At 42.1% G+C, this 144,179-nt stretch overlaps 1 protein-coding gene and 1 non-coding gene across 2 annotated transcripts; both read left to right on the forward strand.

Moving 5' to 3' along the window:
• The first annotated feature begins 1,063 nt into the window (after positions 1-1,063).
• Positions 1,064-95,163, forward strand: mpped1 (metallophosphoesterase domain containing 1). Its single transcript, XM_085769423.1, has 7 exons — positions 1,064-1,282; positions 12,356-12,789; positions 15,017-15,198; positions 37,833-38,058; positions 82,274-82,389; positions 88,110-88,223; positions 93,898-95,163. Exons 2-7 carry the CDS (start codon positions 12,608-12,610, stop codon positions 94,014-94,016), a joined length of 939 nt encoding a protein of 312 aa, XP_085625549.1. The 5' UTR covers positions 1,064-1,282; positions 12,356-12,607; the 3' UTR covers positions 94,017-95,163.
• Positions 21,820-21,893, forward strand: trnat-agu (transfer RNA threonine (anticodon AGU)). The gene has a single exon. It is a non-coding gene; the product is annotated as a tRNA-Thr (tRNA).
• Positions 95,164-144,179: the final 49,016 nt, after the last annotated feature.

The raw sequence follows: 144,179 nt of genomic DNA on the forward strand, positions 1-144,179 counted from the left end.
ATGATAATCAGTGTACAACAATCACCAATCACTAATGGACCGACCCGCAAGCACAGCAGCAGACTGAACGTTCCCACAATCCTTCTCTCCACGGCGCCAAACAAAACACACACACATAAAGAGATTCAAGAGTTTTGTTGTTGACAAAGTCCATTCAGTCTCACACGAAATCTTTGCACACACAAGGTGAAGTTTTCCTGTGTCCATGAGTGTGGAGGATGAATCAATGCATGACAGTCAATAGTGTAGAAGTTATAGTTTCTCCTGTATTTTAATAAAACTTCATCTCTATCTATCTATCTATCTATCTATCTATCTATCTATCTATCTATCTATCTATCTATCTATCTATCTATCTATCTATCTATCTATCTATCTATCTATCTATCTATCTATCTATCTATCTATCTATCTAGTAAGAACAGAATAGATCAGTGTATTAATAATTCTATACCTCATGGTACCTGTACCACTTTACTGCTACAGAAAATTTGAATGGAAAACTTTAAAAGGAAAATGAATTCCCTCCCTTCAGGTTTGGTCTATTTTACTTCAGTGGAAGATCTGAATATTCCCTTGAAAAATACAGTAAATAAACAGCTAAAATTTACGGCTGATCAGTGTAATTCAGTTTGGAGACTGAGTGAGAGCACAGACCATAGTACATTACAGTAAGGTCAGTGTCTGATATAAAAAAGTAGAAGATCCATAGTGAATGATCTGGATCTGATCCAAAATGTTTAGTCATCTGTATCATGTCCCTGGTCTTCTGCTCCATTCTTCCACCAAATATCTGTTTATTTGTCAGCAGGATCACATCACGGCTGAGAACTGAAGCTAAAAAAAAAAGGAAAGAAAAAAAAAGAGTCTAATGTGTTTTGGAGGTGTCGGGGTTGAGTTGGGTGAACTGGTCCCCGTGGTCCAGTGGGCAGCTCAGCTCATCATCATCACCGTGATTTCTGTCGCTGTGTGACCGGGACTGATCCATCCCTCTCTTCCTCCTCCTCATCCCTCCCTCACCGGGAAACACTGTGGGCAGGACTCATGCAAGAAAGAGAGAGATAGAGAGAGAGTGATACAGAGAGAGAGAGAGAGAGAGAGAGAGAGAGAGAGAGAGAGAGAGAGAGAGAGAGAGAGAGCGGGGATCTCCACGTCTCTCCACCGGCACCACGGGGTGCTCATTCAAACTGACCAGCGCGTCTCAGTCTCAGTCTCAGCGCAGACACCTTCCTCCTCCACATCCATCACCGCGCAGCTACACCGCAGCTGACCACCGGAGCCGGTAGGTTCGATCCCCTCCATCCTCTTTTACAAGCTTTTTATGCATTTGTGCTTTTTTTCCCTTCTTCTTTCTTTCTTTCTTTCTTTTTTAAGCATGCCAGACCGGGGCAGAGGTTTTTGCCCTGCAGCCCGCCCCGCACAGCGACACACAGTCCCGGGGTTTTAATCTCATCTCTGAAGCCTCATTTGAACGCGTTCTGCTGGTGCCTCAGCAGTGTTTAATGGCATGCATTTACATTCATTGATATATAACGCTAAGAGCGTGATGTCTCCGGTACAGTGCAGGCTGCAGAGGTTTTTGCAGGAACTCAGAGTTAGTGGGGGGCGGGGGTGACCAGCTGCTGCAGCCTGTGGGTCCAAAAGGCTGAAAAGTTTGGATGTAGTTCAGTGAAGGAGAGCGCATGCAGAGTGCCTCAGAGTGCAGGAAGGGGGAACTTCTTCAAAAAAAAATGTGCACGGAGCTGATAATTCACATTAGCACTTTGATAACTCAACTGAAAGGAATCCATTTCTGATTTTAATTAAAGTTTGCAGGCTACAGTCCAGCCTCCTCATTGTGTGAGAGGGGATTTTAGGTGAATTAAAGCAGATTTTAAAAGTGCAGTTAGTAGTCAAAGTACAGTAAATGCAACACAAAGGGAAAAATGTTCTATGTATTCTTCCATGTTTTCCTTTTTTCTGTGTTCTCCCTCCACGCTGCTGCAGATAGCGCGCACACACACACACACACTCCTTCAGATCTCCAGGCTATATGCATAAAACAGATAGTGTAATTCAGCGCCACACTCAGATGCACTTTAATCTTCTGTGTGTGTCCATATGTGGAAGAGAGAGAGAGGAGATCTCCACGCAGCCTAATGTGAGGGCCGCTTGTTAAATATGAGAATGTTACCCGAGAGGAGAGAGCATCAATCAGACCAGCCTCTCCTCTGTTTCTACATTTATCAGCCGCTTTGCAGTATGCCAACACACACACATACCACATCACACCACACTGTGTACTGCTGCCTCTATACCGGGTGGGGGGGGCTTTGTTCCCCTTCTCTTCTCCTGAGGGGGACCATTGAATTCCGGGGCCCCATAGGTTGGATGTCAATGTCATTGTGGTTGCAGAGGATTCCCTGTGATTCACTGACACCATGCTGATCAGAACCTCCACAAAGTCTCAGTGTTATCCCCATTGACTGCAGATTTTGTGTTTGCACGTTGAAAAATAAACAATGCATGGAAGATAATCTTTCTTGATAATTATCAGCGTCAGTAATAGAATTCCTCTACAGCATTTCCTCCACAAACAAACCTTATATTTAGATTTATGATATAATGAATAATGGGCTCCTGCCGCAGTTTGTTGCAGTACTTAATACTATAAATCCTCATCCATGCTTTATTCATGAATGTGATTTGAAAACTATCTGGTTATGTAGATGGAGCTGAAGAAGTGTAATATATTTATTCTGATCACCTTCATGCTGGAAAATGGTTTTCTAAAAAGCAGCTTCTATGAGACTTACTGTAGGTGAGGCGTTGATGGTGTGTCAGAGGGAAGAAGCTCTCAGATGTAAAGGGATATTTCTTTTCGATATTTTAAAGCATACAGAGGATCAATGTAATTCTCATATCTATAGCACGTATTTTTTTTTAAAAAAAGTGAAAATCTTCATAAAGACTCACAAAAGACAGAATAAACCTAAAATGAAATGCACAGTCACAGCAGTAAAACATAAAAGGAAAATTAGATGAATTAAAATGTAAATTCCTCGTATGAGTCAGTGAACGTGGTTTATTTAGAGTTCTGGTCTCAAACACCTCGTCTCGTTAGCAGCGTCTGTCTGTGGCTCCACAGCCTGCGTTCAATGACTACTGACATCTCCAGTTCTCCATCAATATATCATTCAAATATTACCTATGAAATAAAACATTAAGACCACGGTAACTATAAGTACTGTGATAAAAGGCCGACTGATAAAGCTCTTCGTTCTCTTTAACAGTTAAAGACTTAACTTGATCGTTTCACTTCATTCTTTCGTTCTTCATTCGTTTTTCTCACTTAATTTTTCCTTCTCACTTTCATTTACTTCCAGTCTTTAGTAGTAAACAAGAACTCTTGTGAATAAATCCACATTACTTGTGTCATTTTTATATTTCATTCTGTGGTTTAGAATGACATCTTGGCAGATCTCCATAATCATTTCTCTACCTTTAGATTTTTCATATACCCCGTATAATTAAAAAAACTAATTACAGAGGCGTCTCACATTTACACTCATTGCACCTGCTAAACAACTAACATGTTAAATATGTTGAATTGAAATAATGAAGCAGCATATTTGTAGCTCATATGGCAGCCGCCTACATACATTCAGTGTGTATACTTGTGAATCAGCTACCTGTCTGTCACTGCATGGACTCCCATCACCCTGACTCTACTCTGGGTTGTTACCATCTGGCTTGAAAAGATGTTTGTTTAGACCAGTGGTTCCCAACCTTTTTTGACCCCATTTTGACATCACAAATTCCTGATTCCTGAATTCCTCAAGATGCGTCAGCTCAGATATTTTTATATGCTGCATTTACTGTAATTTGAACTCGATTTATATTTGAGAAAGTGAACGTATAGAATACAGTGTTTAAGATTGTGTGTGGTGTTTTTAATCATAATTTTAAAAAGAATAATAATCATTTTTTAATTATCAGTATTTTTAAATCAATTACTAGACATTTCAGGCGACCCCGTTTGAATTCCAGGCGACCCCACGTGGGGACCCGACCCCAAGGTTGGAAAACACTGGTTTAGACAAATAGTTTTCTGTAAAAGCTGCAGAGCGAGTGTTTAGTTTGTAGAAGAGGAGCATGAAGCTGCGGCAGCGAGCAGCCTTCCCTCTGTGTTGGCTAAAAACAAACACACGGCAAGACGTGTGGCCGTCTGCTCTGCTGCTCTGCTGCTCTGCCTCACTGTGTCTCCTCCTAACTCACAGTTAAAACCAGAGCTGTTTCCAGGACACAGAGGTCACCGAGCATGGGCACGTCCGGTCACTGTGATGTTCAGGTGCAGTATTCAGTGTCAGTCTGTGGCTTTTGGCAGCACGTAGAGATCATTATACATTTACATGTGGTGGAAAGTAAAAGAAGTGCATTCATTCATGTAGTGTAGACTTTGTACTTTTGCAGGTAGACATGAATATTTTTCATTTTGTCAGTGGCGTAGTGTGAAAAATTACTGATGAGGCTGAAACTCTGCTGTTCTCATTTTATACAAAAGTTTATTACACAGATGCAGCACTGTGGTTTATCTATACACTCTTTCTCTCCCTCTCTCTGTCTCTCTCTCTCTCTCTCACACACACACACACACACACACACACATACTCATTCACATTGCCCTAAACATCTTGAGTTATGCAACCCTCCACCTAAATGCATAACCAGCTGCTTAATGCACAGTACAGATCTGACAATGATTAACACTCACCCATTCACAAGCTCAACCATGAGACGTTTAAAGTTTAATGTTCACATCATGAAGTAACCGTAGCGACATGATCAAACATATAACCAACAAACTTCATTTACTGTGAATCACAAATACTTTGCATATTTACTGTATGTGTCATTTACATGTAAAGTAACTCCTGTAATTTCAGTGTCAGGGATAGTAGGTTTGGTTGGTGTGAGGCCAGAGGACCAATCACAGTTTGACAGTGATGGTGGCTCCATTTGACTGGTTAATCATTGTTTTGTTTTTTCTCGCCAACTTCAACTTACTCTCCTCAGAGATGTGACCATGACATCGGTCTACAGAAAGTGTTCATAACTTACAGCCTCCATAGATTCAACACATACACATTAGATAGAGGGGTGGTGTTTACTTCAATGACAATGGGAAACAGGAGCCGACAAATACATGATGTATAATTATAGACTAAGCTACGCAGTGTAAATAAAATTACCTAAACTACCTAAGTGATGATAATATAATCAGAATTGATTATAAATGTTTATAATTCAGTCATGCAGTACGTATTTTTCCAAAATTGTCCATTCTGCATAATGAGCACTTCTAGATTTTTGTATTATAAAACTTATTTACTTTCCCTGGTATAGGATTTTGAATGTGATGCTGTTACTTACACGCTCAATACCTTTTACCACTTTTACTTACATAAAGGATCTGAGTTCTGAGTTCTGACAACAGGTGTTCTTCACATGTAACTAAAAATACTTCCAGTTGTGATCATGTGAGTAAAGTGTGAGTTAAGTCAGTGTAGACAACTGCATAGGTGAAATACAAGATCCCTGTACTGTAGTCTTGATGTGATGAATCACACAATGAGGATAACTAAGCACACTATTCGACAAACTCTCATCCAAGTTGTTCACGTTAACTTTTATGTAACCGTTGTGGCCCATTGCCGCACAAAGCTGTGAATACTAGATTCTTTGTACGCATGGTTTTATTTTTTAGAGGTAAATAGGTTCTACATTCCAACAAGCTGCTGGTACATGTAAAGTTTCAGTTGTGTTTGCAGGCTCAGTTTTTGCCGCAGTGCAACGCAGTGAGACATCACCTGGCGAATGCTCCGATGCCTAAACACGTGCCGAGATGCTGAATCCTGTCTTGTAATATTTTTGCACCGTTGTGTGTTGATTCACGGTCTGACAAGCTTTTAAATTCATAGATCCTCTCACTCATCCTGGACATGCTGGATTGTATTTCATGTCTCACTGAGCCCCCCCCGCCCCACCACCACCACCACCACCACCACCACCGCAGCCCCTCGCAATTGTTTTTAACGCAGGCCTAATTTTCGGTGTGAACGCTTGTTAACTACGGTGACTGTGTGTGTATTGTGCCGCCGAAACGTCTGAACCCACAGTCGTGCTGTGCCTGAACACTTCCATTGTAGACACTAATAGCGAGCTGTAGCTGTTCTGCTGACACGCTGCTTCCACTCCACAGACAAGGTGTGAACAATCCTCCATATTTTGTTACACAAAAAACAAAAATGGGTTGAACACTTTCTTTTCCAAAACTAAGTATTGTTTTGGAGCTCTGAGCTTCACAGATTTCTGACAAAGACATGTGTCATCTGAGGGTGGGTTCAGATCGCTGGTTGCAAATGAGTCACTTGCCATAGCTTTTGTGTCTCCTCACTTGTGCTTTCTTATTTATTTCTTAGGAAACATTTGCAGGCTTCTTTTTGATTGTTACTTCCACAGAATGAAATGCCAGTAGTCGGCTTTGTCAGGTTTTATGAGTTATTGGTGATAAAAACAACAAAATGCACAGATTTCAAAGGCATGTTTTTTTTAACTATAAAAAACAATGACAGTTGAATTGAAATGGAATTGAAAAAAGAAAATCTATTAAATCACAACTGATTTCCAGGTGAAATTTTCTGACTGAATAGAATCTTTTATTCAAGACAAAGTCAGAGTGAAACCACTGAGGGTGCTGTTAGAGTTTGTCAACTACAAATCCAGTTGATCTACAAAACTGCATCTGAGCTCATTGTGTTCTCCTCTCAGGATTTGCTAATGCACTTCTCTGTCTCGCACGGCCAGGAAGAGAGACCGTCACTGTCACAACAACAGAGACGCATTTTAAAATATGCGTGCACACACAGGCCTGCATACGCATCAGCAGCACGTGCACACACACAGGACACACACACGTTATTGTATGCGCTCCTGAAACACATCCACCGAGCATGCTGCGATTTGCCCGTGACAAGCAACCGCAGTGTGAAGTGTGTATCTGTCACGTCGGTGTGTTGTCAGCCTGTGAAGGCTGCAGTGAATGAGGAGCGGAGATGGCGTGCTGACATCACACCGAGGTCCAGGCTATAGACTTTGCCAAAAGCTTGCCGGTTCCCCCAAATTATCGCCTGGCTCTCCAGGAGTCCCCCGCCATCCCAGCGCCTCTGAGAGGTTCTGCTCTGTCCCAGCAGTCGACAGAGCCTCTGAAAATGAGCTGAATCTGAGCCTTTAATGGGCGGCGTACACACTTGAAGGCCTCACGCACCAGGGAAGGGGCACTGAAAAGATTTTTTTAATCAATTCTTTTAAATGAAAAGCACATACAGGACATAGAAGCAGGGACACGAAACAAGACTTGGCAGCTTAAATTAAAGAACATTTGTAAACAATAAATCATTGGAGCTCTGTAAAGTACAGTTTGCAGCCTGACTAATAATGTGCTCAACACCTGATTTCCATTTAGGTTTCTAACAGATGCTTGTATTGCATTAGCTGGAGGGGATGCAGCACTCGCCTGTACAATTCCAAGTTTCACTGTCTATTAACAGGGGGCATTACAAACAAAGCATATGTTGTCACACTCTTATAAAATCCCACTCTATATATTTGCTTTGAGGTTTATTTATTATGACACCATTTTGTTTTAATGTTGATTCATTCTCAGGGTTTTGTATATAAAGCCTTTTTATTCTTTACTGCAGAATTTCATCACTTTGATAATTCTGATCTTCTTTTTCTTCTCTTCCTTATTATTATCATTATCATTATTTAAAAGTAAGAATTATTTAGAACCACAGGGGCATCAACTTTTGTGAAAGTAAAAGTTATTTCACCTGCTGGTTTTGCCGTTCTCAACCTTTATAGTTTCATTGATGTGTGATAAGTGCCACGTTGTTGCAGCTGTTATGATTGTTATACCTTTGTCTGTGAGGGTGGAGGCCTCAGTGTGTTTTACAGTTTGCTACAGAATAAAGCAACTTTTCATATCAGGGTATTATTGGTGACAGTTAAAGTGTCACCAGTGCCACATGAGTGCATCGTCTGAATTCACATGACAGAATGGGAGAATCTACAGTACCAATAAATAAATGAAAATGACACAAGTCACTAATAGTTTATTATCAACTAATAGACAATGCTTAATTAGACGCAATCAGTAGATGGCAGTATGGTTACAGAGTATGGTTACATTTAAACTTTCTTAATCCCTAGAGACATGAGAATTCCACCAAATTACATAGAAACATGTGAGAAATAATATTTATTTGGTTTCATCGAATCATTTTTATATCATTTCCAGTGTGTTGAAAAAGAGATCTGTCTGCCATTCGGGAATGCAAATGGAGTTAGAGAAGGGTGGACATGTCTGTATGTGTGATGTAGGTTAAATGCAAGAAGTTGAAGATAAATCTTACTGTCATTGCATGGAGGTTTTGCCTGTTAACTCCTGCTTGCTTTGTTCTTTTTTGTGCTACACACCTGTGAACAGGACTTAACAATGTGTGACAACCTTGTTGAAGTCTTTATGGTTGACTGTTGATGAGTTTGTCTCATTGTTGGCTCATATTTCACATGGAGTTCCACAGGGTTCAATCATTGGTACCATCATCTTTAGCTCGTATATGCTTCCCCCTTGGTTATATATTATTACTAGTTCAAGAATGTTGCAGATGCAAAAGACACCAGCTCTATGTATTATTCAAACCTGTAGATGTAAAAAAAAAAAAAAATTTGTTGAAGAAAAGAAAACCCATTTGGCCTATTTTTGGGTATAGAATTTCTCTGCATCACTTTAGACAGCTGCTGCTGATGTTGAATATCCAGGTCACCAAACCTATAGAGAAAGTTGGTTTTGGTCTCTTGTGAGTGACACAATGACTGTCATCTAAGTCTTTTATGATGCCAACCTAGAATTTTTTTTCCCACTATTTTTCAATCATTCACAAATCATCTTCTTGCATCATAGCAGGTTTTTCAACAATCAATTGATCACTGGCCTAAAGAGCCTGCCAGCTAACTCTTCTTCTGCTTCCCTGATGGACATATCCCTAATTGTTATTGGTCATTCTGTCTCTGTTTTGCCACAATCCATAACAACTGTCAATATTTTTTTTTCATATTTGTGAGCCGTCTTACATAATCACAACTTCATCATCTGAGAAGTTCATATTCCAGGCTCAGATTGATTGTCTTGGTTTGAATTTTGAAATTTTCATTTCTCTAACTGGAGCAGCAGCACTTAGCCCGATGTTCTCCATTCATTCAGACCTCGCTGGTATAGACACAGCATCTTATATGCTCTCTGCGCCTCACTGTATGGGAGCTGGTTTAGCTAAGTCTATTAAAGATGTATGATTATGCATGTCTCACTTCACCTCATTTTATGCCACACTTCTCTGTAGCTATTATGCCTGCCAATATATCCGTCATATGAACCCTGCTAAATGCAGCCATCCTCAATTAAATGACTTGTAGCAGGTGTACAATTTCATCTGCACTGTCTGGTTCCCACCACCAACAGCCTGTCTGGAAATCTATCAATTCATCTCCTGTTAAATGGCCTTAAGAGAGATATACCTCAGGGCAATGACATGGGTCTCCCTTTTGCTCCTTAAAATGATCACATATTTAAAGATGGGTGATTCATTCAGAGCTTTTTATGGGTTCCTCGCGGGTGGCTCAAGTTCATTACATGTTCAGACTCTTTTAATTCCAATGTAACACTTCATGATCATTACTTCATGGTGTTCACTTTTTCTATATTACACCCAAAGACTGATAAGGATTAAAAAAAAGAACATCAGGTTTAATTTCTGATGTTGAAACAGAATCTGAAAAGCTGATTCTAACCCTGAAGAACCTCTCTTGCCTCTCATAGTCATCTTCACTGCCAAAACCACTAGAACACAACACTGCTCATTCTCTCCGCAACAGCATGCATCATCGATACCCCCTGCCTCAATATTCAAGGCTATAGGCTGCTGGTTTTCACATGCCTATGAATGTTTTATCCAGCCCAGCTCAAACCATCCGAGATGCTGGGAGACGCACCTCTTTTTATTGCATTTTAACACTCTTCATACTTTTTTTTTTTTTTTAAATACATTTCTTAATGTAAATATGAGCGTTTTAGCTCAATAGCTTCCAAGTCATGTGACCTATTGACCTCAAACCAGTGCAGGGCCATAGTGCTACACATAGTCGCTAGATCCGGAGTGAATGTCAGTTGAATATCCAGTTAGGTGTTGATGTTGCTGACTGACGGATTTAGGGAGTGAGAGATCATATTTTCACCATTGGTCATCTGAATGCCATGTGACTGACTTGGGGTTTCCCTATTGGAAGGTGCTCTTTCAAAATTGAACTAAACTTAACTAACTGTTTCTCTTGTGGGGCGTTCACAGCCTGCAGTGTTGCCAATGCCAACACAGTGCATTTGAAACTAGACGGAACTTGTCAATTATTACACACTGAACCTTTCAAAGGCTTTAAGGCAGACCTTAAGCTGTTCTGTCCTGACAAACCAGACTAATTTACTGACTAGACTTGTTTTTTAATCGCAAGAAATTATCTTTATATGCTTTTATTTTGAAACGCCTGCGTATAGCGGGAGTGTGCTTCCTCCTGTCATATGTGATTGACGTGAGTGACGTGTGAGGTCGGAGTCACCTGCAGAGGTTCAGAGGGTTCATAGGCTACACGTTGAGAGCAGCTGTGTGAGTGGATGTTTTCATGCTTGAAAAAGTGCGTGGTTGATACTGGATGTAGAGTTTCTGTTTGCTCTTAGTTTGCAGCGGCCATGTGGCTTTGTTAAAAGACAACGACACAAAGCTGTCACTAGAACAAAAGTAGGAGAAATACAGATATTTTAAGATCAGAAGGTGAAGAGCACGCTGGTGCTGTTAGATGAGCTACAAAAGAAGCACTATTAGAAGAAGTACTATTAACAAAGCTTCATGCAGTGAAGCAAGGACGTGAAAAAACAGTAGCCTACGACTGTCAACAGGTGCATCAGTGTATCACTGAATGCACTGTGTCTGGACAATGGGAATATTTTGCTAAACTATTTGTTTCTGACACTGACACATCACCTTTGTGCTTCATAATAACCAGTGTGAGATTTGGCATTGAAAGAAACTAATGTTCTTATTTAAAAACAGAAGTACATTTATGTCTAGTACAGTTGTATACTGGTTTGGATTTTTTTTTTTTTAGTAATGTAATGTAATTACTTTTATATTTGACATAGTTCAAGTCAAAGTTCAGACAGGAGAGGAGGTAGCCTATCAATGACAGCATCCATAAGGTTGTGGGCTGCTCACAGTATTCTCCACCGTTCTTAATAACTATATGAAGTCATTTTGAATTAATTGCTGTGGAATGAAAAATAAGAATGAGTGCATTCACTGTGTGGTTTATATTTTAAATCTTAGTAGTAAAATTAAAGGGATAGTTCATCCAGTTATCCGTGGCTTCTCTGAGTTACAGGGGGTCTCGGCGTAGCAGTGCATGTCCATATTGCAAATGGATACCAGCTGTCTTCGTAACAAAAAGACACACCAGAAAACATCAAAATACCTCCATTGCTCGTATGTAATGTCCGTCTTGTATTGAAGCCCCGAAATGCAAAATTGTCCCGAAAAAAATTAAATAAGTCTATATTTCAAGCTTGTTTGTAGCGGAAGCTCCTCTTCCCGGTTCGTCAAATTTGGACGAACCAGGGTCTGTCCTCTTCCCATTTCGTCCAAATTTGATGAACCGGGAAGAGGAGCTTCGAGAAGCTTCCGCTACAAAACAAGCTTGAAATATAGACTTATTTAATTTTTTTTCGGGACAATTTCACATTTCGGGGCTTCAGTACAAGACAGACATTACATACGAGCAGCATGGAGGTATTTGGATGTTTTTTGGTGTGTCTTTTTGTTACAAAGACAGTTGGTATCCATTTGCAACCGTTATATGGACATGCACTGCTAAATTGAAATTTCAATTTTGGGTGAACTATCCCTTTAAGGTACAGGGTAACAAATTTGTGTGGCCCCCAGGCAACAATCTGGGTTTCATGTATGACCCCTCCCCAGGAAAAATAATTCCACACCTCTGTCCTAAGAAGCACTTTAAGAACACATCACATTTTGTCAACACAAGAACTCCTAGATTTGGTTCAGTTTTTGTCATTATATCCGGTCCTGCTGCAGACAGGCTGCCGGTAACTCATCTCTTGGCACTCATCTTTTCAAATGAATTTATTATGCATTATTCTGAATTTCTATCCCCATCACACCACCTCTGTCTGCTGTGTTCTGTCTCTCAGGTGCAGAGGAGCTGTAAAGAAGAAGACGAGGAAGGAGGAGGTGATGTTCTCACCTCAGCTCGCTGTGACTATGAGCTCTGTGAGGGTCTGAGCCCGTCACAACGCCTCGCAGCAGTAGCAGCGGCCGCAGCAGCCCGTCCTCAGGCTCCGAATACCCACCCGCAGTCCCAGAGTAAAAGACAACAACCGGCTTTTAAACTTCCCTACTTGACACCGCACCGCTCCGCCCGCTCTGCTCCGGTTCCCAGTGCCATGGCCTTCACCCTGTCAGAGATCATGGCAGCGAGGCGGCAGCAACAGTCACAGGCTCAGTCACACAGCCAGCGCGGCAGCAGGACCACGGTGGAGGTGGACGAGTACAGCACCAACCCCACTCAGGCCTTCACCTTCTACAACATCAACCAGGGACGCTTCCAGCCACCACACGTCCACATGTGAGTAGACAAAATTAGCAGCTGGAAAACTAATTAAAGGCATGTCATTTAGACTTATGTCACATTGTAGTTTACATGAATTGTACTGCCTGGATATAATCAGATATCAGAAGTCAGACCAGGGGTGATTAGTATCCCTAAAAGGAAATATGTAGAGCAAATTAAATTATGTTTTGAAAAAAAGAGAATCCCAAGAATATATTATTCTCATGTTGGTGCATTAAAGGGGACATATTATGGAAATATAACTTTTTGAAGGCTCTTTAACATATATTTGGGTGTTTGTTCTGCCTTCCGCCCCCCAAAATGTGAGATTTGACAAAAAACATCTGTAATGTGCAGCATAACCCCACCCCTACCTGGGACCGGTAGAAGGGGCAGGGCAGTGGTTCATTTGCATTTAAAGGGACAGACACTGAAACCAGCTGTTCTGAACAGGGCTGTTTTGAGAGGATGAAAAGAGCTGTGATGTTTGATCCTTGTGGTATTTTTACCAAAGCATGTCACAGACATGTCTTTAAGACACCTGGGAACTATTTTGATTTGTGGAAAAGGGGGATAGTATGTCTCCTTTAAATGTGATGGTAATGACAGGACATGGTTTGTATAAGTTAACATAAAGACAGGAAGCAAGAAGAGACAGACGAAACACTCTCTTTAGCTAACACTCAGACAAGCAGGAATTAAAATGTAACTTTTTTTTTTTTTTTACCCATGAACAACCACCAAAATGTGTTCTTTTTCTTCTTCTTTTATTTCAAGGTGATGCAGCACATTATCTCATTTGCACTTCTCTTGTTTCTGTCTTTTACATACTGTTCAGATATGCTAGTTTCTTTAGCAGTTACCAGTGACTTCTTCTCTCTTTTCTTTTCTCTGTTGTTCACTGTGTCTTATGTTTAATTATTCCCCTGCCTCCTTTAATGATACGAGTGACGAAACAGTCAGAGCCAGTAGTTTAACGGAGTCAAGCCTCAGTGTATAGGAAGCACTCCTCCTCTTCCCTGCAGCTTCAGAGCAGATAGAAAACTCAGTTGACTACCAAGGAGTATAGCTTTAAGCAGTTCAGCATCTGTACACACTCCAGGTATGCACCAGTTTATACCCAGTCTTATTAAAAAAAAAAAAAAATCTCAATCTACTGCCAATGTGTTGTTACACCCCCTCGATAGAACCTATTGCTGTCCCACCAAAACCAGCTGAGTAAAAGTGATTGAAATCCATTTGTTAACAAGTGAATAGTATTTCTGTTGAAAGAGGAAAAGCAGACTGGTGAGAACAATCACTGGTGCAATGATGGAATCACTGCTCTCTACATTAATGAGAACTTAAACCATTATCTAACTGTGGTGCCTTCCTGGGCTTTTATGCTTGTCCAGACTATTATTTTCTCAGCAAGAATTTATATACTGGTTCTAATTAAGATGTTCTATTTATAGGATTTATCTTCATGTCTGGCCCTCAAAGGTGAGATAAAACTAAAAGTTTAGCTTGAACTTGAAAGCTATCACAGTTATACTGATGCTATGAAAGAGAATCCCTCTGCGGGGCTCCATAAAGCTTTAGTTCCCCTCACACACACACAGACAACATTTTCCATGAGCGCTCTTCTTATTTGATTACTTTTGTGACTCACACTTTTTGCCGACTGTCCTACATGCATGTCTGTCTGCTCTCCCACTTCCCCTCATCTCTTCCTCTCTCTTGTGGTGGGATGCGGAGGAGGAAGAGGAGGAGGAGGAGGAGGAGGAGGTGGAGGCAGGGCTGGGTGTTATCGTACCTGGAGGAGAGCTTGCTAAACTGGGCCACGGTTATTCACCAGCTCCTCTCTTCCCCCTGGAGACCCTGTGGATCTGCACACTTGCTGGAAATCCCACAGGACTCTGCTCTTTTTCTATATCTGCACTTTATTCTTTTCTCTATATCTGCACATTCCTCTTTCTGTCTCTTTCAGCTCTGTGCTTTTATTGTGGCTTCTCACTCTGGCTTCTCTCTATGTCTCTTGTTTCCTCCTCTGTCTCAGTCTGTGGGGATGATTTTTTTTTTCCTCCGCTGGATACTAATTCAAACTTTTTTCATTGTCAGCCTCTTACCACAGAGACTTTGCACGCAGCACTCTGTGCCTTTCTCCAGCATTGTTTCAAGTGCACCAAAAGCCGCAGTGACCCCCTTTTCCCTTCCTCTGTCCCTCAACTTCCTTTCTCTCTTCTTTTACTCTTCTTCCCAGGGTGGACCCGATGCCTCACGACACGCCCAAGCCGCCGGGCTACACCCGCTTCGTGTGCATCTCAGACACCCACTCCCGCACCGACGCCATCCAGATGCCGTACGGGGACGTGTTCATCCACGCCGGGGACTTCACCGAGCTGGGGCTGCCCTCCGAGGTCAAGAAGTTTAACGACTGGCTAGGTCAGCATCTCTGAAAGTTGTGTCTGGATTTGGTTTGTGTAACTGGGTCCTTGTGTGATGGTCTATGAATAGAGCTGGGGTCAATGCCAGGCTAAATTTATTTGCTCTGGTTGCAAAGCTGAAAATTAAAAAGAAAAAAAAGGTTTAGTTGAAGTTTAAAGTGAACTCCAACTAAAAATCGATTTAAATTTACTGCGGCCCATTTTCCTAAAGTGTGACGTAGGCTATATAGTAGGGAGGTTAAGCGACTTTTGACTTCAAGTCATGATGCAAAGGTTCCCTTTGGCATGGAAGTACATTAGGGTCATACAAATAAATCTATCCTAAGACACAAGTGAGATCACACTTTGTATCCAAAATAAACACATTTTTAAAATGCCTTTTTTAAATTGAGAAAACACATGCTAAAAGCATTTAGAATGTCCATATAAACTACAATGTTTTCAGCTCCTGGATGTTATCTACATCTTATTTATGACATGATTGCAATATTTCAGAATTGTTTCTCAATTTGAATGATGAACAGGGATCTAATGTTTTTCAATCTGTAGGGCAGACTGACATAGAAAGCCTAAAGTCCAGTCAAGACATTCCATTATGGCTAATTTGAAATAAGAAATAAAGATACTGTAACATCATGAGATTGATAAAATGAGCATTAACAAGCATTCACAAAAGTAAAAATCTACCAAAATAATGAAGCTTACCAGTTTCTCAGCATTACTCTGAGAGAGGATCTTAGCCAGCTATACTGCGCTGGTGAAATAAGTCAGTCCTAATCATATGCTTTATGTGGGAGCTGCAAACCTAAAACCTTTAAAAACATGTTTATTTCGGATACAAAATGTGATCTCACTTGTGTCTTAGGATAGATTTATTTGTATGACCCTAAGGTACTTCCATGCCAAAGGGGAGCTTTGCATCATGACTTGAAGTCAACGGCCTATTTTTTGGGCTTAACCTCCCTACTAATATATTTTAATTGATGTCCTGGATGGATTATGATCTTTTCTTCCATTGTGGCGAGTTCAAGAATGCTCTGAGAAAGTCTGAAATTTGAGTTTACTTCTGAATAGCAACATTTTAAACGCACATAACAACGAGATATTCGGTCCTATTCAGTTTTCTGACAACAGGACCCATGAATGCAGCACTTAATGGCAGCCGATTCTCAAACCATTTGCCGAGTTCCTTGAACACATCATAAAGGGGTGTTTTTCAAATGTTCTCCACTGATAGCCGCATGTCTGCACAATGATAACCTTGACAAATAAATGGTGTTGACTGAATGTTCATTGTGATGGACTCTCTGCAAGTGGATTTCCATTGCAAACTGAATGAATTTAAATCAATGGCTGCCTGTTGAAAAGTCGAAAAAGAAATAGGAACTTGGCTGTGCTTTGAGACACAATGGCAGTCCAGTCAAACACAGACCATGATGACATATGCAACCTACAGTATGGCTCTGTAGACCTGATGTGGTGTGGTGTGTGTCTGGTTTGTGTTGAGCTCTTGGCAAACACAGCAGTGATCTGTATGCAAGCAAGAGAGAGAGTAGGAAGATTCACTGGTTTTTTTTTGTTTTTAGAGATGATGAAAGTTCATGATCCAGTTTTGAACATTCAATATTGATTTTTATAAGATCAAACCCCTGTTTAGACATATTTTAAAACTGAATTCAATAGAGAACAGTGGATACATGACAGAGATTATAGGAGTCACTTGCTGCCTTAACCTTTAATCTTCAGCGTGTCCAATTTATGTTGCTATACTCTGTATATGGTAAAACCAAAAGTGGTGTGTGATGCATTCAAGCTAAATGGGGAAAACCATGACCAGGGTGAACATGCTCTCACTGAACTTCACCAAACTCAATGAAATCATCATAATAGAAGTCGTCATTGGAAGAGATAGTAAACTTTGTCCATAAAGACATGGTCAGCAACAAAACACCGGCTGTGGCATTTAAAAAACTGATTGACTGAAAATTCTTTACCATCTGCAGCTGTAGAAATCCAGAATTACTAAGGCTGCAGCTCTCCAGTCTTCAGCTGTCCAGTGTTCTCCTCTGTCCTCTCCCATCAGCAAAGTGTGTCTCTGACCACAGAGCTGCTGCCCACTAGATGTTTTTGTTTGTTTGTTTTTTTTGACTTGTGTGTGGAAATTCAGAAAAAATCATATTTTTCAGCAAAACTTCATTGGATACCAAAGGTTGAGATTGATTGATTGATTGATTGATTGATTGATTGATTGATTGATTGATTGATTGATTGATTGATTGATTGATTGATTTTTTTTTTTTTGGGTGGGGGGGGGGCTTTTGTCTTTAATTGATAGGATAGTAGAGAGAGAAAGGAAATGGGGAGTCAGAGAGAGTGGGGGAATGACATATGCAGCAAAGGACCACCAGGGGATTTGAACCAGGGCCACTACAGCAAGGACTGTGGTCTCTGCATATGGAGCTGTATGGCGGCCCAGGTTTAGGTTGATTTTTGATGTGAACATTAAAGTTACCATCCCAGGCGGCTGGACTTACGATTTTTTTCCCCGAATTGCACAACTTTATGTGTCCCGTAAACGTAGATGGCGGTTGCATGATTTGGCAGTTTGACTGTGGCCATCCAAACAAAGTTGTCTGTGACTGTGTGTCTGTTGATTGGTAGGACACATTTTGGCCCCTGCTCCTTACACAGATGACCACATTTCGTCATTGGTATGTCAAATCACTTACAATATGTTACTGATTACTGTCTAATACTTACCAGATGTACTCAGATTGTTTGCATTTTGCAAAAAATGTGCCGTCTGGGATGGTAATTTGAGTGATCTGCATCTGCTGGATTTTAAGGCCATGCACTGCTGTCACATGATTGGCTGATTGGATAATTGCATGACTAAGCAGGTGAATGAAAAAATAAAAGATGAATAAAAAACAGGGAAGGAAGAGACAGATGGGAAACCAGGGGAAGGAGAAACACTCAGTCATGGTCCGAGCTGTGACACAACCTTTGTAGCTTCCTTTGAGCAGGAGGAAGAGCGGAGGAGCGGTTGAGAGAGGAGACTGTTAGCCTTTACCTTGTGACAAGGGAAGGTGTCAAAGCTTGACTGAGCTCTGACTTCTCTTCTTTGACATTTGGCTCCAGCAGCCCCCCAGTGGAGGCATCTTATCTCCACACTGTGTTAGGTCTTATCATCTCTACCTGATATCTGTTAGAAAAAAACCTAATGAAGTGACCTTGCACAAAGCCGTGCAGCTCCATTATCGCGGCCGTTATCGCCATTGTCGCCATCGTTGTCGTCGTCAACACCAGCACACGAATACACTCCCCAGGAATGGCAGGCGCCTTGCTATAGCGGGGGCGGACGACGGGCCTTTTTTTTGGTGTGTGTTCATCTCTTTCTCCGAGGGAGGGGGAGTGAAGAGTGGGAAGATAAGGAGGATAACTTGTTGTCCCTTCCCTCCTCACTCTCTCTGTCTCTCTGACACACACACACACATGTGAGCTGCAGGGAGCGCAGGCTGGAAATCCGCTAGCCTGCACTCCAGCGGCGAGAGAGGCAACGGGAGAGACGGGAAAGAAAAGATAAACCGAGCCAAACGCCTGATGCTGCCTCTGAAGTCTCTCCTCTCCTCTCCTCTCTGCCGTTATTCTCTCCTTCCCTGCAACTCTGCCATCTCTTTCTCTTCCTCTCGTCTGCTCGTATAAATATTTATAATCTGGCTATTCCTATTCTTTCTCTCTCTCTCTCAGTCCCTCCTGCTCCCTGTCTCCAGCTCTCTCTCACACACACACACACCGTCTCATTCTGTAGATGAATGTAACTCCTGCTGTTTGTGTGCAGAGCAAATTTACAGAGATCAGGTTTAGCGCATTCATTTCTTCTGAGTCTCTGTACAAACTGAGCGTCGGTCAGGTAACACCATCTGCTCCCAAACTTTCTGCTCTTTCATATTTCCTCCTCACTCCTCTGTTTTCATATTTTGTTCATCTTCTTTTGTTTATTCCTTTTTCTATCTATTCCCCCTCTCTCTCTCTTTCATCTGTTGTTCTTCAAACTCATTTTTATTGACCATCCTTTCTTTTTTCAGTTCAGTATTTCCCCCCTTTTTCTCTTTCTCCTCCATCTCAGTCCTCTCTCTGGTTGCGGTGGCAGCTCTGTAGCCATTCTCCTCTCAGCTCTTATTTTTAGCAGGAAGTCAGGCAGCTCTCGGGGGCCGCTGGCTGCCGCTCAAGGCTTTGTCAGGGATGGCGAACGCTGCAGGAGAAAAGGGGGGAGAGGGGAGGAAAAGAGGAGAGGACTGAAGAGGCGGGAGATGAAATTCGTGCAGGGAGAGGAGGGAAGTGAGGAGATGACAGAGAGAGGAGGAGGAGGAGGAGGGAGAGGGTCCAGAGGAAAGCTGCCTTACCTGGGTAAACTCACAGCTCACCGACGCCAAACCTCTGCACTCCGTTGTCTTGGTGATCGGTGCAGGTCCAGCTGTCAGTCACCGATTTAGGATTGTGTGTTTATGTGTGAATTTGGATCATTTTTTGCCAGATTTTAGTCCCTTGAACTCAAAGTTTGAGGCTTTTCTGTTTTAAAACAGCTGTAGCTGAACTGTTCAAGTTTTTACTTCCTGTATGGATGCTGATGCATTCTGGCAAGGCAAGGCAAGGGGCAAGGCAATTTTATTTGTATAGCCTGTTTTTACAAACAGTTTGTCTCAAAGGGCTGCACATAGCATCATAACAACATCCTCTGCCCTTAGACCCTCACATCGACTAAGGAAAAACTCCATGGAAAACCCTTTTAACAGGGAAAAATCGGGGAAAACAATCAATCAATAAATAATTAAGCAAAAACAGCAACAACTCGAAGTGGAGGATTTGCTGCTTCTCTTTTTAATAACATAATTAACTGTAAATAGACTGTTTTTCGATGGCCGATGTAAACAAGTTTTAAAAAAATCATTTTTAAGTTTTACTCTGGGCAGAAAGTTTCAAGTTCATGATCTGATCTGTGGCTGCAGCAGCTAAAGTGAGTGATAACAAGACCAACTCAATTATACAGGAGGTAGGGGATCGATACAGAGTTACCAGCCTGTGCTGCACTGTTGTAGTTTACAGTTCCATTATAGGATCAGTAAGAGATGTTGGGGATTAAACTGCCCTGTTCACTCCACATGTGATCTCACCTCCCTGCTCTGTCAGCTAATAAACACATGAGTACAGTCGGTCTGACAGACTGGACTGTGGAGAGAGAGCGTGATGGAAAGAATGGGGCACGTAGCAGCTGTGTGTGAATCACACCTCTACAGTGAAATGAGGTTTCATCCATTTGAAATAATAGGAAACTGTGGCGTTGAGTCGCTGGTCCAATCACTTCATTTATTACATAACAGAATGTGGACACGTGGTCCAGGGCAGAGGCCACCTCTACACGGGGTCTAATGCAGCTTCAGTCTGTCTCGGGTGTGTTCACACTTGAAATTAGATCTCATCACTTCTGAGCCGACCACCTGAGACAGATGTTAATGTCAGGTCTGAACGGGGCCTTAGTGAATAATAACTATTGGCTCAGTGTTGAACACAACCACATATTATTCCAGGCATCCACAAGTTTTCATTCATTACCTTACAGCATGGCCAAACTGGTCATTTATCTATTTATTTTTAAAGCAGAAGTAAGTGATCCGGTGGTTTTGGCCAACTTCCTGTCAGCCGATGGAGTTAGCAGTCCCCGCCCTCGTCCCTACGTCACCACATTCACACGCATCCATTGGCTGCACACACAGAGAGGACCGCCCCTTTATGCCGTTCTCTCTCCTCATTGGATAAAGGTTGTAGGATACAAGGAAAGTTTTCTCTTCGGTTTACAGCAGAGCAGAGTGACTGACAGACCCGTGTTTCAGACCAAACACTCTATATAAGTGATTGCTGTCGGAAGATATAACTATTTAAGACTTATATTAACACAAACATTCCGCTTACTTCTGTTTTGCGAGAGCCTCTTCGTATTTGAACTTTTTTTTAGCTTTTTGCCTTTAACCAATAGTGTAGAGAGACAGGAAATGGGAGGCGAGGGAGAGAGAGTATGACATGCAGCAAAGGGCCGCCTGAGTCGGGATTCGATACTGCAGCGAGGACTATAGCCACTGCACATGGGGCGCCTACTCTACCAACTGAGCTAAATAATGTCTCATTTGAACTTTTCTTCACTCTTTATTGCTTCTGATTGGTGATGTCTCTTTTCACCCACAGCCTCTGACCAGTGATCGATCACATGTTGGTTGTTGTCAATCATTACAGCGACGGGTGCGGTGTCTGATTACAGCTGCCCTCTTGCCTCGTACCGACTCGGTGCCCTTCACACTCCTCATATTGCACAGCGCATGTATTGCGCAATGTGCACATTGCTCAGAATGCAGCCCTGTGCCCTGCCTTACAGGAAGAAAGTCAATGAGGAGAGCTGTTGATGATCGCATGAGGAAAGATTTTGTCCTAACTAAATAGTTTTATGCACATTCTATGAAAACAAATAGCTTCTTATTAAATTTACAGAGAAATAAGACCTACAAAGTCAGCGCCAAGCACATTGACACATTGAGTCACATACCAACTGAGCTCTGAGCACAGATGTGGCGCTGTGGCTTAGTTGGTTAAAGCGCCTGTCTAGTAAACAGGAGATCCTGGGTTCGAATCCCAGCAGTGCCTTTTCAGCAGTGTCCACTGTGTCTGAGCCACAGATATGGAGAAGTGTACATACACTCTCAGTATGTACATTAGCTGTGGTGTGCCATGATTTACATACAGACAAAAGCACATCTAATCTTCTATCTATAGATTGTGCTGTTTAATCATAAAAGTCCTGCTTTAAAGTTTTATTTACTGTGAGCACCTGAATGAGTGTTGACCTGAGTTTTTGGAGCTCATTGTTCAGTAGAAATGGGAATCTTTTACTATCTCACGATTCGATTCGATTCTGATTTTTGGGGCTACAATTTGATTCAAAATCGATTTTCGATTCAAAACGATTTGATTCCTAATGATTTCTGCTTCAGTCTATCGGTGTGCAAAGGATCCTCATGAAAGACACTTTAGTCATTCTGTCTTGCAAAGCAGACTGGAGTACAGTCTGCTTTGCAAGACAGAATGACTAAAGTGTCTTTTTCACATTTATTGAGTTTTAAACATTTATCCATGCTTAGATGGAATTGTTGAAACTGTTGCATAAAAGCAATACCACACATTGCTTAATAACAAAATTAAAAGTGCCTCTTTATTAATAAAAATAGTGCAGTTAAACATGCTGCCTTTTAAATTCTAAGGAAATGGAGGCCGACAGCCAGCAGATTTGTTTCATTTTTTTCATCGATTTTGGGACATTTTATATCGATTCTGAATCGTATTAAATGAGAATTGCGATTCTTATGCGAATCGATTTTTTGGCACACCTCTATTGTTCAGTGTGAAGCTGCAGAGCCCTGGACTGTCGGGGGGGCGGGGGGCTGATTGTGTGGGACAGGTGAGAGCAGAAGAGAGAGAAAGAGAGAGACTCAGAAAGAGGAGAGGAGGGGTGGAGAGAAAGGTTAGTGAGGGCAAGAGGCAGACCTGGAGCTCATGAGCACCAGCACTTCAGTCCAATTGTCTCCAATAATGGCCTCTTTGATCAGGCCTTCAACACACACTCGCGCCCGCCGAACACGCGCACGCAACAAGCATCCACATGGATTTCATAAGCTGAGGCAATGCTTTCCCAAGCGTCTGCATGTTTGTTTGTGTGCGCTGCCCTCACTGTTGACTTGAGTGGCGTCTTTATTCATGCCGTGTGATGGCGTGAGCCGGCAGAGCAGAAAAGGGAATACGCTGCAGCGAGCGTTGTGTTTAAATATGGATCTCATTGAGCGTCAGCGTCGGCTCAGGGTCAAGAAAGGAGCAGTTTTAATTCTTAAAGCTTTGTTCTCCTGCTCTTTCCTTCTGTCTGACTTCTGCTAACTGAGTACTTCACTGCCTTCACACAAACACACACAGACTCACCATAGGAAAATACACAACAACTTACAACCCCCTGGCCATATGCAGCCTTTGTGTTCCTTCCTTAATTTGAAAAGTTTCATCCACAGAATGTGGTGATGCTAAAGGGATTTTTTTTTGACATTTTCTATTCTTTATGAGCTCCACTTGTCAAGTAAATCCAAAAAGTCAAGAAATTTTATCAAATAAGTAGCAAGTAGAACACTGCTACTCATACATTTTTTAAATAATTGGTAGCCGACTTGTGACTTCAACAAATTGGCCCATTGCCATAATCGCTATAGTCATAGCAGTAGGTTTGTTACCTTTAATTGTCGGTTTAAGCTATTTTTAGAATGGCGGAGCGGAGCAGCAGGCTGCTCAGAGCTACGCTACGGAGGCTCATGGAATTTCTTTGGTTTCCCTCATCAAACTCAATACAAAATCCAAAACAACTCTGTTTCGTAACGTTCCGTTATTATCTCATAGCGTGGTGAACGTGCAGATCACAACTTTTCCACGACAGCGTTTTGGAGTTGTTGGATTTGTGTATTTGATGACCAAACCAAGAAATTCCTTTAACCTCCGAAATAGCTTGCACCGACAATTAAAGGTAACAAACCTACTGCTATGACTATAGCGATTATGGCAATGGGCCAATTTGCCAAAATGTTGAACTATCCCTTTAAGGACCAAAAACCAGTGTAGTTTCATGTGTGCTCTCTCAGATCAGACGGCCAATCACAGAGCCAAAGAGCCTCTCCTCTGATTGGCTGACTTTTTTCCTGTGTGATCAAATAGATATAGCACCTTTCAGGTAATAATCCAAAGTATGGATGGTGGGTCCAGGTGGTCGGTGACTGTGTTGTTGTGACATCACAAAGTTACAGAAGTCCTGATGCCTGGTTTTCTGTCTACAGAGTGTGAGTGGACTGATGCTTTAATGCCCTTACAGTATCATCTCTGCAGTCGTATATTACGGTAAAATGAATGAATTAAAGAATTTCTTTCTTTATTTGTTTCTTTCATTTAGACATTTAGACATGTTTAAAATAAATATCCCATCTCTTTTAGCTCTGTTTTTAGTTTAAACCGACTACAAATCAACACGGAGCTGAAACAGGCTAAAATACAGATGTGCGGACACGTGTTCATGTTGAAAGGACGACTTAATGCAGCTGTGACGATGTGCCGGATCACATGACGGTGAACCTCCCTGAGGACAGGATTGCTGGAACACAAGTTTCCCCAACTTTCATCTCTGTATCGAATCTTCGTCTCCGGCTCCCTATAATAAAAACACAACCACAGGCCTCATCTGTCTGTCTAACTCCGTCCTGCCAGATCCACAGCCTTTAGCATCTCTGCCACAACTCTTTATTTAGTGCCTGCTCTACTCTGTTCCCCTTTACTGCTGAATAATAGATAAGGGACGACCATGATGCGATTGCCGTGTAGGCACTTTAAATGCGAGTGTGTGTTTTTCCTTGGCCCTGGGGAGAGAGTGAGTCTAACTCTCCACCTGTCTCTTCATGTGAGTGAGTGAGTGTATAGGGGTATGTAGGGAGATGGCGTGATTTTTCTACCCCTCTTCCATCCGCTCTCAGGTGTTGTACCCCACCCCTCCCCCTTTCCCATGTCCTCTTCACCTCCTCCGCTTCCCTCCCTCTCCTCTCAGCTTGCTCCCTTTAGCTCTGTAACTGTGAGGGCATTAAACTTTCATGACTGCTGTCTTTTTCTTTTTCTGGCCTCCTCCTCTTCTGCTCTCCCTTCCTCCTTCCTTGTTCCCTCATCCGTTCCCTTGCCACCTTCCTCCCTCTCTGTCCTTCTCACATACGTCCTTCCTTCCCCAAACCTCATACTTTCTTCAGTCTTAGTCTCCCTCTCTTTATCCTTCACCCCCTTCTCTCATGTTTACCCAGCAGTGACTGGTGCTGGAGGAGAGCATAATGAGGAGGTTTGACACTTCTTTATGGTTTTTAACATTGGGGAAACTCGACAGAATTTCAAGTGACTGTAAATTTAAGCAAACCGTTCCCCATCTGTCCCTCGCTGCTTTTGTGTCTACTATTTGCATACTTGAAAGACTGCAAGACTCTGCCTTCCTTGCGTATGTGTATGTATGAGGGAGGGAGGGAAAAAAAAAAGAAAGATGCAACGGGATGCGAGAAACAATCCAAGTTCTGAAGACGTTTGGAAGTGAGCGGAAGCCTCTGTGGATACGGCTTATGAGATGACGGAAATATTTCTGATAAGTTTTTACCTTCGTCTCTTTCTCCCTTTGTCTGTGCCAGATTTGTTTTCTGGGTCAGTATCGGTGCGTGTAATCCACTGTATGCAAACTGTTGCTGAATCTGCATTAGTTCCCACTGACAAACAGATAAAAGGCCAAACTGTTAAAGGGATACTTCACCCAAAATCGATAATTCACCAATTTTCTACGTCATGCAAAGGAAGGGTTTGGAGAACTTTAGAGTCATCAAAACACTTTTGGAGTTCCAGGGGGGGTCCGGCTGGCAACGGATTTTCATATAATGGCGGCGGATAGTGCTCACTTTTGAATCGTCCAAAACACACACTATGAAACATCCAATTACCTCCATACCTCTCGTCCGTAGGCTACTCTAGAAAAGTAGAAAATTGGTGAATTATCGATTTTGGGTGAAGTATCCCTTTAAGGAGTTAAAGGAGCCACTTGTTAGTTTTGCTATTGCTACACAGCCAACATAAGTATTAGTATTAGTATTAGTATTAGTTCACTCACCAAGAGCTGTCTCCAGTTTTATTTCTATTAAAGCAGAAGTAAGCGATCCGGTCGTTTTGGCTAATGCTGCGTTCCAGGTAGGCTTTTGAAACCGTAAATTACAGCTTCAAGTCACAAATTACGATTTTGTAGCGTTTCAGGCAACCCACTCGTGTTTTTCCGACCTGTTTTACCTGTGAAAGTGCACTATAACGGCCACTCGTAACTTCCGACCCATGAACTCGTACCAGATTGAACTGGTATGACTTCACAGGTCGGAAAAACACGAGTTACGAGTTTCCTTGAACGCACCATAACAGTCCTCGTCCCTACGTCACCACATTCACGGCGTCCCTTGGCTGCACACACAGCCCTGCATGCCGTTCTCTCTCCTCATTGGATAAAAACTGTAGGATACGATAAATGTTTTCTCCTCGGCTCAGAGCAGAGCAGAGTGACTGACAGACCCGTGTTTCGGTCCAAACACTCTATGTAAGTGATTGCTGTCGGAAGATATAACTATTTAAGACTTATATTAACACACATATATCACTTACTTCTGCTTTAATTTGTTCTTGTAGTGAAGCTAGCATGCTAACCAGCTAGCCCCGGCGCACTCAGCCCATCGAGTCACTCTAGATTCTGTATTATAATCTCTATCACTGTAAACATTACAACAAGCAGCTCTTATTTTTTCATTTTTCATGTAGAAAGCACAAAACTTACAAATAGCTCCTTTAAACAAAGAGCAGAGGGAAGTCAGATGTGAATCAGTCTGTGTACAGCTTACACCATATGTACGTGCTGTTTATCTCCCATCCTCCCTTTTCACAAACTGATCTTGTTCAGCAAAATACAACAAGCAAAGCAGATCTTCTTCTCGCTGTCAGCAGGTCGCCGTCTTCTTCTCTCGTACTGTTTTCTCAGTGAAACCCGTACATACACCTCCAAATGATAAATAGATGAAAGTCTGTATCCACAGTCTGTCATCTGTGTCCACATCCACAGATTGGCAACCCCTTTAAAGGGATACCTCAGAGAGGAAACCCATATACTTCCACATCTTCACAGCTGTATTAGATGAAATAGGCCTTGTTCACACTGCCACTCCAAATCAGATTTTTGTCATATCCAGTAGGGCTGTCAGATCGAACTTCGCTATTCGAGCAGAATTTTTAAAATGAGAACATTAGAAGGTGAAAACTGACGTTCGAACGTGTGCCTTCCACAACGATGCAAATTAATGTAGTGTGTTGCGACAATCAGGGTAGTAAACATGTTGATAAAACAAATTATTTAGTTGTTGCTGTGCGCAACATAGAAATTTTTTAATTGCCCGTTCCGCTCGGGCGATGCACCTACGTGTTCCCACACGCACACTTTCTTTCTTTTTTTCTTTTTATAGATCGATACTTATAATATTTCAATTTCCCTTCTTGAAATATTATATTGAGTTGGTCTTGGTTGGAATGGTTGGAATGCCCTTTATTGGACACGGGATGTAATAATAAGCTGGTATAGGTGTATTATAATGAGCTAAAAAAAAAAAACACATTAAAACTTTGAATATAATTTGAATATTTAACATAAGAAGCATTAGAAATTTGAATCTGATTTGGGGGGAAGATTGACAACCCTAATATCCAGAGACGGCCTGAACAGCCAAAAACCACATGAGATCCGATTTTTCCTTAACGGATTCAAACCGCATACAGAGGTGGTTCCAAATGTGTTTCTGATCAGATTTGTAGAGATCTGATTCAATGTGAACGGTGTTGTTGCTCAAATAGGATTTGGATACGTTTTTTGTGGACAACGTAATTCCGGAGAGACGGAAGGCATCGCTGGTCGGCCTGCTCCCGTTTCACCGTCATTCCAGCGGTGACTGCAGCATGGAAGGCAGCACGGCTCAGCAGTCGCCTCAGTTTCTGTCGCTTTTCGTGCAGTTAGCAGTTTATTTACGCCACGGCTCCACATAACGACTTGGGACATGAGCACACACACGGTTCCCTGTCATCCATTTTGTTTGATTGTTTGTTTGTGGCCGCAGCTTTTTAGAAACCAATGTGGATGAGACACACAATATTGATACATGCAGATCTGAGCAAGGCCTTAGTCTAGTGGGGTTAGTAATGTAACAGTCTTTCCGTGTATGGCCCAGATGGACCGAGGGTTTTACTGAGTCAGAAGAAAACAAGCATGTGGCTCAAGTACGGTCCAGATTGATTTAGTTATAAGAATATAGTACTGTATGTCATTTCACTAAAGTTTGGGGACTTGCAGGAGACAGGTCAGAAAAAAACAGAGCAGCACTGATGCCAAGCTTTCATGATTTAGTGCTGGTTGGTTAACCAGTATGTCTTAAACTCTCATCCACTTTGTAATACAGGCTTTCTTTTATAAATGTGTACTCTCTAAAATAACCCTTGTAGATCACATGGCTGCGTTCATTTCTCAGGTTTTATTTTTACTATTTTCACACTGAGATCTAAACCTGAACCTGATCTTCATGTGTAAACTTTGGTGGAGTGAACCTCAGTGTTTCCCCAAAGGATTTATTTCAGCAACATGTTAGCACTGTCACCGTAGAATGCTGACTTTAGCGTTTAGCTCAAAGCACCGCTGTGCCTGAGTACAGCCTCAAAGAGCCACAAGCACAGCTGTAGATTCTTCTTCTCCCCCTTCTAGTCTTCTTTCTTAAAATTGCACCATGACAGAAAATCTACAAAGCCAATTTGCGGGTGAGGCTCCTAAACTGTCAGAGTGACCTCATCCTTCACGGGCCAACGGCGATGCCCCTGAACGCATCGTATCATGTGATGATAAAGCAGCCCTGACAGGGAACATGAAGGCAACGCAGTCAGTTTAGCTCTGGTTAAATGTGGGCTCCCATTTTTTTTTTTTAAAAACAGACATGGGACAGATGGCGGCCGGCCAGTCGTTTAATTCATCAGCATTCATCAGAAGCCCACGTCGCCGGTTCTGAAAGTTGCAGCTTAATCTTGAGCCACATTATCCTGGAGGCGACGTCGTCACACTGAATGTGGAAGTGGAGCAGACAGGATGAAAGAGACAGAGATGGAGTGTAGGAGAGAGAAAGAGAAGAGAGAGACCACCTACGATGCTTCTTGATGATGCGCTGATCTGTCTTTGTCAGTGTCTCCCGTGCTGTGCGTGTGCGTCTCTCCTCTCGTGTGTGTGTGTGTAATGCATTATGCTCAGAGCGGACATTGTGGAGTGTTAGGAGGTGCTGCTGTACGCAGATAACATGTGTGTTTTGGATGCGTGGCTCAGGAGGTGGTGTTTGTGTATGCTGTCTCATAATTGCCGGTTGTCTTTGTTTTGTGTCTGCACGTATGATTGTGTGTGTGTGTGTGTGTGTGTGTGTGTGATGAGATGCAGCAGTGTGTGTGGGTGGTGAGTTAAATGAAATGAGTGAGTATTAAGTTTAAGCCGAGGTGGGAAGGCTTCTCTCCCTCCGTCATCCATCTCCACCTTGTTGCTCAGCTTTTCCCTCACTCCACCTCTCCTCTTCCTCTTCCTCTTCCTCTTCTCTCCATCATGTGACATCTTACTTTTCTTCCCGCACATCTAGTCCTCCCTCTTTGTCTCACACACGCACACACACACACATACACACACACGCTGTAAAGGAATTAGGACTGATCCGAGCTGAGTCTTTAGCTTGTCTGTCTTTGAACATCAGTGCCTTTGCTTTTGAAGCTTCCCTTTGAATTATTGCATTTCTGTTTATGCACACACAGATAAAGGCTGCTTGAAGCTGCGCTGTGTTCTAAAGACATAAGCTGTTGGGTGTATACACACAAACATGCACAGGCATATGTGCTTAGAAGCACCTATACACACACACACACACACAGAGTTAAGTATTAGAATACTTTGGGCATTTTTTTTTTGTAGTTTCACCCATCAAACCTCTCTCTTATGATAACGGTGCACTCATCAGAGTGGCGTCTGAGGTCTGGGGTGGAGCTGGTGTTGCTGTTGAAGCAGTCAGACGACCAGACAGGTGGTAAACAAGCCTGCAGTTTATCCAGATTATCTAAAACACTCGATTTGGAGTGAGCGTGTCTGGAATTCTAGTTATAATCCTTCATTGCTTCTCTAAAGGAGAGGAGGTTGAAACCGAACCAGGAAGTTGTGTGTGTATATGTGTGTGTGTAAACAGTGTGATAATAAATTTATCACTCTCCTTCACTCTCTCCTCCAAATACGACGTGTCTAACGTGAGGCTTTGTTTGCAGCCCTCCCTCCCCGATTGTGTGACTGTTAGTGTTTCTGGTCCCTCAGACTTCTCTTCAGGTCCGTCACAGCGTCGCCAGATAAACCACATGATGGCTATATTGGCTTATAATAAAAGAATTAAACAGACTGTGGCCGAGCCTTGCAGAGCCACATGTAGTGCAGTTTATGGTGTCACAGATCAGTTCTCACATGTGCTAATAAAGCACACAGACCACAAACACCCTGATAGCCAGATGACAAAATGCTTGTAATACACACAATATCTGTAATTTGATGGAGCGAAGCATGCTAAGCTAATTTGTCAGTGAGGAAAAATGAATAATATTTATCCTCTTGAACTTTTAAGATACTTCACAGTGGTGAGTGTGAGTATCAAAACTCTTATGCAGGTTCCCGCTGCATGACTTTGGGTGCACTAATTTGCTACCTACTAGGGATGCACTTGACCAATAACCGATGCTCGTTAACTGATTATTAACTGTTAACCGATAAGATTAAAACGCTCGCCAGGGCGATTGTTTGTTTTTTTTGCCGTCATACAACACACCATGCGCTGCAACAGCTGAGCAGCACCACATCCACTGTGCTCTGGCTCAGCTGGCCGCAAATTGTCCAATGTTGAACTGTTTTTAGCTACAAAGTGCAGCCAAACACCAGGCTGAAGAGAGGAACAACAGAGACTCCTATGGCAGCTCGTCTGTGGAGCTGCAGGTGAACCGGCTGGAGGCAGCGCTGTCCTTTTTTCTTTTTTTTAACTTTTTTTGCAGCGCCGTTGTTACAGGTGATGCACATCTATGCCCGTGTAGCGACCTTCCTTTACGGGGACTGAGCTGCATAAATGGCACATACTGTCAGTCCACCAGTGTAACTTTTTGCTGTGAAATGTGACTGAAGGCACATGGAAGTCGACACGCCCCCATGAGTTGACGACATAAGGAGTTGATTAATTGATTGAAAAATTGAAAAAATTAACTGTTTTTTTACCTTTATTGCTTGGACAGCTTGAGAGATGGACAGGAAATGGGGAGACAGAGAGGGGAAATGACATGCAGCAAAGGGCCACCACTAGTGGAATTGAACCGGGGGCCAGCAGCAGCAACACACTGAGCTACATGGCACCGCATGTCCAACCACTATCTAGTGATGTCAGCTAGCGCACCTGACGTTTTCCCCCTGTCTGATAGATCTGGCCTGATTGATCCCGCCCATGTTAAACTAGACTGTGATTGGCTTATTCACCTGCCACTTTCTGAACAAACACAAGCAGCTGTGGGGGCTCCTTTTATCCGCCAAAAAAACCTGATTGGATAACTCTAGTTGAAGAACTTGTTTAACCATGTGTTAATGAGTGAGGTTAAGGTGTTGGTGGGTGTGTTTTAAGTCAGGCTAACAGTCTCCTGTGCTTTCACTCTCAACTCTCTGTCACCCTGAAGAATGTGACCTCACACACACAGCTCTGAGCTGTGATACTGGTCTTTAACCAGAGCGCGACACTGTCATCGATCCTGTTCTGCTCCATGGAAACATCTGACCTGAGCTTCTCCTCTCATTTCATTTTAGCATCAAGTTCTGGCTGCTGCTTCCTGCACACATTCATTCACTCATACTGAAACACACTGGTATTAATTTAATCATTTTGAGTTGGCAGGAAATATTTGGCCCCCATTTTCCACAATTACACACAGAAACACACACGCACACACACACTTTGGTAGTAAGTTGTTTGGCAGGACATTTTGGCGACTAGTTTTTGGTATCTATGCACACACACTTAGGAATTAACTTTGTCTTGGCAGGCAGGAAATTTTGAGCTTCTTTTTTTTGGTGTGTGTGTGTGTGTGTTCTGTACGCACACAAACACACATATAAGAGTGCATACATACACATGCAGACACAATGGGCAGTAATCCCCCTGTACATGCCAGAGCTTTGGACAGAGCAGGGATTTTCCTCTTCAAAGAGCAGACCACCCAGCGCCGGAACAATGGTGGTCGAACTCTGGGAGATTTCCTGTGGTGGTGGGAATCTACACACACACACACACACACACACACACACACACACACACACACACACACACACACACATAGATAGCCTGCATTATGTACAGCCACACACAGTCATATGCATTTATACATAAACATGTGTATGCACAGACACCCGGGAACAAGAACGTACCTGTGTGATACATGTGGCACTTTAACAGACGGTAACACACACACACATACACACACACATGCTGCCTTGTGGAGGGTGGATGTTTTTGTGGTGACAGTCAGACAGAAAGACAGACGGGGATCTGGGACGTGTATGACTCGGATGTGTGTGTGTGTGTGTGTGTGTGTGTGTGTGTGTACTTGTATAGCTATAATTGTGAGGACCGGTTTGAGTTTTAAACCATCAGAGTGAGGACCTTTTGGAACTGTGAGGACATTTTGGGATTGCGAGGATCTCACTTTCTCAGAGCCCTTCCAAGGGCTGTTTGAGTCTTTATAATGACTAGGTTATTATAATTAGGTTTAAGTTAGGTTAAGAGTAATGGTTAAGGTTAGGCATTTGTTTTGGATGGTTAAGGTTGGGTAAGGGGCTAGGATATACATTATGTCAATGAGTGTCCTCACAAAGATAGCCATACAAACGTGTGTGTGTATGTATTTGTGTGTGTGTGTGTGTGTGTGTGTGTGTGTGTAGGTGCTTGACAAAAGAGCAAGAAGGGATTGGAGACCCAGAGAGGAATAAAGGGATGAAGGGACAGACGGACAGACTGAAGTCCAGCTGTTTCCACTCCTGGAGGCAGTCTCACTTTCAACCGCCGCTGTCCCATGTTTTTTCCTCGAGCCTTTCACCCCCCCTCCACCCCCCACCCCTACCTCTCTTGCTTGCCTGCTAACTTTCCTTTTTTTCCCCCTCTTCTTCTTCTTTTTTTTTTTTATTATTATTATTGGATGCGACTGCCTGCCTTTTGCTGCCGCTGATTCACTCGCAGACAAATTGAAAGTATTTGTTGCTTTAAAGCAGCCTTTTGAATTCAAAGACAAAAGATGGCGGGCGACAAAGAGCACCCCATGTGCTGTGGGGGGAATATCGCTCCAAATGTTTAGATGCCCCCTCCCCATGCACACACACACACACACACACACACTTCCACCCACATCCTCTCCTCTTGTCTTCTTTTTTCTCCTCTGTCTTTTGTCACAAAACCAACAAAGCCATTTGATGGAGAAATTGTCTTTTTGTGATTGATTTGTTCTTTGTGGACACGCACAATAACACACTGTATTGTTGTATTTCTTTCATTCTTAAATTGTTATTATTTCTATATTGACAGACAGCACTTGGTTTGGACAGAGAATTACAATAAACAGGTGCACACACACACACACACACACACACACTGGCTGCTTTTAGTCAGATGCAACTAGGTGATGTTCAGCTAGTTGGTATTCACACTTTGTCATTTTGCAGTATTTTTTTTTTTTTCCGGGGGGAAACTTTCAGAAAATTCATCCATGAAATTGAAATTTAATTCTGCTAAGTAAGAGCATGTGTGTGTGTTTGTGTGTGGGAGGATGTGGGGGTATTTGTGTCCAGCTGGTGGAGTTTTATACTTCTCCCTGTGATTTATTTTTTCTCTCAGTTTACAGTTGGCCGTCAAACTTCATGGGTGAAAAACTGCTCACGTTTGCAGAATTTCCGAGGAGAAACAGATAGTGTTTATTTGTTGGAAAATATACGAGCGCCTTATTCCCGCGCTGCCTCGCCGTCTTCCTCGGCCTAGCACGTACACTGACACACACACATCCCTTGCTTTCCCTTGCTTGTTGTTGAATGCTGCGTTTCAAGCGTTTAGCTGATGATCTCATCCAAAGCTGCTTGGTATCGTTTCCATTTTCTGGTCTGTCTCTGGAAGATTCCCTTTGAATTACTACATTTCTTTATGTACATCTGCAGATGAAAGTGGACAAGCGTGTTTGATACAAAGTGTCTCCCCTCAGAGGAAATAGTCCCACCATATTGCATTGCTTCACACCACAAAGACTATGAAAGGTAGTTTCTTCTTTCTTGACCCTGCTTCATTCATTTTTACATTTACACTTTGTGTTTCTGCCACACACCCACTCTCAGGTCAGTCCAGTTTTCATCTATCACTTCACACTCAGGCGACTACAGCCGTCAAAGACTGACACAACAAGCAAAACAAGTCTCCAGGTAGATGCTGTGCTCCCATGCAGCTACTTGGCTCCTTTCCTGGTGAGCTTTTCTTCCCAGAACTGTCACAGCCATCATTAGGGCTGCAGAGAAAATTTGTGTATTGTACATTCTGTCTATAAAAAACACAGCAAATGAACACACTGCGTCGACTGTGTGATATATTGATTTTAATTCCAAGTCATTCTTAAAAGTGCACAGTTAATATTCTTTTGTCTCTGGATCAACTGACAAAGTCCCATTTTAAAGGGATGCTCAATGTGACATAATTACAGAGAATTATCACCCAACCCTGTAGGTTTTACAAAGCCTTTTAGCCTCTTTTAAGTTGTTTTACTTGTTTTTTTCCTGCAAATTTGCATTTGGTTCCTCCCCAGTAATCTCATCAATGTTGTTTCCAGCAGAAGCAGGCAGGTGCATCTGTAAAAGATCTCTGAAAAATCCGCTGTAAAGCTGCCAGGCACCAAACAGCAGAAGGAAAAGGAAAATCAGCAGCTAGCTGATGAATATAGAGGAGCAATGAAGAGCCAGACATCTGTCTCCGGAGTAGGTGGAGACCAAAAACAGAGTGAAAAGCGAATCGAATATTCATCAGTTGGACAGAGAAACAGAATTTCAAATTATAGAGGAACTCTACAAGATTTCTACCATAACTATGCTACATTGTATCCTTATTATCAGCTTTGGAGTAATTGTGAAGGTTTAATAAATGACTTGTAACTTGTTACAGGGAGAATGGAGGCTCTCTGCCTTGCACGTAGCATCTCTTGGCTGAAATCAACCTTGCAAGATCAGCGCTGCCGACCCGGTGTCCTAGCTCTCGTCTCTGCGGCACCGCGACACAAACGCGCCCCATAATGCACCCCGTAACGCGTAATCTCTTGTTTATGAGAGATGAGACTACACAAATATACACATTGTAACATTGTATAATGTTAAAACGTTAAAAACAAATGCACATGGCCAGGTGGAGGGTTAGCAAAACAGCGGAAAAGTGACCAAACTTGAATAGTTCCCCTTTATCCTCCTGATATTCTGCTGATATAAACACACGACTGTACCATACAGACTGTTGCCATGGTTAACAGAAAAAAAACTTTAATGGCTTTGTTGTCATGGTTTGTGTCTTTAGTTCCTGTTTTATTTTGAACTCCAGGGTCCTGTCTTCCTGTGCTCTCCCTCCTGTGATTACCTCACTATATTTATTTTACCTCAGTGTTGTCTTTTGTCGGCTCGTCTGTGCTCCATGCCCTGCGCTGTTGCTCTGCATTTGCTCCCTGCGTTGTTACCCCGTGTCCCTGACTGTTTTCTGCGTGTTCTTGCCTTTGTAAACATCGTAAACTCTTTGGCACTCTTTACGATACAGTTGCTCCTGTTATAATCACTACGGCCACTAGATGTCGCCTGACAACAAAATGTAACTATTGGTCATAATCAGCTGCTGGGAAAAGACCTATAGCCTTGTTTTTTAGGACAGTTGTCTATATTTTTATGGTGATTACAAGTTGGGGTACAAATCTGGGTATTGGAAAAAGAAAAAAAAAAAGAAAAAGGAAAAGAAGTTTGAAGTTCAACTGACTATTTCTGTATTTTCTGTCTCATTACATATTTGGTGAAAAATTCATTGAGCAGAGGTAAATATTGAACTTGAGGACTCACACTGTCGTCTTAGGGCTGTGAAACGCATTGATTGACGCTCCATCAGACTCAGAACATGGCAGAGATTTAATGCATGTTCAGAGCTAGAAGAAGACAGTGCCATTACCTTCAGTGCTTTGTTTGAGATAGGAGTACACTCAGTCAGTCGTTCCGCAAGACTCAATGGGGACTCAGTCAAAGATAAAGATCGAATTTTTTTTATTTTGGAGTGAAGTATTCGTTCAACCTTGGTTTATCCAGGGACGACTGATTGAACAAACACTTCTTCACATGCCCAAGTCTGATGAGGGGCGATCGAAAGCATCTTTTGATTGTGTGGTGGCGTGTGGGTCCATGTGCCTTCACGGAGGTGCAGCCCCACATTTATGAGGCTTTCTTGGTGTCTGCTTGACAACTAAACACAAGCCCTTCTGCCAAACAAATGGGAACAGTGCTGGGGAGAGGGGGCGGCCCGGGCCCAAACTGCAGAGATGGGCACTCTCTGACAGCTGCTTTCATCTCCTTATTATTCCTCCTTCACACTCAAGGATTTTTGGGCTTCCTAAAGTATTTCTGTCGCTCTCTCCTTCCTCTCCCCCCCCACCCCTCCACTCTTTCTCTCCCTCTCTCTGTCACCAGGCTGTGATTGGCTGTTATGACAGAGCCGTCGCCAGGCTGTCAGCCTCTCATAAAGCTCAGTTTAATTACTCCTTTTCACTCGCATGACACATTCATGCACAGATGCATGCAAACATGCACACACACATACACACACACAGGAAAGTCACTCACAGACACGCCACGCTGACACACACAAACCAAGTGTGCTCAGCTGTGTGTCTTCTCGTCCTGGCAGTAAAAAAAAATTTAAAAAAGCCGTGGAGTCACCCACTCCACCTGACAAAGCAGACCCCCACATGTTTGTCAGTTTTGTCTCTCAGCAGAGCTTTGAAAACACAATGTAGATTGGTGAAGGTCTGGTCCGACGCTGGGTTTGATGGGCACCGATCAATCACGCGCCACGCTGCGCCTGTGCTCTGAATAGCCAATTAAAGCCACCGAGACAGAGTGGAGAATGGAAGAGAGGGGGGGGGGGGTTGATGTGAAGGAGTGGGAGTTTGATTAGAGAGGGATGATGAAAGAGAGAGGAGAAAGGATGCAGCAGCGGTTGCCATAGTTGGTAAATGTTTAATATTCTGTGTCGTAAACTTCACAGTGATCACTCTTGCTGCCTTCCCTCCTCATCATTCCTCCAGATAAAGATTCCCTGACGGATGTGTTCAGCCATGCTTCCGTAAACAGAAGACAGCAGTGCAGTGGGTTGCAACCTTGACTGATGGAGGGAAGCTAAGACAGATGTACAGATTTGCTAGAAATGAAGGGGAACAATGAGAAAACCTTGTCGCATGTGAATGCCAAGCCATCTGGGATGGGTTTCATGCCGTCCTCAATTTTCCTTCTCCTCCTTGTCTCTCCCCATGCCGCCTGTCACCCTCCTCTTCTTCATTTCCTCCCTCTCGCGCCCTCCCCTACATCTTATGTCTCTCTGTCTCCCCCTGTCCATGTCCTGATGTCTCTTTATATTTTCCATCTCCTCCTCTCACCGTCACCTCTCTCCTTTTTTCTGTGACAACTCTCTTCCATCCCTCTCCTTCCTTCCTCGCTGCATTTCCTCCTGTCAATCCAAACCTGTCTTTATTTCACTGTTATTTACCTTTATCTTCTTCTTCCCCTTCCCCCTTTCACACCTATCCCCTTCCCCTTGTTTACTTTCCCCCTGCCAGGCACCCTGCCCTATGACATCAAGATAGTAATTGCCGGAAACCACGAGTTGACCTTTGACCAAGAGTTTATGGCCGACCTGATCAAGCAGGACTTCTACTACTTCCCCTCTGCCTCCAAGCTGAAGCCGGAGAATTACGAGAACGTCCAGTCGCTGCTCACCAACTGCATCTACCTGCAGGACTCTGAGGTCACCGTGCGGGGCTTCAGGATCTACGGCTCCCCCTGGTGAGTGACCGCTACGTCTGCACCGGACACAGAACTGAACGCCTTGCGCTGCCTGGTTGAGTTTCATAAGGTTTATTGTCACCAGCTTCTCTAAAGCTCACACATTCTTTGACTTATATTTTGAGAGGCAACTACAGTGGTTCTTTATTCTTTCATGGCCATAGCTGGTGTAACCTGATTGGTTGCAATTTCAGCTGCCATATTGTTGCATCTAGGTTTTCAAATTAAAATTAAATTGTGTTTAAGTGAAGTTATGTTTAGGAATTATTTGGTCTCCCACAGGTTACCACGACCAAGTCCTGAAAGGTCAAAACATACTGAGTCATTTGACATACTGGTACATTGTTTGAGGCCCATATACTGTAGCACACCAGTCATGCAATACAGACAAATGCATTCAGTTTTACTAGACTTTACGAGACTTTGCCTAGAAAACAACTCTGTCTCATAAAGTTCCGTTATTATCTCATAGCGTGGTGAATGTGCAGGTCACAACTTGTCCACCAGAGCGTTTTGGAGTTGTTGGATTGTGTATTTGATGAGTTTGATGAGGGAAACCAAGAAATCCCATTAGCCTCCGTAGCATAGCTCTGAGCAGCTCACGGCTCTGCTCCGCCGTTCTAGAAATAGCTTGCACCTACAATTAAAGGTAACAAACCTACTGCTATGACTATAGGGATTATGGCAATGGGCCAATTTGCCAAAATGTTGAACTATCCCTTTAAAGAGCCAGTTGTGATGAGCTTTTATAGTGGAAGTCCTCTGAGCGGGCCCCAGTGATGGGGGCCATCAGGCAGCCAGACAGGTGTTCAACTAACACCCTGTTGAAGACTGGTCTGAAAATGAAGCTGCGATTGGACAAACTATGTAACTGTTCATGTGGAACACACTGTTTTTGGTTTGTGCAACTGCGGTGAGTTAAATGTTTGGCACACATCTCTGCGACTTGACTGTGGAGGTCTCACAGTTGACATCAGAAAGGACAAGTGGGATGGCTGCCAAGTGGCTGAGTGAGGAATTGTTGGGTTTTCATTCATCATCTCCTCCTGGGGAGATCATTAAAGAGATGTCAGTTTGCATTATTTAGAAATTTTAGATTAAACAAGATGAGTCTGCAGGTTGAATTGAATCTCTTTGAGACTGAGTATTAGGGTTTACTTGGACCCCTCTTTTCAGGTAAGTTCAGGTAAGTGAATTAACAACAGTGTAGAGAAATGCATTAGGTGCAATGTAGTGACCAGCTTCAGGTTGATCTGCGAATGTGTGGTGTATCTAAACAAAACAGAGACATGTTCTACTGGAGTCAGTGTTGGACATTCTGTTCACCACTCCCTCAGGGAGGCATGCTGGCCACAGTTTAACACCTATAAACACTGTACGTATAATAACAGGAAGAAAGAGGTCAATAAGTTCTCCAACAGCTCATCTTTGCCCTGAGTGCTGCAGCAGGTTTGTGTGACAGTGCGTTGCTGCAGAGTTAAACTGTTGATACGATGCAGTGCTCCATTATTGGTCCATCGTCTGCATCATCCGTGCATTTACAGTCATTTAAATGAGTCATTTATTTGCTTTTTATTCAGTTTGAGCAAATATTTATTGTACCAGTTTAATGTTGACAGGCTGCTCCCTCTCCAGCGTGTGTGTGTGTGTGTGTGTGTGTGTGTGTGTGTGTGTTTGTGTGAGTGCCCTCAGTGCGCCGTAATTGGTTTGCTGTGATAGCAGGGTCTCCAGAGTTCATTGCTCAGGCCACTGCAGAGAGAGAGCTGCCGGAGGTGGACGGAGGGGAAGGTGAAGGGGGGAGAGAAGGAGCGAGGGAGGGACGAGGGATAAAGGAGAGATGTAGGAATGAAGGAAGGGGTGAAATGGAGGAGTGACAGAGAGGCAGCGGGTGGACGGAGGGAGGGAGGGAGAGGGTGATGATAGGGAGAGATGATTTTATTCACATTCACTGGTTGGCACTGGGTGGTGTAATGTGGGGGGGGGGGGGGTTACTATCTGGGACAAAATGCAAACTAAAGATCTGTTAATTGGGGACGGCCTGTCCAACTGAGGACAAAAGCCATGTCCCCCATTGTGTGTGGGTCTGTGCACCCGTGTGTGCTGTCGCTTGCCTTGGATTGTGTGTGTGTGTGTGTGTGTGTGTGTGTGTGTGTGTGAGCCTCGGGGTGTGTTCCTGCAGCACAGAGGGGCTCCAGCTGGAAGCTCTGTGTGTCTCCCCCCTCTTCACTGTCTGCTCTCATCTTCGCTCATTCATTCCCTCCTTCCTCTGTCTGTCCTTCCTTTCATCCTTCTTACCTTCGCCCTCTCTCCTCACTTCCTTCAGTTATTTCATCTTTTCCCCTTTGCTCTCATCTCATCTCAGTCTCCATTCTCTGTCTCTTTCTCTCCATCTTTTTCCCTCCTTCCGTCCTTCCTTCCTTCCTTCCTTCCTTCCCTCATCCCTTTCTACCCCTGGCCCACTCCTCCCTCTGCATGTCGCTGGATGACACACACACCAGTCACCTCTCCACATGGGACAGTGCCTGTTCCGGTCCCTCTGTCGCCGTGGCGATGCCTAACTGGCTCCGTTTTATACCCCGTGGATCAGACCTCCTCCCTCCACCACCACCACCACCACCCTAAGGTGCTGCCTGACTCTGACCTCTTGATTATCTCACTGCCTCAGCGGTGGACCTCTGCTAACTCCACTAATTATAAAATATATTTTACTATTATTGTATAGGCTACTGATTATCAAAATTATGAAATGTAGCCTATATATCAGCAAACACATAAAAACATAAAGAAACAAGAGTTGTTATTTTATGTTTATTGATGAAAAATGTATGATTTATTATGAAAATCTAGGTTAATTTGCCACTTTTAATAGATATTATATTGTTCAAGAGATTTTTTAAATCAAATTCACGGTCAGTATCAGACTTGTTAATACATTTCATAGCCATCGTTAAATCTCTGTAGGTTCAGGCTGGAGTGATGGGCGTTAATAAAAATTACAGATTAAGTTTTTTCTTACCGCAGAAGTAAAGAAGTAGTGACAGTAAAAGTTCAAGTGTAGCCCCCTCCTCTGGTGTGTTAGATAAAAAACATAATGGGAAACGCACACTGACTTCTTGTGTGAAAGTTCTGTGTTTAGTCGACCGATCCATCCGCCACAAAAACCTCCTCCTCCTGACTTTAACACCATTGTTTTTATTTTATCTTTTATATAATCTGTTTCTGTTTATGAGGGCCGGGACACTGGGACAACCCTGGGTTCTGTCAATCACAATACTGAAGTTCAACTAACACTGATTTACATAAAACAAACAAACAAAAATGATATGCAAAAGTGCAAATTATATTTCTAAAAACAATATATAAAAAAGTGTTTGGGCATACAGTAGCATAAAAAAAAATTAGGTTCAAGAAAAATCATCCGTAGTTCAACAAGAAATATAAAATAATCAAACTCTACTTTTAGCTGCCGATGCTGCACATACAAACTGATCCAGTGCAGCGACAGTGAAGCAACTGGACACTTGGGCTATCAATAATCATGTACACACACACACACACACACACACAGTTACATTCATAGAGAGCTGGAGAGCAAAGAGAGTCACCAAATGAAAACAGATGGTTTAATATGTGTGGTTACAAACTGAGAAAATGTGACTCAGCAGTTTCTTGTCGAGTCAGCTCACTGTGACTTCCTCCTCTACCTCTCTTGATGAAGACCGTCCAGGCTGGCTGCTACTCTTCCTCACTTACTGACTGTGCGACACATCACTTCACACCACTCTGTGTCAGAAGTGTCTTTTCCAGACGGAGGCTGGAGTTATGGTCAGTGTCAGGTGTTGATGGAGTCCTGCTGTCGTCCTGCAGCACAGGTTCATATTTCAGTTGTGGATTGTCCCCCTTTAGCTCCACCACAGCAGCAGGTGGAGGAATTTGGGTTTTGTTTTGTTTTTTGCTTTGAACATGCAAAAATCACAGTTAGTTAAAAACAACAGGAAACAAATATCTCTTTATCTCCACAACTTATTTAAAAGAGAAAAATAGTTCTTAATGGTAGGAAGGAGATCTTTTTCTGGAGCATTTTAACTGTATTGCTTGAAATCCTCTTTACACTCGATTGCAACCAATTAATTAAATGCTTTTTTATCAAAATGCCATCTGCCCCTCCCTCCCCCCTCTGCGCATACACTTCGTCGTGCACTAATCGCGTGCATGCTCAGAGTCTTCAGCAGTTTACAACACAGAAAAGACAAGGGCAGTGCTCTGGAAGTGTGGCTTAAAGGGATAGTTCAACATTTTGGCGAATTGGCCTATTGCCTCTGCATAGCATTGTAAATGTGCAGGTCACAACTTGTCCACGAGAGCATTTTGGAGTTGTTGGATTGTGTATTTGATGAGTTTGATGAGGGAAACCAAGAAATTCATTGGCCTCTCTAGCGTAGCTCTGAGCAGCTCGCGGCTCTGCTCAGCCGTTCTAAAAATAGCTTGCACCGACAATTAAAGGTAACGAACCTACTCCTAAAACTATAGGGCAATTTGCCAAAATGTTGAACTATCCCTTTAGGAGATAAGTCTGAAGAAAGGGGCTTGGACTTTGTAATTGTGTATTTTCAGAAGACCTGCACAAACCGTTTATCCATGATCTCTTACTCTACCTTTAATTGACTCCTGAAAGTCAGACTCATTTCCAAAATTAACAATAAACAAAAGGAAATAGTTCTGTCTTTATATTTAGGTTCACATTTTTATGGGATGTAAACCTCCTCTGGAAAAGAAGAAGTCTAAAATCTACTCAGCAGATGTCCAGTGTTTTCCTGTTTATTACTGACTTACAAATATAAAATCTACTAGATCAGTCAATTCCCACAATTCTGAATAATTTCTGAAGCTTGGGAATTACAAGAAATTGAATGTCATCAGTTTATTAATTAAAATTGAGCCACAATTCCTATGGACTGAATGCTGAATACTGAAGCACTGGCACATAAAGTACATAATGGTTTCACCGGCTGGTGTCACAGATCTGGGATGCTCAGTATCTCAGGCCTCCTCTCTACTCATAATTTAGCAAGTAAGATTCTCAGCAGCAGAAACCAATCTGGCAACCTCGGGAGATGACATCTGAGTCATTATTAATAATGAGCTGCATGGCCGGGACACGCAGCTCTGCACATTCATGGAACTACTCCTCCACGGGCACAAACACAGCCATGAGTATGCTCCTCTCGCTCCCTGCAATTCTTTTTTCATCAGCAGCCAATTAACAAGCTCATGTCTGATAGAAAAAGATGAGTGAAATCATCTTCTTCAAAAGTCTTCATCACAGGGATTCGGCCTTCTTCCTTCTCTTGTATGGTTTTTCTAAACAAGGTCCTGTCTTGCTGAGCAGAAAAAACCTCATATGATAATCCTCCTTTGTCCTTAACACACTCTGACACACACACACACACACACACACACACACACACACACACACACACACACACACACACACACACACACACACACACACACACCAGCATTCACATCAAGATAAAACACAACAGGGCTAGAATGTGTCATCGGGCCCCCGGTGACCCCCACCATCCTCGTATAGCTTTATTATTTCTGTGGACACACAAACCCCAACAGTGGTCTAATCTGCTGTTTGCACGGTAAATGTTACAACTGCTTTCTGCTTCTTTGATGTTAAGCTTAGTGACTTTTGGTTTTAGACTGCTGCTGCTTGGAAAAAGAAACAAACAAGGAAATGTAAATATTCTAACCTGTAGTTGATTAGCATGGAAAATAATAATCCCACCCATAATTGTTTCCTGCAGCTTTACAGGACGCCTGTGCTGAAAAGACATTTCCCCAGTTGGTTTCTCTTCCTCTGACCTGTCTTGTTAATCATATTGAAACCTCTCAGTTTTGTCTTGAGACCCTTGTGGGGGTCCAACCCCCAAGTTGGGAACCAGAATCTCTACAAAAAGCAGGGCCGTCGCATTAGAATAGATGATGAGAAACTCCTGGAAGGTTCTGGGACTTTTGGGGTCTCTGGGGTGTGAGACGTGGTGGTGGGGTGCATTTCGTGGCTTCTGGGGCTGCCAGTGTTCTTTTGTAATGCACTTATTATTATTGTGAACAAATCCCACGATAAACCAAAACCAACAATGTGTTTGGCTGTCTCTGGATACTCTCTGACTTCCCTTAGTCTGTGGCTCTAAGCTCCAACCTCAACACCTCATGAATTTAAAATGTGTATTAATATTTTTTTCTGTTTATGAAATGAAAATATTAAGCAATAACAAAAAAAACAAACAAACAAACAGAGGAAATACATATAAAACACAGCTGTTCTCTAGGGGCACAGGGAAATTATGCGTCGTCCATTTGCTGGGGACTATTTTCAGCGGCGGATTAATCCATATTTGATGCTCTGGTGCAGTTTTACGTCAGGGACCCCATATGATAAGATTTTTTTCCTTTAGACCTTTTACTACAGAAAGTATTGAAACCCACAACCAAAATAGTCGCACACTGTGTCATTGTGCGGCCCCTGAAGGCCCCTGAGCCACTGCTTTAGGACTATTTGGGGCCATTAGGAAACAGTTTGTTGGACTGCAGGTCTAAATAAACCACAATGTTTGGTGCGTTCATGGTGCTTTTATTTTTATAAAACAGTTTTTGGAAACAGTGGAGCTCTGTGGTTCATTTAAGGCGCTGATGCACTCGATACTTGTCAGTAGGAGACATTCCGTGCCGGTTCAGGTCTTTTCATCAGAATAAAATGGAACATCACCAGATTTATCCTTTAAACATTTAGCCTATTTTTCAGACGAGAGGAGACGTGTAAAACTGAGATGCGAGACTATTTGGCTCGAGGGTCTTTGACAGATGCTTCCAATAATTGAATTTTAAGGGGCAGTCCTAATAACTTTGAAACTAATGGGGTTAGAGACTTGATTCCACATCCTAAGGGGGTGTTTTTTTTTGAAGGGTCAAGATATGAGTCTAATTCAGGAGAGACATGTTCGTGGGTTGAGATCTGTTGTCTCCACGCATCGGCTCGTCTTTGACTACTTTTTGCCGGTGAGGTAGAGTCAGCGAGGACACACACGGGGGGCAGATGAGGAGAGGGGAGGAAATGAGGAGCGAGCGTGTGCGTCGGTATTAATGGGTTAAATTTCTTTAAATGTTGATAATGATGGTCTCCGAGGAGTGCGAGACGGGCAGGGGGAGACGGACGGCTCGCTCGCAGACACACAAACAGACAGGGATGAGAGAGACAAAGTCGTCTGTTTGTTGACGGGGGATTTGCGCGGAGCGGCGGGGGAGAGAAAGTGAGAGACCCTTTTTTCTTCTTTAAATGAAACCGGCAGAAATGTATCGCTCCCCACTGCTCCGCGTGGAATAATTAAGGACGGAGATGCAAAAGACTCCTTAATTAGATTTTTTAATTATTGAGGATTCACTTCTCCTTCTATAGTGGCCCAATTAAGAAAGCTCATCAAAAACTAAAGAGATGAAGAGAAGCCGTTTTCTTCTTTCCCCCCTTCCCTCCCTCCCTCCCTCCCCCTCATCTTCCTCCTCCCTCTCCGTCTCTTCTTCCTCCGCTCTCTCATTTGACAGAAATGGACTACCTGCGCTCTGTTTGATGGCTTGTCATCGCTGATGAGCGGGAAATGGAAGGAACCCTTTCCCCGAATTTAATTAACTTACTTGTTTTCACGGCCTCGGTGGAAGTAAAGGAGAAAGGCGGGAGAGTAGAGGGTTGGAGGAGAAGAGGTAAAACGCAGCGATGGCGCGCGAAAGCCTTTTCCTTTAATGATAATGAGTCTAATGATGGTAGAGATGGCGTGAAGGTAATTTGACCTTCTTTCTCTTCTCCGAGCTTGAAGAGTCGGCTTTGTTCTCCCTCTGATGAACAGAGGCTTCACCCAAACAGAATGACTGATGGAGTGAATGAGTGAACGAGTCAAAAAAACAAAAATCCATCAATCCTTCTTTAAGGCCTGTGCTGGTCGCATGTTTTAGCCCATTAACTACAAACTGTTCAGTTTGCATTACAGACGATTGTTTCCTCCGAGCGCTCCATCAGTGTTGCTGCTGATCTTGTTCCTCCCAGGCAGCCGGTGGTTTCACTTCAGGATGCTATAAAGTTTATGTTGGTAACTATAATCCATCAGTGTGAATGTTTAGCGGCCTTTGTTTTACACCAGCGTCTCGCAGTAATATGGTCGCAAAACAGAAGGATGGGCACATTCAAGGACAATGTGAGAAGTGGCTGCTAACAAGCCAGAAAATCTAACAGCCAAATAGATACAGTGGAGGAGATACAGTGATTTTGTCTAGTTCTTACACTGAAAAAGCCAAAAGTCAATTAACTTGAACGTTCACTTGCAGAACAACAGGAAATCAGCCATTTATTTAAATAATTAACATTAAGTATCTTTGTATTTTCGTCTATATGGGCTGTGTTTCAGCCACATCCGTCTCATGCACCGCTGACGGAACAGATCTGCTTCTATTTTAAAATCCAGCTGTTTTCCTCTGGCTCATGCACGTAGCTTGAGGGAAGAGCTGGTCTCTGAGCTCTGTGCACACTGACATAGACACCGCGCTGAAGCTGCTGTTGTCGCACTGTCGCACAGCTCCTGCTACACCTCCCGTGTAGACACGGTGTTAGAGACAAAGGCAGATACAGTGTCATGTTATAATGCTGTGAAGGCATTATAATACCATAATACACTTCTCTGAAACTGGTGGCATGAAGGAAGGATTTATCACAGGACTGCTGGATTAGACCGCATCAGTTGACGCAAAGGGGACCGCATTGGCGGTGGCACTGGCAATAGAGTCTAAGTGGTTCCAAAGGTATTAAATGAAACAGACCAGCCACTGAGGTTTGAGTCAGCACACACAGTGAACATCTGGCCAAAGGTGCAAACAAACCTAGGATTTTATAACTGATCCAAAGTGATTGAATCAACCACAAAAACATTTTTTTTAAAATATGGTCACAGTGGTTCCCAACCTTTTTTCCTTGAAGCCCCCCCTTGAAGACATGTTCATGTCCCTTTAAGCAGGTAGGATGTAGGTTTTTGTTCCTATTGTCTTTGATTATACATGATTTTGATTATTCAATTGGCAGTGTTATTGAGATTTTAAAATTTTCACAAATATCATTTTGATAACCTCACAACCTCAGAACAGACAAAGCTCTGTGGACCCCTTGAAATCTCTGACGCCCCCCTGAGGGGGGCTCAGACCCCAGGTTAGACCCCAGGAACCAATGACTCAGGGTAATTTACATAAGGATCTGACAAATGAAAACTTTCTTTAGACAAAAAATATACAGATAACACAATGTTGCGCCACAGGTGTGAGGGACAGGAGGGGACCCAGATAAAGATAAAGATGAAGCTAATGTAGTTCAGACGGTCATATTAACAAGGATCCAAGATGCACGCTGCAACCTAACATGATAGATGTTTCCCAACTCGAGGACCTAGTCTTCAGAGTCATGGTCTTCATCAGGACCATGGAGAGTCAAACCTAAATGAGATGATCTGGCCTACAGAGGATTTCCAATTCTATCAAAGTCCCCCTCCTCTTGCATACTGTAGTAACCATGACAACACCAATATATTAATATATTTATATGTATATAAAAACTTTTAATAGCCTAGTTGCACCATTTCTTCCACAACTGAGGCTCTCTGTCAGCGTTGTTATCTGGGATATTGTGGGCCACGAATGGGTGAGGCATGGACCTCAAGGACATCTGGTGGACAGGTAGAGGAATGTAGGTCTGAGATAATGGTGGACACAGGGGTTCAAACAAGGACAGGAGCAGGAACTGAGGAACATAGGGGTTGCCCACTGCACAGTGCCGGCGGTTGGCTGGAGGGAAGCAAATCAATCTAAAAACATGTGGTATGCATTGGGATGCATATGTCACAAGACACAAGGTTGTACAGTTGGAGATTCGTGCTTTTTTCTCGGCCCTGCGCTAAATTAACATCCAATTCACTCCGAGACTCTCAAACCCCCTATAGACCTCGTCCTTACCACACCTCCCCTCCCCCCATTTGATCCATTTATCCTTTCATTCCTCCATCTCCCACCTCCATCCCCGTAGCATTACCATTCCCACAGGACCCAAATAAAGTAGCCTATGAACACTGAACATTAATAAACGGGTACTGATGGGAGTTGGTGGAAGAAAGAAGAAAGGAGAAAAAAAAACTTGGCCCACTTTAACACTTGTCACTTTCCCACCCTCTCTTCTACACCCCCTCCTCTCCTCATCTACCTCCTTTTTTTCTTTATATTCCTCTACAATTTCATCTTTTCCTCCCTCCTAAGTGCTGCCAGTCTGCAGCCCTGTAGCTGAATAAACAGTTATGGGAAGGAGGAAGAGCAGACGTGAGGACATTTACTGTGTCGTTTCCCTGGAGGGATTTCTCTTTAAATTACCTGTTAAATGGCCTCCAGGGGCAGGACTTCAGCGTGTGTGGATGTGTGTGTCAGCATTTGTGTGTGCTTGTGTGTTATGGCACGCTACGGGGCATTTTTCTTTCTCTATTTCACACATGCCTTCCCTCCCTTAGGCATGTGGCATTGTCGAGGAAAAAAAAAACTGGATTAAAGTGATTCTGTCCTTATGTTCCTCCTTGCCTCAGTCTCTCTCTTCTTTCCTTTACACACTCTGCTTACTCACACACACGTACATACACGCACACTCTTCTTTCTGTCTCACCAGTTCATCAGCGAGCAGTTATGTTCGGTGTTTGACCACGGAGTCAGGGGAATCAAGACGCCGTGGACGTTGGAGAAAAAAAAAAAAAACTACCCGAGCTGGGAAGCTACATCATCTCAGTGTCTGTCTTTCCCTTTGCACGCTTGAAAACCACCAAATGAGATGATTCTGCTTCCTCTGAACGCAGGCTTCATTTATTGCTGCAATTTTGCACAAACAAATGTGTTCACTGTGAAACAAGGCAGATTAGCTGTGAGTGATCCACTTGCATTAAAATGAGCCTTTCGAGCAAGATAAACATGTTGATGGAGATGTTTTCCCACTCATGTTCTTTAAATAAAATTCTTCAAATTCCGCCTTTGCATACGCTCGCACTCTGAGGATTATTTCATCGCGATTCCAGGTGTTATTTTATAATGAGACGTTGTAATTTACTCCTTTGTGTGTATCCATGTTATTATATAAATGCTAATTTCAGTCCTACATTTCCCTACATTTAGCTGTTTGGTTTCTAGCATTGGTAGCAGCTGTAGAAGCAGAAATGATCTTCTTTTACCTGCTGGTTTTGCCTTTGACTATAATCTCCAAACTCTTTGTCTGTTTATATTGTTTGTTGAAGCTTTTAAATGGTAGTGGGTGACACAGTGGTTGGAGTTAGTGGTTATGCTAATGCTAACTCGCTCTGTACTGACCAGGTTTTCTTTTTTTTTTTTCCCCCGCCCCCTGCATCGCAAAAGTTGACGGGATTGGTTCCTCCCATTTGTGATGCATGAATCCCCATTTTTATGAGACGGTCATTAGTTCACTACAGTTCAAAGTGGAGATACTCAGACCACAGTTTGTTGCGGCGGCTCTAATTTTGGCTCCAAACACTGAAAGGGTCTTAATCTACCCCTGCATCATAACTAATGTGATGATAGTTTTAGCATATGAATGTTACTTATGTGTTTTTAAGTTTTATATTAAAGGTGTTAGCTACAAGTTTAATTCCTCCCGGCCAGTAAGTGTCGCATGGACACTCAGCCGCTCTCACTCCAACCTTCAATTACTGGTTGCCAGGTACGCCTATTAAGGAGGGGCTAGTAGCTAAAGCTAAGCTAACGCTAACTGTAGGCTATTTAACGAGCAGCTGCTCCAGTGTTGACAGTGGACTGGAAACACATCTGAATCATTTCACACTAACTCACCTGCAGACAAACCCGCAGCATCACACCTGCACCGGAAATGTTGGCGCAGAGATCATTTCATGCCGACGTTGCCAACGTTTTGGACCCGTCAAAATTTATAAAACAATTCTTTATATAATATAAAAAATTATTTTATTCTGCACCCCTCTAGACGTTCTATGGATGTTTTATTTTTGAAAAATGATGAAAAAGTTGTAGCTAACCTTTAAATTAATTTAAACAAATTGACAATAAAACTCTGGGGCAGGGTTGAGCACAGGAGTCCTGGTTGGGTTCTAAGTTTAAAACAGAGAATACAGTCTCTGCTGCTATAGGGTTGGTGTCATTAGTGTTGTGTAGTGAAACGTTAGCGTGCTGCAGGAAAACCATGGCCTACTTTCTGCATGTTGCAAATGTGACATGCAGCATGGTCTTTGTGAGAGCTTCCTGTGAATCATGAACTCAGCATCTCCACTCTGGCTCCGGGCGCCTGATCTCCTCCCACCAGGGCTGTCACTTAAATTTTAAATACTGACTATTTGCAAAAGTAAAATGGATGTAAAAAAGTTATACTACACATGAAACCTATTACAATTTGAAACTATGTTCTATTGATGAAATGGTGAGGTAGATCTACTTGGCTCTCAGCTCCACTTTGTCTGACTGCCCAGAAGATGCTTCCTGATCAGCTACAAGGATACTGAGTCCTTGGGGGCAGAGGGAGTCCCCTGCTGTCCAGGGAGAGGCAGTTGTTTTTCTCCTAACAGTCACATGATTGCTAATATTGTATTCCCAACTGTAGATTTGGCATGGTGAGACTGAAACAATCCAAACTCTAGGCTACTAAATATTTGTGCCCTCATCACTTATGACATCTTGCTATTGGTTTAGGTTTTAGAATGGAGTTAAAAAAAAGAAAAAGAAAAAAGGTTACACATACTGACATACAGTAGCCTATGTCTTTAGTTGTTGTGTGATTGGAGGTAGCAGGGTTGCATGTGTGCCTGTTTGTGTGTTTTCTGAATCCAGTTCACTCAGATGGTGAAAATTGGAAACTGCTGAGGTGATTGGTTCTCAATGGGGGAGTGTTGATGTTGCAGGGGATTGTTGGCCTCAGGATCAAAGGTAGTACTGTAGGTCCTGGTGGTGGTCCGGTTTCCTTTTCACTGTTATCTTGCCTTATGGGTGACATGATACATATTGGAGCCTATAGCCTATGTCGATTACCAGATCTCGAGGGGGTCTTATATTGACGCTGCACCTGGATGTTTTGTCAGTATAGTAACTTCAGTGGTATTATGAGAATTATTAATATGAAAACAGCAGATCCGTGTTTAGTTGATCAATCAAAGACACTGTTTTTTATTTGCCACTAATGTTTTTGTTCATCTTCAGTGATGATGGTGCAGAGTGCTGTGTGCTCCTCTGCCCTGCTGACTGCCGACTTCAAAACTCACCTTTATCACAGTCTGTGTTATTCCAGGGTAAAAAAATTACCTCTCCGGCCTTGAGACTGATCAAACATCTTCAGGCTGCCGTTGCATATTCTGGTGGATCGCAGCTGCTGTCTGTCTCTCTGTTTGCGTCTGGTGTGATGGATTTCTCCCTGGTGATTTTATGAACATCAGTGCAAAATGGCTGCTCTAGTTCTGCCAGTGGAGCTCTTCTGGAAATGTCTCAGAAGAACGTCACATTTTCCAACATTTTGCCAGTTAATCACTCGTCTCAGCCAGTTTCCCCTTTTTTCTTTTTTTTTTTCTTTATTGAAGTGCATAAAGTGGTTTTGGGTGGATTCTTCCTTTAAATCCAATCAAATAATCTGTTAAAATTGGGTATTTTTCCAAGGACTTAATTTGCATTTGGAATTTGAAGAGCAATTAACTCAACCAAGTGGCGAGAATTTGATTTGTCTAAACAAAGTAATTTTTGATTGTAACTTAATGCATTAAATAACGAAGGTGTTGTCTCGCACAAGATTATTCTCACTGAGGGAAGATTCACAGCGAATATTTACAGACTTGAGTTAATTGAGGTTGTATTGGGAGGGAGATACCATCCGTCCCCCTGAGGGCGGCTCGGTGCTCCTCACCGCCGTGTCCCTTCTGCCACGCTGGCACCGGGCTTCCAGTTCCTGACACTCACACTCCCTCTCCCCATCTCGGATGCAGGAGAGGGACCAACCACTGCCACCCCTCCGCTGCCCACCCACCCGCAACACCTCCTCCACTTCCTCGGAACAAGCCACCGTCTCTGGATGATCTGGCTAATCTCCACGTTTGACACGCTGAAGCGCAGGAGACCGGAGGGAAGGAGGGAGAGAGGGAGGGTGGGTAGGTGTGGGCTATACCTCCCTTTTTTCCCCATCTTTATTTTCTCCATTTCTCTATTTTCCTTCTGTACCTTTCTTCTCCTCTCCTCCGCCCTTCATTTCCCTCTCTTCACTGGAGAACTTTGAAATAATTTACGTCTCGTGGGTTTTTTACACATTCTAATTTCCAACTAAATGGGACATCTGTTTGAGAAAAGGAAGATTTGCCATGGTTGCCAAGGCAACTATCACTCTGAAAGGAAAAGGGTGGGGGGTGGGGTGGTAGGAGGTAAGAAAAAAAAAAAAAAAAGAAGTCCAACAGCTTTTATGGACAGAATTAGACTTTGCTGGAATATTATCCCTGCAAGACAAACTGCAGCGGGACCTGTTCATTCTTTCTTCTCTCCATCTTTCCTCCTCCTCCTCCCCTCCTTCTTCACGTCATCCTCCCTCACTCAGTCCCTTTATCATCTCTCATCCCACTTTCTCCCACTATCTCCCACTGTCTGTCTCTTTATCGGCTCTTTTCTAGCTCACGCCCTCGTATTCCCCTCCCTTTCCTTGTTTTCTCTCTTTCTCCATCCCTCATGCTGCAGCATCATCAGAAATATCAGTGTGAAATCTGCCTCCAATTAGAGGCCTAACTCCCCCCTACCCACCTCCACCTCCACCCCCCCCCCCCCCTTCCCAAACACCAGCCGCCCACCCATGACAGCTTTTCTGCTGTCTGAAATGTCTCATCCACCGTGCTGAAGCCCACCTCACACTCCCTAGTAATTGGTCATTATTTAGAACAGGAGGGGACAAATATGCTTCCCCCAGCTCTTCTAAATGCGAGTTAAACGGCCCTTCATTATTCCTGCACTAACAGTAAGAAATGGCGGTGCAGTGGAGGGCCGTCCTGACAGTGTAAAATGTCACCCGCTGAAGTCCAGACATGACCAGACAACGTGTGGAAGGATTTCTCCCCATCGTCATATTCACAGAGTTTTTTTTGTTGTTGTTGTTTGAAGACAGAAAGTCGGGAGGCTGCCTTGAAAACAAGTGGAGCTGTGGGTCTGAAATGTGTCGAAATCTGCTCAGTGCTCAACCTGAGGCACGATCAAAGGGGGGAAAATAAGAAAAAGGTTTGTTTTTCTGTTAACAACAGTAGAGCACAAATCGTCTTCATCACTGTCGATATAGCAAAAAATAATTGATGGGCAACTGAGGATGTCTTTTGGATGACAAATCAGTGTTTTTTTATTTTTGGGAGGGGGGCATCACACGACTTCTCTCTGACAGGTTTTACAGTGAAAATGAACTCCTTACCCTGCTCCCACACAACTTCCCAACCGAGTGAAATAAAAAAAAGTTGCCACTACTGGAAACTATCAGCCTGCATATCAGCACCTATAGCACAAACCATGCACCAGCAATAGTGTGGAAAATACAGTTTAAATTTACTCTGGGGCCTTTTTTGTGTTCTTTTTTTCTAGAACACACACTACTCTATATGTTAGTTTCTCCAAATTCAGCTGATAACTGACAATTAACCAGAAATTAAAGGGATAGTTCACCCAAAATTCAAATTTCACTCATTATCTACTCACCCTCATGTCGACTAAGAGCTGTGAGAATTTTCAGAGTCCTCCGTTCCTTCTCTGAGTTACGGGGGGGTCCGCACAGCAGTATTTGTCCATATAATGGTTGTACCTCCATAATGCTCGTCTGTAATGTCCCTCTTGTATTGAAGACCCAACATGAGAAATTGTTCCGAAAAAAATTAAATAAGTCTATATTTCAAGCTTCTTTGTAGCGGAAGCTCCCAGTGTCTCGGTTCACTGCTCTTCCAATTTCTCATGTCGGGGCTTCGATACCAGAGGGACATTACAGACGAGCACTATGGAGGTATTTGGATGTTTTTTGGTGTGTCTTTTTGGACGAAGAAAGTTGGTATCCATTGACAACCATTATATGGACAAATACTGCTGCGCGGACCCCCCCGTAACTCAGAGAAGGCACGGAGGACTCTGAAAATTCTCACAGCTCTTAGTCGACATGAGGGTGAGTAGATAATGAGTGAAATTGGAATTTTGGGTGAACTAGCCCTTTAATAAAAGGCTCATCTGCTATCAAACATACCTGAGTGGTGTCCTGTGATAGGCTGGCTGGTGCCTGCAGGACTTTACCATGAAGCTTGGTGATGTTGCACTGATGTTTAAAACATGAAACCTTGCGGGTGGAAACGGCGCAGATGGCGCAGCAGCAGGTCTGTAATCAGCCCCTTCAACCAACACTGGATGAGATGTCCCACACATTTACCTGTTAAGCATCTGGAAGCTACAATATAGACTAAATGTTTATCTGCTGAGTCGTCAACCTTTTCCACAACTAAACTTTCATTTGCCCTGTGAACCAAAAATATCTGGACAGAAACCCATGCAGGCCATCTGCTTTGAGTTCTAAGAAATCTGGTGCAGTTGCTTGTTTTGGTGTGTTAGTCTGGTGTGAGAGCTGTCAATCAAACTCTGGTACAGACCAAATGACCCAAATTAGATTGCCTCTAAATCATTGACTCTGGTGTGATTTCTTTGTGGTTTGAATGCAGAGCAAAGGTAGTGGATACTTTTCTTGAATTAAAGGGGAACTATGCAAGTCTGGTTGCTTTTCAGCTGTTTTGCTAACGCTCCTCTCGTCCATGTGCATTTGTTTACAATTAAGCTGGCGAAAAATCAATACATGGAGCGGTGGATAACGTTACATAACATATACGATGTTACGATGTGTGTATTTGTGTAGTCTTAACTGTGATAAACAAAAGATTGCCAGTTACGGAGCGCGTTTGTGTTGCTGTGTGCAGAGACGAGAGCTTGGACACCAGGGCGGCGACAGAGTAACTACACTGATGTTGTAAGGTTGGTTTTCAGCCGTTAGACGGCAGGTGAAGACAGAGAGCCTCCGTTCTCATCATAGACTGTAAAAAGAATGGACGTAGCACCCGTGACGTCACCCATTGGTTTGGGGGAGTCTGTTTTGTGCCTCTACTACGGGCATTTGAACTGCGCCATCTTGGATTTTAGTGGGAGTGTACTTTCCATATTTGGAGAGGTGCGGCGGTTTGCCGGCCGAGAACCCGCCCACTGGCCTTGAAGCAGCGGTCTCCGGACCTGTCACTCAACGTTTCCGCGCCCTAATTGGCGAGACTTTTAAACCTAATAATAGTAAAACGCCCTTAGTGTGTGTGCGGGGGTAGAAACTATCGGTTGAGACCAAAAAACGTAATGACACCAGGCTTTGATCATGTTTATTGAGGATGTGAAATCGGCGATTTTAACATGGGGGTCTATGGAGATTTGCTGCTTTCTGACACCAACCCCCAGTGGCAGCCGAGATGATTGCAGTTTTTTGAACGCGGAAGTGACTTCTCAGACCGACAACTGCCCCCTTGGTTCTCACTCGTAACAAGTCACAAGTCATGTATTTAACTATCACAACTTTCACAATTAGTCGGGAGCTTTTTAAAGGGGACCTATTATGCTTTTCCAGCTTTTCAGACTTTTATATATGTTTAAAATGTTGGATAATGGTTCTAGAGGCCGTGGAAGTGTCATATCCTGAGGTTAATGCATTTGGAGGTAAACCCTGCTAGATGATTGGGATTTCTCTGCACACCTGTTACACTCGGTTGCGCTGACTTTTTTTTGACATGAGCTCGCATCGACGTCATGGCGTGCCGGACTCCCCTACATGGTCATGCCGAGGTCTCTGCTCCAGCCCATAGACCGGCCCCGCCTCCTCCCATGCTGCTCTGTTGTGGCTGGGGTCACAGCGGAGAGCGGAGCAGTCTACTTCCTGCTTCTTCCCTGCATGTTTTAGCGTTGTCGTGCCACTTTAGTTTTATTTAGAAGTTTACGTCGACGTTTCATGTAAGTGAAGCTGTACCTGTGTGAGAAGCGACGTACCGCCGGGGCGACGTTGTTCGCCGGACCGACGTAACGCTGGACCGCCGGAGCACCGGAGCTCCGGAGCTGCAGCGGCTCCTCACACAGGCAGAGCCCGTCTGCAGGCCTCCTTGGCCGGGCAGACGTCCATGCTCATCGCGGTAGAGAAAACCATCGCTAATAAACATACCCGCATGTTTTTTAGACGTTTACCACCGTGTGGTTATTGTTTTTAGGAGATAAATGTTGGTATCATTGATGAAATCTTACAATTGTGGCAGTTGGATTAGTTTGAATGAAAAGTGAAGCTGTGAGAAGGAGGAGGATAGAGCTCTGTAGTCTATGTGCACAAATCACCACATTTACATCAATAAATAACTGTTTTACAATGAACTGACCAGTCTGCATATATTTTTAATTTATTTTATTAAGTTATATTACATGTTACATGGTTACAGTAGCCTACATGGCAAAGACTACTCTATACCATCTTTGGTTAGGGTGAGACTAGGTCATGGGCACATTTCATTACACAATGTAGACTGGTAAGATGCATACTGGAGATCTGGCAATTTGCCTACTGCAGATTTAGCTTTTGTTTACATACTACATTTTGGCCAAATCAGTATAGGTACTAGTAGTAGACATCGTCATGGTAACGCAATGCTGAGGGAGTGGTTAATTTGCATTTAAAGGGAAGGGCCACTGAAACAGACCGTTTTGCACAGCCCTGTTTTTGAGAATGCTGTGATGTTTGATCTTTGGGGTATTTTGACCGAAGCACGTCACAGACATGTCTTTAAGACACCCAGGAACTATTTTAGTTGGTGCAAAATGGAGCATAATAGGTCCCCTTTAATGAAGGTAAAAATGCAGCATAGCCATGGGAGAAATCCTGCTTAGTTCCTCTTTAATCTGTTGATCATGAACATGAAGAGTCTCTAAAACTATACTGTATCTGACTGAAACAGTACAGGCTGCTCTGTACTGACCCAACCTTTGGGAAAAGATGAAGGCTTGGAATAAAAGGATTGTCCCCAATAATAATCAATCAATAATCACCCTTTTTTTTGTTGAATTAATCAACAATACTCATTATGACCTCAGCTACTAGACATATATCTGATATGTTGTATGTTGTGGCACTTCTTGGTAGGTCAACCTTAAAAAACAAAACAAAAAAACAGTCTCCGTATGAAAAAGAATGATTACATTCATACATTCATTTATTAATACTCAGTTTAAATTAGCAGTGGTGTTACATCACACAGCAGAGCCCTCATGAGTCATCAAGTACAAATTTGTCAACAAGACGAGATGTGTCAGGGTCTGATTCACCTCAGTGTGAAGGAATTTTAGTCCTCGTAGCCTAATTTCCCACTTCACGTCATCAAAACCCCAGAGTGTTAGACAATGACGCACTGTTTAGCTTCTGTTATGACTGAGAGCGTCACTACCACCCCGCCGTTATCTCAGAGCTTAAAAGGATCTAGGGGGAAAGAAAATAACTTCTGGAGGACTTCCCAAAACTATTTGCAGTCAAGGATGCATGAGATAAGGTAAGAATGTGTGACGATGACCTGTCCAAACACATGGAGGTTTAAATGATATCTTAGCCTTATTTGTGTAAGGTTAGGTAAAATAAGGTGAGGTGAGGTAAACTAAGGTAAAATAAGGCATGGTATGAGTAATGTTTATGAATATAGACGGCCATTAGGACCAGACATCTTAAGAAACCGGCGGCCTTTCTCTGATCATCACTAAAAGCATCACTAGACTTCATCATTTTCTCTGTGACACTGGGCTTTCAAGTAAATACAACTGTCTTGAAACATGTGAATCTGAACTCCTCAAGAACACCCTCATCTCACCAGAGTTTCTAGCTGCCATGCTCAGCAGGGGACTGATTGATAACATTGTGCAGTAATTAATCAAGAAAAGCGGCACGTCAAGTCAGAAAATACGAAAAAATGGTTGTTACAAGTTGGGGGGAGTGATGGAGATAAACAGCCCAATCAGTCACAATCAGCTTCTTGGTAGCAGTAGGCGTGTAGCGACAGTTCTCAGGAGTCAGTACGAGCTCTGATCCGAGGACTGTGCCCCCCCCAGTCCCCAGTCCCCAGTCCCCAGTCCCACGCACAGGCTCGAATTAGGCTCCTTTTGTCGTCAGTGCAGCTCCAGGCATCTCCTAATGACGCAGCAGCTCCTCCACCTGCTCTGTAAACACACACACACACACAAAGGGGTGCAGATCCGATGTCAGGATTGGGGGGGACACAAAAGTCTTTTTTTTTTTTTTTTTTTGCCCGTATGCAGCTCATAACATGCCACCATAAATCACAATTTGGTAGAGGGTTACCATATCATTCAAAACGTCCTGCACAGGGAATCATTTACTGTGCTTACCTTTCTTGTTTATTTGTCCTAAACAGTCAACCTTTTCTCCCAGTGTATGGAACTTTATACATGATTCATTGATATGGATGAATATCAAAATATGAAGCACTAAGATTGAGGGGCCTGCTGATGTGTAAGAGACTACCCATTCATTTGCATTGTAGTGGAGGAGACCAGAGATGGGATGTGGAGTCAGAAATACATTTGTTAAACATTATTTGTTCCACCATTTCAATCATTTCTCTTTTTCGATGTGAATCTAAAATGTGAAGAATGTGAAGTCTAAAAATACATTTGTTTAAAGGGATAGATCACCCAAAATTCAAATTTCACTCATTAGCCTATCTACTCACCCTCATGTCGACTAAGAGCTGTGAGAATTTTCAGAGTCCTCCGTGCCTTCTCTGAGTTACGGGGGGGGGGGGGGGTCCGGGCAGCAGTATTTGTCCATTTAATTTTTTTCGGAACAATTTCTCATGTCGGGGCTTCAATACCAGAGGGACATTACAGACGAGCAGTATGGAGGTATTTGGATGTTTGTTGGTGTGTCTTTTTGGACGAAGAAAGTTGGTATCCATTGACAACCATTATATGGACAAATACTGCTGCGCGGACCCCCCCGTAACTCAGAGAAGGAACAGAGGACTCTGAAACTTCTCACAGCTCTTAGTTGACATGAGGGTGAGAAATTTGAATTTTGGGTGAACTATCCCTTTAATTTTGAATAATTTGGGGTATTTTTATTGGGGGGGACAATTCATGTTTTTCTGAATTTGGGGGGGCCATGTCCCCCCCGTCCCCCTGGGATCTGCACCCATGCACACACACCCCACGCCGCGGCCGCCGCTGCTCAGGGAGTCTCAGACCTTGTTCTCTGATCCAGCTCGTCCTCATCCCCTGCACCCCCTGCACGCGCTCCGAGCCTCTTCAGAGACTCTGAGACACCCTCCCCTCCCCTCCTACCCGTGTTTGTCCGCCCATCTGCCTGTCTTCAGATTACGGTCCCCCACCTCCCTCAACATTTTCACACACTCCTCCCAGAGTAGATAACTTTCTTTTTTCTTCTTTTTTTTTTGGTTCTTTTTAAAATTCCTTCCACACTCCACACCGGCCGATTAGCGCGTTGTTAATGTTTTTTTTTTTTTTCTCCGCGTTGCCGTTACTTCCCTGAGAGAGTCGACTCCGGCGGGAGCTCATTATCGCCGGGCATGAAGTTGACTGCCAGGGTCCCGACTGATTTGTCACATCCCAGTTCCCTCCTGCTGCTGAGCCCAGCAGATTGGGAGTGTTGTTAAGTGGCGTGTGCGCACGTGTGTGTGTTGCGTCTTCGGCAGCAGGGGGTGTTGAGGTGTATAGTTGGGGGGCGGTCGGGGTGGAGGGAAGCGTCTAGAACTTCCTGCTCCGGGGAGGGTTGCGAAGTGTTTTCCTACGGCCCGCGCTCGTTACTGTCTTGTTTCCCGACGATAACTCCTGTCGGCGGCGAGCGATGGCAGCGAGTCACGTCGCGCGTGTTGAGAGCGTTTCCATGTGGCATTTGTCATGTTGCTGCTATTGTTTACAGTGATTCATGCAGTTTTGTTTATGGCTTTTGTATTGTACTGTGAAATGGAAATGGGGCCCTGGCAGAGCTTCATCCACTTACAAGATGCATGAGTGGGCTGGTGACTGTGGAAGGAGGGGAACGGCAACAAAGGCAAAGATTTATGAGTCAAACAGACATTTTTCAGCATGTTGGCTTCATCAGAGAGCACACATCAATTCATCCAGGAGCCCTGACAACAGCTTTGCTAAAGTATTCTGTGTCAGCATTGTGTAATACTTGTGGAATTTCCACTTTTCTCTTTGTTGTGCGTTGAAGAAAGGATGGAAAAAGTTGAGTTTTGCGTTGACATCACTACTTATTATAGGTCTGGGATGAGTTTTAAATTGTAAAGCTCTCAGAGTCCTTCAAAATCCTTGACAGTTGCTGGATTTGACGAATGAAATGAAGCTGTAGAGGTATAAATGAGTGAATGAAAGGATATCTCTGATCAAAAGGCATTCAGCAGGGATTCATCAACGTGCTTCACCTCTCTGAAGTCCAAACATCAAGGCCGCACTCAGACCCAGATGTAGAATCAGGTAACAAGATGTCAGGTGATATGTGTGGTGTCTGACAGACGTCCTGGCTCCAAACACAACACGACTGTGAGTGCTTCTATTTTGTCAAACATGGAAAAGAGTGGGAAGTGTTTTTTTTTTTTTTGGCATGGTTGAATCTAATTTAACAGTGGTGATCCTCAAAGTGGGGTCGAGAGAGACAATCACATCAGCAATCATTTCATTTTGTTGTTGTAATTACAACAATAACGTATCTGCTGTTGTTTTGCTGCTTGGAGAAACACAACTGAAGACAATAGTCCAACAGTCAGTGAATACGCTCCATCTCTCTGTGTTGACCTTTTAGTTGTTGCACACTTTGGCTCATGTATTATTGTGTGTTTTTTTTAGCCCTGCTGCTAAGGCTGTCATCATGGAAGATAAACAGTTTATTACCAAGTGACACCAGATGTGTATAACTCCTATAAATGAGGGTGAATTGATTGCACAGATGCTGAAATTGGACTTTATTTTGAAAGAGTTTGAGAGTAACATGAGGGTTGACAGTGCTGACCAGTGGTTTTAAAGGGGACATATTATGGAAATATCACTTTTTGAAGGCTCTTTAACATATATTTGGGTGTTTGTCTTGACTTCTGCCCCCCAAAATGTGAGAATTGACAACAAATCTGTAATGTTCAGGCTCCCTAGGTTGAAATCCACATGGTTTTACGAGCTGTTCCCTCAGTTTTCTTCCAGTGATGTAACTAGCTTTCAAATTTGCATAACACAACCCCTACCTGGGACCGGTAGAAGGGGCGGGGCAAGCAGCGGCCGATTTCCATTTAAAGGGACAGGCACTGAAACCAGCCGTTCTGAACAGGGCTGTTTAGAGAGGATGAAAAGAGCTGTAATGTTTGATACTTTTGGTATTTGTCACAGACATGTCTTTAAGACACCCGGGAACTATTTTAATTTGTGGAAAGGGGGCAGAATATGTCTCCTTTAATAGTCAACCCTAACCCTATAAAAGAGGTTTTTGTGAGAATTAGGGAAATCAGCCATGGTCGTAACTAAAAAAGTTTTAAAATAATATTCATATTTGAACATATTTTCATCAGGACAAAATGAACATTGGTGCCAAATTTCCAAATAATAATGGTTCCTGTTTGGTACCACAAGATTGGTGGTCTGCAGGTAGGAGGGCTGAGGCAGAACCAGCCGGCATGTTTGTTTGAACAAACTTGTGATCACGCTGAGACATGAATAAGAGTTAGCCATATTGGAGAAAAAACAATTATTTATGCCCTTTTCAAAGTTTAAACAGTCTTTTCATGTCTAGAGAGCGATCGACAGCTCCATCATTGCAAATTGAGCATTGTGCTGTTTTGTTCAAAACTGCAGAACTTTATTTTAAACTCTTGGGAAGACCATTCCAACGGTAATATAAAGAAAATGTGTCAAGCTGAATTACAAAGAAATGTGCTTTTTTTAAACGATGCACCCGAACCCGTTTGATGTGATGCTGCAGACATAAAAGCTTCAATAGGGTTTTTTTTTTTTTTTTTTAATGCTTGATTTGGTGTTTGTGGGACAGGCTTCAAGTTCAAAACTAAATCAACAAATAGCTGGGTCACATCCCCGCTGGTCCACATCTATGAAACAGGGGCTTTGTGAGGTGAAACCAGCTTTCGTAGCAGATCTGGAGTCAGCGTTGGCTCGCTCCAAATCAGGTTTAATTAGAGAGCAGAAGCGGCTGGCGAGAGAGGAGGATGGAGAGAACGATGGAGCGAGTGTCAGGAAAGCAGAGGAGAGCAAGAGCAGGGGACTCGGCTATTCTCCTCTCACTAATCCTGTGTATGATTCCTTCCCTCTGCTTGTCCGACCACACCCCCCCCCCCCTGAGTCTGTCTCACTTCCACTCCTCGTGTCTTTGGCACTGTTGTATCTCCTTTCATTTCACTTCTTTCCCCCCGACTTCCTCTTCCCTCACTTTTAGCTCTGCGTCTTTTCCTTTGTCTGCCAATCCATCGCTCCTCATCCCAAAAGCCTTTTCTACCGCAACACACACAAACACACCTCCCCCCTCTTTCTCCACACACACGCACACACACACACACACACACACACACACGCACGCACACACACACACACACACACACACACACTCCACCACCACCTTACATCCCTCTACAACTGCAGACTTTCTTTTATTAAAAATGCGAAACATCAGGGAGACTGAGACCTGCCAGGTGTGTGTGTGTGTGTGTGTGTATGTGTGTGTGTGTGTGTGTTTTGTGGGTGTGTGGAATTGGCACGAGCTTTGTGATTTGATATTTCAGCGTTTCAACAAAGAGGCAGATTTTATAGCCTTGAAGATGGATGGAGAGATAGATGGATGGATGGATGTGTGAACAGTATAGATTGATGGAAATACTACATGGTAAGTGAGGGAGGGAAATCACCTTCAATTTTCCATTTTTAGTTAAGGTAGAATCAGTTTTCTTTTTCTTTCTTTCTTTCTTTTTTTCTGAACGTTTAACTGACTTTAGAACAACATTTGGAAAAACCTGAAATACTGAAATTTAATTTTAAGAACATCTTATAGATTGGACATTTTTATTTTAAGGGAATCTTAATTTAGATTCTAAGGAAAATCTTTAGGTTAAGTGTAAGTTTTGTGCAGCCTGCCCCTGGAGTTTTGTTATTGGGAACCAATCCAAATCTAGTTTTCATAGTTCAGACATTGTGCTGAGCAGGTATTACAGGTTCTCCAATTACTCCCTGGTCATTATATAATGCACAGTATTTACTGTCCATCATGTTCAGTTTATTTGTTTGTATTCTGGGGTTAGATTTTATTGACTGAAAATGTTCCATCAAACACTGAACAGCTGAACTAACAGAGCAGTGTCTGTGGCTTTTCTGCTGACGACCACACAACGCAGAGTGTTGCATTTTACAGGGGCAGAAACAAAAAAAAAAGAAGTGATGATGATTTATGATGAAGTGTATGAAACCTCAATTTACTGCTTCTGCTATAAAGCAGCGCTGTGTGTTTTCACCCTGAGACAAAAGTGAAACAACTGTTGAGATGTAAACAGAAAGTACGAGACGCGTTGTGCTTATGTTTCAGTTTCATTTACATTGTTAAAAGTAGCTGAATCAGCTGTGATCATGAAGAAACACACAGCTGGCACTGGGTTATTGTGATACTGAAGAAAACCCAAAAACAGATTTGATTTAAAAGTGACTCAGAGAATGGGGTGTCGTTTAGCTTAGTGGGTAGAGCAGTCCTCCTTACAGTGGCCCCTATTCAATTCCACCGTTGGCCCTTTGCTGCATGTCGTTCCCTCTCTCTCAGTCTCCCCATTTCCTGTCTCTCTACAGCTGTTCAATCAATTAAAGGCTAAAAAAGCTCCCCAAAATTAAAAAAGAAATGACTCAGAGAATTTAGTTAAAGGTATAGTTCAACATTTTCGCAAATCGGCCCATTGCCATAATCCCTGCTGTGTTTAGGAGTGTGTTCGTTACCTTTAATTGTCGGTGCAAGCTATTTTTAGAACAGCGGAGCAGAGCCGTGAGCTGCTCAGGGTAATGGGATTTCTTGGTTTCCCTCATCAAACTCATCAATCCAACAACTCCAAAACGCTCTGGTGGACAAGTTGTGACCTGCACATTCACCACACTATGAGATAATAACAGAATGTTACGAGACAGAGTTGTTTTAGAGGTAAATGCAGAGACTGCTTGCCGGAAAACTACCCCCGACGGGAACGCGCATCAGCGGTTTTGCATGAATTTACCTCTAAAACAACTCTGTCTGGTAACGCTCTGTTATTATGTCATAGTGTGGTGAATGTGCAGGTCACAACTTGTCCACCAGAGCGTTTTGGAGTTGTTGGATTGTGTATTTGATGAGTTTGATGTGGGAAACCAAGAAATCCCATTAGCCTCCGTAGCGTAGCTCAGAGCAGCTCGCGGCTCTGCTCCGCCGTTCTAAAAGTAGCTTGCACCAACAATTAAAGGTAACGAACCTACTGCTATGACTATAGCGATTATGCCAATGGGCCAATTTGCCAAAATGTTGAAAAATCACTTTGATGAAAGTTGCGGTGCTCAGGGACAAAACACCCGTCCACATCACCACTCCCCTTGTCTCTGCCTCTAGAAAAACATTTGTCAGAGACTGAACTATTGAATTAAATACCAAAAACAGATGGACTGAGAAAAAGAAGCTATTACGAGAGGAAAGAGCAGTTACAGCCTTCAACTGAAGGTCTGTAAAGGTGTGTGTGTGTGTGTTGGTGGGTGAGATATGCAGCATCTGCTTGTCCAATTCACAACTACACACTGTACTGTACTACAACGCGCGCACAAACACACACACACGCACACAGACACTCACACACACCCTTGTGAGGAAACGCGGTTCAACACATAAACAGCGGGACGATAATGATCATGTAACACATTTTCGATTACTACATCATCTGAAATGTGCGTGTGTGTGTGAGGACAGCTGTAATCACACACACCAGTAACCACCATACGCACCTTACACACACACACACACACACACACACATGCTCACAGACCAGGGAGGCATGTCTTAGTGTCCTCTCACTGTTTCTTTTATGAAGCTCGCCTTTTCTCATTAAAGAGAGAGAGAGAGTGTGTGTGTGTGTGTGTGTGTGTGTGTGTGTGTGTGTATCAAATGGACAGATGTCCCCACTCTCTGTCCCACAGATGGGCCCTGTGATGCCACAGTGTCCTTGTCCAGGATTCACAGGATGCTTGGACACACACACGCAAACTGAACCCAACTGGGCCCACTGCTGAGTGTGTGTGTGTGTGTGTGTGTGTGTGTGTGTGTGCAATCGCCAGTGTATCATTGGAGAGAAGACAGTGTCTAGTATAACAGTGTGTGTAAATCAGAGCTCTGGCAATCTTCTAATCCTTCTGCCACTTTCTGCTGAGACCCCCGCTGCACTCACCGCTCACCTGCAATTACACCATTACACAGATCTCCCTCACACACACACACTCGCGCACACACACACACACACACACACACACACACACACACACACACACAAAGAGGTACTTAAGATCATATAAGCCCATAATACCCACTATCTCTCAACATAATGCTCCAAAACCTGAGCTGACTGCGTGTGTGCCTTTGCATCCGAGACAGTGTGTAAGAGACGGACAAAGAGAGAGAGAGTGAGCAAGTGTGTCTGTCTGTGAGTGTGTGTGTGTGAGTGTGTGAGTGTGTGTGTGAGTGTGTGTGTGTCCTGGAACCTGCTGCGAGTTACATAAGTCATGCAGAGGGCCAACATGTCTCCAATCTGCCTCTCTGCAGAGAGGTGTGCGGGTGAAGACACAGTCAATGCCACACAGGTGGAACCAAGGCCACAGGAAGGGCAGATTAAAGGAGCAGTCCACCTCGACTCTGTTTGCACCTCAGGCTGTCCAGCCACCTGTGAGACACCTCCGTCACTCGGGCTGGTGGATTAGCTGCCAGTGGTCAAAGGTCAAAGGTCACAGTGACCTCATTAAAACACGTTTCACACAGATTTATATGCTAATTATGATAAAATAGACTTAAAACCGCACATATGGAAATCTGGACAGACTGAACTGCAGCTTCATTGGGTGACAGATATGCAAGGACACAGAGAGACATAGAGAGACATGCATAGAAATACAGAACAGAGGCATCATGTGCATTGCTTACTGTAATTGTAATTCATTATAATGATGCAATTATTGTGGGAGATATTGTGATTGTGTAATGAGTCATGATAGATTAGGGGTGTAACAGTATTTGTATTCACGGTCACAGTTCAATGCACACAGTCATACGACAAATACATCTAAATGAAACTTAAAAAATAGATAGATAGATAGATAGATAGATAGATAGATAGATAGATAGATAGATAGATAGATAGATAGATAGATAGATAGATAGATAGATAGATAGATTTTTTAAACTGCCATTCACACCATGAAACATGAGGTACGAGATGCAGTACTCAGATCTCAGTACTGCAGTAGTAATAAAATGTTTAAGCAATATATCACGACAGGCCGTGGTATATGCTCATTATACCACGGCTAAGGGGCGTTGTTCGGCCCGACGTGAAGCGGAGGGACGACAACCCCCTTAGAGTGGTATAATGAGCATATACCACGGACTGGAGTGATATATTGCTTTTATAAAACGGTTACCAATAAAGGCAATATGAAAGAGGGATACGCAATCAATTTCATGTAGTTTTATTCAACCAGAAATACATATTATCCAATAAAATAGCCTCACTGTGAAAAAAATAGTCCCACCTCTCCAGACGTTAGCTCCTAGTTAGCTCTGCATCTCGTCTTTTCCTCCGCTTTTTTTCAGATGAAAGTCACTGCTCAATCCCCTCTACCATTGTTAACCCTCCCCGGAGGTGAAAGTTCACCTTAAACATGTGGATTCAACTACTTTAGTCCGTTTTTTAACATCGTAAAAACATCAGCTGTCTTGGGCTACGGACTGCAACAGTCCGTTGTCATGGATACATGACAACAACTTCCATTCATACCAGTCATACGTGCCTGACGCGGAGTGATAGCTTACGCTGTGATAAGGCTTTAGAATAGTAGCCGTGGTATATGCTCAATATTCATTAGATTCACATGACGTCACTGTGTTTCTGCGCCGCCATATTTGTGTCTGAATCAGGGCAATCTGGGCACAGATCACAGCGTCACGTTACCAGAACAAGTGGAGTAGTAGGAGGAAATCAGCAAGAGACCGAAAATTGACGTTATTTGAAAGATGCCAGGATTATATTGTGCTGTTGACTGTGATAGCAGTCGCCAAAGAAACCCCGGACTGCAGTTTTATTCCATCCCAAAAGACGTAAAATATAGGCGGAATAAATGGTTGACTGCAGGCAGTCTATCAGTGGCAGCATGGGCTGTGACAAGTCTCACAAAAAGAGGGGATTCACTTTTTTTTTAAATAACATGGATATATTGAATTCTGCATTTTGATTACTTTCTTATTAATTACTCACTGATTCTGCATTTAGGGTATTTTATTTCTGTATAACAGACCGTTGCTAAGTAAAACGGGCCGTTGCTAGGGACGCCGCTCTGATCAGCGGAGCAGGGCAGAAGAACTATCAAGGCTTTTTACCTTGTGTTTCATTTTTACCAGCTTAATGTTAGAAAAATGACTTGTAGCTGGTTAGAGGGAGAGTGGAGGCTCTCTGCCTCCCTCACCGCTGCTGGAACCAAACCTGCGATCAGAGCGGACAGAGCGGATGGGCCAGCGCAGTGTCACAGCTGTGACCAGCTGTGTCTGTGCCACCGCGAGTCCGTGACACAAACGTGTCCCGTATCGTAGTCTCTTATGACAGACAGGACGACATAAATGCACATATTGTAACATTTACATGATAATTCATCAATCTACTGATTGATTATCAAAAGCTCGTTGAAAACAACTACACACGAGTCGACAGGAGGAGGGTGAGGAGCAAACAGCGGAGAAGTGACCGGACTAAGGGCTTTGATCAACATTACGTCTCAAATTAATTAATTAATTCATAAACTGTGTAATAAGTGTGATAATATAGAGTTAGTCTGTTGTTATAGAGATATAAACCCAGACAGGATGTATGAAACCCTGTCATTTTGTCAAGAAACTGTCATTTCCATCCTGCGGTTTGCATGCTGTCATATGAGGAGACCTGTCAAATCGGACACAAACATGGCGGCGGTCCCTTCGACGTGACGTCACTGCAACCTATGAATACCACGGTTAACAACCAATCAGATCGCCGGATTTCACCTTTCCGTTTTATAAATTAACAATAAATAATTACATACAAAAATACAAAAATAGAAAAAGTCTATATCAGTAAAAGTGAATAAAATATATTACATTCATCAAAAACTGCCTGATGTAAGTTCAGAGGTGTGGCAGAATGGAGCAGTTCAACAGTGAACTGTTTTAACATTGAATTTAAATTTTATTTTTGATTTAAAAAAAAATATAAAGGAATGCTCTGTAGCAAAAAAGAATGTTTGCTCATTTTTGAGTTGCATATTTTATTAGCACATTTTAGCACATTGCAGCTCCTACAATTTACTGCACTTTGCTATTAAGATGGATAGTTCATGCCTGACCTTTAAAGACTTGTTTCTTTATCATGCCCATGTCATTTTGAACCGTCGGCCTCCGTCACTGCAGTCTTCACACGGTGGCAGGAAAAGCACAGGTGGAACTAATGACATTAACCATCGTTTCAGTTCAGGTAATTATTTCAGTGGCGTTTTCACGGTTAGTTACACCTGTGTTGCCAACTCTAAATGTCTGCTGTGAAAACAGCTCTGTGGCCCTTTAGTTCCACTCACATCTTCACCGTACAGATCAGAGAGTTTAGGAACCGCTGCTGTAATGTGAACATGATGATGCTGTGATCAACTTTTGCCCATTTTAATCACTTGAATGATCTTATCACATGGTCTTTATCGCCTGTGTGTCTGTAGAGGAGAGTGGTGAGGAGGTACACACACACACACACACACACACACACACACAGTGACAGTGAGGAGGGTGCTGTAGGCTACTCTCTGACAAATCTCTAATCCTCCTTATTATCAGAGTCAGATATACTCTACCTCCCAGCTCCGTCTTCCTCACTCCATCCCTCCCTCTTTCACAGCTTCTCCCTCCTCCTTCCACCCCTACTTCTCCATTTCCCACATTAGACCTTCACCCACAGCTATGCCACTTATTCTCTCCGTGTCGCTTTATTTGCTTTATCAAATTTGAAGTTTGTCTTTCCAGTCTTCTGTTCTCCTTCTTTCTCTCTGTCTCCGTCTCTGTGTGTTCCTGCTGTGACAACCCTCGCGCGCGTGTTAGCCTACGATTATACATCAAAGTCTGTCAAGGAATTGAGGAGCGTGAGTCTGTGGTGGCTTTGACTCACCATAAATCATTAAATTAAAGAACTGTCTCTTTGCAACATAAAAAAAAAAATACAAAAAAAACTTCTCTAACTTGGCACCCCGCTGTGCTGCGCAGGCCAACCGAGTCAAAACTCTCACATGCTTGCCATGTATCACCACGGGCGATGTGTGTGTGAGCGGCAGAGCACACGTGTTCATTTTGCCTCCGCAAGCGCCACAGTGTTGAGTTAGAACTGTGAAATTTGCCGAAACAAGCACCGCTAATCTCATAGTGTGTGTGTGTGTGTGTGTGTGTGTGTGTGTGTGTGTGTGTGTTACAGGGGGAGGTTGGGGTGTGTAGCAGGAGCCTCCGCTTTGAAAATGCATCACTTTCACATTTTAAAGGGATAGTTCAACATTTTGGCAAATTGGCCCATTGCCATAATCGCTATAGTCATAGCAGTAGGTTCATTACCTTTAATTGTAGGTGTAAGCTATTTTCAGTACGGCGGAGCGCAGCAGCTGGCTGCTCAGAGCTACGCTATGGAGGCTAACGGAATTTCTTGGTTTCCCTCATTAAACTCATCAAATACAAAATCCCAAAACTCCACAGCGCTTTTGTAGACAAGTTGTGAGCTGCACAACCACCACGCTATGAGATAATGACGGAACGATACGAAACGGAGCCGTTTTCGAGGTAAATACAAAACCGCTGATGCGCGTTGCGTTCAGGGACAGTTTTTCAGCAAGCAGTCTCCGTATTTACCCTGTATTTACCTCGAAAACGGCTCCGTTTCGTATCGTTCCGTCATTATCTCATAGCGTGGTGGTTGTGCAGGTCACAACTTGTCTACAAAAGCGCTGTGGAGTTTTGGGATGTTGAATTTGATGAGTTTAATGAGGGAAACCAAGAAATTCCGTTAGCCTCCAGCGTAGCTCTGAGCAGCCAGCTGCTGCGCTCCGCCGTACTGAAAATAGCTTACACCTACAATTAAAGGTAATGAACCTACTGCTATGACTATAGCGATTATGGCAATGGGCCAATTTGCCAAAATGTTGAACTATCCCTTTAAGGGGAGACACTACAGGTGAATAGGGTATCACCATGAAACTTCCCAAGTTTATCACTGACATTAAGACAAATATTTTTTGTATTACACGTTTTGTCAAATTGTATGTTTAAATATGTAAATTAGGCAATATCTGATGAAATATGCGCTAATTTGCATACATTTCCAGAACCGAAATCTGAACAATGAATAAAGCCACTTTCAAAATTCTTGTTTTATTTTGTTGACATATTAGAGTCAGAAGTTTTTACAGAGGGGATTTTGGATATCTCTTTTTATCACTCTGTAAATGAGAAAATACTGTCACCAGCCCTAAAAAAAAATCAAATTTCACCATGTTTTTAGGAACAAAACGTTGTATGAATCAGGCTTTGGATGATATATCAACAATCCCCTCTGTAAAAACCTTCAGAATGTAGACAGGAATAAAACTAGAAGGTTTGGTGTCTGTAAGTGCTGCTGAAGTGGAGATTTCGGGCTCAGAGTCTGAGGAAAAACTCATTAAACGGCCTTTAAAGACTTGTAAAAATGTAAAATTCCATAGATTGTTGATGTAAATCGTACTTTTACGATTGGTTGCGGATACGGAGGAAATTACTATTTTTGGAGCCATTGTTGTTCAGGAGAGAGAGCTTTACAATGATACCTGACATTACATGGGTCAGACAACAGGCACAGCACAGTTTGTCACAGTAGCTGAAGTAAGCAATCCGGTCGTTTTGGCTAACTTCTTGTCATCAGATGGAGTTAGCAGTCCCCGCCCTCGTCCCTACGTCACCACATTCACGCGCATCCCTTGGCTGCACACACAGAGAGGACCGCCCCTTTATGCCGTTCTCTCTCCTCATTGGATAAAGGTTGTAGGATACAAGGAAAGTTTTCTCCTCGGCTTACAGCAGAGCAGAGTGACTGACAGACCCGTGTTTCAGACCAAACACTCTATATAAGTGATTGCTGTTGGAAGATAGAACTATTTAAGACTTATATTAACACAAACTTTCCGCTTACTTCTGCTTTAACTTTTGGTGAATTTAGGAGAAATCTACTGACGATAGAAGACAAAATGAAGTAAAATAACCACCTTAATGTGGATTTTCTACCATTTATTTTGACTTTTCTGAAAGAATATGTTCAGGAGGAAAATAGCCCAAAATCTCAAAATTGATCAGTGCATGAAAAAACTGTGTTTTTGCCTGTAGTGTCTGGCCTCTTGTGTCGATGTTGTATTGTTTCCCGTGTTTTGGTTCCTTGACTTTGCGGGTCAGACGGCTGTTTTCACGGCTCCTCGCTGTTGTCACCGGTCGACACATCCAATCAAGACTTTTTCCATTGCTCGATTCAGAAACTGTGGTGTGGTTTGGAGCTGCAGATACAACATTTTCCAATACAACCTCTGAATACCTGTGACTGTCACTAAGTTTCAAGGCAGAATGATGGAATAACATTTATTGGAAGTTGTAGTCGAAGGACTTTATAATTACCTTGTGTGTGGATCGATACGGTAGCCTTGTAGCTGTAATTACTCAGTTGGGGGTATAAAGTGGGACAGAAGATAATGAAATGTGTTCACTGTGATGCACAGATTGTTTTGTCTAACACAGATCGCATGAAACGTCCTTCACCATATGTTTGTGCAGGTGAAATGATAATGTCCATATTGATGGATTCTATAGCTCTTGGCTCACATGCCATCTTTCAGTGCTAATACAGGAAGTAGCAGTGATGGACTGGCCACAGGGCAATATGGGCAAATGTCACAACGGCCGCGTAATGATGCAGATGCAGCCGTGCTGATGTGGCTGCAAAAAAAAAAAAAAAGTTGGTCGGGGCCAGCTGGTTTACAGCCGGCCTACTCTGAAAGACTGAAGATGTATGTAGGGGAATCAGGGGAAGTGTGTAGCTCGCCTGGTAGGACAGCTCCTCTATATGCAAGAATTCTGTCCCAGTCTGGGTTCGATTCCTTCTATTAGTGTGCAATTTTGGTGATCAATACATTTTCTTTTCACATCATCATTATGATCACCGCTAAATAAAATATAGTCAGTCCCTCCAGGATTTCGCAGACTTTTTTTGTGGTTGTTGCGGCCTAAAATGCCTGATTTTGCGGCCGCATTTTTAAGAGCTTTTGTTGAGATTAAATTGCGGGAGACAGCGAAAATTGCAACAACAAAAAAAAGTTGCAGTTTTGTTCTGAATAACAAAGGAAAATTGAAAATTTTGAAATGTCACAAAATAATGTGAGGTCCTATTATACCAGCAATGTTCCACTTGTTAAGAAAGGCACAGGACAATTACAGAGAGTTGAAAGTTGTTTTACATACAGTATAATTAAAATGTCTCTCTAAAAATGGTGGTAACAACTGCTGTTTTAAAATCCCGACAAAACAGCCCAGTCTTTTGTAATAACAGAAGGGAGAGTGGCTACTCAAGTACAGGGCCAGGGCCTTAGGATGGGGGAAGGGGATCCTGGTGCCGCCTGCTGCTCCACTCCGGCCCTGCAGTGGCGTACTGGATTCTCCCTCGGCGAGTGCTGTGGGGGTACACACACTTTGGAGTCCGTCCCAACTCGCACTCTTTGCGGTGGAACTCGCGGAAAGCACCGATGATTGGTCCAATTTGCGGAAAAGTTGTGTAGTAGTAGTAGTTCCATATCCAGCTGTTAGATTAGTGTTACACTGGCTTTCTGTTTAATCAAAGATTTGATAATAATTATTATTATTTTATAATTGTTATTATTATTATATCTTTCTAGTTACATGTACTGTAAAGTATTTGACAATTTGACTCCTTGACCGGTCCATCATGTCACAATAGGCTTAACAGCAGCACATACAGAGGAAACAAACGCAGCTAAAAGGCAGAATAAGGCAGCGAGGAAGCTTTTCATTTACAACAACAGGCTCACCGGCTGAATTTAACAGTCAGACAAATAAGCAGGAACAGGGAACAGGGAACAGAACTTCAGGGATCCAGCACAAAGGAATAGGATCCCTCAGGCAGATGTCCTGAGGGCAGGACAGAGGTGGAGCAGGAGACATCAGGTGAGCAGCCTGGAGGCAGGACCGTGAGCAAGGCACCTCGGGCAGTTGGCCTGTGGGAAGGACAAAGACAGACCAGGAGACCTCAGGTGGACTACAGGAGAGCTGCAGACCTCAGGCAGATGGTGCTGAGGCTGAACAAAAAGGGAAAAGCTGCCCAGGTTAGAGGAATTCAGGACTGTTCTAGTGGGAGGAGGCAGAGGCAGAGTCTTAGTCCTGGTTTTAGGTACAGTACAAGTCTGTGGAAAAGGGGCAGTTGTTCTCACCTTCCAGACAATAAAGGCTTTGCACTCGACCTCTGCAGCAGCGGGAGAGTCCCAGAGGAGCAGCAGCCTTCGCTCTGTGCACTGTTAATTGAAACTTTTCCTCCTAACGAGCAGGGCAAGTAGCTCCAAGGTTGTTAGACACAGAGGAAGTTTGGAAATAAAATAAATATAAGCATGAATGCATTTGCAAATGCTCCCCTTATCTCGTGCACACTTATTTTTATAAGTGTGTGTGTGTGTGTGTGTGTGTGTGTGTGTGTGTGTGTGCCGCTATGCTCCACTCCCCCAGTCTTCCTCTCAGGGTCGTTAAGTCATGAGTTGTTAATTAAATCTAGCAGAGGTGATCATGGATGGCTGTTTTCACTGCAGTGGTGCATGCACTGATTAGTATGAGGCCTGTTACAGTAATCCTCCTCTATTTTTCTTACTTTCAAACTCCAGCACCTCCTCTGCTCTCCTTCCTCATGCTCTCATCAACACTTACAGTATGTGAATTGTTTTTGTGTCCTCTCTTCCCCTTAATCTGGACGCTACTCCATAACATTTAATATTGCTGCCAGTCCAGACCATTAATTTGACCACTGGTGGAGGAAACTAGAGGAATCGTGGCTTAGTTGGGGACTATTTTCAGTGTTGGATGAATCCAGATTTGGGGCAGCAGGACTGCATGTGTGGGAGTGAGTGGGAATAAACAGTGGGCGTGTGTGTTCAGGGTGATGAAGAAACATGTCAGCCAGTACAAGAGTGACTCACTGATGTGTTTTTAATAGTTTTCAGGGACAATGGAGTTCTATGGCTTTAAAGGAATAACAACTATTAAGCTGCCATTTCACACAGATGTGACTAAACGACAACCAGAAGATGGTGTGCTGTTGTTTGAGTTTTCTAAAACCAGAAACCAGCCACCATAAAATTATCCACAGTAATGTACTCTTAAACATTTCCATTACACATCTGTAATAAGTTTCTGAATAAAAAGAAAAGTTGAATAACAAAACAAGGGGCATTGACATTGGTTTAATTTGCCTCATAGCACAAAACAGACCAAACTCCATTCAGAAATATGCTAAATCACTTCTGTCCTATTTAATATCAAAGCCTTACACACTGCATAATATGTTAGAAAAACGACATGTATATTTTGTTTGTTTTTGTTGTATTTTCATTTGTTTTTAATTGTTCATTTTACAGTTTTTACAGGCACAGAACACTTACTTTACAATACTTACAATACTTTTGATCATAATCCATCCAATTATGTGGTGTCAGAGGTGTGGGCTGGAGACAATAACAATCAGCATTTCATTGTATTAAGGGGCCTGGACAATGTAACAGAGGGTACGGTGTCAACACAAAAAGGCAGATAACAACAGTTTTAGATGAAAATTGATATGAAGTTATGAATTAAAAGTGCCAAATCCAGTGTTTCTAGAGAAACAGCTGTAGAAAACAGAGCTACAACAGGACGGATGTTAGAGTTATGTTTACCTTGAATACAAATGAGTGCTGGGCACACAAACAGGAAGATCCTTGTTAAAGCAGTACTAAAGAACTTTTAGTTTTGGTTGAGTTTGGTGGCGCCAGTTAGCCTCGTAAACCAGCCTCTCGCGGAAATGCATTTCATTTCTGAGGGAGAGTCTGGCCTCATCCCCCCTCTAAGCGTTTGGGGTGGGCAGGAGCTGGGCGGGAGTAGTAGCGTTGACAGACAACCCCATTCAGCCAATCAGCAAGTTGGTGTAGTGACGGGGCTTTGCACCAGTCGGTCCCTGATTGGCCAACGTGCTGTGTCAAACACAGCGGCGATGCTGATTGGCTCGGCCTTCTGAGGGTTTCAGGCCAAACGCTTACAGCGGGAATGAGGCCAGACTCTCCGTCGAAATAAAATGAAATGCATTTCCGTGAGAGGCTGGTTTACGAGGCTAGGCGCCAGTGGCCCAAAGCGGTAGTGTTTTGCCTGAAGGAAGACTCCATTTCCCATGAGCATTAGCGCGTAGCGCCGTAAACATCCTGATCTCCCGGTGCATGGAAATTAACAGAAGACGTCCAAACTAAGTTTCTGTTACCAGCGGATCATTTCACAGTAAACACACACACACAATCCGACGGAAAGGTGCCGCATTGCCTGCTCCCTCCTCGTCGTGACTCGCAAAAGTGAAAGTGAAACTTAAGTGAGAGCCGGGTTCCTACCATGCTCCTCAAAGCTGCTTAGTGCCAGTGAAGGCGATACAGACCATAATGATACAGACCCCCTCAGGCCATGACAGAGGTGTCATTCAACCTGTTGTAAGTCGATGTACCATCACAAAAGTTATGAAAATAATATATGAAGGTTGAAAAGTTCTTTAGTGTTGGTTTAAAGGGGTAGTTCAACATTTTGGCAAATTGGCCCATTGCCATAATCCCTAGGAGTAGGTTCGTTACCTTTAATTGTCGGTGCAAGCAGTTTTTAGAACGGTGGAGCAGAGCCGTGAGCTGCTCAGAGCTACGCTACGGAGGCTAATGGGATTTATTGGTTTCCCTCATCAAACTCATCAAATACACAATCCAACAACTCCAAAACGCTCTGGTGGACATGTTGTGACCTGCACATTCACCACGCAGAGTTGTTTTCGAGGCAAATGCCGACTGGAACGCGCATCAGTGGTTTTGCATGAATTTACCTTGAAAACAACTCTGTCTGGTAGGGATTATGGCAATGGGCCAATTTGCCAAAATGTTGAACTATCCCTTTAATATATCTTACTAGTTAGTTACATTGCAACTAAGTGGCCATAATACTCAGTCAACATTTTGATCGGCATTTAAAACGTTTAAAACTACTTTATCCAGACATGTCCTCAAACTCTGACTTTGCTCCCTGCTGGACTGGACCTCAGGACGCCGTCACCGTTGATGTTTGAGGTTTAAAAAATTCCCTGTCAAATACACAGACGGCAGCCAGAGAGCAGGACACTTCCCCCTACAGCAGGTCATTTCCTCACAAACGAGGAGCGTGAGGGGAGGAAAGATAGGGAGAGAGAGATGGAGTCGTATGTCAAGAAGAGATGTGGAGAGCGGAGGATGAGGACAGGGGGAAACGAGATGCGATGATGGAGGGAGATGAAGAAGAGAGAATGAGGGGAAAGAGCAGGAGAGAGACACCTTGCAGCCCTCGGCAGAGCCATTCAATGATTCATGTACTTACTCCAGTGAAATCAGTTGGTTTCCACACACACACACACACCCTCTCTCTCACATACACACGGTGATTCATGCAAGCTCAAAAACTTCAGTTAAGAGCTGTGCATTGACCTGTTTGTCTTTAAACCTTAAATGCATTTCCTATTAAGTGTTTAAGTTTGACTTTTCCTCTTGTCCTTAAGAGAATAGAAGCAGTAACTCTGAGTGAGTGTGTAATGGCTTGAGCGCTGTTGTTTTTCTCCCAGTGTGCAGCCTGAAGATGCGCCTGGGGATTGAGAACTCTAACACAAACATCTGTTTTCTCCCTTTTTAAAACCCATAACAAATACAAGCCCGGTACATTAACAGAATCTGTAATACGCTCCGTGCTTTGCCTGATTCTCCTTTTTGAAGTTAACACAAATCACTACTGCCATTGTAATCCCTTACCTGATAAAAACATTATCTTTCCGGAGCTGGGATATTATCCAAGGAATTACATTCAGTTAGTCTCCCATTTGCTCAGCAAACACGGGAACGAGTCTCTCACACAGAGACGCTACGGTCAGTTCCCATTGCAAGCGATAATCTCTTTTTAGTAACTGTGATGGTGACGCCTACGTTCAGCGTCGTGGACACCACAAAATGAGATATAAACTGTTTGAGAGAGACTGACGCCTTCTCTTTACAGAATGATTGATAGCACCAAATTAAAACAAGTTGGGGTGCTTTATAAAGGATACTGCAGTTGACAAAATGATAGACTGGATCATCATGGGTTTTAGCGATACTGGGTGACAAAGCTGTGGTGGAGTTTTTCCAAAATTATAGCCTCTTAGAAAAATAATTAAAATCTTTAAACTTTTGAATCTGTGTGAGTTTTCTCAAGTTTGGCCCAAGAACTAAAGAGTGACACCAGTGGATATGAGTAATAAAAGAGAAAGATTACCTGTGGGCAATTTTCAAAAGCACCCATGGGCCTTTACGTGGGTGAAGTGTTTGCTTTCAACGTGGGCAGTCAAAATTAACATGATAATTGCGTCAGTCTGAAAATTACAAAGCCATTTGGATTGTAGTTGGTGCCACTTTGCCCTCAACTCCCCCAGGATCCATCTCATATTTTCAGTCACCACCCAGAGCTCATGACTGTAGCTGTAGGTGAAGGTTGGAACAAAGATCGACTGGTGAATCAAGAGCTTTGACTTGCAGTTTAGATTTCAAAAGATTCCCCCAAGGGACCTGGTCATAGGCCTATTTCAAGCACATGATGACTGGATCTGCAGAATCCAATGACTCTTCATGCTGCACCTCCATTTCATCTATCCATCCCTGACAGTTTTTTATTGCGCACTGTAGCACTTTATCACGCTGTACTATATTTTGGTTTCGTTGTGTTCCCAATCCATTCTAGCACAACTCCATCAAGAAACCCTGTCCTGGTCTTGCATTGCTGCATCTTCATCCATCTTATCCATCCATAAACAGTCCTTTTTGTTTTTTCTTTTGTCATAGTAGCGTCATGTTAATTGTCTCTCTTTGTAGTTTTTTTTGTCTGTTGGTTCCTGTTAGATACATGTGTGTTTTTCCTGTTTTATGAATTCTGTTGTTATGTTCTTGTGTTTATTTTAATGGCTTTTAACACCTTGTCAGGAGGACTACAGTCGGAAACTATTTTTATTATGTCCATTAATGTGCATTGTACCTACTCCTTAAATAAAAAAAATTTAAAAAAAGATAAAATGTAACCATACCAGGCTAAAGAGTTCGTCCACAGTTAATCCACATTTCTTGTCCTGAATGTGAACTTCAACAATCTGTCAAAGTCAAAGTCCCCAACCACCATGCAACACTTGAGAGGCAAGTCAACCATGACAGACCTACGATTTCTAGATCTCAGGGAGCTGAGGAACTTCTTCTGTCAGTGACTTCTGCCAAGGATACTGGCAGAAGTCTTCAGACTGCCCCCTCTCCTCAGAGGACACGTTGGATTGGTTCAGGAGTTTCTCAAAGTGATTCTTTCACCAGCCAGTGATATCCCCAGTACGAGTTAGCAGTTCTCTGTTGCTGAAAACAGCCTGAGCTGAGCCTTGTTTCCTCCTCGGGAGATTTCAGATGGTTAGCCAGAACCTCCTTGAAGCCAAGTTCTCCATGGCCTCCCTGCACCACATTGATTATGATCTGTGTGCTGAAATAAAAGTGAAACTAAGACCATTATGATGAATCATAGATGTGGACTCCAAACAAAGACCAAACTGGGTTCATCCTCAACCATCTTGGTGGTTCATCTCAGGATCTACATGTAATACCTTAGAGTTGAATAGAAAGGGAAATGGACAACCAGGTTTTTCTTCTCCAAAGCTTAATTTAAACAAATCATCTACTTTATAGTCAAGACGATTTTCACATTGCATCTAAGATTAAGGGAAACCAGTGACTGGAAGAAAAGAGATCAGTCAAAATCCAGAATGTGCTTTGGAAAATGGCTGTAAATAATGTAAAGTGTAAACAAAGTGCGCTTGATAAATTATGCAAAAGTACAATATGGTTCTTTAAGTTGACTTGAACTCGACCGTCTATCCATTCTTCTGAGCACATAGCTCTCTCTCTCTCCACCCTCATGAATCTTTCTCTTTGCTTATCTGCCCCTCTTTTCAGATAAATCACCGTCTAGTAGGTCATTATCGGGGAAAAACTCTTTACCGTTTCTCCTTTGCTCTCTCTTCATCCCTCCATTCACACTGAGAGAGTTGGGAGCATCAATCGCACCACTGAGCTCATTCCAATTTAATTGAGACGTCCATGTTAAGACGGACATGAATATTACATTCCACAGGCCTTATTAATATGCTAAGGCCGGTCTAAATGTTTTAATATTTGCTGTGTAAATTATTGAAATTGTGTTCACGGGCAGCATCGGATCATTCGTCAGAAATGTTTAGTCTCTGATGTTCAGGATGTGGTGGAACTCTAATCGCGTGCACCCCGGCTAAATTTTGCAGTGATTTCCCATGATGCACTGCAACACACACTTGACCACCACCAACCCCCCACCCACCTTTGCACTGGTCACCATTTTTAGCTTCCTCGGATGATCCTTCAATTTGTACCACTTCCATGACCCCTGGACAAAATTTAGACATCAGTTACTCCCAAAATCTTTGTGACACATATACAGTACTGTAGGGCTGGGTCTTGACTAAACATGAAAATCACTTTTGACATGGGTTTCAAAATGTTTAACCCCTTCCTGGCCAGTTGTTTTTGCTGCAAAAACGTTTCTATGGGGCTCTATGGGGTTTATGGCTGGTGACAGTATTTTAGTGATAAAAAGAGATATCCAAAATCCCCTCAGTGAAAACATCTGACTATAATATGTCAACAAAATAAAACAAGTTTGAAGTTTTGAAAGGGGCTTTATCCATTTTTCAGATTTTGGTTCTGGAAAGCGCGTATTTCATTAGATATTGCCTCATTTACATATTTAAACATAAAATTTGACAGAACTTGTAATACAACAAATATTTGTCTTGATGTGAGTAATAAACATGGGAAGTTTCATGGTGATATCTGTTAGTTAAATCTTTTACTTTATTTTTACATTAAAAAACCCATTGGACACTTTTGTCCAGCTAAGGGTGTGGTTAAAATGCATTACGGGTCCAAAAAATGGACTTTCATTCTGAAGTTCGGGACATCCAGAGTTTACCCAAAGATACACCTCCTCGCCAAAGATCAGGCCCCAGTGACCTTTCATTTGACCGTGGGGAGTTGGGAAAGTGTGAGAGGTGGACAAAAATGTCCAGGGGTAAAATGAGGGTTTCAGAGGGAAAGAGAAAAGAAACAGGGGAGAGAGTGTGTGACAGGTATTTCTTCCTATCTTCAGGCCTGTCTTTCTGTCTCCCCATCTGGCTCCAAAGTCCCCAAGCATGTCAGACACACACACACACACACACACACACACACACTCCGGAAATTATTCAAAAAAATCCTCATCTGATGTTCCACTGAGCACAGACACATCGGGCAGCGGCCACGACGATAAAGTTGGCGTTTCGAGTGACTGCACTCTGCAATTTAAAAAAAGCCGGCTGCGCGGTAACAGACGTCCTCGGCTGCGGGTGCACACACACACACAAATGTGTGTGGTGTGTTGGAGAGGAAGATGGATCGGAGTACAGATTGTAAGTGACATGTTAATTTCTTCTCCGTCACTCAACTCACGGCCGAGGCGTCCGCTATCAAAGTAAAGGGACACGCGGCCCAGCCATCAAGGCTCCTCTCTTCTCTTCTTCCTCTCTCCTTTTTCTTCCCATCATTTCTCCTCTTTCTTTCTTCCTTCATCTTCATTTGCCCCTGGCTAGATGTTCATAAGTCCCCCGGGTAGTTGTGCATGTTTAGACACTGAAAGGAAAGCAGCTGACAGTTGTTAGTGAAGGGCAGCAAGAAGAGGAGTGAGAGGTCGCACTGGATTTATGATCTTTGCTCTGGTAGAAATTGCTTCATTAGAGAGTTATCACTCTGGAAATAAGACACCAAACACTGAAGGGATGAAGACTGAAATACAGTACGAGGAACGAGTTAAAAAAAGTATTAAAGGATTTATAATATTACAGCAAACAGAAAAACACATTTTATCCTCTGTCACATGAAACTTTCAAACTTTAAAGAGTCAACAACAATATCACTCTTTATAACAAACTCTTAAATCCACAAGCGTCAGGTCAGGAGGATGAGATGCAGTGTTTGTCCAGGCCTGTGCATGTGGTATTTTTAGAATAACACAATTACAGAGGCACACATACAGAGCGGCGCTTACAAAGTGAATTAATAAGCGACTCAATGAGAAAGCTTTGTACTATTTTATTTCCACAGCCTGGTGTCCCTGCAGTTTTTTTCAACATGTTCTCCTCTTTTGTGTTGTGTGTGGCCAGTGTCACACATCTGAATGGAACTTTACCCTCAAATCAAGGCTCATTTTATTGACAGTGCAAAGGTCAAAGGTCGTGTAAAGGTTAGGACAGGACATAGGGTGAGGTGTATGAGGTGAGAGCAGCTCATACAGTGAGAATATTAACCAAACTGTGTGTGTTTCTTCTGTGTGTGTCTGCAGGCAACCCTGGTATTACGGCTGGGGCTTCAACCTACCACGGGGTCAGGCTCTGCTGGACAAGTGGAACCAGGTCCCCGACAACACAGACATCCTGGTCACACACTGCCCCCCACTGGGTGAGACACAGATTACAGCAGCACACATGCACGCACACACACACACACACAAACACAAACACACATTCACCTGATCCCTCATCAGTCTAGATGTCTTTTTTATTTTGAAGGAAACATTGAAATATCACATTTACATGAATATCCCCATGTCTCTGGATCGTCTTTGAGATATTTTACACTTTGATTGGAGTCAACCAGTGGTAAATTATTATTATTTTTAAATTATTATTTTTTTCAATACCTCAAAATGTACAAATGCAACAAAAGAAGATAAAGTAGGTGTCTGTCTTCCAATAAGACACACTAATATTAATAAACACTAACCACATGTGGCAATACAATCAGTATCATCCATCCATTTATTCAAAACTTAAACAAGGCCACTTCATTTCTGCATTGGTTGTGCTACATTACAGTATATATCACAGTATACCACTGCTAATCCCAGTGGTTCAATACAATATTTAACATATACAGTACTGTATATACCAACCCTGTCTCCCAACCATGTTTTTATTTATGACCCACAATACACAATATATATATATATAACATCTACACCATGAAATGTTTCACAACCAAAAATCAATGCCTTTTATCTTGTTGCTTAAAGTTATATTCAATGTAGTGAGGGATTTGACAATAAGCTACTAGCTACACACAAGTCAAGTCGATGGAGCTGAAGGTTATGCGGCCTCTGGCTTTGACATCATGTCTTCCATCCACGGTCACCATTTCCACAAATTCAAAAAATGTTAGTGGGTACTTGGATGGTGAGAAATGTCCGTCATTTCACACCCAACCTTTTGACTGTTTTGTAAGGTGGCCCAGACGAGTCAGCAAATTTGTGTAGGGTCATGTGAATCCATTTGAGCAAATGTAAAAGCCACAACATAAATATAAAATCGCGGCCCAGCACTGCAGGTTGTCGTACTTGTTGGTGTGAACACGCTTATGCACTCAAAAGAGCAAGTGTGAGTATGGAAGTAGAGTATGTGAATTGAAACACAGTGATGGAGATGGAGGAAAGTGAGCTAGGATACAGGGACCAGGGGGATGTGGATGCTGACTGTGACAGCTGTAGCCGCTGCTAGTGGATATTGTAGGATATTATACTGTAAAAGCTGATATTCTGGCAGAAAACAAACAAACCTGAGAGGAAGATCTTCTATCTATACCTACCATACACTAGAATACTTTGGAAAGGATAAAGTCTTACATCCTCTGTTATGTCGGTCGACACCAAATGACTCACATTCTTGTGCCACCCTTAATTTAATTCACCTTAACACCCAAGTGTGAGTCCAGTATTAGTGGAACGATGAGTCCGTGAGACATGAGTCATGAGAAAGTCGAGTTACAAGTCTCTGATTTCTTTTTCAAAGACAACATATTCATCAGAGTCTAAGTCATGTGACTTGAGTTCATGTCCGTGTCAATGGGGGATATAGCCGTGACATGACTCCACATGTTTTATGGTCTAGCCAAAATATTGTGAATACTGACTGACTGATGGTATTCCCAGCATTGGTCAGTGGGGTGCAGAGCCACAGCCTACCAGCCAGCTCTGCTTTCCTGGCTGCTATAGGGAATTGCAAGGAAGCAGAGGAGGGCTTCCAATACACTGCGCCTCATCCCCACACGCCGATTACAACAAATACATTGTCATTACAATTATGCCCAATAACAGAGGCAGTTGGGCGTAAAAAAAAAGCCTGCCTCTAATAAAAGGTCTATAACATTTTGGAGTGTGAGGTAAATAAAGACAAAGCTGTTGTGGATCTCAGACGGAGGCTGATCAGACTTACCCGATGGAGCATGGGCCATTTGGGCTTCGACCTTACCCCGGCAGTCTGGGTTTGCATCCAACTTGTACATGTCATCCTCTCTCTGCCCATATTTTTAGAGTCTCTCTCACTGTTAAGGCTAGACACTACAGGCAAAACATTCATGCACTGATCAATTTTGAGATTTTGGGCTATTTTTCTTCCTTAACTCTTTCAGAAAAGTCAAGGGAAATGGTAGAAAATCCACATTAAGGTGGTTATTTTACTTCATTTTGTCTCTTTTGTCTGTAGCCAAAAGTTAACTCTAATATGTCAACAAAATAAAACAACATTTTGAAAGTAGCTTTATCAATTTTTCAGATTTTGGTTCTGGAAATGTATGCAAATTAGCGCATATTTCATCAGATATTGCCTAATTTGCATATTTAAACATACAATTTGACAAAACTTGTAATACAAAAAATATTTGTGTTAATGTAAGTGATAAACTTGGGAAGTTTCATGGTGCTATCTGTTATTAAAATTTTTTCCCTATTCACCTGTAGTGTCTCCCCTTAAATAACTTCAAACAACAAAGAAATCCTGTTCCGCCTATTATAAATTCCCCAGACTGCTTAAATTACCACAGGACATGTCCATGATGTGAATAAAAAGCTTCTACATATGTGTACATACATCATACAGGTATCTATCAATCTATCAATGGATGGTGAATAAAAGAGCGCAGTGGAAATGACTCTTTGATGAAACTGAAGAATCAGTGTCATGCCGACAGAATGAATAAAAGGTGAAAGTAATCAAAGCAATGACTCAGTCCAGTCAGCTGGTCCTGCCCCGCCGGAGAACACACTTTACCTTCAGAGATTATTAGCCCTCTTAGTGATCCTCACACTGGTCCCAACAAACACAGATGCTGCTGCACAAGCTGACTGACACCCACTGCACACTTCTATGTCTCGAGTACTTACACACAAGCATACGGAGACACTCTCTCTCTCACACACACACTCCTCTTTCTCACTGACTCTCTTACACACACACACACACACTTTCACACCTCATCTCCCGCTGCAGCTGTGGTGTTCAGATGAGTGTGTGTGACTGATTTCTGTGTCTGCGTCTCGGCTGCGAACACGGCCATTTATTTTTCATTCAGCTTAGCCAAGTGTCTCCATCTATCTGCTCGTAAGCCACCGGCATATGGAGCAGCTACAGCAGGCTACTAATGCATGAGACACACACACACACACATACGCGTGCACACACACACACACACACACACACACACACAAAGAGACTCGGTACAAGAGTGAAGCAAATGGTACGAGAGAGACAGACAGAAGGAGAAAGGAAGGAAGGAAAGGAGGACGATACCAAGAGCCAAGAAAAGACATCCACTTTAAATACTTTTTTTTTTTTAAAAGAAGAAATAAAAGATGGACATGAAGGTGAAGGAAAAATAAGTGTGATCAAGACATTTCGCACTGCAGCAAAAGTCTTTTATGAGGCGCGATAAAGCAGCAAATCGGTGGCTAGAGAGGAAAAATATGGCCTCTTTATCTGGCTGTGAGGAAGAAGTTAACAGCAGAGAGAGAAAGAGAGAAAGTGAGACAAAAAAAAGGGAAACAGGCTCAGTGCCCAAAGCAGCAGCTGCTTTGAAACAAGTGGCACTTTAGAGCAAACTACCCTGAGACACAAAAAGCCCTCGTAACTTCTCACTTCGCTTCCACCGTCTCGGAAGGCTTGTAAAAGAGTACACTTACAGTTTTAAGGCATTATATACCTAAACTGATACTTAAAGTGTGTTTTTACAGGTAGATAGATTCAGAGGACAAAGGAGTCAGGCTGTCATTTTTTTACCGGCATGACTGATTCACAGCCACAGCCAGCCGAGAACATGGAAGTTTTTATGTGTGTGTTATGTATGAGACGGTCCATTAACTCTGCCTCTGAGACTTTTAGCAATGCGGTGATAAAAAAAAAAATTTGTAAAGAATCTTCAAGTCATCCCCGTACTCATTTTTTCCTCTTTCTTTCTTTTTGCCCCAGCTAGAGAGAAACAAAACATAAGACTCGATACGTCTCACTTGTCACCATGGGTACGACAAAGTCAGGCCATGTGTCACACAACGGTGATGGAGCCTGTGGCCCACTGTAGGACTGCAATACTAACGTATCTGTAGTATAATGTTGTGTGTCTGTTGGCACTGGCAATCTGTATACAGTAGCTGCTACATGTGAGGTTTTGATGGGGGTTTACAGATGTGATTGCAGAATGTCACCTAGGGACCCCCCAAGCATTTCTCCTGCTTTGCCTTCCCAGATACTGCTCCCAAATGCTGTAATATGTTTTTGATAATGCAAATCAAACACATTCCACTGCTGCTGCCAAACATTAAAAGCATGTAACTGGCAAAACAAGAGTTCGCTTTAATTGTAAAACATGGTTGCTGAACATTTTATCATTTTATGCTAAAGCGCATCAGAACATTTAAGATTAAATAAGATTAAAAGACAAGAGTTGGACTAGTGATTGAGATTTATGATTTTATTTGGAATACACCTCAAAGACTGGACTTGGATTTGCGATTTGACTCTGACTAGCTCTAAAGACTTGAGACATTGAGACTCTAATGGGACATTAGTAAAATGTCTCTGTGTATTGTCTATTGCCCTATCGTTTCAGTAGACCATCTACAAAGTGATGCAAGCATTACCAACCAATGCATGGTGATGTTTCTACCTTCTGTCTGAAAATATATTGATAACTTCATGACCAAGTGTCCATGGAGTCTGCTTTAGTTTTAGTCTTTAGGATAAATCTGAGTGAGGGATGTTTGTTCATCAAAGCATTGACTGCAACTTTTTCTAGAAACTAACTAACAGTGTGCTAGCTCATCTCTGAAGACTTGCTCTGGACATTCATGGTCCCCATGAGGGTACATGTTACAGCTTTAGTCGACCCGTCGAACCTCATTACCACTCAGCTCAGATTCTTTATTTATACGGATTAAATAGGAAAATATCATGAGGTAACTGTCACTTAGCATATTCATGCTTCCCAGAGGATGAACCTGCCCTGATTGCGGACCCTCTTTTTGGTTTTTGACTGTATGTTTGATAATATTACCGTTCTGAAGATGCCTGGGACCTAAGAAAATGAAAATGGGCTTTTTTCACTATTTTCCAGGACTTTAAAACTGTCAAAGAAAATAATCTATTCCTGCAAAATAGTTCATGTTCTGTCCTATTTGAGAGGTGGCAGGACTTTTAGTCTTGTTTCACTTTCTTCTTCTCTTTTCCATTATGTTTACTTTCTCATTCCTGCCTGGGCTGAGCGACAGGAGGCGGAGAAGATGGAGACACAAGCTCTTCAGTCATTTTATTTCTCTAACTTGATGCTTTTATTGACTCAGCATCAGTGGCATCCCTCCTTACCGAGCAGCCACTAAATCATATACACTCCACGCTTCATCCTTGTCACACACACTGTGAAGTCTGCATCTGCGTGTGGCTGTGATTGATCTTTATTTTCGACGGCTGCTTTCTAAGAGTCTCTTTTATTTTGTGCTGCAATGTGCAGTTTGCCATTAGACAAGGAATATGAAATGAAGAGCTCCACTCTAGGATGTGATATATCACGTTTTGAAGGGATATGAAATTTACAACCTTCCTGAGCATACGTTCAGCCAATCAGCACAGCACTACATCACACTCTAAGCCATTGAATGCATTATTGATATGATCACAACAGGGTCATGATTGTTTAAAGTAAGGAAACAAATAAGGAAATAGGTCATTGTTTCCTTCTAGTGGAGGATTATTACACATTCTCTGTGCCGACCTGCTGTTTCCCCATCTCATTATGGGCCACAGCTCTTCATATAACCTGCTGCTGTTTGCTGCCTCTGATGTGCCTATCGCTGTCTGCAGGATTCTTGGACTGGGTCCCCAAGAAAATGCAGCGTGTCGGGTGCATGGAGCTGCTCAACACGGTCCAGAGGAGAGTCCAGCCCAAACTGCACGTGTTCGGACACATTCATGAAGGTACGAAAATGTGTCTCCAAAAAGCATCAGCCAACACACAATGCTGCTTACAACCATGGGCGTGGTAGTGGGGGGAAAAGGGAACCTGAATACCCAGAAAATCCTGAAATTATTATTTTTTTGTCTGATGTTTTTATTTCGAATGAACTGGGCCCCCCAATTAATTGGTGTCATACTTTATTTTGAATATATTGATAACATCACAAGAGAATGAACTCCGTGTCAAAGTCCTCCCAACATATTGGACATTCTGGGGGCCCCCTCTTGGAGACGTAAAATGGTTTAGTCCGCCCATAGACAGCGGCCAGCGACAAGTGTAACGTCAGTGAGCTCAGATTGAATGAGGCTAGCTTTCATCATGCCACCCAAAAAACATAAATCGGGGTATCAGAAAAAGAGCGGAAAGAAAAAAAAGAAGGCAGAATTAGGGGAAGCAACTGTTAAAGGGATAGTTCAACATTTTGGCAAAGTGGCCCAATGCCATAATCCCTATAGTTTTAGGAGTAGATTTGTTACCTTTAATTGTCGGTGCAAGCTATTTTTAGAATGGCGGAGATATGATATGAGAAAATAACGGCACGTTACGAGTTGTTTTCGAGGTAAATGCAAAGCCAGTATAGTGCCGAAAAGAGATGGCTTGCCGAAAAACTGCCCCCGACGGAAACGTGCTTTGGCGGCTTTGTATAAATTTACCTCAAAAACAACGCTGCGCTTCGTGCACTGGCATGGACAGGGGCCCACTGACATTACGAGTGTACAAGGCCCAGAATTTGGTGCTATGCCCCTGCTTACAACACTGTTATGTGATGATTCACGGTTTTTAAATGTAAAGAGACATTTTGGACATCAAATCCTCTTTTATTACAGAGAGGATAAAGTTTATCTTTAAACATGTGGAGTTAATTTCATGAGCAGAGCACTGGTTCATCTTCAGTATATGAGATAATCAATGTAATTACTAAATGTAACTACTATTTAATTAATATGTATTGACAATTTGGAAGGAAGCAAAGAAATGCAAAGTTACAGTATAATAATCAAAAATTCATTCTGTTATTTTTGTGTTTTTATTATTTGTGTTTGTTTAGCCATGCTTTGATTTTACATTCTCTTTGAATGGTGTATTCTCTATGTAACGACCATGCGCTCCAATTTTACACATGTAGTTTTACGCATAGACATATGTAAAGAATTATCATATATTCAAGAATGTTTCATCTGGGTGAAATGAATGCGGTTAAAACATACTCTCATCTCACATTTAACCATTTTTTCCTTAGGCAGACATAAATCTTAATGGCCTTATGGTGATTGGATGATGTGTAGTTTACCTTTGCAGCAGCTGTGGTTGTTTGTCTCATCGCATTAATCTAAAAGCAGCAGCTCCAACTGACGCAAAGTCAAAGCTGATCCTAAAAGCAAATAAAACAGACAGTCAGTAGTCACGGGGGAGAGGCTTGTTGAGGAGGCACTTGTTAAAGCAGATATCAGTGGAATGTTTTTGTTAATATAAGTCCTAAATAGTCCTATTTTCCGTCAGCAATCACTTACATGAAGTATTTCAGCCTAAACACGAGTCTCTCCGGTAAAAACACGAGCTACGGGTTACCTGGAACGCTACCAAGTCGTAGTTGTGACTTGAAGCTGTAACTTACGGTTTCAAAAGCCTGCTTGAACACAGCATTAGCCGAAACGGCCGTGCCACTGATATCTGCTTTAACTAAAACTTCATCTTTTTAAGATCAAGCAAATGAAACTCTCTGAGATTTTATAGCCACGTTACCTGGAGATATTGTACAATGATTTCTATGAAGACATTTATTAAAGAGTGTAATAGATAAAAGCTGAGCTGCCATTATCCCTATCAGCTTTATTTCATCCAGGCCAGCGAGGGCAGAGAGTCTTCTGTCTCCCAGGATGGAGGACCACTTTTTTTTTTCGGGGTTATCAGGTCAGTGCCGAGCCCCTGGAGCAGAGCCCCTGCCCCATCAGAGAGACCCAGATTAGAAACTAGATCAGATTTTTATAAGAGGAGAAATGGGCTGAGAGCAGCTCCCCTCATTAACATGAAGACCCGGCGAGGAAGAAGTGATCCTGTGGTTTTTGTATTCATGTATTCCACGTTTGAAAGGACCAACACAGACGAGCACGGCTCTGTTCCGAGAGAGTGACACCCACTCTGAGAAAAATCCCTGATGGAGCAAAGTTAAACTCTAGTACTTTATGAGATATGGTAGTTAACTTCTGCTTGACAAAACGGTAGTACTTTTACATCTGCCATTTGGAAGACGCGTTTATCCAAAGTGCTTTTAAAGCAGACGTTGTTTTTTTTTTTACGCTGTAGCGGTGTCACACTCTCATGCATACATTTGAGAAAGATTATTCCTGCAGCGCTGATGCTCAGGGCTTATTGCCGTTGTGTGCAGAGGACTTTGCAACTCTTTGTTTGTCCCGATCAGCCACTGCATTACAATGCGTATTCTTCCTGAAGTAAACTCATTGCAAGTTAAAGCATTTTGAGGGATTTTTTTTTAAAGTTTTCCAACCTAGACCACATCAGACCAGGTCCAGATCAGAAACCACTGCATTTCAGTGTCTCAAATCTGGACTGCATTACCTGAGAAAACATATGTGAACTATATGTGGAAATATGTTATATATGAAAACAAAATTACACTACTTTTTTTTAATCTCCATCTAGACCACATCAGACCAGGTCTAGATCAAACACCACTGTGCTTAATTCATCAAATCTGACTTGATCATCCCAGAGAAGCGAAACACAGTTTGGGAGACTTTTATTCTATTTAGAGAAACAAAACATAGTGATTTCATGGCTTTCTCCACGTACACACCACAGAGGACCAGGTCTAAATAAAAAATCACTTACAGTAAGTTAGACCTCGCAGAATCTGGACCAGATTAAAGGGATAGTTCACCCAAAATTCAAATTTCTCTGAGTTACAGCGGGGCTCCGTGCAGCACTGCATGTCCATATGACGGTTGCGAACGGAGCTCACTTTTCTTCGTCCAAAAAGACACACCAAAAAACATCCAAATACCTCCATAGTGCTCGTCTGTAATGTCCACCTTGTATTGAAGCCCCAACATGAGAAGAGATCCGTCCAAATCTCGCCAGGAAGAGGAGCTTCCGCTGCAAACAAGCTTAAAATATATACTTATTTAATTTTTTTCGGGACAATTCCTCATGTTGGGGCTTCAATAAAAGGTGGACATTACAGACGAGCTGTGTGGAGGTATTTGGATGTTTTTTGGTGTGTCTTTTTGTTACGAAGAAAAGTGGGGTCCGTTCAAAACCGTCATATGGACATGCAGTGCTGCACAGAGCCCCGCTGTAACTCAGAGAAGGCACGGATAACCCTGAAACTTCTCCCAGCCCTTAGTCGACATGAGGGTGAGTAGATAATGAGTGAAATTTGAATTTTGGGTGAACTATCCCTTTCTCAGACTCGTGAAGCCTTGATTCTATTTGCAAAAACACAAAACAGATGACTCACCCTGGTTTTGGAAGCTGGTTTCTAACTGTGTCAAGCCTGGGGATCTCTAACACTTTGGGAACAATAAGTGGTGAAACAAACAAGGACTTGGTGGTGAAGTTTCCCTTAATTTTCCCCTTAACTGCCAAACCAGTGATTCTGATTCATCGTTGGCACCTCTCAGTTTCCCTGCGCTCCTGCTTGTTTATGTGCTTTTAATGATTCACACTGGGTTCACTGTGGTGTGATGTGATTATATGATTTAAATTCTAAATTGTTCTATATTTGCATCAATAAACTGTTTAAAAGTGTTAAAAGGTTTTTAGACCAAATGCCTCCCACACTGATTTTACATAACTGTGTATCTGAAAATGAAAGCAGCTCATTTTAGTAATATTTGGAGGAATGATTGTGATTATTCAGCCAATATTCTCCATTCAGCAGAACAAAATCATTTCCTCACTGCTCCATCGCGTTCCTTCTCTGTTGTATCTGTCTCCACTTTGGAGAGTAAAAACATGTAGTTCTCCCTCAGTAAGGCCTAGACCTCACTCTTGGTCCAGGCCATGGTTGTTTCTCTCGACTTCTACATTGCCCTTCGAACAGTCAAACCATTGCAGATGGTCCTAAATGCAGCAGCACGACTGGTCTTGAGTCAGCCTAGAAGGTCTCATGTCGCTCGCCTACTCACTGACCTCCTCCAATCAAATTCAAGTCCCTAATGTTGCCTTCAGAGAGACTTCTGGATCTGCACCCATCTGCTTGAACTCAATCACACAGCCTCATGCTCCTTTGCGCCCACTTTATTTCTCAGAGGAACATTGTCTGGCATTTCCATCCCTCTGTACGAGGCAGTCTCAGTCCAGACTGTTCTGGTCTGTGGTTCCCCAGTGATGGAACAAGCTACCGAATGTTATTTGAGCCGTGGCTTCCGTCTCTATCTTCAACGATCTCTTGAGGACTTGCTTTCAAGAGCAGCTCCTCTCCCTAACAACTAACTAGCTCTCACTGTTATTGAACATTTACACTATGGTTCCTACTGCACTGAATGTAGTCCAGCCCCTAACTTGCAAGTGAATTGGGGAAAAAGTCTGCCAAATAGTAAACATAGCTAATTAAATATATTAAATACTCTCAAAGTCAATCAGTGATGCATAGTTTGGTAATAGTACAATCTGCCATACATTTAAAATATCCTGTATTGCATTTTATCAGTTGCTTAGAAACATCAGAAAACCAAATGTTTTCATCACCCCATTTAAAGGTTATAGCTATAACTTTTTCATCAAAACGATAATTTTTCAAAAATAATGTGGATGGCTACTAGCCGCTCCCTATAGAGCGCCGAAGCGGAAGTAGGAAGTAACGTCGCCATGGTTCCTCAACTCGGAAAAAGTCTCCATGTACAGTAAGTGAACGGGAGTCAAAGTTCTATTTCGTGATCCGATTGAATTGTGTCTTGAGAAAAATATCTGACCTCTACCTGTTTAAAACATCACGTTTCATGCCGAGAAATCAGCAGTTTGTTGTACAACGGCAACAGAAGAATGTATTTTGTGTGAAGACACTCTACAGACTACAGATCTGGTGTCCCACAAAAAATACGTCACCAACTGACACGGGAAAGGGCGGCATTTGGTGTGTGACATCACCTACGCCACCTGTAGTCTTTCTGGTTACGGATTCTTCTGAATTTTATTCTACAATAGGTTTACAACAAACTGCTGATTTCTCAGCATGAAACGTGATGTTTTAAAAACGTATAGGTCATATTTTTTTGGCACAATTCAATTGGATCACGAAATAAAACTTTGACTCCCGTTCACTCCACTTACATGGAGACTTTTTTGGAGTTGAGCACCCATGGCGACATTACTTCCTGCTTCCGCTTCGGCACTCTATAGGCATACCTGGCAACCAGTAGCTACAATTGAAGGTTGAAGCCAGAGCGGGCAAGTGTGAGTGCAACACTTACTGGCCAGGATCAATAAAACTTGTAGCTAACACCTTTAAAGGTCAGTGAATTTTTCAAAATAAAAGTGATTCAAGTAAGAATAAACATGAGGATGGACATTTGTAAGTTATTGTAAAGCTGTTGCCTGTTGTGCGGTCAGTTTATGATAAAACCCACCTCGTCAGTAAATGTCTTCTTCTCCGTCTCTGTCTCCGCTCCCCAGGTTACGGCATGATGACAGATGGCACCACGACGTTCGTCAACGCCTCGGCCTGCACCGTCAACTTCCTGCCCATGAACCCACCCATCGTCTTTGACCTTCCCAACCCCAGGACCACATGACTAGAGGCGGCTGGCACCGCGCCACAGCCCGCCAATCAGGAGAAAGGAGCCAGAGGAAGTAGGTGAGGTCAGCCGGCAGAGGAGGACGGGGGAAGAGAGAGAGAGAAGTCTGTAAATATTAGCCAGGTGAGTTTTTTTTAACGTGACGCACAACAAAGGCCTGGAGTCCATCTGCGGAAAGGACTAAGTGAGTGAGTGCGAACTGCGAAGGCTCACTCACGCCCTCAGTGTCATTTTACGTGCCATAGTTTCTTCATCAATGACTGAATCTGAAAGCAGACGATCGAGTGGAGAGACGTTTTTAAAAAAAACGCGGACAAATGGACATTTCTGTCTTTTTCTGCACTGACAACCCAACGCCTCGACTGAAGGAGACTTTCAGTCTAGCATGGACTCGGCGCTGGAACATTTGCCAGGGGGATTTTTGTTTCACCGAATTTTCCTCCCATCCCATTTTTAAACATTAATATCCCATCTTTTTCCTCATTTCATCCCCTCTCTTTCCACAGCCCCCTTCTTCCCTCCCTCCCTCCTTCCCTTATCTCCCTTCTTTCTCTCTCCCCGTCCTCAGGCTTGCAGCATGCTGAAGTTCTTTTTTTTTGCCAGCGTGTGTGTATGTGAGATCAAAGCAAGTGTGCGAGGGCAGCAAGAGGTCTCTGCCACAGGCTGTGTGAGAGTCGGGGTGTCAAACATGTTGACACCACTCCCCTGGGCCTCATTACAGCCCTCAGTAAGCCTCTTAACCGGCCAAGGAGAGGACGCAGAGGAAACCACTCGCAGCACTTCCAGCTTCCTCTCCACTCCTCCTTCCATGTAGCTCCCCCGTTTGCCTTTCTCTCCTCTTCCTCGTTTATTTATTTTCTCCCCCTTCCTCTCCATCCTTCATGGAGTTAATGACTAGCTCAGCTTTTTCAGTTACGATCGGGAGGTCTGGCTTCTTTTTTTCCCGAAGTTGGAAAGGATAGCAGGCTAACATGCAAATGTAAAGGTGCTACATGCTAACGCTACTCCTGAACAGTGGCAGTGGTTTTCATGGATACACCTCTGTGTTATTCATGAGTGACATGGAACTTTTTATCCTTTTTCGAAAGGAGCAAAGCTGTAACTAAATGTACGTGTCTCAAATGTAAATGGTCTCCGTCAATGTAAAAAAAAAAAAAAGAAAGAAAAAAAAAAAAAAAAGGTTTTCTTAAAGATTTCCAAGGTATTGCTATGCTTTTCAAAAACATGTGATGTATTTGTGTCCAGAAATGTGTGGTTATTATGTTTCATTTGGTCTATTTCTTAATAATGTAAATTATCATTATGGTATTTTCTTCTATGTGAAGCTGCTCAGGCCCATTTGGTGATTATTAACTCTTTCATGTCCCTAAGCAGTCTATCTGTTTTAAAAACGAAGAGCTTTTCATTTTATATTTTATCTATTTGTTTAGTTTTTTCAGTTTTATTTTTTGCCTTTGCTCTATTTTCTGAATAAGGCCGTTCCCAGTAAGAGTCTGAATGTGCTTAGCATAACATGTCATACTTTGATCTCCTTGCTCTCCGTCATTATGTATGAATGTTCCCCAGAGCTGCAGTTTACTCCCGCTTCACTCCCGCTTCCTCAGCACATCAGCATTCATTGTGCCAGCTGACGTCTTAATGTTTGCAAATGGGCAAAAGAGGACAGAGGGAGGTGCAAGCACTTGTTAGAGCAAGCGCCTTGATGTCTGCGTGTATGGATGTGTTATGCTGTTCTCATCAGGATCACAGTTAAGGTGAAGGTTCAGGTTCAGGTTGCAGTTAGGGTCATGTTAAGGTCAGACCTGTGCAGAGAGAGTCTAGCGCACCGAGGAAACACAAGCAAAATGCAGGTGCTGTGTTCACCAATTTGACAACACATCCACCAGTTTGTGTGTTTAATTTGTGTTATCAGCAGATCCTGGAGGATGTCATGGAGAAATGCATCAACACCACAGGAACCTGGGCAAAGGAGCACTTAGGGAGAGCAAAGTTGTGATCATTTTAGTGCTTTCAGCAACTGACAAAACAAAGTGAAAACTAAATTTCAGACCGTTTCCCACAGCCAATCACAGTCTGTTTACGAAGGGGAGAAACACTTAGCTTCACCGTGATCATTAAAAATAGAATAAAGGAAAACACAGGCTGTGTTTTATTGAATTGACCTACCTGGCCCACTGACTACATGCAAGTAGCATCATACTGTTACTGAAATGCCAAACTAATTTTTGAATCAACGTAAGCTAATTTTGCCAACCCACTAATTGCTATAAATGGCCATCACTGGCACTTGTGACACAATTAGTAACACATTATTATATCAAAAGTTGAATAAAGCTTAGTGATATCTCATTTGGTTTTCAAAATATCAGTCAATCCATCAACAGTGATTCAGTCAATGTTTTCTACCAGATCATTTTGAGCCTGACCAATAGGGAGCACCACAAATATAAAAAAAAACGTACACCTTAAAACCCAATGGACCAGATCTCACCTGTTTAACTGGGTGCAGGTATTAAAATCTGCTGAGCATCCTGGACACCTCCTGCACACCAAGTTTTATTCTCAGCTGATGACTGGTGGAACATTGCACTTGCAATTACTGTGTAGCTTATCTTTTATCTTGTGTGTTGACAGCCGTGTATCTGTATTAGCTTGTGTTTTCTTCAGTTGCAGTGGCTCCATCAAAAGCATGTTCTTAGGTTACAGCTATTCATGACGATATTGCAGTAGGCTCCACTGGTTAAAGGGACAACGAGGAGTTTCTCCATCAGCAGAACGAAAAATTCCACGACAATAAAAAAAGTCTCATATTAATGTGGATGAATCTACGTTACCCACACTTGTTAATGGGCCCATTTTTGATAAATATATTGTTTTGTCTCTATCGTTATTTTGTTATTAATAGTGGTGGCGGAAATGCTGGGCGAGCCGACCAGCGTTTCTTTACTTTCGGTTTCGCGGACGCCGAATCGCCGTTTATGGTCGGAACTACGACAGTATCTGATTGTCTTTGAATCTCTGACTTTAATTCTTGATGAATGAAAACATGAGTCTGTCTTGCGCCGGTCAAAGAATTTCACGTTGCGCGCGGAGGCTCATAAATGTAGTGTGAAAACGCTTCGCTTTTCCAAAACTCCTCGTTGTCCCTTTAACACTGATACTGGAACCAGGTGGAAGCATCAGTGAAGTCCAAAGACAATGGTAAATCTACTGGCCAATGTAGTAGCATGCTAAGGGTAGGTAGGTTATTAGATTTGCTGGCTGATAATAAAAATAAAAATGACAGCAGTATACAAACAGATAGAGGCTGGTTAATAATGAAACTCATGTCCTGGTAACCACTCTGCTGCTATGAGTTGGTCTTTTGATAAGAAATATACTGTTGTTGTTTAGGTTTTCTTTATTTAATCACCATTAATGAAACGTAACGTTTCCTTTCACATTAAAAGCATACATCGTAATTGTAAAATAAAATGTTGGCACCATTAGCAAATCCCACTTTACTAACTGGTTTTGGAGGAACAGGTAATGGTAATGGTTTAAGTAATGGCTCTTTGTTGAATGTTGGTGCAGAGTGTTTTTCAGTCCTCTTCAAATAACCAGGATTTATGACGATTGTACATCAGGGTTAAAAGTGATAGACTGAATGTAGCCAGTGGACGGTTGATACAAGCACAATAAAGGGTGGGTGTGTGTGTGTTTGAGTTTGAGTGAGTGTATTTAATAAGAAAGAGTAAGAGAGTGTACAAAGCCTCATCATTTAAAACACAAACTTAATTAGTGTCTACGAAGAAGAATGTTCCAAGAAAGGAATAAAGGGAACTATTAAAAACCAAAAGATAGGAGGAACTTTCATCTGTAAGTTTCATGAAAAGCTGTCTGTTTGGTCTGACTCTCCACTTCCAGTCCTCATTTAAATGTCTCTCACTTTGATGCTCTTCTGCTTCAGTGGCTGTGTTATGTGTTTCCTGTTTTTCTTTTTCTTTTTTCTTTTTTTTTCAAGAAAGAAAAAAAAAGTGCTGTACAATTTCTTGATTTATTTTGTGAGGCATGCTTAAAAGAGTTAATGACTTCTGCTACTCAGACAATCTGCATATGAAGAGTTTTATTCCAAAATGAGATACCCGCCATTTGAAAAAAAAAAAAAAGGGACGCCTACGCAGACAGAATGATTGACGGCTAAAACTTAAAAGCAGATTGCATTGGGACTTTTTTTTTTTTCTTTTTTTTTTTAAGGACTGTGAGTAACTTGTGTCCTCAGTGACATTTTTTACTTGCCGGATCTTTTATATTAAAACAATCGTGATTGGTTATGAACTTCTTCTGAAGATCTTTTTTTTTTTTTTTAATTGGATGTATTGCATTTTGGAATGAAGGTGTTCATATGGTATTGTATTTTGCCATCGTTATTGGGGGACTTTTTCCATTTTTTAAACTGTAAAATAGACCCCAAGAGCTGCAAAATTTTACTGTGTTGCTCCTGGAGACAACTCTAAAAAAAAATGTAAAGTACATTTCTTTCTTAAAACCATAAAGATTCTGACAGATTATTCTCTGATTGAATAAAACCTTATCTGTGACCCGTGGATCATGTTTCCTTATTCCTATCCACGCTCTTTCCTTTTGTCTCTCCTCTCCATTATTTCTTGAAAAAGAAATTAGAGGTGACGAGGAAACTTTTCTCATCCTGGTTCTTCCCTTTTGTTCCAATCAAAGGCATCTGTGTCTCGTATCAATTATAGAGCCCAGAGCAGCAAGTTAATTTTCAGTAGCTAAACCCTCACAGCTCCGTCTCTGTCCCCCCGTTTTGTTCTGCAGGTCTTCCACACCTCTGCACATTCTAATGAGAACCCTCGTTCAAATAATTACATTAGTAATCCCGGGGGAGACTGGGTAATTTATTCACGGATGGCTTTTTACTTTGCCATTAATACAACTAGCTTTCATATGCTCTCGTCTTCCTCGGGCTCCCTCCTTTTCCCTCTTTTTTTTCTCACTCTGCCTCTCCAACCACAATACCGAGCTCTTTTTCTCAGTTCTCGTCCTCCCTCGTCCATTTCCATCTGCTCTTCCTCAGATAATGATTCCTCTCTCTCTCTCTCTTTCTCTCTATGTTTTTTTTTCTTCCTCTCTCCACTCTAAGTGCTACAGTACATCTTGCTGCAGTGGTGTTTCCTTTGAATGAATGGCAGACGTCCTCTCTATCTCCTTGTCATCCATCTCACTTCACACTTCCCATCTGAACAAAAGACGCTGCCCGCTGCTTCTCGTCGCCCGCGTCATTAAAAATGCACTTTATGTGATTGGCTTTGGAACACAAATCAGTGTCAAACAGTCACTCAGCAGACAGATCATTTATCAATCCGTCCTGCTTAATCTTTATTTTTCTCCATGATTTTCAGTTCAGTTCCCTTGATGCATCTATTTGTCGTAGCAGTGGCAGATCAAATTTGAAATTATAAAGTCCTGCTGCTAAAGCCGGATTAAGATGTGAATATTTTTGCACACATATTCATTTAAGAATATGCAGCATGTAAGCATAATATCCAGGTGTTACTGCTCAGGGTGTTAAGACTTGATCATGACACAGAGGCCTGTGGTCTTAAAGCAGAATGTGCTTATCTGTCCTTCCTGGTTTTAGGTGCTTCTGCTTTGACCACCACCATCTAAAGTAGTTGTAATTTCAAGTCACTACAGCTATTCATGATTATGATATCAATTACATTTTTTCATTCCATACCTATCACCAGAAAATGGTATGAGTCCAGGGTTAAAAACACATTAATAATGAACAAATGTGATAGCTACATTTAAAAAGAAATACAAAAAAATACAAAAAAACTATTGGTACAGTAACACTTTGACGTGAGTTATAATGCAGTTAGCACACTGTATAACTATAGTTATAACAGGACAGGAAAATAGTTCAGGCTTAATAGGCTACGTGAAGGATTAAGAGTAGGCAGACCAAGCTCAATAACTTCAGCCTTCTCCTTTTATGGCATATGCAACAATCATGGACTCATAAATTTGATTGAATATTGTCTGAAATTAAGGTTAATGATGATTGTTTGACTTACTGTTGATTTTCACTATGTGCATAATGTCCGAAATAAACTACTACTATTACTACCAGAGAATTGCTACTACAGGAGGAAGCACGCTCGAGCCACATGTATTTCATAAAGAAAATTAAGATACTTTCTTGCCATCAAAAATAAGCCTCATCTGTAAATTTTAACAGTTTGACGGTCTGGGGACGTGAAATACCTAGCTCTGATATAGGCTACATTGTGTACACATAAAAAAAAACGGGTGGGAGTGAGACGTGAGATTCCATGCCTTATGCACTGTGTTCTCCTTGCTACATCTTGGAGCACGGGGCTAAGTATCACTTCCGATGAGATGACTCCTCACATAGTAATCCTTTGGGGACGATGATTGGGGGACCTACGGTGGACATCACCAAGGTCCTGAAATCCTGTTGGGGATGCCAGGATACTAGTTGGGCCCTTGGCGGATGTCATTCAGCGCAGCTTCCCCGCGCTCGGTATCTGGCCAGATTAACCTGAGATGAGCATGGTGAACGCAGTGCGGGCGGTTAGAGAGAGCTGCTTGATAATGACACCAACTATCAACTAAGATTCACATAGAAATAAAGTGAGGTAAGTGGCAGTTCAGTGTGGGTTATCAGTAAACAATGCTGCACCCTGGAGTTCAGGTGCTGGTTTTAGTATTCGTACAGATATCTACATAGGGAAAATGCTGCTATATACCAATGAATATTTAATGTTATACAGCAATTTGTTTTGATGGGATTTAAGATGAGGTAAAGATGTAGAAGCCACTTTGTGGAGCCTCACCATTTCAGGTTGGGTTTTGTTTTGTTTATTCATGCCAGGCTAGCTCTGCTGCTGGTCTCTGATTGAAGGAAGCTGCTGTGGCAGATCTTCCCTGAGGTGTTCAGCTGGAGGAGCTCCACAGCACCTGCACACAACAGCAAGAGCTGGATTGTGTGTATGTGTGTAGGAGATGTCATTCCCAACCACGTTGTTAATTGTTTGTATCGATTAACTGTCGTCAGGAGTCTGTACAGTAGGTAAATGGCAGAGACAATAAAGCAGAACTGTCAGCTGCTGTTCTCCTGGGCCAAAATGTCAGCTCGGTCTTGTTTCAACCTTCAGCTTAATTAAACTATTAAAATCACTGATTGGCTGTCATGTGAGCAAGTGTGTGTGTGGGTGTGTGCATTTGGCTTTTCAAGCTCGCATTCTGGAGCTTCATGGATTTCCAGTCACTCTCTATTTGTCTTTAGATATTTCTGATGGACAGCACAAAGTGGATGATTCATAAAGCTCCAGTTTAAGGGATAGTTCACTCAAAATTGAAATTTCACTCATCACCCTCATGTGGACTAAGGGCTGGGAGAAGTCCCTCCATGCCTTCTCTGAGTTACAGGGGGTCTCGGCATAGCAGTGCATGTCCATATAACGGTTGCAAATGGATACCACTTCTTCGTAACAAAAAGACACACCAAAAAACATCCAAATACCTCCATAGTGCTTGTATGTAATGTCCGTCTTGTATTGAAGCCCTGAAATGCGAAATAAAAAAAATAAAATAATAAAATAAAAATTAAATATGTAAGTCTATATTTCAAGCTTGTTTGTAGCGGAAGCTCCTCTTCCTGGTCCGTCCAAATCTCACAAGATTTGGGTTACCCAGGAAGAGGAGCTTTACATTACATATGAGCAGCATGGAGGTATTTGGATGTTTTTTGGTGTGTCTTTTTGTTACGAAGACAGTTGGTATCCATTTGCAACCGTTATATGGACATGCACTGCTACACCGAGACCCCCTGTAACTCAGAGAAGCCACGGAGGACTCTGAAACTTCTCCCAGCCCTTAGTCCACATGAGGGGGAGTAGATAATGAGTGAAATTTCAATTTTGGGTGAACTATTCTTTTACCTTGACTTTGCTGGGTTTTGGCGCAGAGCAGGTGGAGCTCTGCAGGGCGGCGCGATGTAGATTACCTCTACTTCCTGTGCAGTCGTCACTCAGAAGACCTCGACTCAGCTGGGTTGGACCCATAGGTCGGACCAGAAGATGCAGGAGAACGCAAAGTACAAGGCCGCAACAGGAAGGTGTGAACAATGAGAGAGAAAACAACAGATAGAGGTGAGAGCCCCCACATTATCCATAACATGTCACGATTTCACAAGCTGAGACTCTGAACAAAGTGTTTTTGTTGATCAGATAAAGAGGTTTTGTCTGTAAACTCGTGCACAGACACACCATTGCATCAGATAAGATGTAGGGGGTCTCTGCAAATTTCACACAGATGGCGGGTTCAGTCAAGACAATGCAGGTCTTTGTGATTCCAAAGTTGGTTTGGAAGGTTGCAAGCTCTCGGGTTGCCAGATAAGGCCCTCACCCACACGCTCCGTCGAAGCTTGGGGCTCGGCTTAGTGGCTCAGCGGGGGTTCCCTTTTTAGAATGTGCCCACCCGTGTGCCATTGTTAAACGCTTCGTACGTACGGCCCCCGCGCCAAGAAAAAGCACGGCGAATCACCAAACTTTGCCAGATTTTGCTTGTCATTGTGAGGTGATAGTCAAGAGCCCGAGGGTGGGAGGTCCCCGCTGAGTTTACACAATCTGGCAACCCCGCCATCGGCCATCACCGCCTCCTCGCATTCCAGTACCACCCCACCCCCCAGCCCCCAGCCCCCCCCCAACCTATTATAACCCAGTTTGAATCAGCTGCCAAAAAGACTATGATAGATCAGACCTCTGAAAAGAGAGCATGATAGAGACGACAGCGCTGACTTGAAGTGTGTTCAGTTTCGTCCCAGTTTCACACTGACTGCCAACTGTGAAGAGTGTCAACACACCTTTTACAAAGAATTTACAAATCGTTGCTTCTAATTTATTAATAGTTGATCAATGACTTGCTGATATCTCAGTCATTATATGAATATGAATCATTCAGAGAGCAACGTTTGGGTTGCCAGGCTGTGAACAAGGCCCTCAGTTCACAGTTATTATAGGTCACTGACAAAGGATATCTGGCTAAATATCAAGTCTGCAATTATTTGCTCATTTATTATCCATACCACTTATCTTTATAAGGACATGGGAGGCGGGGGGCTGGAGCGAATCCCAGCTGACATAGAGCGAGGGCTGGATATGACATCAGTCTATCACAAGGCTGACATAGAGACAAATTACTATTCACACTCACATTCACAGCTATGGGCACTCTGGAGTCATCAGTTTCATTTACCCATGTTATCTAACATGTGAGTCTTTGGACTGTGAGAGGGAGCTGAAGTCCCCGGAGTGAACCCAGCAAGCAAAACCTCCTCAGCTGGCAGGTATTGAACCCACGGTGTTACGGTGGTTAGCTCAGTCACCTAACAGCGAGAAGCAATTATAAAAGATTAATAAAAGAGCATATTTCTAATGAGGCATCATTTTAAAGTCCCTCTCCTGGCATTGATTGTGCCCCCAAAAAACTCATCTTGGTCTCGGAAGATTAATAACACCCACCCCTCAGCTGCCGCCACCGCCCTGCAGCCCCCGACTCCCACCAGCCAACACACAAAACTCTTTAATTTTGTATAAGCTAGCAACTGTGTTCTGCACCAAGTGGTAATACAAGCAGAGTAGAGGAAACTGTACCTGCAATTTAAGATATCATAGTGATGTTGCAATTTAAGATATCATAGTGATGTTTTATGTATGTCACAAATACAAATGTTTGGTTCTAACAGCCAACTCTGGCTTAGTTAACAATTGCAAAATACCCATAATTAACTCTACCTTGCTTCTCCTCTAATGAGCCTTGTTGCTATCAGAGGTATGCTGGCTGAAATAACCTAGAATCAGTCCCCTGCTTATTTCATAAGCTATTATCTGTACATATTGTTAAGTTATTAAATCATGTTTGTCCAATGGAGGAGTAAACAGTTTCCCTGAACTAAACTGAACTTAAAGGGATAGTCCAACATTTTGGCAAATTGGCCCATTGCCATAATCCCTATAGTTTTAGGAGTAGGTTTGTTACCTTCAATTGTCGGTGCAAGCTATTTTTAGAAGGGCGGAGCAGAGCCGCAAGCTGCTTAGTTCCTGTCGGGGGCAGTTTTTCGGCAAACAGTCTCTGCATTTGCCTCAAAAACAACTCCCTCTCGTAACGTTCTGTTATTATCTCATTGTGTGGTGAATGTGCAGCTCACAACGTGTCCACAAGAGCGTTTTGGAGTTGTTGGATTGTGTATTTGATGAGGGAAACCAAGAAATCCCATTAGCCTCCGTAGCGTAGCTCTGAGCAGCTCGCGGCTCTGCTGCGCTGTTCTAAAAATAGCTTGCACCGACAATTAAAGGTAACGAACCTACTGCTAAAACTATAGGGATTATGGCAATGGGCCAATTTGCCAAAATGTTGAACTATCCCTTTAAGGACTGAAAGGCAAACTTGACATCAGTTTTTTGAATGATTTACAATTAGAAAGTGGTTCAAATTGATGCTATATAACTGATCTGGAAATGTACTGTATGTGTGTGCTGCTCTTAACCCACTTAATTATCATTAGTAACATTGAAAGGTGGAGGGGATAAAATGAGTTTGTTCACTGCTGTGTGCATTATCTTTGGCACATTGGACCAAGTGTGCTCTCAAACCCTAAAGCAGGTGGGTCTGTGTTTGATTGACAGCAATCCCAAATGTGTAGGTACTGTAGGTAAGTGTAGATTATAAGCTAATGAGAGGAAAACTTCTTGTTCTGCAGTGATACTGAATAATGATGGCCACAGCATTTAATGTGTAAACCATTTGCAGGTAGATTTGAAGCTGTTCAGTGTGTTACAGCTGACCAGCTAATTGGCTATTAGCCTGCAAACTGAGTATAGCCGTCTGTGGATCATTGTGTTGTTTTACAGCTGGTCATCACTGTCACACTGACAGGATCTGCTTTATGCAAATAGGTTAAAACTGAAATCAATTGAAGAATTCAATCTTAATTGGAATACAATTAAATGATGTTCTCCAATACCAAATTATCATGTTTTTCTAAAGTCACTGCTCAATTAAGCAAATTCAGGTTACACAGTGTTCCCCAACTCTAATGAGGCTATAACAGTAGGATGCATTGAAAATATATATTACTATAATGCACGATAACGTCAGCCAACACATATTTATGTAGATTTGTGAGAAGCTTATTAATGCATAAACGCTGACATTAAAATGTACAATGACAATTTGGTTGTGTTATTTTAACCAGTATAATGGGAAGAGGGAGTTTACTCGTGCTGTTGGTCACTGCTGGTTCAGCAGGAAGTTGTGATAGAAGTGCAGCCATTATTCATGAGGTCAAAGTGTCCCCTGAGTCAAGCTGATGTTGAGAGACTGGGAGGTCCTACAAGCAGTTCATAGTAAGCATATAAGCAACTAGCGTGTAGAAAGAACAGCTCCATGAAGCCCCCCCTCTGTGCTGCCCAAGGGGGTTCCTGTTCCCCGCCGCCCCACCGAGGCAAGACGCCTGTGGGTGCACTGGGGGGCGGACTGGGAGAGGAATGAGGGGTCAGGAGAGGGGCTGCGCAAATACAGAAAAGAAAAGCGAACACTTAAAGGGACAGTTCACCCAAAATTCAAATTTCACTCATTATCTACTCACCCTCGACTAAGAGCTGTGAGAATTTTCAGAGTCCTCCGTGCCTTCTCTGAGTTACGGGGGGGTCCGCACAGCAGTATTTGTCCATATAATGGTTGTGAATGGATACCACTTTTCTTCGTCCAAAAAGACACACCAAAAAACATCCAAATACCTCCATACTGCTCGTCTGTAATGTCCTTCTTGTATTGAAGCCCCGACATGAGAAATTGTTCCGAAAAAAATTAAACAAGTCTATATTTTAAGCTTGTTTGTAGCGGAAGCTCCAGGTGTCTCAGTTCACTGCTCTTCCTGTGTCAGTGCAAATCTCGCGTGATTTGCACTGACTGGCGGAACAATTTCTCATGTCGGGGCTTCAATACAAGAGGGAAATTACAGACGAGCACTATGGAGGTATTTGGATGTTTTTTGGTGTGTCTTTTTGGACAAAGAAAAGTGGTATCCATTCACAACCATTATATGGACATTATATGGACCCCCCTGTAACTCAGAGAAGGCACGGAGGACTCTGAAAATTCTCACGGCTTTTAGTCGACATGAGGGTGAGTAGATAATGAGTGAAATTTGAATTTTGGGTGAACTATCCCTTTAAAAGGCAGGTTGGACCTACAGCTGATTCCACTTTTGGAGAGTTTTCTCATTCAGGCTGATTAGTCAGGTGAATATTATCCACATCACTTATTTCTGATGAAATTCACACGATTCATGAAATAATTCCTCCTCCTGCCAATAAAGTCTCACTTAATGAAAAACAAAAAACGATGGTCATGGTTTGGAATATGAATAATTTAATTTCACTTCTGCAGTGTTGGAGAAATTACATCTAATTTGAGAACAATCAAAGAAGAAAACTCTAGACAGTGCATCATTTACATATAATGGCCACCAAAGTTTCTAATATCACAATGTAATTAATGCTGTGTTGAAACCTCAACCTAGAATTTTTAATAACTTCTTGCAGTCTGACGAGACTAGCATCCATTTAACATAATTTGAACCAGGCAAACTTGGTGGCTTTTCTCAGCAGGAGTGGTGGATGGAGCACAAGGTCTGATGCAGAATGTGACACGGGTTTCTGTTTTTCACTTGTTATGTTGGAACGTCATGTTAAACCAGATTTTGCAGTTGTTACAGTTTAAAACATGTGTTAACTTTACGCCAAACTGCCCGGTGCAACATCGAAGTCAGATTGCTTATTGGACGTTGGTATACAGCACAATTAGTGATTTGTAGAGTGATGCCGACTTTGTGCTTGTGTCCTGACTGATTGGTTGTGTTTATCCCACTCCCAAAGCCTTAACCACTCAGCAGCCAGCAGAGTTTCTGCCAGCTACCTGCAGTTACCAGTCAGCACTGCAGACACAGCTGCTGCTGCTGCTGCTCAGCTCAAATTACTTTCGTCTTATTTATCAAGAACCTCGTTCTGATATTTCTCCTTTCCTCCATTGCTCCATTTTTCTTTCATGATGGGAAGTGAAGTCAGGGAGCTTGAGACATAAGTTTGAAACTTTTTCAACTCTGGCAGTTGCATTTTATTTGCCTCAGGGAAATTTCTGTCCTCATACATCTTTGCATTGACTGTACAGGCAATCGTGTCATCTCTAAAATTCTCTCCACATCGAGCCTCTCTTTCTTTTGAATACTTTACACAAAGTTTATGCATTTGAAGACTGGAAGGTCTCTCTGACATCTGTATAACTAAACAGAGCATGCTGTATGATCTGATGCAGGCTTCAGTTATTCTTTCAGTGCATGTTTGTTGTGGCATTAAATCTGTACCTCAGTACTGAATAAATGATGGCAACGTCTGAGCACAGAGAAGGTTTGTTGCATGAAAACACTGTTGAATTTTGTGGGGAATTACCAAGAAAAGATGAATTTCATTTGAGCAAACTAAAAAATATTCTCTGCCCAATAAATTTACTTGCATGTTTGAAGAATAATATAATCTCTCATTCAATTGTAATCATTTTCCCTTTCATATATTTTCAGCCAAGCGAATGGATTAGATTATAATGGTCAAGGGTCGAAGGTCAAGGCCAGTGTCAGCTCACAACACACTCTGTAGCCGTCACTCATGACGTCACACAGCAGGTATCAGAAAGGGGAATTTCTAAGGACTGGATTCAATAATATGATTGAATGATTCTCAAGCAAGCTGTAAGAGCAGCCTACACAAATACAAACGTTCAAGGGTTAGTTGGAGTGGGACATTTGAGAATGGAAAAAACTAACAAAAGTAGGAAAAGAAGTTCTGATTTGGTTCTTAAGTTTCCTTAAAATGAAATTGTTCTTTCTTTGTTAATTACTCTACAAAATATAATTTCTGCAGTTGGAAAAATATTGAGGAAAAATTCAAATTCTGTTATTTCCAGACAAGATTACAATAAAAACAAAACAAAACATAGTGAAATAGTCAAATGGAAATGCATGAATCCTAAATATATGTAATTCAATTCTGATACTGGGATCTTAGATTTGTTTCTTCTGAGCATCGACCTCTGAAATACACAGCAGATACCTGAGTATGTTGCAGAATAGCACCTGCAGTGTTTGGGCAGAGGTTGTCTGTGTTAGGGATGGATTAGGATGTTATTGGTGGGCTCCTCTGCTTCATTGTGGAGGGTCCTGCCCTTCACACTGAAGGAACTGTGTGTACCACAGCTTCCCCTGCTCAGTCACAGGCATCTGCCACCACACACTCAAGCTGAGAAGCAAAAGGAAACACATAATCATCCCCACTGTGGGGACTAATGCCCCTAACAGAGTTACACACAGCATAGAAATTGGCTTTACAGATGACTAACTTTCTCAAGCAGTCAATAATTATCAACAAAGAGAGATTAGATTTTGATTAGAATAATTAAAAAAGAAAAAATCATATCAGACTACAAAAAAACAGAACTGGCAAACGCACCAAACTTTAGCTCCATGGTCTCATTTGTAAGTGTGGACTGATGCCAGTGTGCGTTGTTTCAGCTTGAAAGCACAGGGAGAGTTGTTGGAAACGTTTTCTTCTTTGAATCCTCTGAATTTAAATGTGCTGCAATATGAACAGTTTTCTGGCGTCACCTGATCATTTGTTTGACTCAGGAAGTGGAAGCTGTGAAGATGTCTGACCTGCTTTTTTTTTAGATGGTGGTGCTCTCGCAAGAGTCCAAATGAACCAAGAGCACTTCCTGGATCTACAAAAGCATGGTGATTCATTCCAGAGGCCTTGGTTTAGATATAGGGACTTAGCCCCTCAACTGGCCTTAGCCCCTCAATCCCTGCTCCTTGGAACATGAGGGCATAGGCTACTTTATAATGCATCCATCTGTCTCATGTCTCCGAGTACAAAACAATGACTCGGATGCGGTTAACCTAGCTTAGCATAAAAGGATTCTAAACAATCTAAAGTCACGTTCGCGTCTCATCGTTCATCACATTGTTCCCAATTTGTTCCCTGGTAACTACTCGCATTTTTATGTACCATATTCCACATAATGAGCATCAGCCATAGTCGCTGCCACTACATCCACTATGGATTGTGTTCAATAAATCTCTTGGCATGCAGTATGACACCCACACAGGAAAAGTGGACTGTGCCAAATAGAATGAAAGAAGAGGAAGGCAATTACAGAATACAAATACACTGAATAGATGTAACTGAAAAAAAAAAAGCCAACAATGGGATGCTGTGGTGGACAGGGAGTTTAAGGTGCAGACAGAGAACAATATCCACCGAGGGGACTTTTGTTGTTTATCGTTCCCACCTTGAATTCCCTCATTTCCTGTCATCTCCCCCCTGAAGGCTCACTATAGGTGTCAAAAATGAGTTCTTATGTAATAAAAAATCTTAAAGGTCCCATATTGTGAAAAGTGATATTCCCATCTGCTTGGATTATAAAGTAGGTCTAGGTTCTATATTAATACCATGAAAGTATCAAAGACTTCAGTCCACAGAGAAATGCAAACAGTCTGTAGTCAGAAACCGAACCGTAAAAATGAGCCATCAGGACTTCTGTAACTATGTGACATCACAACAAAGCAGTCACCACTCCTGCTTTTGTGTTGCCGGAAGTCTTCTATATTTTCATTCAGTCAGTAGTCAACGAGAGGCTCAGTCTCTCCTCTGATTGGCTGAGACTGACTGTTGTTACTAGAGCTCGACAGAGGAGATGTAAAACTACACTGAGATGGTTTTTGGTTGTTAGAACCATAAACTTCTCAAATAAACACTTCAAATAAAGCTTTTATGTAACCTCTGTTGTTGAAATAGCAGGTGGATGTTTTTCCTCACCATCACCACCCTCAGTGCATTTGCTGCCTCTCTGTGGCTGTGGTCATTAAATATGTTAGATCGCAAGAGTTTTGATATTTGGCCTCATAAAAGAACACACAATTAAATACTTCCCCTGCATCTGAACTCTTTATGAGGGAATTACACTCAACAAATTGGAATTTTTGTTCCATTTTGTGATTTATTTGTGTTTTTCCGCACTCCAAAGAGTGCCCTTCATGTCTGGCAAGCACACTGGGCATTTAACTGCCTGACCTAATTTACATTTAATTAGAAGCGCTCTTGTACTCAAAATCTTGGAAACTCAGTTTTTATGCCATGCAGCATGACTAACTTTTACGTCCTGGCTTTGTTTAACGATTCTTCTCTTTGTTTGTTATTCTTTCTCCCGTGTTTCTTTTTTTTTTTTTAGAGGATACAAATTAAAGTGATGCCCTGCTGCTCTGTTTTCTGCTTCCAAAGCACATAATTAGCCCAAACAAGCAGATATGAGTATGATTCTGAATGTGTGTGCCTCCCTGCTCTGCTAATGAGAGACGACGAGGCTCTCTCTTACTCTGTTTATAATCCAGGATGATTTCTCCAATGGTTCATATGCTAAGAAAGACATAATTTTACAGGAAGCAGGGGGCTTATGTTTCATCACCGTGGGTGGGTCTAGGAGTTGTGGGATGCAAGGCGAGATGGAGTGTGGGTTGGGGGTTGGCGGGAAGTGGGAAGGGATTTTTTAAAATCTCCATTTAAGCATTGAAAACCCTGCCGTGCAGAACGGATGGGATTGCTGACGGCGCTGGTCAAGATGTTCTGGCTGCCACTCTCCTGTCTCGCCCTCACACTTCGCCTGGAACAGCGAGCGCCATTCAACGCGCCCGTCCATTAAGCCCCGGCACTGTGGGGAGAACTTGTTGAAATTCTCATTGTCCGTGATGACCCAGCTGTCCTCTAGTGTCTGGGGGCAAAGGAAAGCAGAACAAGTCTGACACTCTGCTGCTTTAAGCCGTGTCGCATTGACTTTTCAGAGTCGGTTGGTCGATACTAAAAAATGTGGCAAAAGTTGGGTGAGTGTCCTCATGGAAACCCAGCATCACTGTTGGAGAAATGTATTCTGGTGCAGATCATACGTACATATCCTGCCATCTGCACTTAATATTAGTAATGTATATGGATATTACTTTATAATAATTTTACATTATGCAACATTATGAATGTGAGACTCACATCATGCTGGTCACTCTCATTAATTGTTATTGATTTGTTTTTTTTTTACACCAGTGACAGCCATAACTGAAGGCTTTTTGTTTTCTGGTTGTCTGTCCTCAGGTCCCATTCTTCATTAAAGGGATATGCGAACATTTTTTTTGTGTGTGTCTTGCCTCACTCCCGAGTCCATGACATGCAGATAGACACCATCCTTTCGACTGTGCGTGCAGTAACAAGGGAGATACGGGCTGGCGCACCACTAATTAGCTTAGCTCAAACGCTGGAAGTGTATAGGTAGTGTTAGCCTGCCTCCACCTAAAGTTGAAACTCTTCAGCAACTCTAAACGGAAACCGGCGGGCCGATCTTCGTCTCAAAGCTGACAAAACTCTCCGGTAAGGCATCTTGAGCGGTCAAATGCCGGTAATGGGACGAGATCAGTCAAAACGGAGGGTTCAAGCAAAGACGGTTTATTTTGGTTCAAGCTAGCTACATCGAGGGTAGGTTAGCTTCCTATTTCAAAGTAAAAGCACAAATTCATGTCATTATTCAATGATCAAGGTCAAGGTCATTGGTTAAGCCACAAAGTACAAACTCATTTGATTTTGGTGGTTAGATGTCAAAGGTCACAGTGGCCTCAAAACACAATTTTGTGACTTTTGTGACTGCAGTTTCTTTGACTCAATACATTCACTTGGACTTGAGGATGAACTGAACTGATTTTGACGGTCAAAGGTAAATGAAATATATCCACTGATATCCAGTTATATCCATTATACAGCATTAACTGAAAGAGGCAAATACTTTAAGGTGGTGTAAACCAAAGTAAGCCTCAATATCTCACAACTAGCTTCAACATTAGCTGCCCTGCAGATATGTTATTAATGAATTTATGGCAAAAGGAAAACTGCAAAGATATGATTATTAATGTCTCTCAAAATGATTAAAATGAATGTATCAAATCAAATAATTTCTCATCATAATAAAACCAAACGCATGAGTGTGACTGCCAAGTGTGTGGGAGATGTCAGTGCAGACATCGATCGAGCTAGTCCATCCTCTTTTTCCTTTTACAATAAATCCTGTAAGTGAAGTGAAGGATGAAATCAGAGTGGAGAAGAGTGAGAAAATAAAAGACCCTCTCTTCTTTCCAAAAACAAAAAAAAGTCTGACTCTTATTTTAGGGGAAAACAGAAAGCATAACCCTCCTGTGGCATCTCTTTTACACCTTGTCTGATCATCTGACTGTTTGTGTCTTCCCTTGTTTTAATTTGTATGTACAGTATTTGCTGAATATTTCTGTATCTATAATCTGAAATGCTTTCGACACTGACAGGAATTGTGTAGCAGAACAGTCTTAGTTGAGCCTGTTGAGTGGGTGATGTATACAGCAACAGGAGCAACCTGAATGTTCCGAGGCTTCTGCAGGAGCGTGCGATGATTCACAGCTTCAACCTGATGCTTTTTTCTCTGCAATTAACAAACAGCAGCATCGGTCCAGACAGCTTATATCCGGCAACATCTGTATCCTTTATTTTTAGCATCTAATTATTGCATTGCGAGTTAGTCTCACATTGTGTATTTTTTTGCTTGTGTGCTTTCCACTAAATGTTCTCACCTTCAGTGTTCATGTCTCTCTCTGCTTCGCCTGTCTGTTCGTGCAAAGGCACACACACATCATGGAAACATCAGACTCTGCATAACGGCTATTGTGTCTCTTGAAAGCATTTCCAGCACTAGTCGTTCTCAGTGTACTGTAGTGACATCCCACCTATATGTGAATGGTGTCACCGTACACTACAGCTGAACATGCACTGCTGTTGTACATGATGTAACTGCCATTGAAACGGATTACCAATTGCCACCTCAGACTATGGAGGATAATACCGTTTGTATTCTTTATTTTCTTACTGCGAACAAATCACATATGTCCTGCTGACAGGTGTGTGGGTGCATCTCTGTAGCCGGTTTCACTGTTCACTGTCCTCTAACTATTAAAAACACATCAGTGAGCCACACTGGTGCACTGCCTGGCATGTTCCTTCATCACTGTGGTTTATTTTGACTCACACACACACACACACCATCCCGCTGCTGCCACAAAAACTCATTAGGGAAGCAAATGTGGAATAATGTGCTGCTGAAAATGCATTATTTTCACCTCCTTGACTAATATTTGCTAAATATACAGTGACCAGTGGCTTTTTAAAGGTACTGTGTAAGTTCTCCTGTTATCTAATCACGAAAATCGATTTTTTTTCGTTCAAAAGTACGTTTTTCATTCATCAATAATTACCCCCATCAACAAACTGAAGTGTTCCTTTCAGTTCTGAATTAGCCGTTCATATCATTCATATCTACATGGAGCGGGTAAGCTCGGTGCTGGCTGCCATGTGGTGTCTCCATGTTTTTACGTTCAGTGGCAGCGTGACGGTAGGAAACCACGGAAACTCAGCGGAGACACCGGAGCTGTCGGCTCAGGTGGAGGTGGCGTCTGTGAAAAGTCACCGCGGTAACGCAGTGAGGAGGAATGGAGCGTTACACTGATGCTGCATTCACCTGCAGTCGGGCAGACGGCCGTCGGGTAAACAATACCACATCGCCATGACAACATATTGTCACGTGTATTGTTTTGCCTCGTGCTGACGGACCACTTGTTTACATTAGGAGTTGTCACGATACCAAAATGAGTAACCACGGTACTATACCAGACAAAGTATCACGGTTCTGGGTATTATTTTTTTTAAAATTATTTTTAATTTAAAATAATATAAAAAATATAGTATATTTATGAAAAAATATTTACACAAGTTATTACTTATTAATGGCTCATACATGGAAATATTTCAAGTTTTTTTAAAATCAACAGACAATCAGTAACTTGTTCTAGGTATGACCAACACAATATTTGATGCATACAGGTGAATTGGTCTTTCCTGTCACTACACTATCATCATGCTATTTACTCTGATATGAATTACATCTTATTGCTGTATTTAACTACTTAAATCGCAGTAGCACACTGATTTGTTGAACTCAGCCTGATGTAAACATTAATAAAACTCAAAAACAGCTCCATGTTGTCCCTGTGTGATGGATGTTACAGGTACAGGTCAGGACAGTCAGCTTGGAGGCTGAAGTTTATATTAATGAAGGGTGCACTGTGAGACTGTGACCACATGCTGTAGTAGAGGAAAACTCAGCTGTTCTCATCTCCACCGCGACGAGCGCTTTTTTTTTTTTACATCGATAAAGCTCCGTTAGCGACCCCGCTAAAATACGTGAGGATACTGTAAACTGGCGCAGATCCGTGTAAAGCTTGGTCACCGTGCTGAAGCAGAAGCACCGGGTTGGTTTCAGCAGCGTTCACATGGAGTTCTACTTTAAACTCTTCAGGCAGTGATCAGTGACAGCGGCTTTGACAGGTAACAGTGTTGCATCTTTTCACTGACAGCTGTGTGATTAGCGCACTGCACTCACTCCGATGCCCATTTTAAACAGAGATCCTGCTGCATTAGGACGCCAGTAACAGGCAAACAGCCAATCATTCATCAGCTGTGTAGTTCGGTGGCAGCATAGTTGCCTTGGTTTTTTAAAAATTCTTTTATAACAGCAGCGCTCAGTGAGAAGCCAGGAGAGCAGCTAGAGGCGGCTGCTAGCGGAAAGTGGCACCGGTAGTATAGTAATCCCATGGATGTATTATATTAACGAGTAATCCACGGTAGTACCGTCATGTAGGATTTCTGGTATAGTAACCATGGCGACTTGGCACCGCGGGGTACCGTGGGTATCGTGCAACTCTAGTTTACACAAAGGCTTGTTTATGCCGTTACGTGCAGCGACTGTTGTCCGTCTGCCATCTAACCGATTTCACGTGAATGCAGCATGAAAAATACGACTGAGTTGCTTGCGATCTACAACCGCACCACTAGATGGGAGTAATTCTTACACAATATACCTTTAAGGAAATGAAGGACGTTTTTTATTACTTATTTTGATTTGATGTCTTCAGAGATTTAATTACATCACCAGTAGTAGTCTAACCATGTTGATTAGCACTGCAGAGAGGTATAGTGAGAAGGATTTAGCCTTTTTGTAGATGTATGTCCCCGATCTGTGTCACAGTTCATATTTACAGTATAGGATCCATCACATTCATATCACATTTTTAATAATCAATAGCATGTATCTCATCAGTTTGGTTGGCTGTTTTTATACCTGAAAAAAGCAGAATACAGTCAACATCCCTGAGTAGAGCATAATTGTAAATATCATTGAATGACATTTAGTTTTAATTCGAAAAACTATATGATTATGGAGTTAGGTTTAAGGAGAGGTAACATAGGTAAATCCATATCTGTCTTTTGGTGAACTGATGTCATTGTAATCAGGTGTTTTATCAGGTGGAACAATGATAGATATATTTCTGAAGCTACATTCAGCTCCTCCAGATTATAATAGTTCAACATGATCCAGGTAACCAGGCCAAAAGGACAATGGAAGGCTGAAACAGCATAATCACATTGAGATGAAGGTGAGATTGGCCAGAGAGGAAAGAGAACAAAATGCATGCTTCCAGAGGAGCACTAAATAAACATGTTGTTCAGTTATTTGTGACTTTATTAGGCTATGTGAAGTTATCTAAGACATCTCCTCGTCGGTATGCAAACCTCACTCATTTATACTACACAACCACTTGGTTTACAAAAACAGATATTTTAAACAGAAATAAATTTGAAAGGAAAAAAAATAGCTTACATGTTGCAGCTATTTCTTGGCAAAGTTCAGCTGGGCACATTATCACAGGGAGGTTGCCAGACAACCAGCGGAGACACTGCACAGAAGTGCTGGTTGGCCACATAAACTGTTGTTCATCAAGATCTGAAAATGGCAACTTGTGTGAGTTTTGCATTTCTAGTTGTGTATTGATCAGACAAACAGGAGAATTAATGAGCTTTAGATACACTACGTTTTTAAAATCTTTAACAGGCTCACTGTTTTATCTGATTCCATTCATCATGCTAAGCTATAGGCTACTCACCTCCCACCTCCCACTCCACACCTCTGTACAGACATGAGCTCATATAGCGAGATAGAGCTTCACCTCCAGCCAGAAAGCAAAGTTTGTCTTCATACGAAACTACACAGAAAGCTGAAGTTTGACATGTTTTTTGTCTGTTCTTGATACAAACTCAAAACCTGTCCTGTGTTATGTGAAGCAGTCAGTGCTGCAGGTGTCAGTCCTCTGATTGGCTGTCGATCTGTGCTGCTCATTCTAGAGATCAAAACTTTGGCCTCAATCTACTTCTGAAATTCCTGGTGCCACCTTTTTTTCCACTGATTTTAGCTTTTCATTTCTGACCGTGTGTGTGTGTGTGTGTGTGTGTGTGTGTGTGTGTGAGATGGGCATGCCACAGCAGCTTAAGACCCTCCTCAGATCTTCCTGTGCTATGTATCCGGCGTGCCAAGCTGCAGCCGCTGAACTGAGCTGCTCACACAGCTTGTCCAGCAGCAAGCTCTCCACCTTTTATACATAAGCACATGCACACACACTCACGCACACACACACACACAGCAAACAGACACACACACACAATGCACAAACAGTGCATTAATAATTAACCCCACTTTTTTCTTTTGATCTAATCCTCTGTTCTCTCTCTGTTTGATCTCATGCTGTATGCTGTGTGATATGTGTATTGATGATGATATTTGATCATAGTATGTTGTGTTAACACACTCACAGTTCTCCCTGAAGCAGATGCCACAGACACTTTATCAGCCCACTGTGTGGTCTCCCTCTCATCTTCCCTCCAAAAGAAAAGCAATCAAACACATAGTAGGCTACTCTTAAATATCCTTATAAGGAAGCGTGAAATGGGGAAATAAATACACAATAGCAAATGGTTATACAAGCACACAGTCAGTAGTTTTATCAGAGACATCCAGAAGTGTCAGTAGAGTAGGGGTGGTGGGTGGTGGTGTTGTCTGAGGGAGCAGAGGTGATGCTGGGGGTCAGTCTTTCCCGGCCTGCCGGTTGGATGACCCCACTGTGTTCTGGATCCAGTACACTGAGCAGCTCTGTGATCTGTGAATGTCGGAGGCAGGGCCCGGGCCCGGGGATTCAGGACTGGGTCCCATGTTGCAAGTCTGCTTGAGCGATCCCACCTGCCTCCATGTTCAGATTATACAGGTGGTGTTAGTCGTTTTCATGCCTATACGTATAATGAGAACAAGTCTGATGCCAAAGGTAGAATTGACGACCATAACAGAATAACGAATGGGCAAATTCAGGCTGAGGGGTTTCCCGGGGCAAAATGTAAATCCAGGTTATGTAAAGCGAGGACAAACAGTCTGAAGATAACATCAGTTTATCATGATCAACAAGCATAACATTTGTTGGACATTATACGATTTCACTGGTTTCAGACTCCACGTTACACCCCTGACATACAACGATGCGACAGCGATGCGAGCGAGTGAGGAAAAGTGATTAGAATGCGTAATCAGCCTGTCCTGACATGCTGCAAGCGATATCGCTTCGTCCAGTGATGTCGCTCATCCCTGAAAAATGTGCTCGCTCTGTCTCTATCTAGACGACATTTTGCGGCGGTGTCCTGCCCCTAAACACTTCTTATCGGCTGTATAGTACACGCTGCTTTCTGGTGACAAGTAAGTTATCAGAGAGAGGAGAATATGAGAGGAAAAAACACTCAAAGATGTGAAAAACGGCAACCAGGAAATGCCAGGAATCTCAAAATAGTGCCACAAGTTTGTTTACGTCCCTCGATAATTTGATTGGTTTGGATTCTGAACCTTATACTCGCGACAAAATCGTCACGCTGCATATCAGGACATCTTTGCGCGAGTTTTCGTTGCAGTTTCGCTTGCTCGCTGTATGTCAGGACGCGGTGATACACTCCACAATCTGAGACTTGATTGGTCAGCCTTCACAGAAACATCAGAATTGATCAAAGCCTGTTTTACAAAGCAGTTCAGTTTTGGACTATCAAGTTCTGAGTAAATTAAGACATTTTCCAATATAATGAATGGCCAGCCAAGGAACATCCAACCACTTAGCTCCATTAACTTTGGCAGAAATCTTTTGGAAGAATTCAACAGTTACACGGGCGTTTGGGAAATTCAGAGAGTGACAGCAAAAAGATAAATCAAAAATGTTTGCGGTCTCCAAAAGCTCTTTTCTTTCTCATTGTTTTCACCAAAATGTTAACAAACCACAAATTGACCCATGTTTTTCTCTTTTTTTTGTTGTCAATGTCTTAGCCTTTAGGTAGTGGAATAAGGTGTTTTTGGTTTCATCTGTGAGGCAGTTTAAATGTTAAATCTTAACTGCAGTGACACTTTGACAATATTCTGGGTAATTCATCTTCCAATCTATTTTACAGAATGACAATAACATGCCAACAGCATGTTGGTTACAGCTAACTGTAGCGCAAAAGTTAGCCAGCTTTGTTTGCCAGGTACATCCATAATTCCTATTAAATAATCAGTACACTGGACTTTTGCTCTCTGTCGATTGGACCACTTTGTGACTTTGTGACATGCCAGGCTACAAGATGAGACTGTTGTTCACTCCTGACGGACAAATATGGACACGTGCAGACACACACGTAATCTGTATGTACTGTCTAGAGCTAGACTTCAGCTCTGTATACTACCTACTGCTGTAACATGTTATGTCAAAATGTCATGAGTAAAATAAAATGCTATGTCAGAATGTAAAAAGCAAAAGAAAAGAAAAGATTATGATGAAGATTTTATTCTGTGGGTGATGGGGGCGGGACTTAAGCTTTAGCTTCTCCCGCTTTCCCTTTTCGGCCATGTGTATTGTATTATTTGAACTAATATGAGGTGTGATGATGATGATTTAATGGACATGCCCGAAATAAACAAATAAATAAATAAATATTAATTGCAAAAAACATCAACAAATAACAAGGGCATGTCAATCAAATTAGACACTCTCCTTAACATGCCTTTCTGATCAAATTTAGCAAATAGCACTGTGTAGCGAAAAATATATATATATTGACTTAACATTTCATGAGATAAGCAATGCAAATGGATGGTAAGACACAGGGAGGAGTCATCCCCCAGTGGCCCTCAGTGCTTTGCTTAAGTTTATTTTTCAAACCTGCACTAAACAATACCAGTTAATCAGCTGTTAGTCCCAGGCTGTTGCGCTACTGATAAAATCCTTCCTTAAATCCAAAATAAACATTATATTAATCTGGATTTAATGTCAGCCTGCATTTGAACATGATAAGATGATTAAATGATATGCATATAAAGACTGTTCTATTAACTTAAATTTGGAGCCATATAATCCAAATACATCTCCGGTGGAATACCATTCATTTAAACTGGAGTAGCTGCATCATAATTCCACACCGCTACATCTTTAATAACACAATGGAATCACAAATTAACATAGCTTCAACAAAATACATTTACAAAAATGATGTTACATCACATTAAAGAGTGATGGATTTAGTGCTGTGGTGTTAATGATATGTTTAGGTCATAATTTATTGTGTGTGTTTTATGTGATTATGCCCTGTAGTATTAGGGTATTACTAAGTATGGCTTGGCACAACCGCACATCCATCTGATGTGTAGGCTATGTTATGAATAACACAAAACAATGTGAATTATTGCAAGTCGTCTGAGCTCTACAATGCCTCCCCTGAGACAGCCTAAAAACCATAGTTGGCTTAGAGCGTGCCTGAGTGAAAAACCTCATTATTGTTTGGCGGTGTGAGGACACTCTTGTTTGATCTCCCACCCGCTGAATAGATTATTAAAACAGTTGATGGAGGGATTTTTTTCCCTCCCATGCCATTAAAAGGAGGAGATTCTGGCAGACAGATACGTGTGAGTCATATCTGGGAGAGGCTTCACACATGAACATATACACACACTTCCCCAAACTTGGAAGCTGACTGTTGTTTTGTGACTGGCAGCAGCAACATCAAACTTAACTGTGAATTAATCACGCACACACAGAGGGAGAGAGAGACATGCACATACGGAAGTTTAGTAAACCTCCAAAGTTTCATTCAGTTTCATCTGAAGTAGACTGATTTGAAATTAAAGAGGCAGAACTGCATGCGGAGGCGTGTTGAAGGGATGACTGTCAGACGAACATATGGCTAGTGACTGAGTGGCTAACCAGTGGCCATATGCAATCATCTAATCATGTTTATGGCCATCATAAAGCTCCAGATGATGATTGGCTCATCTGTAAAGCTGTCTGGCATTTATATTTAAAGCACACACCTGAACATGTGTCTTTGTCTCTTAGCAATCTGCTGAGATTCCTCCCTTGTGTCCTGTCTGATAACGTTCAAAATCACTTCTGTCTGGACTCTTTCTTGCAAGACTGCACAAATGAGGGGAAGGTCTGAAAGCCTTTCAGTGTGTCTTTTAGCAGATTCATCACGTTTTAGTTGATTTCTTTTCCCCCCAGTCCTGCCTCCTACTGTCCAGCAGATGGAAAATCTCTTCAAGTGAAGGAGGCCTGGAGACAAGAGACAGGTAGAGAGGTAAGGAAAAAACTGATGAAATATTGTAACAGATAAAGCAAGGAAAACAATGGATCTTTAATGAGATTTTACTTTGTAAGAATCAACTGAACCACTTCAAGATTTCATCTTTTACATGGACAAAGACATTTGCAGGTTGGTGTTCTGATGCTGTCTTCTTATTGGCTGACTGCTTTTTTGTGAATGATCTAATAAACGTTCAAGAGATTTCAGGTAAATACTTACGAAAACCAAATACTGCAAGAATGGATAGTAGCTCCATGTGGCTTGAAGAATTTTGGGTGCTTTTCTCTGTGGACTGAGGCTTTGTTTCTTTCACAGTATTAATATAGAACCTGCTTCATAATCAGAAGCCATGGAGATCTCACCTCACATCACATTGGACCTTAGAAAAAAGGAACATCCGGTATGGATTTTGTTTCTTTTGATTCTCATACTTTCTGGAATCCATTCATCCATTTCCTAAATTTTAAATTTTTGTGTGTAGTGTATTTTCTACCTCCTATAATATGTTAAGTAATTTACCCTGAGGGTTACTTTTGTGTTTAGTATATAATCCACTTCAAATTATTTACTTTTACCTTCTGAACTATCTCACTACCTTCTCCAGGTGTGTTCTTTGCTTGCCTGAAAGTAATGACTGTTATAATGTGAACAAAGGCTTTGTTTAGACTGATATCTGTTTAGGTTAGGTCACTTTTTCTGGACACCTGTATTTGGTTTGCCTTACGTATGTTTATGTTAGCCTAAGGGTAACTGCCTGGTTAAGAGGGTAAATACCAGAGGGTAATTTGGACAGGTCAGGTATTTTGTGTTTTACAGTAGTTACACCTACATGGAGTTTTAGAGTAAGGTCTGGACTTTTGGCCAAGACCCAGAGGTCTCATATTGGCTCCAGAGACTTCTCGAAGATTCGGCTTTTTGACACAACATCTTTTTTGTAATAAACTCTTTTTTACCATCTACAAAGAAAACGTGTCAGAGTGGTCATCATTTCATCAGCATCAACATCACATGTGTTTCATCACCTTTCATATTTTTACTTGGAAACCATCCATCAACAAACATGCACTCCAGACTCCATCATTCACACACATACACATACACAAGTGTGCATCCAAAGGTTTTTCTGTACCTGATATACCCTCCTTGGAAGTGGACCTCTAACCTCTGAAATCCAACCAATCACAGCACATTCAGGTTAATCAGGTTTCACTAGTTACAATTACAGACTGTTTCTCTGACCTACAGGTGGTGCTAAAGTGCCAAGAAAAGTAATACACCCAGTTCACTAGAATAAGTCTTTGATGATCAGTTAAGTGAAACGAAAAAATACAGATAAATACACTCTTGTTCCAAAATGATCATTCAGCTTCTGGAAGGACAGTTGATGGTTAAGGGGAAATATAAAGCTGCTGGGGACAGTGGGTTGAGTGAGTGGGTTGAGTCAAAGGCCTGCAGCTGAGTTCATCCACATGCGACAGGTAGAATAGCACACTGATATATATAGGCTACATTCAAATCTTACAGATAAACCTCTTCTTGCTTTGTCTTTCTTTCCAGGAAGTGAGCCATTTCTAGTTTTGGTTGCCATAGAGAACATCCCAGTGAGCCTCTCAGATGCGAGACAAGAGCCGGCCCCGACTCCGCCGCATATCCCGCAAATTAGCCGTGATTAACACACTAACTCAGAAGCTGATTTTTCTGGGCAAACATTTTAATTAGAAGTGTTCCCTCTGCCGTTTGCATCCTGACGTTCCACTTAGAGCCAATTTACCCCTCCGTCTATAAAGAGGATAATGTAGGGGAGAGGGCCAGATGGTGACATGCAAACAGGAAGAACAAAGCATGCAAACATTCAGAAAAGTCCATCATGAAGGAGTCTCAAGCTTCCTGTGGGGCAGGACTGATGGTGCATAACACCACCCTGCTCTACTTACCCTGTTTGATACACCCATGTAAAACACATCGTAATTCTAAACTCATTTCATGAGCTCATTTCATTCTTGATCTGACTTCACAATATCACGCAGGGTTTTAGCCATATGCTAGCAGTTTATTATACAGATTGGATATGGTCTGTGTCAGTCTGTCAACTTTGGTGAGTGTATCTCGTAAAAAAGGTTGGGTGGAACACAATTATCTGCAGACACTCATGATCCCCTGAGGATGAATCCCACTGCCACTAATTATACTAATAAATCCATCTTCCCCACAGGTTGTATTATACAGTATTAGAAATAAAGCACAATCATCAAGTCAACATATATCACTCATTCATCACATGCCATCTGTACTTTGTGTTTAGTAATACTGAGAAATGTTAAACCATGTTAAAGGGATAGTTCAACATTTTGGCAAATTGGCCTATTGACATAATCGCTATAGTCATAACAGTCGGTTATGTGTATTTGATGAGTTTGATGAGGGAAACCAAGAAATCCCATTAGCCTCTGTAGCGTAGCTCGGAGCAGCTCGTGGCTCTGCTCCGCCGTTCTAAAAATAGCTTGCACCGACAATTAAAGGTAACGAACCTACTCCTAAAACTATAGAGATTATGGCAATGGGCCAATTTGCCAAAATGTTGAACTATCCCTTTAAACCAATGGTAAAACTGGAGATTCTTCTTCGCTAAACATCATCAACAACATTAGCATTTTTATTGTGAGCATATTAGCATTTGTGTATTACTTTTGTGGGAATAAATTCTGTGATATATACATGATTTTTAAAGCGGTACATTTTTATAAAAGACAATTAAGTTAGCTGAAAGAATGGAGCTGGTGGGAAAAAACCACCTGGTTGTATCCAGCACCTAAATCTCACTAATAAACATGTTACATTTCATTGGTTTTAGGTGCAAAAACACCATGTGGTCTAAACTGTTACCGTTCAGTCAATAGAGATGCCAAGAAACAGTCCGGCACAGAATTTAACTTTACCCACGAGTCCATAGTAGGAAGTTGTAATGCAGCAATACTGTATAAGAGACAGAGTATGTGTCTAACGGTAGCCATGTAGCCACTAACCAGAGAGGCTTTTTTTCTGGTTTTGTGTAGGAAATGGTGATGATGTTATTGGAGCTGTAGCGATAGCACAACATAGAAAAAAGTGAACAGATGCTTCAATAAAAGGTACCCAGGTGGTTTCACAGGTGACCTATCATGTCAAGAAATCCATGTCAATGACGAGACGAGAAAAGAGGTCATACTTAATGCTGGGCTTTATCTATTCACACAGACAGAGTGGGAGAGTGTGTACGTGTGTGAATGAGTGTGTGCGTGTTTGTGTGTGTGCCGGGTGCTGAGCGCTAAAACCAATTAAAGCCATTGAAAATGAACCTGTCACACACAATCCTCTAGAGCCGTGTCAAAAAGTTGAGCGGCATTTCTGGAGTGGATTTGACTGCAGGGCCCAAAGTTTTAAAAGTCAATTAGCTCCCTCTCATTCCGAGACAAAGTCTGACCACAGAGTTAGCACTGGTGATCTCGTCCTAGCTGACAGTCGACTCCCCACCGCAGGGAATACTGGAAATAGTCTGGCCTGTGTTGGTTGGTTGATAGTGTGAATAGAAAATGTGTGAATATATGTGTGCGTGTTTCTGTGTGTGTGGGTGTGTGTACAATACATTACTGCATTAAAGAATTATAAAAGATTATTTTGTATTTTAAAATATTCAACATACAAAACTGTAGCATGTAGTGCAAACCTATTCAGACAAATATATGTTAAGAGAGTAGGTCAATAATAGAAATTAATAGAATTAAAAGTTAGAGTACTTACACATCAACACAATGAACATGAAATACAATTAACATGATTTTTCCAAAATATTTTTCACAGGAACCTATGGTCTACTGTCATAATCTGCTTCTTCAGTGTTCTTACCATTTTCATTTCATTTTATTTTGAATTTTCTTTATTCTGTTGTTTATTTTATTTCATGTTTTAGTTTTTATCTGTTCCTGTTATTGCCTGGCTGACGTATTTCACGTGTTCCCCTTAAATTACATACAAACCAGTCTGATGTGCTGGCCTTACCCAGATAAGAGATCAAACCATCAAAAGCTGCTTCTGTAACCTTCTGTGTTTCTTTTTGCATCTGACTTCTTCATTTAGTAGCATCACATATCTCCATCTCACCAAATGATAGACAGAATTTAATCAACACTGAGAGAGATGATGGCCAAAAGTAAAAAATAACTATCCAAACTGGAATGAACCAGAATAATTCTGTAAAGACAGAATCTATTTTCCGAATGTCAAAAATGTAAGCCGGTTTTGCTCTTCCGGTGGAATTTTATGTTTACGTTTCCATGGTTTCGGTAGTTGTGGTAAATGCATGGATTCTTTTTTTTTTTTTTTTCAATGAAAATCTGTAAAACGCATGGATCATCACACCAGCTTTTAACAATGGATATCACACAAATTGACATCCGTGTTAAAAGCCAGCGTAAATAGATCCATGCGTTTACCGCAACTATGACAACGACTGAAAACCATGGAAATGTAACATACAATTCCACCAAAACCGTCAAAACTGGCTTCCGGTTTTGACCATAGATCACGTTCGGAAACTTGTGGATAAAACCATTTATATCTACCCATGATGCATCAGGGCTGGTGGGAAATACAAAGGATGTAGACTCATGGCTGAAGCACTAGCTGCTGACATGTTGATCTTGTAGAAAGGAAATTAATGTTCACAGATAACCCCACCTCACCAACAAATCAAGTCGTGTGTGTGTGTGTGTGTGTGTGTGTGTGTGTGTGTGTGTGGTGTGTCTGTGGGCCCTTCCAAGCTGCTGCTTTGAGTGTGACCTGTGGTGTCAAACTGTATCAGCCATATCAAGTCATCTCCACCTCTGTAGCTCGTCTTCTGTCAGGCCGATGCAGCAGCCGGAGATGCGTAGGAACTGGCGCCGTTGGACGTGTCTCCTTCTGTTGCAGTCAGACAGGTGAAACGCTCTGATCACTGACCTCGGGTTGCGTCCGATCTGCAGAGTTCACACGTGACGACTGACAGCAACGGCAACACTACACCTCAGCGGTGCTTCTGAACTCCTGAACCCAGGCTCAGCCCGTCAGAGCTCTTTGCCTCTGAACATGGTTATTGGCACGGTTGCCTTGATCTGTGGAGACGTGGGCCGCCGGTAGACAGATGAAGTAGAGAAGACGAGGTTGGGAAATGAGGAGGATTATGGGTAAGTAAAGCACAAACAGTCATTCATAAAGAGCTTGGATAGGATGCTTTTCTGTTTTATGGCTTAAATTATTTGTGATATACCGACAAGTGAGGGATGAGGTCTATGTAGTGATGTTTTCATTTTCAAATCTTTACATAAATCCAATAGGGATGCTTCTATATGAAAGTGAAGGTGGACATTAGAAATACAGTGAGAGAGAGGGAGACAGTACAGAAGCCTATTAGGCCCACTGATAATGTAAACTTTAAATACAACTTCACATTAGCATTATATTTTTAGAGTTCTGTATTTGTAATAGGTGTAGTTCATTGTTTCTGTCGACACCATTTAGTGCTTTTATCTCTGCTGTTGAAAATTATAAAAGTGTGTCATGATCAAAATCACATGACAACTTGACAGCTCATTAATTGCTGGGCTAATGAGAATTTGGGATCCTAAAACCATCAGTCAAAAATCATTTTAATAGATAGTGTGATACAAAAACTCCATTAAAATCACTTCAATATCATCTAAGCTCCCGAAGGTGGGGAGGCTTCACTGACAACCGCGGTGTCAGATAGGTAATATTGAAGTTATATATATAACTCAGGTCTCAGGGCCTTGATTAATGTTTCTTTGAGCTTGTTTACCTTCAACAGCACAATCTGTGACATAAAGGAATTAATTGTGCAAAATACATGACATATTATCCCGTCTTAGGTTTTACACCCTGTCACTATGTATCAAACTAATCTGCAATAGCAAATCCATCAAGTTACACATTTATCAATGGACTGACAAAGCTTTAACAAATGCCGTTCGAAATTTGTAGATAAAATCCAATAAGACCCTTACATGCTCTTATATGAGCCACAGTTTTGGGTTTGACTAGTGAAATTATCTAGTTAGGAATGGAAATGTATTTTTTGTGGATTTGGGTAGACATGTAGTTAACTCCATCCAAAACATCCAACCATAACTTACATGGATGTCCTGAACGAGACCAGTCATTTTTATACTGTTTTTTTTTTTACAGTGTAGCCAGGGCCACTACCTTTCTCTAACCGAAGTCAAATCATTGTAGTTACAACTAATATTTGGCAACAAGACCACTTGGTTATTTATTTATTTATTCATAAAGGCAAAGGTCTCCTTTATTTCAATGGAATTAGTCCATTGATGCAACTAGGACTGTAGTATAGGAGGTTATAATGACCTAGTTGGCAAAAGAAGAAGTTTGGTGACAAAATATTGAACAACAAATTTCATAATAGGAGGAGATTGTGGATTGATGAGCAAGAAAATGTCCATTTCCCTCAGAACTGGAACACAGTGGTGAAATTGTGGAGATTGTGAAATTCCTGCACTTTGTTGACCCTTTCATCCACCACAACCAGTTGTCATTACTGCAACCACAACAACAAACACCATCCAATCTTAAGGTACTTATTTCTAACCCAAACTACTTTTTCCAAAGTAATTTTTGTGCCAAATGTTTATCACTGTAACCATGACAACCAAGATCAGGCATACCTTCCAGCCACAACAGGAACACTATTTCAGGGAAGCTTCTAAAATAAATGACTTATGTTGTAGTTAAGGATTTCTTAGGATACCATCGGCTCTTGTGTAGGAGTGTAGGATCTGGCTCAGTGACAACTTCTTCAACTGTGGCTGACACTGCACACTCCTGTTTGATCACATTAAATCTACATTTCTAGTATTTAGCCTACCTTACAATAGTTGCAACAAGTAGTTGGCACATGAAAGTATCCAATCGGACTTCCTGTACCATCTCACATATGACCCCATTAACCTAAATGGTCTTAATCAGGGATGTCAAACCCATTTTAGTTCAGTGGCCACATACAGTCCAATTTGATCTCAAGTGGGCCAGACCAGGAAAATAATAGCATGATAACCTATAAATAAAAATAACTTTCAAATTTTCACTTTGCTTCAGTACATTATTAAGCTGTTTACAGTTAATAAGCTATCCTAGCCGAAAATTTCTTGATAAAAAAAATAATATGTGCAATTTCAACAATATTAAGTCTCTTCTGTCTTCTATGTAATTTCCCAAATTCATCCTGAGGGCCGGATTGGACCCTCTGCCGGGCCAGTTTTGGCCTGCGGGCCACATGTTTGACACCCCTGGTCTAAATGCAATTGGCCCATTCACCACTCAACCCTCCATTACCTTACCACCTTGCTCTCTGATAGGTCACACTACCTCCTGTATTGGTGCTGGACCTTGGTAGATGTACACCCTAACAGAAGAACATAATATTGACCTTCCTTTTGAGCAAACCAATATATAAGTCTAACTCTGACAAACACAATAAGCAGACCGGCCTGAGAGCAGCAGAGGAGCGAGGAGCCACGGGCAGAAAGATTCAATATGTGTGTTATTTTGGAACTCCCTCACACCCTGGGAAGCCGGATGATGAAGGTTTGGATCAGGTTAACATTGTTAGAAAGCTCTGCTGCAGTCAGACCAGTCAGGCTGAGCGAGCGCTTCTTCAGCCAAGTCCAGCCCGCCCGCCCCGCTTTCCAATGCCTCCACCATGCACCAGCTCACTCCGTAGCTCCGGGGCAGCGCGCTAACCACGGTGGAAAAGGAGCAGAGATACTAAATATACCCCCAGTGACTCTTGGGTAATCAGAGTTTTCTGTCGCCCAGAGAAGTCTCTGTCTAATTGCACTCTGATTAGACGAGCTGCCAAGTCTCTCAGTGAAAGGCATGGAGGGAGCCTCCCTCATGTGCTGTTACACTGACATTGTCTCTGTGTAGCACACAAAATAGAGCAGATGGAGTAAAGTCAAGCAAAAGTATAGATGCATTGCTGACCTCTGGAATATACTCTCTGTAACACTGGGTTGGGTCTTTATGATTCCATATTTTTACATCTGAAACTTTCTTTTAAGCCACGGGGGAGGTTGGAGCTTTTTTTCTTTTTTGTGCAGAAGTAAAACTTTGAAAAATCTCTACTTTTTGTAATCTAACAACTTCAGCTACCGTGCAGCCTTCCTTACAAGCATAACAATTAGCCCTGCGTTCACACCACCTTTCATTCTGCCAGAGTCAGGGGAAAGGGAAGAGGCGCTCCACGGCAGCCCCTGTGTTTAAAAAAAGATCAAATGAAAGTGAATTTATTAAAGACAGATATAAATATGATTCTCTCCCCACAATCCCCCCCCCCTCCGTCTCCAAATTAGAGGATTCTGTGCTAATTAGAAATGTGTTAAAATCACAAAGGAGGGAGAGAGGAGATCATACGGTATTAATGAACAGAGACAGAGGGATATCATCCAATCTCCATCTCTATCTCCATCTCATCTCTCCCTCTGCACACACACACAGTCCCCCTATCCTTTTATCTGCCTTTGTTTCCTCCTCTTCTCAATTCCCTCGCAAACTTTGTTTCCCTTTCTTTCTTCTCCTTTGTCTTTCCAGGCCATGCCTCCCCCTGCCTTTTCCTCTCCTACAAATTCCTTTATTATATCGTTTTTTATCTCCAATTTTCCTCCTTTTTCCTTTTTCTGTTTTCTCCCCCACGCTCTCCGGCTCCCCTGTCCTTCGGCGGTGCCAGCGCTCCATTAGGCAGCTGTGTTCTGGTTGGCGTGGTTGGAGGCCTGGCGCCGTGCCATTCTCCGAGTGTCTCAGCAGCCCTCGCCCATCCGTCTGCCCGCCCAGCCCCATGGTCCTTAATTAATGAAAGCTGTTGTTTTTGTTTACTGGCCTGTTATATGCTAATCCAGCGAGCCTTGCGTGTGCATGCCCGTCCTTTCTCCGTGTCTGTTTGTACCCTCTCAGCTGATTAGTATGATCTCAACAGTCTCAACCCAAAGTCAGGACTGATAGCCGTTTGATCTCGGCGTGTTCTCAACCTTTCTCCTCCCAGTGATTCGGATCCATTCATTCACTGTGTACAAAAGATTCCCCCAGTGGTCTTCACCCATGTAGATACAGTGATCAGATATCTGCCTCCACCCCACAGCGTGGAGGATGTTATTTGTCATGGTGGCAACACTGGGAAAAAAGAATTGTCAGGAACTTTTCCAAAAACTGTTCCTCTGGACAAACTGCAGAGCACTCTGACAGAGATTTTCTGTTGGACTACCAGAGAATAATTGCCGCCTCACATGGACACAGCTGGTGATGGTAGTCAAAAAAAGAAGACTTTGAGACGTTTTAATTTGTTTATTCTGAGAGTGAGATTATAATGTCAATCAATTGTTTGATTTGTTGTGAACTTTGATGAAGTTAATTCAGTTAAAAAAACACAGTTGTTAAAGGGATAGTTCACCCAAAATTGAAATTTCACTCAATAATCTACTCACCCTCATGTTGAAGCCCCGAAATGCGAAATTGTCCCGAAAAAAATTAAATAAGTCTATTTTTCAAGCTTGTTTTATATCGGAAGCTCCTCCTTCCGTCAAATTTGGACGAACCGCGAAGACAGTTGGTATCCATTTGCAACCGTTATATGGACAAATACTGCTACGCCGAGACCCCCTGTAACTCAGAGAAGGCAAGGACTCTGAAACTTCTCCCAGCCCTTAGTCGACATGAGGGAGTAGATAATGAGAATGAAATTTCAATTTTGCGTGGACTATCCCTTTAACATGAGCTAAGTCAGGAATAACTGATCATGTAAGGTGTTGATTCAGGCAAGGTAAGGTTGGTCCATGGATTTAGGTTTAGGGTTAGGGTTAGGTTAAAGGGATGTTTACCGTCTCCCAGTGTGTCTTTGAATGAGCATTTCTCATGGTTGGATAGAGAATTGATGGGGCTTAAGATACATGGTACCATTACAACATTTTGTCTAATGTGCACAATTCCTTCACTGAGATTGTTTCACTGTTTATTTTTCTGATGATATCTGCCACTCGCTTGCTGTTAATCATTGATTTGTTTATCTGGACTCGAATTGTTTGAATGGATGGATGGATGGATGGATGGATGGATGGATGGATGGATGGATGCATGGATGCATGGATTCATTCATTCATTCATTCATGAAGTGCTATGAACAGGAAAAACAGGAAGTGCATCAAAACAAAGATGCTCAGGCTGCATTAGGTCACATATGATCAGTAGAACATGGCATCAATCTGAACTGAGGGTGATTTTTTTAACAAGTTGTTTTATCATGATTTTGACAGGTTGAGAAAGTTTCCCTCTGAGTCTTATTTTGACAGGATGAAGTGTCAGTCATCAGTGGATATGAACAAATCTATATGAACTAGCAGAGATGTAGGTCAGCGTCAGACAGCAGCACTGAATGAATAATTTAATGAACTAAGTGAATGAAATGAAACTCAAGTTCCTCATAAGTGATATTACGTGATCTTTAACCTGGTTGGCTTCATTTAGCCGACCTGTTTAAAAACAGGAAACAACATCTTCAGTGATTGGTGGAGCATGAAGCCTCCTCAGCTGGGCCCAATTAGAGTGATGATTAACGACTAATATGATGTGTTTGTGCGTGCGGCCTCTCGTCCATGTTTGTGTTACACCTACAGAAGATAAAACGGGTCATAATTTTTTATTTAGACAACGCGTTCTCTCCATTTCCTGTAGGAGACAGTGTCAACATCATCACATAAAAGTCTAATGAGAGGAAAGCTGCATTACAGACAATGACAGGACGATAGCTGTGTTATGATGCATTTGAAAGTGAAGCACAAGCCCTCACGTGTCAATCCACGTCCAGAAAGTGTCACAGGCAAAAGCTGCATCTCCGTGTTTTTCAACGGTGCAAAAACAGTGTGTAATGATAACGGCTTTAAAAAGACAGTCGACTCCCCTCTCCCTGTCACCCAGAGCTCTAACCTTTCCTGTCACTATGAATTATGGGAGGCAGAAGAGCAGAGGGATGGGACAGCTCTCTGAAGAGGGATGAAAGAGGGAGCCGGGGCGAGAGGGAAAGAGATGGAGAGTTGGAGGGGAATGAAGGGAGACAGATCACAAACAGGAGCAGAGGAGGAGAAGCCGCTAAATGACGGAGGGAGCGTGAAGAGAAGAGAAGAGCAGAGGAGAGGAGAGGGGGGGAGAAGAAAAAACAGGAGGAGATCAGACAGCGATCATCATAGAGCAGAGAGATGAACTTTCTTTTGTCTGTCAATTAGAGGGCTAATTTCTCTCTGGTCGGGGTCCAGAGTGCCAGAGACAGGCGGCATTAAAGTGGAGCTCAGAGGGATAATAAGGGGCTCTGGGACCGTTCTGCTGCTGTCACTGCCTATCCAAACATTAGTATTACAAAGGCACTACATAACCTAAACAACATGGAGGGTCTAGAAGAGGGCTTCCCAGCAAATACTCACGCTGTGCCTCTTGAAATAGATGCAGATCAGACCACAGGCCCCCATTTGACAAAGATTTACTCCAGGGAACGTCCATATGGGAGGGCTCCTGCTGTTGTGCTGCTTTATACGGGAACCGCTCCAAACCAATGAAGAGAGAAATCAAACACAGACAGTGAGGAAGACTGAAAATAGTTATTTCGCTCAGGAAGCACTGATCGAGAAGCCGTCTCTAACTTTTTAACTATATTTGAACTTGTTGCATCTGTTTCGGTCTTCTATTCTCTTCCTTCAGAAAGAAAACAGCCAACCACAGTGCAGATTCTTCCTCAGACGATCGTTACGTTTCTTTTAATTTTTTAGTTGTGAAAACAAAAGTGCGACATGTTGACTTTATCAAAGACGTAACCTGTTCACACTGTGCCGCTGCAGCTAATGGGAGAAACACTTTTTATCTGGAGTAAAAGTAATTTGGATCGTAGATTGAATTGGATGTTGCAACCTGCAGTGTAATTAAATACCAACAAATGAAAGACTCATTTGTTCATGCTGAATGTGTTTTATGTTGCAGTTTTGGGCAGTGAGCTGAGTTGCTATCGTTACAGGCGCTTTGAGGATTTGGATTGCACTTTATGTTATAGGTTAATTGGCCTGTTGATATTTAATTTTTCTAACGATTCATTACTCTCTTTGATTTTCTTGTTGTCCAGACCTGAGAGGAAGTCACAAGCCGGTCTTCTGTCAAGTCCCACATGCACAGGTCCCCATTTAAATCAGTTAGTTATCTAAAATCTGGATGTGTGGCTATAATTATTATTTTCAGTCTAATCTTGATTTCACCCATGCCACTTTATTTCTCAGGGAATAGCACTGAGGTGACTACATTTTGGAAAATATGTGATCATCTGTCCAAATAATTAAAATGTTCTGTAAATTTGCTGTTATGTTCTCTGAGAAGCGAGGACCAACTTCTCAGTCAATGAAAAATGTTAAAGGTCCTATAAAGCGAGATTGGGAACAGACTGTGGATAGGGATTTTGCTGCGCTCCAGCCTAAAGTGCCTTTATATACAGTTTGATCTATTTTATTATTGATCTAAGTGAATCTAGGAATGTTAAGCTGTCCTAAAAAGCCTTTTTAGATAATAGATAATGTAATAGAACTGTTATGGTTTGTCTCTTGTTTATCTTCATTGTGAAATTCCCCATGTCCTGTCTTCCTGTGCGTTCCCTCCTCTGATTACCTCATGTGTCTCACCTGTGTCTCGTTCCCTCGTGTATTTTTACCTTAGTGTTTCCCGTTGCCCTTTGTTGGTTCGTCTGTGTTCATCCTCCGTGTTCCTTGTGTTTCAAGTCAGTTCGTCCCCACTGCTGGTTCAGAGTCTCTGTTTGCATTTTGGGTCCTTGTGACCCCATTTTGACATCACAAATTATAATACTATACTTTTCCCCGCGATCACGTGCAGTCACATTATCGCGGCCGTCAATCAAGATGCGCCAACTCAGATATTTCTATATGCTCCATTTTATTTGAATTTGATTTATATTTGATAAATTGAAAGTATACTGTAGAATACAGTCGTTTAAGATTGTGTTTTTAATTATAATTTTAAAAAGAATAATAATAAGTTAAAAAATATATGTATATCTTTATCAGTAATTTTTTTTCAGGCGACCCCAAGGTTGAAAAACACACCTACACTGTGTAAAGTGAGATTTCATGTCCACAGAGAAACACACACACCATCTTTGTTTTTCTGAGTGTTTACCTGAAATCTTCTATATTTTTCTTAGATGACACAGAGACCAATCAGCCATGAACCTGTAAGTTAAATTATGGGACCTCTAACCCGTGGGAGTCCAACACATAAGCACAGCATCTTGTCAGATTTAACTCAGTGAGAGACAGATGGGGTTTGTAAACATCCTTTCAATACTTGAATGGATACTTTAGTGAAAGTGTTGAATGTGTGTGTGTGTGTGTGTGGATGTGTGTGTAGTAATCTTAACTGAATATTGATAAGTGAGGCGCGCACACAGGGTAAACAGCTGTGACTGCTACTTCATCATATGTGTGTGCATCACTCATTATCAGGCCCAGCTGCTCCTCGGAGACGAGTCATCAGACAGTGACCGCACACGCACACACACACACACATTACGAGCGCGCACACAGCATCATACACACTCACACTTATTACAGTAATTGACAAACAATTTTGACAGAGATCAAAGTCACCAAACTGAACAGAGAGTGGATCCCTGGTGGCTTTGTTGTTTGTTCAGTAAACAGGCGTCTGAGTATTTGATTTATTCATCTCAACTTCCTTCCAGCGCGGAACCTTCATTTTATTTTTTTTTTTGTCCCTCGCAGGGGTCGCTACCTGGGTAGGACGACATCCTCATCCCGTTGCCGTGACAACAGAACCCATCGCCTTAGTAACAGAAGTCACCGGCGGAGTGTTTACGGAGATGGATTTAGAAACGACTGGCATTTGTTTGGGTTTGAAGGAAATGTTGTATGAAGGGGCTTTACATTTGCGTCACGGGTCTCCTAGCAACCGTACTTGGTGCCATGGTGGAGGTCCATTGGAGAATTGGCTGTGCATGAATAACAGCTACAATATACTGATGAAACACAAAGAAAGCAGTCGACATGAGAACAAATGGGGAGACATACTGATGCTACTGCAGGAGTTACAACATTGCTGCAATGTGTTATTATATTTGGTTAATCTACCTAAAGACAGTGGAACTTTACTCTCAAAACTTCATTTACATGTATTCATTTGTCAGAAGCTTTTATCCAAAGTGACTTAGAAGTGGTGCACATAACTAAAGCTCCAGTGTAGCATTACGTTTGTACATCGAGTTAATAAGTGCAGGGAGATCAAATAAGGAAGTGTTAGGAATGTGAGTGGGTTTGGGAGAAGAGATGCACACATGAAGAGATGAGTTTTGAAGAGATTTTGGAGGATAGATCGGGACTTCTACTCTGATTGAGTTCAGTAGCTTGATCCATCACTACGTAACAAGACCAATCTGGACTGTGACAAGCTTGTTCACAGAGGCGGCAATGCCACAAGCAAAGGAACAGCCCAGACCCAGAGTGAGACCAACAAGCCACACACTATCACTGAATTAAATCTAATACACTTTAAGTGTATGAAATAGATTTGAAAAAAACCAAAACACAGGAAACATATGACATAGATACATAGTTTCCCCAAAGTTCTATTGTGACTATTCAAACCCATGAAAATCAGTTTCATGGTTTGCGTAGGAGCTATGTTAAATTGTACGATTCCTATTAAGTAAGCAAATAAACAAAAAAAACTTAAAGGTACATTGTGTAGGAATTATTCCTATCTAGCGTTGTGGTTGTATATCTCAAGCAACTCAATCGTATTTTTCATGTTGCATTCACGTGAAATTGGGCAGACGGCAGACGGACGACAGCTGCTGCACGTAACAGCATAAACATGAATCTATGTAAACAAGTGGTCCGTCAGCACGAGACAATATGTTGTCATGGCGATGTTGTGTTGTTTACCTGACCCACGTTTTAGTGTAGGTTACTATCCTGTATGGTTTTTCCTTGGCCCATTTTGCAGCCAACTTGATTGCATCATTTCATCGGTAGAAGTGAAACATGTGAGCGGTTGGTAAGACGGGTTGCAAAAAAACCATCAACATATGCACAGATGTAAAGAATGAAAAGCATGATATAAAAACATGAGGATATGGGTGGTTGACTGAAGGATGTGGGCTGTGCGACATAGTTTTTTTTTCCTCACTACAGCCCACAAAGAAATGTACACGTCAACACACATACATATATACGTCTGTTGTGTGGATAAAGACAGCGCTGATGGCCCTCCGGCTTTTATTCATGCACTGATTGGATTTGGTAAATTTCCCTGCGTTTCACAGCATCAACAGCCCGCGATAATCTGTGGAACACAAGCAGCACAAATCCAGAGTCGGTTCTGTCAAGGTTCCTATGTAGAGCCTAAATTCTGCCAGAGCTGGTCCCACAAACACAGCCCTCACACACACACACACACATACACACAGATAGAAAGAAAGATGATGCTTTGTAAGTCATGTTAAGAGGATTTCATTCATTTGTTTTTCAAAGCTCAGTGTGAAACTCTGACTTTGCAGCATTAATGAATGTTAAAGCAAGAATCCACCTTTAGACACTCACACCACTTTCCTCTGTCTTGACATGAAGGAGGTTTGCTGGGTTACCATTTGAAGTGGGTTTTGAGCATCTTATGTAAAAAAAAAAAAAAAAAAAAATTGTTGATTGTATTCCACATATTGTGCAGTTGAGATATTTTAGTTCTCAGCAACTGGACAAATGCTTGCAGGTGAATATTTGATACTGACCAGACATCGCCCTCCACAAGTTAATTGAAAGCTACATGTTCTTTTTCCATTTGAAGTGTTAATACAACTCCAGTACATACTGGATGTGTAACATTCACTGACCCTCCCGGTGCTTTATTTTGGTGTTGATGTAAACCAGCATCAGCCGTCTGTGCATCTACTCTGGATCTTCACGTACCAACCACCAAACACATTTGTGATTAAAGAGCCTCAAAGGACCAAAGCTGTGCAACAGCAGTCTTGGTGATTATAAACCAAATGTTAATGTTAAATCTAAATGCATAAATTGAATTTATGTTAGCTAAACGTATATCAGCTAATTACTTATTTGCATCAATATTTAGAATTAACAATTTATTCATGTTTAGATTTGATATAGTTACATTTACATTCAATTTTTAGATTTCAGATTGAGATCTATTTTACATTAACATCACATCAAATATATATTTTTCTGTAAGAAAAGACAAAGTTCACAACTATTAATATGTATCTGATATTTAAAAAAAATAGTTTGAAAAATGTACACTAAATGTATACTTCTTATTTGATCTTCTTTGAAGTTAAATGTGGAACGATCTTGCTCTTAATTTAAGAATGTGCCACTTTCCAGTTGGGATTCCTTATACAGGGGAGGTTCAATAAACATAAATAATACAACACAGTCAACCACATATGGCTGTGGCTCCTTGTTGATTCATCACGTCAAAATTTTATCTTTTCAATGCAAATGTGACACTGGTCATGTTTTCAACAGTATTAGAGAGGGAGACACACAGTGCGTCCTTGAGGCCCATAACTAACAAGTCAAATGCATTTTGTTCCTCATAAAACATGCTCAAAGAGCTTTTTATTTGCTTTGTTGTTTTGAAATCTTTATTGTCCATGTCCACTTTTGCTGGTTTATTGTATCTGTATCTTAAAGCTTTGCTGCCACCAACTGTTGATCAATGGCAGAAATGTGCACTGCGTCACCTGCATACATGTGCATACATTTGTGTATGTGTGTGTGCAGGGTTTCTTTAGAATAAACTATTATTTTTGCCAAACTTTGACCACGTCTGGGGGAAAAACCCAAACAGACGGTAAAAGTTTATTCACCTGCCTAGAAATGCAAGCTTAGCGTAGGATTTGTCTTTGTTTCTTTGTGTGTGTGTACCGCACACTGCTGCTGCTGCTGCTGCAAACACAAAGACATGTAAATAAATTGGGCCACACACACACACACACATACACACACAAATCAACACAAACCGAGTGATGATGAAAAGCCAGAGGAGGATGAAGATGGCTGTGTGCTGGGAAACATTACTCCAATCATCCTGCATTGAAGCCCACTCCAAACTTTTCCAAACAATCCAGCAGCGGCGGCGTCTGTGATAATGGCACATATAATGGCATCTCCGTGGAGACGAGCTGAGCGGTGTGGTGTGGTGATGCGGCTGGCGTCAGGTGGACTGAGGAGGGAAATGCACCAGCTTCTCTGGAACGGGACACACCTGGGGGACGCAGCCACATGCTTGTGTTCTGACCTTGTGCGCATACATACACACACTGTTGGCACATGCACAAACAGGCGAAATCAGAGAACTAGTTCGCACACAAACACACACACACACATTCATGCAGACAAATTCTTGGCACGCACACCTTAACAAGCGCACACATATACCTATTTTGGTGGCTCATAATCAAAGTAGAGTCCCAGTAGCCCTGCCCTACATCCTTCCATGGTGTAATCCAGTGCAGTGATCCCCAGCGGAGCTCCTGACATTGAGTCTTATTATACACACCGTCCAATTATCACCTCTATCAGCAGCCACAGAGCATAACACACATCCCCCACATGTGTGTCTGTGTCTGTGCATGCGCATGTGTGTGTGCGCATGTATGCAACACAGGCAGTCCATGCTCTATATATCTGCAGCGGTACTGTTACACCTGCACTTCAGTTTGTGACTGAAGCTGAAGGGGTTCAGTCACAAACTGAACCCCTTCACAAATTATCTTTAGATAATGGCCACATGAAGCTTAGCGAAAGTCCAGACAGGAAGACCATCTCTTTAAGCACGCCTCAAAGCCCTTTCCCTGTTTTCCCGCTATCCTCTCGCTCCAACCTTATTCTCATAATTCAACCAATCACAGTCTTCCATCCTCTTTCTCTTCCACCAATCAGTCATTAGCGTCAAATTTAAAGGCTCTCTCTCTCTCTCCTGTCATCCAGCCGTCATTTCAGAAAACTCTCAGCCCACCTCCACCCCTGCACCACCTCCATCAAGATACAGACTGTCTTAATCTGGATCTTCAACCGAGAAGTTCCCTCATCAGGCGACTTCAAGCTTCCCTACCACCACCAGTGTCTAGGCCCGGGGGGGATATAACTTCTTCAGATGCAAGCTTCTCATCCCCAGATCAGTTTACTCAGCTGGTCTACACCCCGTGGTCTAAGCGCCAAAGTTTATTTTGTTCACAATAAATGTAATTTCATCTTCATCTTCAAACCTGGCTTTCTTGTCGTAAATGGTCTATCCTGATTGAAATAATGCACAGCATATAACCTCTATAGTAATGTAATGAAATGGTATGGGGTCATGGGAGTCTCATTACAGTAAGTATTTTTGCAGTTTGGCTTCATTTAGTGTCAGTTGGTCAGGACGGTAACACTTTATAATAAGTACACACTATTAAGCAGCATTAAATACTGAATTCATCATTTATAACACATGAATAGTCATTAGTATGTAGTTTATAAACACAGTTATCATTGATAAGCACTAACTGTATTTTCACTAGCAAGGACCACGCCACAACAGTGTGAGTTCAAACATGTATTGAATGGGATTGTCAAGGGGAGTGGATGGCTACGGCGTGGAGAGGTGAAGGTGAAGGAGGTCGCAGTCGGCTCTGCTGGTCTGGAAGGATGAAGTGATGGCTGGATGAGTGAGACTCAGGATGGGGGTTCCGTCTCAAAGGGATACCGCTTGAGCTGGATGCGTTTCCCCTGGATGGTGCCAGAGGGAGTGATGAGAACCGGGGTGCCTGGATATTGAAATTCGTTTATTTGGATAAAACCCCTTGAGATGTACCATCTTGTTTTTGAGGGGGTCCAGGGGGATAAAGGGGGAAATATCTGAGGTTAACAGGGGAAGAGGGGGTGACTAGGTGTATGAAGGCTTGGCTTAGTGATTAGAGGTGTGGTTGAGGCATGGTCTTGCTCCTGAACCTTAGTTAAAGCAGAAGTAAGCGATCCTGTCATTTTGGCTAACTTCCTGTCAGCGGATGGAGTTAGCAGTCCCCGCCCTCGTCCCTATGTCACCACATGCACGCGCATCGTCCTCAGTCTATGCAACTGCCCCCTTGGCGTGCACACACAGAGAGGACCGCCCCTTTATGCCGTTCTCTCTCCTCATTGGATAAAGGTTGTAGGATACAAGGAAAGTTTTCTCCTCGGCTTACAGCAGAGCAGAGTGACTGACAGACCCGTGTTTCGGACCAAACACTCTATATAAGTGATTGCTGTCGGAAGATATAACTATTAGACTTATATTAACACAAACATTCCGCTTACTTCTGCTTTAACTAATTAACTTCATTATAAACTACATACTAATGAGAATTCATGCATTATAAATGAAGAATTCAGTATTTATTAATGCTTAACTAATGCTTAATAGTGTGTACTTATAAAGTGTTACTTTTTTACCAGAAGCTCGTCTCCAAATCAAACAGACATGATGACTATGATATACAGTAAAAACACTGAATGAAGCAGTTGCATTATGTAAAGTCATTGTCTTGCAGATACTGTACAGTGAATACGAGATGTCAGGGAAGGGTTTGGAGCTAACCTTTGTTTAGTCTGTTTCTCTGATAACACATGAATCAGTTGTTCAGGAGGTTTTCACCCACAGATGGGTTATCTGCAGAGATGTCTTCCTCTCCATAACAAACAGATGAGAGTAGAACGAGTAGAGTTTTCCTGGTATTCTTCCTCTGATAGTTTAACATGTGATGCTCTGTGCACAGAGGAGATGATGTCACTGATATCAATCTAACAACACATATGTGCACTATGATAAATATCAAACATATGTATTCAGGTTTGAGGATTATTGGAAACATTTTCAGAAAAAAAAAATTACCTGTGAAAAAAATAACCTACTGTTATGTATAAGTCTACTAATTAAACATGTTTGTCATAGTAATTAATTGTTGTACAAGGTTGTACTGCAGTTTCAAACCACTGAAATGTCATTGTGGGCTCTTGCTTATCAGTTTCACGGCAGTATCAGTCAACACCTATATATCAATAAATGGTTGCAGCCCTATCTGATTCAGTGCTGACAACAACAAGGACTCACTCCCATTTCATATGTAGCTTCTGCCGTGCGGTGGCCACTGTGGCTGCAGCAGTTAAGATAATGGTTTCCATGGAATCTGTGGCTCAAACTGCAGGATTACAATCTGACCTGATTCTCAACGTGCAAATCAAACACCTGAATAAAATGTCTGTCTGTCTGAGAGTTTTTCCATCCTCCGCCTGTCACTCTGAGCCCATTGGTTCCCACTGAAGAATACATTTCACTGGCTTGGTGCTGCTGCCCCACCGTGCCATGACACCTGTAAATTACATGTGCAGCTTCCTGTGATTTCTTTCACTGAAGTGGAGGCTGCGTTAGTGGAGTTAGTGGAAGGAAACTGGCGTCTTCTAACTTTGGGAAAAATCAGTGGTGTGGGAGTGTAGAGCCTGAATGCAGCTAAGCCAAAAATCCAATTACCATAGCCGGGTCATTCCAGAATTGGAGGACATTTCATGTCCCACCCATTCATTTTCAATAAATCATGCATGAAATTCCAAAACTTGCATTTGTGGTGAAAATTATAATTACTCTGAGACAAAATATAAATATAGTTATACAAAAACTGGTTCCAAAATATCATTTAAAATACAAAATAACTCTAAGCACCCCCTAAAATGGCCTTTTTCTCTTGTCCCACCCTCTTAATGGCCAACATGCATGTCAAATAAAGCGGTTAAAATAAGTTTAAAATTTTAATTTTTTTGTATGATTTTGTTGATTTATGTCTTTTGTAAGTGTAAAAACACTTAGTTTAATCATAAACATATTTTAAATAAAAGTAATTTTGCACTAAAGTTGTGTCCCACAACATCCACGCAACCCTGTTACCAAAACCTTTTTAGCAGAGAAGAAGAAGAAAAAGAAGTATGAGACACATGACACAAAATAATTTGTATTATCAAACTGTTAGATAATAGCATGGGTAGACACAAAGTAAGTCCTCTCTTCTATTTTTCATATTTTTCATATTTCGTCTGCCCTGATTGAGTGCGTCACTCTAACCAATGCAACCCTGTTACTCATATTACCAGAATAAGGCAAAATATTTTCAAAGTTTTCTTTGTTCCTTTAAATAACTAAGTTTGTTCTCAACCTTACAGTAACATTACATTCCATAGCTAGTGTAGCGCCCTCTAGACGTCAGGTCTATTTACTGAGGTGCGCTCCCCAAGTTCCTTTAGTTAAGAAATCGCTTTCTTTTTTAGGGTAACTAATGCAGGTAGGTAACTACACTGTAATACCTTATTTATGAACTGTTCTATTTATTCTCTGACTGTAACTACTGTTATTTAACCTCAAAGTGTGTTATTACTACTGTTTTTAGCTTGTATTTATCACTCCTGTAAATAAATGAACTAAAACTGAAATTTGTTTTTCTTACCCTAGGTACCCTTTAAGTTTCTGGAATGTCCCCACAAAACACTCTACAGGCTTATCCTACAGTAACCCCACACACAGTAGTAAATATGCACAATAAACAAATAAAAAGGCAAATGATCAGTATTAATTATTTACTTTAGTAAATATTAATAATCAATGAATAATGAAAAATAAAAAATACAAAAATAGTCACATTCAATTGCTTCAAATGTAATTTCAGTCAATAATGTCCCAAAATAAATGTTTCTGTGACTTTCAAATAGTCTTTTCAATGTTTCAAAAATCAACAAATATTAAACAGTCACTTAATAAAACACTTCTGACCTAAAGCCGGCACTCTTTTTTAATGAATGAAAATAAAATGGGTACCCTTTAATCAGAAATCGTTGCAGGCCTGAGACGTGGCTTGTGTACGTGGGAGCCTTAAAACATCATGGCTGCTTCGCGCTTGGCGCAGAAATAAAACACACACTCACTGCACTGGAATCCTCCTGGTCCTCCCGGTTCACCAGCGGTCTGCTTGAACGTGGGCCTCCGACGACGATTCGCTCCAGCTCCAGGTGTCCTGCTCCAAGTGTTGTCTGTGCTAGACACACACCCCCGCACGGCATTTCCTGCTGCTCCGTTACCACGGCGGCAAAACGTCTTCACCGATGGGATGCTGGGTTAGCTTCTCTGTGGCGACGTGCTTCAGGCTAGTTAGCATGAGCTAGGCTAACATTAGCTGTGCTGCTCGATGACCTTTCCCTCCGCCGTCCGTCTCATTTCAACTTTCGACACGGGTTAAACTCACTGCACACTCACTCCGAGATGCTCTGTCCGATATCTCTGTGTTGCTTCTTCATTAACCATAGTCCTTTTCACAGTCTTTTCTGGCCGTCGCTCCGCTCCGCCATGCAGCCTCACCTCACCTATGCACGTTGCCTCCTCGTTTTTTTTCTTCTCTTCCGGTCTCCACCTCTTCCGAATCCGGTCGACCTGTAACCTCGATACTGATTGGATTTCTCCCCACGGTAAGTAAACTCAACAAAAAATATATTTTCACTTCGAAATATTATTTTTTACATTCTTTATCACAAAAATATATCTTTATTACACAAAATAAGAAAATAACACAGAAATAAATAAATAAATAAAATGAGTGCTTTTTCCTTCAAATTATTTATCTCTTTCTATTCTTTTTTTCCACAGGGTTACACTAGCATCTTTCTTCTGCTAAACAGCTGACATAAACATTGATTTGCAACCCTGTTACTTGCAACCCTGTTACTCCAGAGTAACAGGGTTGCGATTTATGTCATAATCTACAATCAAAAGTAATGAATCTATTCAACCCTGTTACTTTGTTCAACCCTGTTACTCTAATTTCAACCCTGTTACTGTGTAATTTATCTTAAAATTATCTTAAATGACTGTATCAGCTCATGAGGGTTTATCCTATTGTCATTTTGGTAGTGTGTATGATTATATTTATTATGTATTTTGGCAAATATTTATAGATAAATACTTATATAATACCTTTACAGGTTCCTGAGTATTGGTAACAGGGTTGCACCAAGCAGCACACACAATATATAAAATATCTAATAAAAAGTGTCACTTTGAGTCCTGAGCTGGCCAAACATAATTATTTGATGATTAATTACCTGTATTTCTTAAATATATAGCAGAAAATGATCAAATAAATAGTAAAATTTTGAGGTGTTTCAGTCCTTAAATGTCCTCCAATTCTGGAATGACCCAGCCGCCATAATGTAAAAATCTTCTCTTTATGCAGGATAACGTCATCATAAGGGTTATGCAAGGCAGT

This window comes from Trachurus japonicus, chromosome 23 (assembly GCF_045865225.1).
Source record: "Trachurus japonicus isolate A0001 chromosome 23, Traja_1.0".
Classification (NCBI taxonomy): Eukaryota; Metazoa; Chordata; class Actinopteri; order Carangiformes; family Carangidae; genus Trachurus; species Trachurus japonicus.

What these genes read in the sequence shown, in the direction of transcription:
- mpped1 (XM_085769423.1), top strand. Translation starts at nt 12,608, where the DNA reads ATGGCCTTCACCCTGTCAGAGATCATGGCAGCGAGGCGGCAGCAACAG. An exon ending in CAGCCACCACACGTCCACAT is followed by an intron (nt 12,790 to 15,016) that starts GTGAGTAGACAA and finishes TCTTCTTCCCAG; the next exon opens with GGTGGACCCGATGCCTCACG. An exon ending in CACACACTGCCCCCCACTGG is followed by an intron (nt 82,390 to 88,109) that starts GTGAGACACAGA and finishes CGCTGTCTGCAG; the next exon opens with GATTCTTGGACTGGGTCCCC.